At 41.5% G+C, this 144179-nt stretch overlaps 1 protein-coding gene across 1 annotated transcript; it reads right to left on the bottom strand.

The window, feature by feature from the left end:
• Nucleotides 1-38332: 38332 nt before the first annotated feature.
• Nucleotides 38333-143045, bottom strand: LOC128657068 (oocyte zinc finger protein XlCOF6.1-like). Its single transcript, XM_053711296.1, has 4 exons — nt 142950-143045; nt 131219-131326; nt 80366-80470; nt 38333-39543 (listed from the first exon to the last, which is right to left on the bottom strand). The coding sequence occupies exons 1-4, from the start codon at nt 142978-142980 to the stop codon at nt 38678-38680; spliced, it is 1110 nt and encodes a 369-aa protein (XP_053567271.1). The 5' UTR covers nt 142981-143045; the 3' UTR covers nt 38333-38677.
• Nucleotides 143046-144179: the final 1134 nt, after the last annotated feature.

The following is a 144179-nucleotide window of genomic DNA, read 5'->3' as shown; positions in this document are numbered from 1 at the left end:
ACCCTTTTTACATGTAAGACGATTTGTCATATGCATTTAGTTATAGCAAGCAGACTAACAACCCCTCTCAAAAGATGGTAGCCGAAAAATGTGCTACAAGACGACATTATACATAATCAGATTACAGATGAAAAATATTTGTTTTTTTAAGCAATTGGTGCTTGATCTGTTGAAAGTCCTCAGTGTTTTATTATAAACAGCTATATTGAGCTTGTTCAGGCTGGTATATTCTGTGTGTAAGCACAATAGAAGTTACACATGGGACTGGGATTGTCCATATAACAATATTCTTATTATCTTGTCTTCTGTAGATGCTGAATGATGTTCTGTCTTTTGATGACAAGATGTTCCTCATTGACTTTAAGGTAATTAGATTTGTTAGCATTATCCTAATCTATCCCAACCCACACTGTACCATGCTATTACATTTCACTGTAATATTAACCCCTTAGTGACCAGACCATTTTTCAATTTTCTGACCGTTTGGGACCAGGGCTATTTTTACATTTCTACTGTGTTTGTGTTTAGCTGTAATTTTCCTCTTACTCATTTACTGTACCCACACATATTATATACCGTTTATCTCGCCATTAAATGGACTTTCTAAAGATACCATTATCATATCTTATAATTTATTATAACAAAAATTATAAAATATGCTGAAAAAAAAAAACTTTTTCAAAATTAGCGATATTTACATTGTAACACTGATATCTGTCAGGAATCCCTGAATAACCCTTCACATGTATACATTTTTTTTAGTAGATAACCCAAAGAATTGATCTAGGCCCATTATGGTATATTTCATGCCACCATTTCACCACCTAATGCGATCAAATAAACAAACTTTTTCACTAACTTTAGGTTTCTCACTGAATTTATTTACAAACAGCTTGTGCAATTATGGCACAAATGGTTGTAAATGCTTCTCTGGGATCCCCTTTGATCAGAAATAGCAGACATATATGGCTTTGGCATTACACTTGTATTATGCCCAGCAGTGAAGGGGTTAATTAGGTAGCTTGTAGGGTTAATTTTAGCTTTAGTGTAGAGATCTTCCACCTGACACATCCCACCCCCTGATCCCTCCCTGATGCCTCTCAAACAGCTCTCTTCCCTCCCCCATCTTACAATAGTCACCGCCATCTTAAGTACTGACAGGAAGTCTGCCAGTACTAAAATAAAAGGCTATATATATATATATATATATATATATATATATATATATATATATATATATATATATGTATATACACAGTGGTATGCAAAAGTTTAGGCACCCCTGACAATTTGCATGATTTTCATTTAGTTTGGATCAGCAATTTCATTTTGATCTATCAAATAACTGAAGGACACAGTAATATTTCAGTAGTGAAATGAGGTTTATTGGATTAACAGAAAATGTGAAATATGCATCAAAACGAAATTAGACAGGTGCATAAATTTGGGCACCCTTTTCAGTTTGTTGATTTGAATACCTGTAACTACCTAGGAATGATTAATTGGAACACACAATTGGTTTGGTGAGCCCATTAAGCCTTCATAGGCAGGTGTATTCAATCATGAGAAAAAGGTATTTAAGGTGGCCAATTGGTTATGGTATAATATGGTATATTATGGTAGAGGGGAAGGCTACAAAAAGCTATCACAGAGATTTAAGCTGTCAGTGTCCACTGTGAGGAACATAGTGAGTAAATGGAAGACCACAGGCACAGTTCTTATTAAGGCAAGAAGTAAAATATCGGAGAGGCAAAGGATGGTGAGAACGGTCAAAAGCAGCCCACAGAGCACCTCCAAAGACCTACAACATCATCTTGCTGCAGATGGTGTCACTGTGCATCGTTCAACAATTCAGCGTATGGGAGAGTGATGCGGGAGAAACCTTTTCTGCACACATGCCACAAACAGAGTCGCTTGAGGTATGCAAACGCACATTTAGACAAGCCAGCTTCATTTTGGAAGAAGGTGCTGTGGACTGATGAAACAAAGATTGAGTTATTTGGTCATAGTAAGGGGCGTTATGCATGGCGGCAAAAGAACACAGCATTCCAAGACAAACACATGCTAGCCACAGTAAAATTTGGTGGATGTTCCATCATGCTGTGGGGCTGTGGGGCCAGTTTCAGTACTGGGAATCTTGTTAAAGTTGAGGGTTGCATGGATTCCACTCTATATCAGCAGATACTTGAGAATAATGTTGAGGAATCAGTCACAACGTTGAAGTTACGCCAGAGCTGGATATTTTAACAAGACAACGACCCAAAACACTGCTCAAAATCTACTCTGGCATTTATGCAGTGGAACAAGTACAATGTTCTGAAATGGCAATCTCAGTCCCCAGACCTGAATATCATTGAAAATCTGTGGGGAGATTTGAAGCGGGCTGTCCATGCTCGGCAACCATCAAACCTAAGTGAACTGGAGATGTTTTGCAAGGAGGAATGGTCCAAAATACCTTCATCCAGAATCCAGACACTCATTACAGGCTATAGGAAGCATCTAGAGGCTGTTATTTCTGCTAAAGGAGGCTCTGCTAAATATTATTGTGATATTTCTGTTGGGGTGCCCAAATTTATGCACCTGTCTAATTTAGTTTTGATGCATATTGCACATTTTCTGTTAATCCAATAAACCTAATTTCACTACTGAAATATTACTGTGTCCTTCAGTTATTTGATAGATCAAAATGAAATTGCTGATCCAAACTCCCAATTATTGATAAATGAAAATCATGGAAATTGTCAGGGGTGCCTAAACTTTTGCATATGACTGTATGTATTTACAGACATGTATACACACATATAAAACACATAAATACACATGTATACGTATATACACATATATATTAGTGTATTAGAGCCCTTTGCAATTAAGTAGATGAAAACATGAAAAAAAAAAAACTAATTTATGTAAGAACTTATCTGATAAATTAATTTCTTTCATGGTGGTTAAAGTCCACAAGCTAGTTACGGATGGGATATACATTCCTACCAGGAGGGGGCAAAGTTTCCCAAACCTCAAATGCCTATAAATACACCTCCAACCTCACTCATACCTCAGTTTAACGTATAGCCAAGTTAGTGAGGTGTATAAGGAGTAAACGCATAAAAAACAGAATAAAAAACGTGTACAAAAAAAATCATAACCCCCAAAAAATGTGTGGGTCTCGTGGACTCTCACCACCATGAAAGAAATTAATTTATCAGTTAAGTTGGTACATAAATTATGTTTTCTTTCATAGAGGTGGCGAGAGTCCACAAGCTAGTTACTGATGGGATATAATACCTAAGATGTGGAAAGTCCACGAGTAACTATAGAGGGAGGGATAAAATAAAAATAGCTATTTCTGCTGAGAAATTAAATTTAAAAAAATAATTATGTTTTCTTAAAAATTAAAAAAAATTAAATCATAGGCACTAGAATCAAACTGAGACAGCTCCCTGAAGAACCTTTCTACCAAAAGCTGCTTCCGAAGAAGCAAAAACATCAAAATGATAAAATTTGTAAATGTATGCAAAGAAGACCAAGTGGCTGCTTTGCAGATTTCATCAACTGAAGCTTCATTATGTGGCAACTGATCTTGTAGAATGAGCTGTTAATCTCTGAGGCGGAGACTGCTCCGCCTCCAAATAAGCTTTGTGAATCAGAAATTTCAACAAAGATGCCAAAGAAATGGCAGAGGCTTTCTGAACTTTACTGGAACCACAAAAAATAACAAATAGAGTAGAAGTCTTTCTGAAATCTTTAGTACCCTCAACATAATATTTCAAAGCTCTTACCACATCTAAAGAATGTAAAGACTTTTCAAGAGTATTCTTAGAATTAGGACACAAGGAAGGAACAATAATTTCCCTATTGACAGGGCCGAACTGGGACCAAAAATAGGCCCAGGCATTTTAGGGCAAACAGGCCCACTCCCCCACCCTCCCAGCTCACCATTTCTTATTTAACCATATACCAAACATGGCAAGTATATTACTTGTTTAAGTCACAAAAACATTTAAAATTCCCAACACAATAATTCATAAAGCAGCCAGCATATCTGTGTATTCTAATTAATCTGCATTATACAACTTAACTCACACTGTTATCTGACAGTGAAACATGGCAGACTCAGAATCTATAAAACTGGTTGTAGAGACCTAGCCTAATTCAACAAAATAAACATTACTTAGAGAAGAGATCAACAATGATCATCCAAGGCAGCAATAAGCAATTCAATCGGTATACATACCGATTACTGATGGCAGACTCTGAATCTATAAAACTGGTTGTAGCTAGCCTTATTCAACAACAACAAACAATAGATAAGAGAAGATCAACAATGATCATCCAAGGCAGAAATAAGCAACTGAATCATTATACATACTGATTACTGATAGCAGACTCAGACTCTATAAAACTGGTTGTAGCTAGCCTTATTCAACAAATAAAGTTAATCAGTATAGTATGTATACTGACAGTGACTAAATTGCTTATGGCTGCATTGGATGATCATTGATCTAACTTATAGGTCACAAAGTGTAAGTCACATAACACACATTTAGGGATAGCTATAGTGCACAAAGTAAATGTATAGGGAACAAAGTTTACGTCACATAAGATAACGCACATTTAGTTGTAGCTATAGGGCACAATTCCACAAAGTATATGTTACATAACACACAGCTATATGGCACAATTCCACACAGCTATATGGCACAATCCCACAAAGTATATGTCACATAACACACAGCTATAGGGCACAATCCACAAAAGTATATATCACATAACACACAGCTATAGGGCACAATTCCACAAAGTATATGTCACATTATAACACACAGATATATGGCACAATTCCACAAAGTATATGTCATATCATAACACATAGATATATGGCACAACGTATTATGCCACTTAATAACACATATAGCTATAGCATGATAATTCTGATTTTTTTCAATTGTTTTTGCTGCCTTGGATGATTATCATTAATCTCTTCAAGATTTCAAGAGATTAATGATGATCATCCAAGGCAGCAAAAACAATTGCATTATTATGAGTCACTCACATACCGATATATGCTGAAATGAAAGAATCAGAATCAGTAAGTGTCATGTAAGTGACTTATGATGACAATCAGTATGTGACAAGTCCACTTACATACTCACCCATACATACAGAAATACACACAAACATAAAAACACAAACACATAAGACGGTTTTAAAAAACAAAACAAAGCAACACACAAAAGAAAAGGAACTGGTTATGGAGCGCTTAAGTACAGAAACATATTAACACACGCACACACACACACACACACACATATATATATATATATATATATATATATATATACAGCTATATATCCACATCAGCAAGAATAATGCTGTTACATGTGCCTGCTCTATGCCAAATTCAGACCCCAGACCAGACGCATACTCTCTGCATTCACATTATGTGGATATACAAATGTTACAGCAACTATAACACATTTTGACCTCCTTTGCTTTCCATTGTCTATTTGCAGACCATAATTAGGGTTACATTAAAACGTGTAACATATTTGGCTCATGTGTACTAGTTGATTCAAATGCTGTTTAGCTGCTAGGGGTTTTAATTTAGCTTTACCCATTTTAATAAATAAATAAAGATTTGAGTTTTAAATTTAAGAACCATGTTACACCTTCATTAAAAGAAGGTCCAGTGTGCTGGCAATGGTATCCTGTCCAGCCCTCATGCTGAAAACAGAATTTATGTTTACCTGATAAATTTCTTTCTCCTATGGTGTATCCGGTCCACGGCTTCATCCTTACTTGTGGGATATTCTCATTCCCTACAGGAAGTGGCAAAGAGAGCACACAGCAGAGCTGTCCATATAGCTCCCCCTCTGGCTCCGCCCCCCAATCATTCGACCGACGGTTAGGAGAAAAAGGAGAACCATAGGGTGCAGTGGTGACTGTAGTGTACAAAAATAAAAATTTAAACCTGACTAAATGCCAGGGCGGGCCGTGGACCGGATACACCGTAGGAGAAAGAAATTTATCAGGTAAACATAAATTCTGTTTTCTCCTACATTGGTGTATCCGGTCCACGGCTTCATCCTTACTTGTGGGAACCAATACCAAAGCTTTAGGACACGGATGAAGGGAGGGAACAAGTCAGGTAACCTAAACGGAAGGCAACACTGCTTGTAAAACCTTTCTCCCAAAAATAGCCTCCGAAGAAGCATAAGTATCGAATTTGTAAAATTTAGCAAATGTATGCAGAGAAGACCACGTTGTTGCCTTACAGATCTGTTCAACAGAAACCTCGTTACTGAAAGCCCATGTGGAAGCCACAGCTCTAGTAGAGTGAGCTGTAATTCGTTCAGGAGGCTGCCCTCCAGCAGTCTCATAAGCCAACCGGATGATGCTTTTCAGCCAGAAAGACAGAGAGGTCGCAGTCGCCTTTTAACCTCTCCTTTTGCCAGAATAGACGACAAACAAGGATGATGTTTGTCTGAAGTTTTTAGTTGCTTTTAGATAATACTTTAAAGCACGAAACACATCAAGATTGTGCAACAGACGTTCCTTGTTAGAAACTGGATTAGGACACAGAGAACGAACAATTATTTCCTGGTTAATATATTTATTGGAAACCACTTTTGGAAGAAAACCAGGTTTGGTACGTAAAACGACCTTATCTGTATGGAACACCAGGTAAGGTGAATTACACTGCAAATTCAGAAACTCTTCTAGCAGAAGAAATAGCTATCAAAAACAAAACTTTCCAAGATAGTAACTTGATATCTATGGAATGTAGGGGTTCAAACGGAACCCCTTGAAGAACCTGAAAGAACTAAATTTAGACTCCATGGAGGAGCCACAGGTCTATAGACAGGCTTGATTCTAACTAAAGCCTGTACAAACGCCTGAACATCTGGCATTGCTGCCAGACGCTTGTGTAACAAAAAGACAGAGCAGATATCTGTCCTTTTAAGGAATTAGCTAACAAACCTTTCTCCAATCCTTCTTGGAGAAAAGATAGAATCCTGGGAATCCTAATCTTACTCCATAAGTAACCCTTGGATTCGCACCAACAAAGATATTTCCACCATATCTTATGGTAAATTTTCCTGGTGACAGGCTTTCTAGCCTGGATCAGGGTATCTATAACTGATTCCGACAACCCTGTTCGAATGGACCTTGAATTAGAAGGTCCTGCCTCAAAGGTAGGTTCCATGGTGGAACCGATGACATATTCACCATGTCTGCATACCAAGTCCTGCTTGTCACGCAGGAGCTATCAGAATTACCGAAGCCTTCTCCTGTTCGATTACTAGCCGGGGGAGAAGGGGAACGGTGGAAAGACATAAGCTAGATTGAACGACCAAGGCGCTACTAAGGCATCTACCAATGTCGCTGTTAGGATTTGTTAAGTTATTTTAGAAAACACTACTACAACAGCTTACTGCTAATGTAGGACCACTCAGTCTCACACCTTACCTCGGATTCCCACAGATTGAACTTAAGGGAACCCTGATATGCTCATTGATCTGAGGGTCACTACAGCAGGCTTTAGCAAACACACCAAAAATCACACAGTACTTTGTTATCTGAATGAATAAATCAAGCTGAGGGCATTATGTAAACCATAATTTGATAATGAATATTAGTTATTTCCAAACTTGTTCAATGAAAGCATAAGAAGCTGTGTTAATCTCATGAAACAGGTAAAGTTGAAGTTATACAAACAGTTATTTGCAAGCAGATATGAAGGTGTATATGATATGAAGGTGTATATGATATGCAAGCAGATATGAAGGTGTATATGATATGAGGAGTGTAATGAAGTTGCAGCAGTACACACAGTTCATACAATGCAATATATACAGACCAGTATTACAGGAGATGGCAAATGAGCAGAGTAATACTGTTACCAGACAGCAAACAGTCCCAGCGGTATCACAGCGAGCCTGACAGAGAACCGCGGCGGGAGAATGTCGGGCGTGACGTCACACGCTGCAGGGAGTAACTTCAATACAGGAGAGAGACTGAGAAATCTCTGACTGGAATAAACTGTGAAAATCTTCAGGCACAAAAGAGCATCTGCAGGTTGATTCAAGCAGGCAGAAACTCAGGGTGAGTTTGGAGAGCAATGAAGTGAAATACAGAGTTGTATAAACGGCTAGGTCTCTTCAGAAGCAGCTTGTCACTGAGCAACAAAATACCAAGCAATGAGTTCTGTTGGGAGGAGCCTTAAATAGGGCTAGTGAGTTCACTTTCTTAAAGGTACAGCATGAAAAGAGATAAATCCCTGACAGGACACCCCCCCCAAGGAGCCGCTCCGCGGATCAAGGACCAGGACGATCAGGATTCCTACGATGAAACAAGGAGACAAGACGGGGAGCAGAGACATTAGTGGAAGGTTCCCAAGAGTCCTCCTCCGGACCAAACCCTTTCCAACTGACAAGATATTGAAGTTGATTATGATGGTAACGAGAGTCTAGGATAGACTCAATCTCATACTCCATAACTCCAATAACTGAAGGATCCACCGTGTCATTCTGAGTCGTGTACTGTACGGTTTCAAGAGAGAAACGTGGAATGTGGGATGTATCTTTAGAGAATCTGGTAGCTGAAGTGTTACAGCGTTAACATTGACAACCTTTTGTATTGGATAAGGCCCTAAATATAGAGAAGCGAGTTTTTTAGAAGGAACTTGTAACCTTAAATGTTTAGTGCTTAACCAGACTTTGTCGCCAATCTTGTAATCTGGGGGCTTGGATCTACGTAGATCATAATGGTGTTTCTGAACAGCCTGAGCTTCTTGTAAGACTTGTTTCAATGTTGTGAAATTGGTGGCAATGGTGTTAACAAGATCATTGACTATAGGCATGTCGGAATTGTTGGTCCGATTTGGGTAATATGAAGGATGAAATCCATAGTTGATGTAAAATGGTGTCATTTTAGTTGACGAATTTACAACATTATTATGGGCAAATTCGGCAGTAGCAAGTAGAGAATGCCAGTTATCTTGTTGGTGAGTGCAGTAGCAACGAAGGTACTGCTCTAATGTTTGATTTGTCCTTTCTGTTTGACCATTCGTTTGTGGATGATAAGCGGTACTCAAACGTTTGGTAATGTTGAGAGAGGAGCACAGTTGATTCCAAAACCTTGAAGTGAATTGCGTACCTCTATCTGTGGTAATTGACTCAGGTAGACCATGTAATTTCACAATGTGATTCAGAAAAAGTGAGGCAGTTTCTGAAGCTGTAGGCAATCCTCTATGTGGTAGGAAATGTGCCATTTTACAAAATAAGTCCACTACTACTAATATGGTGTTATAATTAGCTGATGAAGGTAGATCAACGATGAAATCCATAGCAATCGCTGCCCAAGGTCTATCTGGTACTGGTAAAGAGAGAAGGTAACCATAGGGACTCTTATGCTGATGTTTCTTAGTTGTACATACCATACAGGATTCAATGTACTGTTGAATAGTATCATGCATCTTAGGCCACCAATAATTCCTTTTAATCAAATGAGCAGTTCTATGAACTCCAGGATGACCAGCCAACAAGGAGTCGTGGGCGAAGGTAAGTACCTCATTCCTGAGAGAAGGAGGTATATATAATAGAGTGCCATGGTAGTATAAGTTGTCCGAATGTTTTAGTACATCCAATTGATCCAAAGATGAATCATACCTTAAATGTTCTTGTAGAGTGGTTTTAAAATCAGTTGTTAGACAAATAATTCTATCCGAAGGTATGATAGATGAAGGAGAAACCACATCAGTAGGACGAGGGTCTTTTCTAGAAAGAGCATCAGCTTTCATATTTTTGGATCCTGGTCTATAAGTTATAACGTAATCAAAACGAGAAAAGAACAAACTCCATCGAACCTGGCGAGCAGTAAGGGTCTTGTTTGATTTTAAATATTCTAAATTACGGTGATCAGTATAGATGGTGATTGGATATGTTGCACCCTCCAGGAGGTGTCGCCAAAACTCCAAAGCTGATTTGATTGCAAGAATTTCCTTATCACCAATTCCATAATTAATCTCCGCTGAACTCATGGTTCTAGAATAGTAGGAGACAGGATGCAAAGGTTCTTTATCAGAATGTCTTTGAGATAAAACAGCCCCCACAGCAAACTCAGAAGCATCAACTTCCAGCGTAAATTGACATGTGGGATCTGGAAATTGTAAAATAGGGGCTGAGACAAATTTACTTTTTAGAATATTAAAGGAATGATCAGCATCTTGATTCCAAACAAACTTAACTTGCTTACGTGTTAGCGTAGTGAGAGGTCTGACAATAAGAGAGAAATCTTTAATGAACTTTCTATAAAAGTTTGCAAAGCCAAGGAATCTTTGAACATCTTTTTTATTACGTGGAATAGGCCAGTTAGTGATAGCGTCCACTTTGCTTGACTCCATTGAAATTCCAGCTGGTGAGATGCAATATCCAAGGAATGATATGGTGTTTGTGTTAAAAATACACTTTTCAAGCTTTGCATAGAGATGGTGTGCCCTTAAACGTGTTAATACTTGTTTGACATGTACAATGTGAGCCTGTAGAGAATTTGAATAAACCAAGATGTCATCCAAGTATACGACAATACAGACATCTAACAAATCATGAAAGACATCATTTATAAAACATTGAAATGTCGCTGGGGCATTGCACAACCCGAAGGGCATTACAGTGTATTCATACAAACCGTATCTAGTACGGAATGCAGTTAACCATTCATCCCCTGCCCTCATCCTGATCAAATTATAGGCACCTCTGAGGTCTAGTTTAGTAAAAACTGTGGCACCTTGTAAACATTCAATAAGTTCAGGTATGAGGGGCAGGGGGTATCTGTTCTTTTTTGTGCATTTGTTCAACTGTCTATAATCGATGATAGGCCTAAGACTGCCATCTTTATTTTTTACAAAGAACATTGCTGCAGCTGCAGAGGTGGTGGAAGGTCTAATAAACCCTTTTTTCAAGTTGTCATCTAAATATTCTTTTAAATGATTTAACTCTGGCTGTGACAACGGATATATATGACCGTATGGTATGGAGCTTCCAGGTATAAGATCAATAGGACAGTCATAGTCTCTGTGTGGAGGTAAGGACTCAGCCTCTTTTTTATCAAAAACATCAGCAAACTCACTATAGCATTCTGGTAACTTATGTTCAGTGATTTGACAAAGTGTGTGTACCCCAAAACAGGATTGCTTACAATAATTTGAATCGAAAACCACTGATGCTGTAGACCATGAAATAGTGGGGTTATGTTTTATTAACCAATTCAATCCAAGAATTAGTGGATAAACAGAAGATGGAAGGGCATCAAACGAAATAAGCTCTGTGTGACCTGAAGGGGTAACCACTTTGAGTGGGATAGTGTGGTGAGTTATGGGACCAGAGCTAAAGAATGAACCGTCAACCAGACGAATAGCTAGTGCAACACTCTTTTTTATTAGTGGTATGTGATTATTAACAACAAAAGTGTTATCAGCAAAATTCCCAGAAGCCCCAGAGTCAATTATGGCCTGAACGTTTATCTTCTGATGGGACCACTGTAAGGAGACATAAATAGATAGATGAGATTTTATGCTGTTAACCAAATTAACTGTATGGTCATTAGATGAAGTCTTACCCTTCTTTTGTCGAATCAGAGAGGGACAGTCCCTAACTCCATGGTTCTTTTCAGCACAGTATAAACATAAGTTTAGAAGCTTACGCCTTGCTTTCTCTTCAGGTCTTAAGGGTCCCCTAATAACTGCAACATCCATGGGTTCTTCTATGGATCTAGTGGATACTGTGGAAGGAGTTGAATGATAATAATTGGGAGTCCATCTGGTGGTATTCTCTGAATAAGATCTTTCTGACTTCCTTTCCCTAAGTCGACAATCTATGCCAATAGAGAGAGTCATCAAGGCATCCAAGTCCTCTGGAATCACACCCCTTGCCAACTCATCCTTAACTGCATCATTGAGCCCCAAACGGAACTGATTGCGAAGAGCAGGAATATTCCAAAGGGTGTCAGGAGCCCATCTTTTGAATTCAGTAATGTAATCTTCTACCATTCTTTTGCCCTGCCTTAAAGATCTAATGGCAGTTTCAGCAGTATTTTTTTATTGTGATCTTCATATAAGAGAGACATAGCAGAAAAAAAATCTTCTAGGGAATTTAGGATAGGATCATCTTTTTCATAAAAAGCATTGGCCCAAGACCTGGCCTCACCTCTGAGAAATGAAATTACAGTTAAAACTCTAATCCTGTCAGTTGGGTATGACTTAGGTTTCAAAGTAAAAAGCAGAGTGCAGGAATTCCTGAAATCCCTGAACATAGATCTGTCCCCAGAGAACTTTTCAGGCGGACTAACAATGGGTTCTGTGGTTGACTCAACATTAGGAGTTTTGTTAGCAAGGTGATCATTAATAAAAAAAATTATATTCTGATTCTCTAATTGAATATCCCTTAAGCCTTGAATCATGTGATCAATACTCTGAGCTAGAGAACCAACTCTCCTGGACAGTTCACTTACATCCATGATTTTAGCTGTTAGTAGTATTCCTTTTTTAAGGCTTGGTAATATGTTAGGATTTGTTAAGTTATTTTAGAAAACACTACTACAACAGCTTACTGCTAATGTAGGACCACTCAGTCTCACACCTTACCTCGGATTCACACAGATTGAACTTAAGGGAACCCTGATATGCTCATTGATCTGAGGGTCACTACAGCAGGCTTTAGCAAACACACCAAAAATCACACAGTACTTTGTTATCTGAATGAATAAATCAAGCTGAGGGCATTATGTAAACCATAATTTGATAATGAATATTAGTTATTTCCAAACTTGTTCAATGAAAGCATAAGAAGCTGTGTTAATCTCATGAAACAGGTAAACTTGAAGTTATACAAACAGTTATTTGCAAGCAGATATGAAGGTTAATTGTGATAAAGACTGAAGTATGCTTAGGAAGTCCGTTTATGAGAAATGGTAGCAATATGAATCTTTGTCACAGTTATTTGTATGCAAGTTAGAAAGTAGAAGAAATAGTTTAGTGCATATTTGTCATCTGAAGCGTATATGAATCTCCAGCAGGTGAGAGTTACACAGTTAATATGGCAAGCTTGAGTGTAATGAAGTTGCAGCAGTACACACAGTTCATACAATGCAATATATACAGACCAGTATTACAGGAGATGGCAAATGAGCAGAGTAATACTGTTACCAGACAGCAAACAGTCCCAGCGGTATCACAGCGAGCCTGACAGAGAACCGCGGCGGGAGAATGTCGGGCGTGACGTCACACACTGCAGGGAGTAACTTCAATACAGGAGAGAGACTGAGAAATCTCTGACTGGAATAAACGGTGAAAATCTTCAGGCACAAAAGAGCATCTGCAGGTTGATTCAAGCAGGCAGAAACTCAGGGTGAGTTTGGAGAGCAATGAAGTGAAATACAGAGTTGTATAAACGGCTAGGTCTCTTCAGAAGCAGCTTGTCACTGAGCAACAAAATACCAAGCAATGAGTTCTGTTGGGAGGAGCCTTAAATAGGGCTAGTGAGTTCACTTTCTTAAAGGTACAGCATGAAAAGAGATAAATCCCTGACAGTCGCCTTGGGATCCCTGGATCTGGACCCGTAACATGGAACTTTGGAGTTCTGACGTGACGCCATCAGATCCAGATCTGGAATGCCCCATAGTTGAGCTAACTGGGCAAAAACCTCCGGGTGGAGTTCCCACTCCCCCGGATGGAAAGTCTGACGACTCAGATAATCCGCTTCCCAGTTGTCCACTCCTGGGATGTGAATTGCTGATAGATGGCAGGAATGATCCTCTGCCCATTTGATGAATTTGGATACCTCCCTCATCGCCAGGGAACTCTTTGTTCCCCCCTGATGATTGATGTAAGCTACAGTCGTCATGTTGTCCGACTGAAATCTTGAATTTGGTCTCCGCTAGTTGAGGCCATGCCTGGAGCGCATTGAATATCGCTCTCAATTCCAAAATGTTTATCGGGAGAAGAGAATCTTCCCGAGACCATAGACCCTGAGCCTTCAGGGACTCCCAGACCGCGCCCCAGCCTAGGAGGCTGGCGTCGGTCGTGACAATGATCCACTCCAGTCTGCGGAAACTCATTCCCTGAGACAGGTGATCCAGAGACAACCACCAGAGGAGTGAGTCTCTGCTTTTCTGGTCCATTTGAATCTGGAGAGACAAATCTGCATAATCCCCATTCCACTGTTTGCGAATGCACATTTGCAATGGTCTTAAAAGAATTCGAGCAAATGGAACCACGTCCATTGCTGCGACCATGAGTCCTATTACCTCCATGCATTGAGCTATGGAGGGTTGAGGAATGGACTGAAGAACTCGACAAGTGTTCAGAAGTTTTAACTTCCTGACCTCTGTCAGAAAGATCTTCATTTCTACTGAGTTTATTATTGTTCCCAGGAAGGGGATCCTTGTGAACGGGGACAGAGAACTTTTTTCTATGTTCACCTTCCACCCGTGAAACCTTAGAAAGGCTAGGACAATGTCTTAGCACCGCTAGAAGGGACCCTAGCACCCTTGTGAAAATTCTGGGAGCAGTGGCCAATCCGAAAGGAAGAGCCACGAACTGATAATGCTTGTCCAGAAAGGCGAACCTCAGGAACTGAAGGTGATCTTTGTGAATAGGAACATGCAGATACGCATCCTTTAAGTCCACGGTAGTCATATATTGACCCTCCTGGAACATTCGTAAAATTGTCCGAATGGATTCCATTTTGAATTTGTCTAGAATTTTTAAGTAAAGAATTGGCCTGAAAGTTCCTTCTTTTTTGGGAACTACAAACAGGTTTGAGTAAAAACACAGTCCTTGCTCTGCTGTCGGAACTGGGTGTATCACTCCCATTTTTAAAAGGTCTTCTATGCAAAGTAAGAATGCCTGTCTCCTTATCTGTCTAAAGATAAGTGAGACATGTGGAACCTTCCCCTTGGGGAAAGGTCTTTGAACTCTAGAAGGTACCCCTGAGAGACGATTTCTAGTGCCAAGGGGTCCGGAACATCTCTTGCCCAAGCCTGAGCAAAGAGAGAAAGTCTGCCCCCTACTAGATCTGGTCCCGGATCGAGGGCTACCCTTTCATGCTGTCTTGGTAGCAGCAGCAGGCTTCTTGGCCTGTTTACCCTTGTTCCAGCCCTGCAAAGGTTTCCATGTTGGCTTGGGCTGGAAGCGTTACCCTCTTGCTTAGTAGCTGTAGAGGTTGAAGCAGGTCCGTTTCTGAAGTTGCAAAAGGAACGAAAATTGGCCTTGTTTTTAGCCTTGAAGGCTCTACCATGTGGAAGGGCATGGCCCTTTCCCAGTGATATCTGAAATAATCTCTTTCAACTCTGGCCCGAATAGGGTCTTACCCTTGAAAGGAATATTAAGCAATTTTGTTTTGGACGACACATCAGCCGACCATGATTTTAGCCAAAGCGCTCTGCGCGCCACGATGGCAGAACCAGAATTTTTCGCCGCTAGTTTAGCTACTTGCAAAGCGGCATCTGTGATGAAAGAATTAGCCAGCTTTAGGGCGTGAAATCTATCCATGACTTCGACATAAGAAGTCTCCTTCTGGAGCGAGTTTTCCAGTTCCTCAAACTAAAAAGCCGCTGCAGTAGTTACAGGAATAATGCAGGAAATTGGTCGAAGAAGAAAACCTTGTAGAACAAATATTCTCTTAAGTAAACCTAATTTTTTATTCTTCGAAAGCGCAACTGTCTTCTATTGGTATAGTTGTGCGCTTAGCTAGCGTTGAAACTGCCCCCTCTACCTTGGGGACCGTCTGCCACGCGTCCCTTCTAGGGTCAACAATTGGGAACATTTTCTAAAATATAGGAGGGGGAACAAAAGGTACACCTGGCTTCTCCCACTCCTTAGACACGATATCCGCCATCTTAGGTATCGGAAACGCATCAGTGTGTACTGGGACCTCTAGGAATTTGTCCATTTTACACAATTTTTCTGGGATCACCAAAGGATCACAATCATCAAGTGCAGCTAGGGCCTCCTTAAGTAGGGCGCGGAGGTGTTCAAGCTTAAATTTAAATGTTATGGTATCAGGCTCTGCCTGCTGAGAAACTTTTCCTGTCAGAAATTTCTCCCTCAGACAGGCCCTCCCTCACCGCCAAGTCAGATTGATGTGAGGGCACTAAAGATAAATTATCCTCTGCGTCTGCTTGCTCATTGTCTGTGTTTAAAACTGAGCAATCACGCTTTCTTAGGAAAAGCTGGCAGTTTGGATGAAAAATGCTAATTGTTGCATAGTAATCGCAATTGGTGCGCTAGATGTACTGGGCATCGCCTGTGCGGGCATAGCTGGTGTTGACACAGAAGGAGAGGAAAGCAAGCTATCTTCACTACCTTCAGCTAATGAATCATCTTGGGCTATATTTTTAAGTGTGATTGTACTGTCCTTAAGCTGTTTGGACGCTATGGCACACTTCACACATAAATTTAATGGGGGAACCACCTTGGCCTTTGGACATACAGAACATAGGCTATCTGAAGATTCAGACATGTTTGACAGACTTAAACAGAACTACAATGCAATAAAAATTATTTTTGACAAAAACGTTACTGTCTATTTAAATAATAAAAGAGCACACTTTATTACTGAAACATCAAAAAACCATGAAATAAACATCCGATTTTAATGAAATTTTCACCAGAGTCTTAATGCTTTGAAAAGATTGCACACAAATTTTCAGTTAACACACTACAGTACTAGCCACAGCTTCCACTGTAGCCTTTACCTTCATTAGGGATTATTTTAGTAGGAAATAAGCCTCTCTGGAGTCTTTTATGGTGCCTCTTGACTCCCCACATGAAGCTGCATGGACTGCCTAGGCAAAAACAACTGCGCAATTGAGGCCTGAAAATGAGGCCTCCTCCCTCTTCATTCCAGAGTGGAGGGGCCTTTCTGACTAGATTTAGGTGTCCAAATAAGTGCCAGGCCGAAATTAAACCCCAAAGGTGTTTTAAAGTCTGAAAAAACACCTTATTTATAGTGAAAAACATGCTAAAAAGCAATCGATTTTAAAGCCCACAATAGTGTCAACCAGCATAGAGCCCTAAATATAAGCCATCATTTTATACAGAGTCTAAGAAAAAAATGGCTTACCTATCCCAGAGGGAAATTCTGACAGTCTTCTAGCATTACATGGTCTTGTTAGAAAAATGACTGATCATACCTGAAGCAGTTAAGCCTGCAAACTGTTCCTGCGTGGGAACAGCAATGGATTTTAGTTACTGGTGCTAAAATCATACTCCTCTCAACAGAAATCTTCATCACTTTCTGCTGTAGAGTAAATAGTACAAACCGGCACTATTTTAAAATAACAAACTCTTGATAGAAGAAATAAAAAACTACAACTAACACCACATACTCTTTACCACCCCCGTGGAGATGCTACTTGTTCAGAGTGGCAAAGAGAATGACTGGGGGGCGGAGCCAGAGGGGGAGCTATATGGACAGCTCTGCTGTGTGCTCTCTTTGCCACTTCCTGTAGGGAATGAGAATATCCCACAAGTAAGGATGAAGCCGTGGACCGGATACACCAATGTAGGAGAAATATGTAAATACAATATAACAACATCAACCTCCTAACTATCAGAAAATGGGGTCCGAGGGTTGGGAATTAGAACAGCCTACTATCGTGGCACACGTGTAATCCCCATATACAGCCGCAGCAGAGGAGACTGTACATAGGCGGCCAGCCCGGGCCTACTACTAGGCTAGTAATGTAACACCTCTCTCTCAGACTAGACCTCACATACCTGGCCACCTGCTGAGTCGCAGCCTTGTCATCGCACTCGCAACCTCACTGGCACTGCTCACTAGCCGCCCTCATTGAATGCCATTGATGGACCTGGCCCGGCGGCAGCATCTTTCTGGCCTCCACTACTGCACTGACACACACAGCACTAGTCTAACAGCCGCTGCCTCTCTGTGTCACGTGGACCCGGCACGCCGGCATCAGTGTAGTGAAGCCGCGTGCCGGGCGTGTCATCACTCACAGTGCGCTCAGTCTCAGACCTGTCAATAGCATAATTAACCGCTGGAAACAGTGCGCCTGTGCGGTCGATCCGAATGGGGAAGGTATATGATGATTGGCTGAAGTAGTACGTACGGCCGCGGTGTAACCAAACAAACTAAGTTCTCAGGAGGATGGAATGTGATGCTGCTGCATTAAATTAGTAATATACAGATACTTAATAAACCTTAACATTTCTTAAATATTTTACAAAAAATAAATACAAATTCAGTTCACAAAATTATTTTTTTTGTATGCGGTAAGGTCGCAGTAGGCGGGGCTAAACTACCTCGTGGCCTACAGGGCATTTGCCCAGTATGCCCGACGTCCAGTCCGGGCCTGCCTATGGATGTTGTTAGAGTTCACAACTTTAGGCAAAAATTTAAACAAAGTCCGCAAAACAGCTTTATCTTGATGGTTTCAAAACCTTGTGATATATTTTCCTTGCAACAGGCTTACGAGCCTGTATCATAGTGTTAATCACAGAGTCAGAGAAACCTCTATGACTAAGGACTAAGCGTTCAATTTCCATACTTTCAAATTTAGAGATTTAAGATCCGGATTGAAAAAAGGGCATTGAACAGAAGGTCTGGTCTTAGAGGAAGTGACCAAGGTTCACAACTGGACATTCGGATCTATCTTGAAACCTAAAAAAGGTGACCTTTGTCTGAGGAATCAAGAAACTCTGGTAAATTGATCCTCCAAACATGAAGAAACTGCAGAAATTGTTTTATGTGTGATTCTGCTAAATGAAAAACATAATTTATGCTTACCTGATAAATGTATTTCTCTTGTGATGTATCGAGTCCACGGATTCATCCTTACTTGTGGGATATTCTCCTTCCCTACAGGAAGTGGCAGAGAGAGCACCCACAGCAGAGCTCTCTTTATAGCGCCCCCCTTAGCTCCACCCCCCAGTCATTCGACCGAAGGCTAGGAAGAAAAAGGAGAAACCATAGGGTGCAGTGGTGACTGAAAGTTTAAAAATAAAAATATATATGCCTGTCTTAAATAAACAGGGCGGGCCGTGGACTCGATACATCACAAGATAAATAAATTTAACAGGTAAGCATAAATTATGTTTTCTCTTGTAAGATGTATCGAGTCCACGGATTCATCCTTACTTGTGGGATACCAATACCAAAGCTTTAGGACACGGATGAAGGGAGGGACAAGACAGGGACCTTAAACGGAAGGCACCACTGCTTGTAGAACCTTTCTCCCAAAAATAGCCTCCGAAGAAGCAAAAGTATCAAATTTGTAAAATTTGGAAAAAGTATGAAGCAAAGACCAAGTCGTCACATTACAAATCTGTTCAACAGAAGCCTCATTTTTAAAAGCCCATGTGGAAGCCACAGCTCTAGTAAAATGAGCAGTAATTCTTTCAGGAGGCTGCTGTCCAGCAGTCTCATAGATCAAACGGATGATGCTTTTCAGCCAAAAGGAAAGAGGTAGCCGTAGCCTTTTGGCCTCTCCGCTTACCAGAATAAACAACAAACAATGAAGATGTTTGACGGAAATCTTTGGTTGCTTGTAAGTAGAACTTTAAAGCACGAACCACATCAAGATTGTGCAACAGACGTTCCTTCTTTGATGAAGGATTAGGACACAGAGAATGAACAACAATCTCTTGATTGATATTCATATTAGAAACAACCTTAGGAAGAAAACCAGGTTTGGTACGCAAAACTACCTTATCTGCATGGAAAATAAGATAAGGGGAATCACACTGTAAAGCAGATAGCTCAGAAATTCTTCGAGCCGAAGAGATAGCAACTAAGAACAAAACTTTCCAAGATAGAAGCTTAATATCTATGGAATGCATAGGTTCAAACGGAACCCCTTGAAGAACTCTAAGGACTAAGTTTAGGCTCCAAAGCAGCAGGCTTAAATACAGGCGTAATTCTGACCAAAGCCTGACTAAAAGTTTGAACGTCTGGGACATCTGCCAGACGTTTGTGTAGTACAATAGACAAAGCAGATATTTGTCCTTTTAGAGAACTAGCTGATAATCCCTTCTCCAAACCCTCTTGGAGAAAAGACAATATTCTAGGAATCCTAATCTTACTCCACGAGTAACCTTTGGATTCACACCAATAAAGATATTTGCGCCAAATCTGGTAACAGGCTTTCTAGCCTGAATCAGGGTATCAATGACCGACTCAGAGAACCCATGCTTTGATAGAACTAAGCGTTCAATCTCCACGCAGTCAGACGCAGAGAAACTAGATTTGGATGTGAGAACGGACCTTGGATTAGAAGGTCCCGCCTCATTGGCAGGGTCCACGGTGGAACCGAGGACATGCCCACTAGGTCTGCATACCAAGTCCTGCGTGGCCACGCAGGTGCTATCAGAATCATTGAAGCTCTCTCCTGCTTGATTCTGGCAACCAGACGTGGAAGGAGAGGAAGCGGTGGAAATACGTAGGCCAGATTGAAGGACCAAGGTACTGCTAGAGCATCTATCAGTACCGCCTTGGGATCCCGGGACCTGGACCCTTAACAAGGAAGTTTGACGCGATGCCATCAGATCTAATTCTGGTGTGCCCCATAGCTGAATCAGCTGAGCAAATACCTCCGGATGGAGTTCCCACTCCCCCGGATGAAAAGTCTGACGACTTAGAAAATCCGCCTCCCAGTTCTCTACTCCTGGAATGTGGATTGCTGAGAGATGGCAAGAGTGATCCTCTGCCCATCGGATTATTTTGGTTACTTCCATCATCGCTTGAGAACTCCTTGTTCCTCCCTGATGATTGATATAAGCTACAGTCGTGATGTTGTCCGACTGAAACCTGATGAATTTGGCTGCAGGAAGCTGAGGCCATGCCTGAAGCGCCTTGAATATCGCTCTCAGTTCTAGGATGTTTATCGGAAGAAGAGATTCCTCCCGAGACCATAAGCCCTGTGCTTTCAGGGATTTCCAGACTGCACCCCAGCCTAGCAGGCTGGCATCTGTCGTTACAATGAGCCACTCTGGCCTGTGGAAGTACATTCCCTGAGACAGGTGGTCCTGAGACAACCACCAGAGAAGAGAATCTCTGGTCTCCTGGTCCAGATGCAGTTGAGGAGATAAATCTGCATAATCCCCATTCCACTGTTTGAGCATGCATAGTTGCAGTGGTCTGAGGTGTAGGCGGGCAAAAGGAACTATGTCCATTGCTGCTACCATGAGTCCGATTACCTCCATACACTGAGCCACAGATGGCCGAGGAATGGAATGAAGAGTTCGGCAAGAGGTTAAGAGTTTTGATTTTCTGACTTCCGTCAGAAATATTTTCATTTCTACCGAATCTATCAGAGTCCCCAGAAAGGAAACTCTTGTGAGAGGGAAGAGAGAACTCTTTTTTATGTCCACCTTCCACCCGTGAGATCTCAGAAAGAGCAAAAACAATGTCCGTATGAGACTTGGCTAGCTGAAAAGTCGACGCCTGAATTAAGATGTCGTCTAGATAAGGCGCCACTGCTATGCCCCAAGGTTGTAGAACCGCCAGAAGGGACCCTAGCACCTTTGTGAAAATTCTTGGAGCCGTGGCTAACCCGAAGGGAAGAGCCACAAACTGGTAATGCCTGTTTAGAAAGGCAAATCTGAGAAATTGATGATGATCTCTGTGAATAGGGTTGTGTAGATACACATCCTTTAAGTCCACGGTAGTCATATATTGACCTTCCTGGATCAGAGGCAGAATAGTCCGAATGGTCTCCATCTTGAATGAAGGAACCTTGAGGAACTTGTTTAGAATTTTGAGATCCAAGATTGGTCTGAAAGTTCCCTCTTTTTTGGGAACCACAAACAGGTTTGAGTAGAACCCTAGTCCCTGTTCCTCTTTTGGGACTGGGCGGATCACCCTCATGGTAAGCAAATCTTCTACACAGCGTAAGAACGCCTCTCTCTTTGTCTGGTTTACAGACAATCGAGAAATATGAAATCTCCCCCGTGGAAGGGAGTCTTTGAATTCCAAAAGATATCCCTGGCACACAATTTCTAAAGCCCAGGGATCGTGAACATCTTTTGCCCAAGCCTGAGCGAAGAGAGAGAGTCTGCCCCCTACTAGATCCGGTCCCGGATCGGGGGCTACCCCTTCATGCTTTCTTAGAGGCAGCTGCAGGCTTCTTGGCCTGTTTACATACATTTGCATACAAAGAGAGAAGCGCTCTACCAGGAATGAACAACAGCTCAGTGGCTTGTTCTATGGCGATTTACCACCCGGAAGCAGCCTCTTTTAGACCAGTGTGCTTTTCACAGAAGAAAACTTTCCTGAAGTATATCAGTCTGATCCTGCAAGTAAGGTCAGTCCAGCCCCGAAATACCAGGCAATTCTCCTCTGAACAAGGAACATGACAACCCCAGACGATCGTTTCGGCCTCCTATGGGCCTCGTCAGTGAGGTGCAGCCACATTCCTCTAAGCACACTGGGCAAGGAGTCCACGTCTGGTTTCCCCCATCACCCATAGGGAGACTTCCCCAGGGTCATAATAATTTGCATACAAAGAGAGAAGCGCTCTACCAGGAACGAAGAACAGCTCAGTGGCTTGTTCTATGGCGATTTACCACCCGGAAGCAGCCTCTTTTAGACCAGTGTGCTTTTCACAGAAGAAAACTTTCCTGAAGTATATCAGTCTGATCCTGCCAAGTAAGGTCAGTCCAGCCCCGAAATATGCAAATTCTTGGCCTGTTTACCCTTGTTCCAAGCCTGGTTATGTCTCCAGTCTGACTTGGATTGGGCAAAATTCCCCTCTTGCTTTGCAGCAGAGGAAGCCGAAACGGAGCCACTCTTGAAGTTCCGAAAGGAACGAAAATTACTTTGTTTGATCTTCATCTTATTTGATCCATCCTGTGGAAGGACATGACCTTTCCCTCCAGTGATGTCTAAAATAATCTCTTTCAGTTCAGGCCCAAATAGGGTCTTTCCTTTGAAAGGGATGTTCAAAAGTTTAGATTTGGATGACAAATCAGCAGACCAGGACATAAGCCATAAAGCCCTGCGTGCTAAAATGGCAAAACCTGAATTCTTTGCCGCTAATTTAGCCAGTTGAAAAGCGGCATCTGTAATAAAATTATTAGCCAATTTAAGGGCCTTGATTCTGTCCATAATCTCCTCTAATGGAGTCTCCATCTGAAGAGCCTCTTCTAGAGCCTCAAACCAGAAAGCAGCTGCAGTAGTTACAGGAACAATGCACGCAATAGGTTGAAGAGAAAAACCCTGATGAACAAAAATTTTCTTCAGGAGACCCTCTAATTTTTTATCCATAGGATCTTTGAAAGCACAACTGTCTTCGATAGGTATAGTTGTACGCTTAGACAGAGAAGAAATAGCTCCCTCCACCTTAGGGACTGTCTGTCACAAGTCCCGCATGGTGTCAGATATGGGAAACATTTTATTAAAAACAGGAGGGGGAGAGAACGGAATACCTGGTCTATCCCACTCCTTAGTAATATTCACAATCCTCTTAGGAACTGGAAAAACATCAGTGTTAATAGGAACCTCTAAGTATTTATCCATTTTACACAATTTCTCTGGAACCACTATAGGGTCACAATCATCTAGAGTCGCTAATACCTCCATGAGCAATAAGCGGAGGTGTTCAAGCTTAAACTTAAAGGCCGTCATATCAGAATCTGTCTGAGGAAGCGTCTTTCCTGAATCAGAAATTTCTCCCTCAGATAACAAATCCCTCACCCCTACTTCAAAGCATTGTGAGGGCATATCAGATACGGCTACTAAAGCGTCAGATGGCTCAGCATTTTTCCTAAACCCAGAGCTGTCCTGTTTTCCTTGTAAACCAGGCAGTTTAGATAAAACCTCTGTAAGGGTTGTATTCATAACTGTGGCCATGTCTTGTAAAGTAAAAGAATTTGACGCACTAGAGGTACTTGGCGTCACTTGTGCGGGCGTTACTGGTTGTGACACTTGGGGATAGCTAGATGGCGAGCCCTCATTTACTTCTGACTGAGAATCATCTATTGCTCTATTTTTAAGAGCTAATATATGTTCTTTATAGTTTATAGACATATCAGTACAATTGGGGCACATTCTAAGAGGGGGTTCCACAATGGCTTCCAAACATATTAAACAAGGATTTTCCTTGGTGTCAGACATGTTAAACAGGCTAGTAATGTAACAAGCATGCTTGGAAAACACTGTAATCAAAGTAAAAAACACTTAGAAATAAAACGGTACTGTGCCTTTAAGAGAAAAAAAAGCTGCACCAGTTATGCAAAACTGTAAAAAGGCAGTAAACTTAACGAAATTTTTACAGTAGCATTATAAAGGTGTAGTAACTTTGCACAGCTATGCAAATAAACAATTAACCCTTAAATGGCAAAAACGGATTGAAAAAACATTAACCCCAGTAAAAAAGACTTTCAGCACCATGCCTCTGCTGTGGCTCCTACCTGCCCTTCAGAACGATTTGTGGGGGAAAAAACTTATTTTTAATAACCCTCAAACACAGCAGAAACGACAGGAGAAGCAGTGATATGTCTCAGGGGAAAGGAAACTGTGCAACTGAGGCGCGAAAATAGGCCCCTCCCACCTCACTCGATGTTTTGAGGCCTACCAGAGAAACACCAGAGTGTCTCTTAATTAACCATGTGAGTTACAAAACTCAAAACCAAGCCACAGTGACCCCTTTAGTCCCTTCAAAAAACGTTATAAATGCATCAAAAAATCCTAACAGTGTCACCAGTAACTAATGAGCCCTTCAAGCAAGCTGAAATTCCTGTTAAAGTATCTGAATACAGCTTACCCTTCCCTCATGGGAATATTGTCAGCCTTTTTCTAGATTTAACACAGTCTGTCTAGAAAAATATAGACTGAACATACCTCATATGCAGCTTAGTCTGCAAACCGTTCTCCCAACTGAAGTTTTCCAATACTCTTCAGGCCTTGTGAGAACAGCAGTGGATCTTAGTTACAAAGTGCTAAGATCATCATCCCTCTTGCAGAAATCTTCATCCATTTTCTGCCAGAGAGTAAATAGTACACACCGATACCATTTAAAATAATAAACTCTTGCTTGAGAAGTAAAAAACTACATTTTAGTCACCACATAGCTCTTTGCCCTTCCGAGCAGTTAAGCAGGCAGAGAGAATGACTGGGGGTGGAGCTAAGGGGGGAGCTATATAGACAGCTCTGCTGTGGGTGCTCTCTCTGCCACTTCCTGTGGGGAAGGAGAATATCCCACAAGGATGAATCCGTGGACTCGATACATCTTACAAGAGAAAGATTGAGCTAGTACCAAGATATTGTCCAAATAAGGAAATACACGCAATACCCTGCTCTCTGATTACAGATAGAAAGGCACCTAGAACTATTAAGAATATTCTTGGTGCTATTGCAAGGCCAAACGGAAGAGCAACAAATTGGTAATGCTTGCTTAGAAAAGAGAATCTAAAAAAAAACCGATAGTGATCTGGATAAATCGGATTGTGAAGGTAAGTGTCCTGTAAGTCTATTGAGGACATGAAGTGACCTTGCTGAACAAAAGGCAGAATAGTCCTTATAGTCACCATCTTGAAAGTTGAGACTCTTACAAAACGATTTAAAATTTTCAGATCCAAAATTGGTCTGAAAGAATTCTACTTCTTTGGTACAATGAATAGATTTGAATAAAACCCCCAATCCTTGTTCCTGCTGTGGAACTGGGATAATTACCCCTAAGAGTTCTAGATCTGAAACACATTTCAGAAAGGCTTGAGCTTTTACTGGGTTTGGTACATGAGTAAGAAAGAATCTTCCCAAAGGAGGTCTTTTTCTGAATCCTATTCGATACCCCTGGAAGTTATATTCTGAATCCACTGATTTTGGATAGAGTCTGTCCAAACTCTTTGAAATAGTTTTAGTCTGCCCCCTTCCAGAAGAACTGACTTGAGGGCCGCACCTTCATGTAGGTTTAGGGGCAGGATTTGGTTTCTTATAGGGCTTGAATTTATTCTAATTCGGAGATGGTCTCGAATTAGAGCCAGAAGCCTTAGGGGAAGAAAAGTTTTTTTGTTCTCTATTCTGACGAAAGGAAGGAAAATTATTGGGAGCTTTACATTTACCCTTAGATTTCTTGTCTTGGGGCAGAAAAACTTGCTTACTCCCAGTAACAGTGGAGATAATAGAATCCAATTGTGAATAAAAATATTTTTACCTTGAAAAGAGAGAGATAATAATCTAGTTTTACCATGTCAGCATTCCAAGATTTAAGCCATAAAGCTCTTCTAGTTAGAATGTCTAAAGACATGGATTTGACATTGATCTTCATAACATCAAATATACCATCACAAATAAAATGATTTGTTTGTTGAAGTAAAACAAAGAGCACTGAATTACTGACTCAAGGCATGTATAGAAACAATATATAACAATTTTAGCTAAAAAGTGCCAAATCCATAGCTGAGAGTGTCTTATACAATATAAATATAAAGTATATACTTACTGTGTAAGACACCCATCCACATATAGCAGACAGCCAAACCAATACTGAAACATATCAACAGAGGTAATGGTACAAGAGTATATTGTCGATCTATAAAAGAAGGCAGCAGATGAATCCCTGCAACCAATTTACAGAAAGCCTTATGAAAAGCTTTCCTATAGGAAAAAACATGGTATCATCAGGCAAAACTCCCTTCACATCCCTCAGACAAACACTGCACTTAGAGAGGAGCTAGGCTTCAATATGCTTAGAAGCGCCTTTCACTGAAGAAATCAAGGAGGCAAAGTTTTTAAAACTGAGGTATGAGTGAGGTTGGAGGTGTATTTATAGGCATTTGAGGTTTGGGAAACTCTGCCCCCTTGTGGTAGCAATGTATAGCTCGTGGACTCTTGCCACCTATATGAAAGAAACAATATTTATGCAATATTCATTTGTAATAAAGTCTTATACTGTGTATTTATTGTAATTTTTTAAAAACATAATTTATGTAAGAACTTACCTGATAAATTCATTTCTTTCATATTAGCAAGAGTCCATGAGCTAGTGAAGTATGGGATATACATTCCTACCAGTAGGGGCAAAGTTTCCCAAACCTCAAAATGCCCATAAATACACCCCTCATCACACCCACAATTCAGTTTAACGAATAGCCAAGAAGTGGGGTGATAAAAAAGTGCGAAAGCATATAAAATAAGGAATTGGAATAATTGTGCTTTATACAAAATCATAACCACCACAAAAAAAGGGCGGGCCTCATGGACTCTTGCTAATATGAAAGAAATGAATTTATCAGGTAAGTTCTTACATAAATTATGTTTTCTTTCATGTAATTAGCAAGAGTCCATGAGCTAGTGACGTATGGGATAATGATTACCCAAGATGTGGACAGCCAATTCCTGCTGAAAATAATCCACACCCAAAATAAAGTTTAATGAAAAACATAAGCAGAAGATTCAAACTGAAACCGCTGCCTGAAGTACTTTTCTACCAAAAACTGCTTCAGAAGAAGAAAATACATCAAAATGGTAGAATTTGGTAAAAGTATGCAAAGAGGACCAAGTTGCCGCTTTGCAAATCTGATCAACCGAAGCTTCATTCCTAAACGCCCAGGAAGTAGAAACTGACCTAGTAGAATGAGCTGTAATCCTCTGAGGCGGAGTTTTACCCGACTCAACATAGGCAAGATGAATTAAAGATTTCAACCAAGATGCCAAAGAAACGGCAGAAGCTTTCTGGCCTTTTCTAGAACCGGAAAAGATAACAAATAGACTAGAAGTCTTTCGGAAAGACTTAGTAGCTTCAACATAATATTTCAAAGCTCTAACAACATCCAAAGAATGCAACGATTTCTCCTTAGAATTCTTAGGATTAGGACATAATGAAGGAACCACAATTTCTCTACTAATGTTGTTGGAATTCACAACTTTAGGTAAAAATTCAAAAGAAGTTCGCAACACCGCCTTATCCTGATGAAAAATCAGAAAAGGAGACTCACAAGAAAGAGCAGATAATTCAGAAACTCTTCTGGCAGAAGAGATGGCCAAAAGGAACAAAACTTTCCAAGAAAGCAATTTAATGTCCAATGAATGCATAGGCTCAAACGGAGGAGCTTGAAGAGCTCCCAGAACCAAATTCAAACTCCAAGGAGGAGAAATTGACTTAATGACAGGTTTTATACGAACCAAAGCTTGTACAAAACAACGAATATCAGGAAGAATAGCAATCTTTCTGTGAAAAAGAACAGAAAGAGCAGAGATTTGTCCTTTCAAGGAACTTGCGGACAAACCGTTATCTAAACCATCCTGAAGAAACTGTAAAATTCTCGGAATTCTAAAAGAATGCCAAGAAAAATGATGAGAAAGACACCAAGAAATATAAGTCTGGAAGACTCTATAATATATCTCTCTGGATACAGATTTACGAGCCTGTAACATAGTATTAATCACAGAGTCAGAGAAACCTCTTTGACCAAGAATCAAGCGTTCAATCTCCATACCTTTAAATTCAAGGATTTGAGATCCTGATGGAAAAAAGGACCTTGCGACAGAAGGTCTGGTCGTAGCGGAAGAGTCCACGGATGGCAAGAGGCCATCCGGACAAGATCCGCATACCAAAACCTGTGAGGCCATGCCGGAGCTACCAGCAGAACAAACGAGCATTCCTTCAGAATCTTGGAGATTACTCTTGGAAGAAGAACTAGAGGCGGAAAGATATAAGCAGGATGATACTTCCAAGGAAGTGATAATGCATCCACTGCTTCCGCCTGAGGATCCCGGGATCTGGACAGATACCTGGGAAGTTTCTTGTTTAAATGAGACGCCATGAGATCTATTTCTGGAAGCTCCCACATTTGAACAATCTGAAGAAATACCTCTGGGTGAAGAGACCATTCGCCCGGATGCAACGTTTGGCGACTGAGATAATCCGCTTCCCAATTGTCTATACCTGGGATATGAACCGCAGAGATTAGACAGGAGCTGGATTCCGCCCAAACCAGAATTCGAGATACTTCTTTCATAGCCAGAGGACTGTGAGTCCCTCCTTGATGATTGATGTATGCCACCGTTGTGACATTGTCTGTCTGAAAACAAATGAACGATTCTCTCTTCAGAAGAGGCCAAGACTGAAGAGCTCTGAAAATTGCACAGAGTTCCAAAATATTGATCGGTAATCTCACCTCCTGAGATTCCCAAACTCCTTGTGCCGTCAGAGATCCCCACACAGCTCCCCAACCTGTGAGACTTGCATCTGTTGAAATTACAGTCCAGGTCGGAAGCACAAAAGAAGCCCCCTGAATAAAACGATGGTGATCTGTCCACCACGTTAGAGAGTGTCGTACAATCGGTTTTAAAGATATTAATTGAGATATCTTTGTGTAATCCTTGCACCATTGATTCAGCATACAGAGCTGAAGAGGTCGCATGTGAAAACGAGCAAAGGGGATCGCGTCCGATGCAGCAGTCATAAGACCTAGAATTTCCATGCATAAGGCTACCGAAGGGAATGATTGTGACTGAAGGTTTCGACAAGCTGAAATCAATTTTAGACGTCTCTTGTCTGTTAAAGACAGAGTCATGGACACTGAATCTATCTGGAAACCCAGAAAGGTTACCCTTGTCTGAGGAATCAATGAACTTTTTGGTAAATTGATCCTCCAACCATGATCTTGAAGAAACAACACAAGTCGATTCGTATGAAATTCTGCTAAATGTAAAGACTGAGCAAGTACCAAGATATCGTCCAAATAAGGAAATACCACAATACCCTGTTCTCTGATTACAGACAGAAGGGCACCGAGAACCTTTGTAAAAATTCTTGGAGCTGTAGCTAGGCCAAACGGCAGAGCCACAAACTGGTAATGCTTGTCCAGAAAAGAGAATCTCAGGAACTGATAATGATCTGGATGAATCGGAATATGCAGATATGCATCCTGTAAATCTATTGTGGACATATAATGCCCTTGCTGAACAAAAGGCAAGATAGTCCTTACAGTTACCATCTTGAACGTTGGTATCCTTACATAACGATTCAATATTTTTAGATCCAGAACTGGTCTGAAGGAATTCTCCTTCTTTGGTACAATGAAGAGATTTGAATAAAACCCCATCCCCTGTTCCGGAACTGGAACTGGCATAATTACTCCAGCCAACTCTAGATCTGAAACACAATTCAGAAATGCTTGAGCTTTCACTGGATTTACTGGGACACAGGAAAGAAAAAATCTATTTGCAGGAGGTCTCATCTTGAAACCAATTCTGTACCCTTCTGAAACAATGTTCTGAATCCAAAGATTGTGAACAGAATTGATCCAAATTTCTTTGAAAAAACGTAACCTGCCCCCTACCAGCTGAGCTGGAATGAGGGCCGCACCTTCATGTGGACTTAGAAGCAGGCTTTGCCTTTCTAGCAGGCTTGGATTTATTCCAGACTGGAGAAGGTTTCCAAACTGAAACTGCTCCTGAGGATGAAGGATCAGGCTTTTGTTCTTTGTTGAAACGAAAGGAACGAAAACGATTATTAGCCCTGTTTTTACCCTTAGATTTTTTATCCTGTGGTAAAAAAGTTCCTTTCCCACCAGTAACAGTTGAAATAATAGAATCCAACTGAGAACCAAATAATTTGTTACCCTGGAAAGAAATGGAAAGTAGAGTTGATTTAGAAGCCATATCAGCATTCCAAGTCTTAAGCCATAAAGCTCTTCTAGCTAAAATAGCTAGAGACATAAACCTGACATCAACTCTGATAATATCAAAAATGGCATCACAGATAAAATTATTAGCATGCTGAAGAAGAATAATAATATCATGAGAATCATGATCTGTTACTTGTTGCGCTAAAGTTTCCAACCAAAAAGTTGAAGCTGCAGCAACATCAGCCAATGATATAGCAGGTCTAAGAAGATTACCTGAACACAGATAAGCGTTTCTTAGAAAGGATTCAATTTTCCTATCTAAAGGATCCTTAAACGAAGTACCATCTGACGTAGGAATAGTAGTACGTTTAGCAAGGGTAGAAATAGCCCCATCAACTTTAGGGATTTTGTCCCAAAATTCTAATCTGTCAGACGGCACAGGATATAATTGCTTAAAACGTTTAGAAGGAGTAAATGAATTACCCAATTTATCCCATTCTTTGGAAATTACTGCAGAAATAGCATTAGGAACAGGAAAAACTTCTGGAATAACCACAGGAGATTTAAATACCTTATCTAAACGTTTAGAATTAGTATCAAGAGGACCAGAATCCTCTATTTCTAAAGCAATTAGTACTTCTTTAAGTAAAGAACGAATAAATTCCATTTTAAATAAATATGAAGATTTATCAGCATCAATCTCTGAGACAGAATCCTCTGAACCAGAAGAGTCATCAGAATCAGAATGATGATGTTCATTTAAAAATTCATCTGTAGGGAGAGAAGTTTTAAAAGATTTTTTACGTTTACTAGAAGGAGAAATAACAGACATAGCCTTCTTGATGGATTCAGAAACAAAATCTCTTATGTTATCAGGAACATTCTGCACCTTAGATGTTGAAGGAACTGCAACAGGCAATGGTACTTTACTAAAGGAAATATTATCTGCATTAACAAGTTTGTCATGACAATTAATACAAACAACAGCCGGAGGAATAGCTACCAAAAGTTTACAGCAGATACACTTAGCTTTGGTAGATCCAGCACTAGACAGCGATTTTCCTGTAGTATCTTCTGACTCAGATGCAACGTGAGACATCTTGCAATATGTAAGAGAAAAAACAACATATAAAGCAAAATTGATCAAATTCCTTAAATGACAGTTTCAGGAATGGGAAAAAATGCCAAAGAACAAGCTTCTAGCAACCAGAAGCAATGAAAAATGAGACTTAAATAATGTGGAGACAAAAGCGACGCCCAAATTTTTTAGCGCCAAATAAGACGCCCACATTATTTGGCGCCTAAATGCTTTTGGCGCCAAAAATGACGCCACATCCGGAACGCCGACATTTTTGGCGCAAAATAACGTCAAAAAATGACGCAACTTCCGGCGACACGTATGACGCCGGAAACGGAAAAGATTTTTTTTTTTGCGCCAAGAATGACGCAATAAAATGAAGCATTTTCAGCCCCCGCGAGCCTAACAGCCCACAGGGAAAAAAGAGTCAAATTTTTTTTTTTTTTTTTTTAAATATATTTTTTTATTGAGGTAAAACGGTAAACAGACAAAATTCCAAAAAGAAACATCATGGCAACATGCCCATTTGTCATACATCAGGATTTACAGAATTAATAAAACAAGCATGTCTTCACAACTGTAAGATCAAAGCGTAACCTAATCCAAAGGTACATTTTCCAGCCATGTATATTACCTCATTTTATATAAGTACTTATACGGAAGGACATATGGCACAAAACTAACACCTATTTTGGCGTAGGCCTAAATGCAATAGCCAAATCTTAGCCTATGTAGGCCTGTACACGTCCTTGATATCTGCAGCAGAACATATATTACATACAATTTCAGTACTAAAACATTTCAACAAGAATATTAATACTATAGGCATTATATATTTTGTCATCCACTCCCCTTAAACTGTGTTAAAGTATGAATGAGACGAATCTCAGTTAAGAGTTAACGGCCACCTTCAGGTCACAAATCTTAAAAAAAAATAAGTACTGTAGGAAGCGTAGGGGATAAAGCTATAGGGGCCTTCTAGGGCCCAGCCTGGTAGTGAATTCTATATAGGCAGTACTGTCGGTGGTATAGGCCCCCATTTATCTCAACACATGCGAAGGGCACACAAGGGGTAGTTAAAACTGGAAAGATTATAGATTTCATTCATACCTTAATATAAAACTTTATGTGTGCCTAAGACCAACATCATAGGTGATATGAAGATAAAGCTTAATATACAGTACATGTTCAGAGTAGCTATATAGAGCCCATTAGACCTTAGATGATAGGGCCACTTTTGGGCCCTTAATTGCTATATATAAGTACCTCTACCTAAGTAATAACACTACATGGATGGAGGGGATAGCTCAGTTAAGCCAATAGCCCCTGTAAAGTGGGAGCAATTGTAGAAACCTACAGCCACCTTGTAATTTTACTTACTTACTATTGTGCTATCTCAGCAATATACATATAAATAGTTACACAAAAGGCGTTGACAGAAGCTGGATATATAAGTTAGCAGCGCATATCTGCTGAGAAAAAACAGGCTATAAGCAGTTATAAATGGTGAAGCAACAGCTCAGTATGCGATACAGTATTTATTTTACACATATGGCACTCCTGAACCCCCAGTCCAAGAGGGGAAAAGTTCTGAGGTAGAGTTAAATCGGCCCCAGCAGTCCAAAAGTGGCCTTTACTTTACCCTATCCCGGCTTTAATATTGTCACTCAGATCTTGAAGGCCTCCGGGTATCCTCTGCAGCACTTCAGAAACCAGGTCGGGCAGAAATCTCAGCTTGCGCCATAGCTCTAGGACACAGCCCACACTGAGAGCCAGAGCAGGGCAGTTATGATGAGCCACCAGCGTACAGCCTTTCGCAGGGGAGCCGGCCGGTCTCCCCCATATGTCCAGGTAAGCGGCAGTGAGCTGGACACTTCTAGTGGGATAGGCCTCTCGAGCTACTACCTTATCTCGTGCGATGCTGCCAGACGCTGCCGTTCCATCCCTTTCAGGCGGTTCCTTTAGTTTAGGCACTCCCAGAGTATTGACAGCTCCCCACTTCTTATCTCCAGAACTAGAATCTCGCTGTCCCTTCTCCATGACGGTGGATTTGGTGAGTGAGGGTTCTTTCTGCGGCTGTGTATCACCGCTCTCTATGCATGGAGCCACCTCTCCTTCCACAGCAGGCCTGCCAGATCGCGCCACAGGGGTTTCAAGCAGTTTCATAAGGCGGTCAAATTTGTACAGCATCAGCCGCTCAGATTCATCAAATAGGGCTTGTAACTTAGCACAAAAATCCTCCTCCATAGTGTAAGTGTTATGTAGAGAATCTCTGTATTCTCTGATTACCCGGTTTCCCGGGGGGGGGGAGGCTGAGATCCCTCTCCTTAAGAGCCGCCAGGGACCTTCAGCAGTCCAGATTGGGAAGTCCTGCGTTATTTGAAAAAATTCTAATATCAGTCTATTCAGCCAAATGTCCCCTACAACTTGAGATATAAATGTTAGCTGGATGGCTAAGTAGGTAGCAGCTTACAGGCGGAATGTAAAACTGTAGCCCAGAGCTCCCATTTTAGCGGCCATCTTGGCCCATAGCCTGGACATGCCCCAAAGAGTCAAATTTTTGAAGGTAAGAAAAAATGAATAATTCAAATGCATTATCCCAAATATGAAACTGACTGTCTGAAAAATAAGGAATGTTGAACATTCTGAGTCAAGGCAAATAAATGTTTGAATACATATATTTAGAACTTTATAAACAAAGTGCCCAACCATAGCTTAGAGTGTCACAGAAAATAAGATTTACTTACCCCAAGACACTCATCTACATGTTTGTAGAAAGCCAAACCAGTACTGAAACGAGAATCAGCAGAGGTAATGGTATATATAAGAGTATATCGTCAATCTGAAAAGGGAGGTAAGAGATGAATCTCTACGACCGATAACAGAGAACCTATGAAATAGACCCCGTAGAAGGAGATCACTGCATTCAAATAGGCAATACTCTCCTCACATCCCTCTGACATTCACTGCACGCTGAGAGGAAAACCGGGCTCCAACTTGCTGCGGAGCGCATATCAACGTAGAATCTAGCACAAACTTACTTCACCACCTCCATCGGAGGCAAAGTTTGTAAAACTGAATTGTGGGTGTGGTGAGGGGTGTATTTATGGGCATTTTGAGGTTTGGGAAACTTTGCCCCTCCTGGTAGGAATGTATATCCCATACGTCACTAGCTCATGGACTCTTGCTAATTACATGAAAGAAATAGATATTCCTATATACCGTATTTGCGCGATTATTAGATGACCCTGATTAAAAGACAACCCCCCCAAACTTTCATGTATCAGGGAAAAACGTTTTATATACATATTTTTTTCAGCAATGACATTTTAGCACTTTAGTATAAGCAATTACACTTTCTATTTCAAATCAGTATAGACACATGTCCCAATGCTGATTGTTAAGTTACCACACATACCGGTATATTATCTGATAGCCTACAGTCTGTGTGGACTTCTCTTTACATTATATGTTGCCTGTAGGACCCTACCCAGTCATTGGTGAGTCTATAATTCCTTTTTGCCCTGCACCCTCCATCAGGTAGGCTTTCCCAGGAAACAACAGACTTAGAAGGTCAGTGCATAGCAGGGTGAGTGGTAATGCACTAAACAGTTTATACATTTGTGAAAACAGGTAAACAGGTAATAGAAGCGCTTTCTCACCCGGTTCCTGGAAATGTTTGCATGTCACCGCAGCTCCTGTGCTGTATGCTCTTCCTGTTCCTCCTCCAATATGGCACCTCTATTAAGCACTTCTCAAATTTGAAAGTAAAACGACCTTGATTATAAGACAAGGTCGTTTTTTCAGAGTATTTTTTTTTCTGAAAAAAAACTTGTCTTATAATCGAGCAAATACGTTCTATATATATATATATATATATATATATATATATATATATATATATATATATATATAATATATATACACACACCTCATGTATATACAGTTAGGTCCGTAAATAATTGGACATTGACACAATTGTGATAATTCTGGCTCTGTACGACACCACAATGGATTTGAAATTAAACAACCAAGATGCAAGTGAAGTGCAAACTTTCATCTTTAATTCAAGAGGTTAAACAAAAATATTGTATGAAACGTTTAGAAATTGCAACCATTTTCATACACAGTCCCCAAATTTCAGGGGCTCAAATGTAATTGGACAAATTAACAAATCATAAATAAAATGATCATTTTTAATAATTCATCGAGAATCCTTTGCAGGCAATGAAGTCTGGAACACATGGACATCACCAAACGACCAAACGTTGGGTTTCTTCCTTTGTGATGCTTTGCCAGGCCTTTACTGCAGCGGTCTTTAGTTGTTGTTTGTCCGTAGGTTTTTCTGCATTAAGTTTTGTCTTCAGCAAGTAAAATGCATGCTCTATTGACTGGTCCATTGCATAATATTGCACTTCTTTGCCTTAAAAAACTTCTGGGCTGCTTTCACAGTATGTTTTGGGTCATTGTCGATCTGTAAAATGAAGCACCATCCAATCACCTTTGCTGAATTTATCTGACTCTGAGCAGACAATATATCCCTATACACTTTAGAATTCATGTGGCTGCTTCTGTCACATCATAAATAAACACTAGTGACCCATTGCCATTGGAAGCCATGCATGCCCATGCCATCACATTGCATCCACCATGTTTTACAGATAATGTGGTATTCTTCAGATCATGAGATGTTCCAAGTCTTCCCCATACTTTTTTCTACCCATCATTCTGGTACAGGATGATCTTAGTATCATCTGTCCAAAGAATGCTGTTCCAGAACTCGGCTGGCTTTTTTTTTTTTTTAGATATTTTTTGGCATAGTCTAATGTGGCCATTCTATTCTTGAAGTATATGAATGGTTTGCACCTTGTGCGAAACACTCTATATTTGCTCTCGAGAAGTCTTCTCTTTATGGTACATTAGGATAACAATATGCCTACCTCCTGGAGAGTGTTCTTCACTTGGCTGGATGTTGTGAAGGGGTTTTTCTTTACCATGGAAAGGATCCTACGATCATCCACTACTGTTGTGGACTTCCAGGCCTTTTTGTGTTGCAGAGCTCACCAGTGTTTTTTTTCTCAGAATGTACCAAATTGTTGATTTGGCATCTAATGTTCCTGCTATCTCTCTGATGGATTTCTTTTTATTACAATTTAAATAAACAAGGTTGTAAACAAAACAGTGAGATATTTTTTTCTCAAATCTATAGTCAAAACTTTTGTGGATCTATAGATATATTAGGCAACATTTCTAAAATAAGCAGAAATTAAAAATAACATGGAGGCTCCAGGTGCTCTCTTGACTATTCAAACCTACATAGGGACCCTGGACCCCCCAGATGCCAAATACACTGGGTCACACAGGGTGGATAAAAAATTAAATAGGGTTTATTTTTATTTTTTTAAATGCTTTTTGAGGAAAAAAAATCTATAGTTGCTATTCAAGATACATTATAATCCAAAGGTTATTCATCCTGAAATATAGATTAGTTTGAATTATCTAGCAAGATGCTGTTTATTCATTACTGTAATGTTTTTTTTATTAATTAATTCCATTAATCTATTCACAATATCATGCTCTCCAAAAGGTTTCTGTCAGATTATTTTGGACAAGTTTTCAATCTTAATGATATTATCACAATTCATTTTGTAGTTCTCGTCCTGGGAACTTGTGTTCGCAGAAATAACATGCACAGCAAAATGTTCTAAAAAATGAACATACAGAGTTGATAAATAGACTTTAAAGGGACATAATCATGAAAGATAACTTTTGGGTTTTAGATAGAACATAACATTTTTAGATTTACTTATATTATGATATTTGATTATGATATACTTCATTCTCTTTGAATCCTTTGTTGAAGGAGAGCAATGCTCTACTGGGGACTGTCTGAATACAATGGGTGAGACCGTGACAAGCAGCTAGCTCACAGTAGTGCATTGCATCTGAGTGAGCCTAACTATGCAGGCTTTTTAACAATGGATACCTAAAGAAAAAAGCAAATTAGCAAAAGAAGAGAAGTTAATTGGAAAATTGTTAAAAATTCATGTTCTTTCTGAATCATGAAACTTTAATTTTGACTTCACTTTCCTTTAATGTCATTGCTCCCCTGCAAATCTATGTACACAGAATCAACCCATACTAGGTTTAAAGAAGCTCACTGAAAAGAAGATTGTTTGGAGTGGAATAGATTTGCACAAGGACCTTAGTGTGAGGAGGGAGGGGCAATGATTAAAAATGAAAAATAATATTATTGTTTTAGTAAAATTAAACTATTTCTATTGTTATTATTAATGTAATAATTTTCCTCCTTCCAATAAAGTACAGGTGAAAAGTTGATCAAATGTGAAGGAATCTGGAGATAATTCACCTCCAAATAATTTCATTCATTTCAATGATCTATCTATGCATATCTAATGATATATAACTGATTTAGTAATAGCCTGGTATAACTATAAACAAATAATCTGAAAACTTATTCTAAAAATAAAAATCATTATTTAAATTGGTCTTACGAACTAGTGATTTAAATCATAATTTTTAAATCAAATCCACCCTTTGGTCACCTCATAAATGCTTGAGGTGCAGAAGGGACCTCAAACAGCTCCAAAACTGCATGCGCCAGGGGGTCATCATCAGGATTTGGTATTGTGTGGGTGACAACTACCATATTATTCCTTTGCACTTAGGAGGTTAAACTCTGATTTCTTTTAATATGAGTTTTCTGATGCCTAATAAGATGTGATTTCTGAGTAAAACATTTCGCACAGTCAGAACACGAAAATGCTTTTTCTACTGTATGCGTTTTCTGATGGCTAAGCAGATGTGATTTCAGAGTAAAACATTTCCCACAGTCAGAATATAAAAATGCTTTCTCCCCTGTATGAATTTTCTGATGCCTAATAAGATATGATTTCAGGATAAAACATTTTCCACAGTCAGAACATGGAAATCCTTTTCCCCCCTGTATGAATTTTTTGATGCATAAGAGTTGATTTCTGAGTAAATTATTTCCCACAGTCAGAACATGAAAATGCTTTCTCCCCCGTATGAATTTTTTGATGTTTAAGAAGAGTTGATTTCTGAGTGAAGCATTTTCCACAGTCAGAACACGAAAATGCTTTCTCCCCTGTATGAATTTTCTGATGTTTAATGAGATTTGATTTCAAAGTAAAACATTTCCCACAGTCAGAACATGAAAATGCTTTCTCCCCCGTATGAATTTTTTGATGCATAAGAAGAGTTGATTTCTGAGTGAAACATTTTCCACAGTCAGAACACGAAAATGCTTTCTCCCCCGTATGAATTTTTTGATGCATAAGAAGAGTTGATTTCTGAGTGAAACATTTTCCACAGTCAGAACACGAAAATGCTTTTTCTCCTGTATGCATTTTCTGATGTGTAATGAGATTTGATTTCCGAGTAAAACATTTCCCACAGTCAGAACATGAAAATGCTTTCTCCCCTGTATGAATTTTTTGATGCAAAAGAAGAGTTGATTTCCGAGTAAAACATTTTCCACAGTCAGAACACGAAAATGCTTTTTCTCCTGCATGCATTTTCTGATGGTTAAGAAGATATGATTTCCAATTAAAAAATTTCCCACAGTCAGGACACGAAAATCCTTTCTCCCCTTTATGAATTTTCTGATGCCGAATAATATTTGATTTCTGATTAAAGCATTTCCCACAATCAGAACATGAAAATTCTTTTTCTCCTGTATGCATTTTCTGATGAGCAAGAAGAATTGTTTTACAGTTAAAACATTTCCCACATATAGGACAGGAAAATGGCTTTTCTCCTGTATGAAGAAGATGTAAAGAAGCATCTGCACTCTGATCATGACTAGGATTAATGCAGTTTGTGAATTCACCTGTCAATAAGAAACACAATGGGAGTAATGTTATTAATTGCATAATTATTTTAGCATCAAACTGTTCTGATATAGTTAGTCCCCTACACTTGTAGTAGACACTGTGACAACTAGACCTTTTCCATGCTAAGGCTTAAGGACAGTTTACTGGACATTAGGGGCTATTTCTAAGAATTCACACTTAGTCAAAGACTGAACTAACCTTAATATAATGTTGTTCTTTTTCTACCTAATATATCTATTCCTTTTAAAATTGTGTCCACAGAAACTTTCAGTAATATAAAGATTAGTTTATGGACTAAACTAATTATAACTACTGCTTTTGTGCTTGTAGTTAAAACAAGGATAACTCTAGAACAACAAAACAAAGAAAATGGCCCCAGGTGGTGTAGTATATCTAAGCAATATATATATAAAATCTTCATCATAGAGAAGAATCTCACTCACGTGTCAACTACACCTTCTGGGATAATCATCAGCTCCCCAGCCAGCTGTATTACTTGGACAATTATTTTTATCAGGTATTTGTAGAGCTCCAGCAGGTTCCGCAGCGCTATGAACATAGGTGGTATAAAAAAAAACAAGCTGGTGCTGCGCTTTCTATGTGCCTATGTTGGAGTTTCTGTTGTATTTTAATGGAATAATAAAGTATTGTTTTATTTTTCATCAAGAGGAATCCAGCAATTCTTTATTTCTTTAAACTGTATCCAGATGATTTGGATTTCTCCAGAGACGCCGTTTCCTCAGCTGAATACACCGAAACAGGTGAGACACAGGCAAATCAGCTGTGATTTCTGGTGATCCGGTTTCTCCCTAACTGCTCAGGCTGAGTGTGCGAAAAAACAGAATTTATGCTTACCTGATAAATTACTTTCTCCAACGGTGTGTCCGGTCCACGGCGTCATCCATTGCTTGTGGGAATATTCTCTTCCCCAACAGGAAATGGCAAAGAGCACAGCAAAAGCTGTCCATATAGCCCCTCCTCAGGCTCCGCCCCCCAGTCATTCGACCGACGGTTAGGAGAAAAAAAGGAGAAACTATAGGGTGCCGTGGTGACTAGTGTATAGAGACCGGACACACCGTTGGAGAAAGTAATTTATCAGGTAAGCATAAATTCTGTTTTCTCCAACATTGGTGTGTCCGGTCCACGGCGTCATCCATTACTTGTGGGAACCAATACCAAAGCTTTAGGACACGGATGAAGGGAGGGCGCAAATCAGGTTGCCTAAACGGAAGGCACCACGGCTTGCAAAACCTTTCTCCCAAAAATAGCCTCCGAAGAAGCATAAGTATCAAATTTGTAAAATTTGGCAAAAGTGTGCAGAGAAGACCAAGTCGCTGCCTTACATATCTGATCAACAGAAGCCTCGTTCTTGAAGGCCCATGTGGAAGCCACAGCCCTAGTAGAGTGAGCTGTGATTCGTTCAGGAGGCTGCCGTCCGGCAGTCTCATAAGCCAATCGGATAATGCTTTTTAGCCAGAAAGAGAGGTAGCAGTAGCTTTTTGTCCTCTCCTCTTACCAGAGTAAACGACAAACAAAGATGAGGTTTGTCTAAAATCCTTTCTTGCGTCTAAATAGAACTTTAACGCACGAACTACATCTAAATTGTGTAACAAACGTTCCTTCTTTGAAACTGGATTCGGACACAGAGAAGGAACAACTATTTCCTGGTTAAAATTCTTGTTGGAAACAACTTTTGGAAGAAAACCAGGCTTAGCACGCAAAACGACCTTATCTGAATGGAACACCAGATAGGGTGGATCACACTGCAAAGCAGATAATTCAGAAACTCTTCTAGCAGAAGAAATAGCAACCAAAAACAGAACTTTCCAAGATAGTAACTTGATATCTATGGAATGTAAAGGTTCAAACGGAACCCCTTGAAGAACTGAAAGAACTAAATTTAGACTCCAAGGAGGAGTCATTGGTCTGTAAACAGGCTTGATTCTGACCAAAGCCTGTACAAAAGCTTGTACATCTGGCACAGCTGCCAGACGTTTGTGTAACAAAACAGATAAGGCAGAAATCTGTCCTTTTAGAGAACTCGCTGACAACCCTTTATCCAAACCCTCTTGGAGAAAGGAAAGAATCTTAGGAATCTTAATTTTACTCCAAGAGAATCCCTTGGATTCACACCAACAGATATATTTTTTCCATATTTTATGGTAAATCTTTCTAGTCACAGGTTTTCTGGCTTGGACCAGAGTATCTATCACTGAATTTGAAAATCCACGCTTGGATAAAATCAAGCGTTCAATTTCCAAGCAGTCAGCTGTAGAGAAACTAGATTTGGATGTTCGAATGGACCTTGTACTAGAAGATCCTGTCTCAAAGGTAGCTTCCATGGTGGAGCCGATGACATATTCACCAGGTCTGCATACCAAGTCCTGCGTGGCCACGCAGGAGCTATCAGAATCACAGAGGCCTTCTCCTGTTTGATCCTGGCTACGAGCCTGGGAAGGAGAGGAAACGGTGGAAACACATAAGCTAGGTTGAACGACCAAGGCGCCACTAATGCATCCACTAGAGTCGCCTTGGGATCCCTGGATCTAGACCCGTAGCAAGGAACCTTGAAGTTCTGACGGGACGCCATCAGATCCATGTCTGGAATGCCCCATAATTGAGTTAACTGGGCAAAGACCTCCGGGTGGAGTTCCCACTCCCCCGGATGGAAAGTCTGACGACTCAAGTAATCCGCCACCCAGTTGTCTACTCCTGGGATGTGAATTGCAGATAGGTGGCAGGAGTGATCCTCTGCCCATTTGATGATTTTGGATACTTCTCTCATCGCCAAGGAACTCCTTGTCCCTCCCTGATGGTTGATGTAAGCTACAGTCGTCATGTTGTCCGACTGGAATCTTATGAATCCGGCCTTCGCTAGTTGAGGCCAAGCCCGGAGCGCATTGAATATCGCTCTCAGTTCCAGAATCTTTATCGGGAGAAGGGACTCTTCCCGAGACCATAGACCCTGAGCTTTCAGGGAGTCCCAGACCGCGCCCCAGCCTAATAGACTGGCGTCGGTCGTGACAATGACCCACTCTGGTCTGCGGAAGCTCATTCCCTGAGACAGGTGATCCTGAGTCAACCACCAACGGAGTGAGTCTCTGGTTACCTGGTCTACTTGAATCTGGGGAGACAAGTCTACATAGTCCCCATTCCACTGACTGAGCATGCACAGTTGTAATGGTCTTAGATGAATTTGAGCAAAAGGAACTATGTCCATTGCTGCAACCATCAATCCTACTACGTCCATGCACTGAGCTATGGAAGCCTGCAGAATAGAGTGAAGAACTTGACAAGCGTTTAGAAGCTTTGACTTTCTGACCTCTGTCAGGAAGATCTTCATTTCTAAAGAATCTATTATTGTTCCCAAAAAGGGAACTCTTGTTGACGGAGACAGGGAACTCTTTTCTACGTTCACCTTCCACCCGTGAGATCTGAGAAAGGCTAGAACAATGTCTGTATGAGCCTTTGCCTTGGAAAGAGACGACGCTTGAATTAGAATGTCGTCTAGATAAGGTGCCACTGCAATGCCCCTAGGTCTTAGAACCGCTAGAAGGGACCCTAGCACCTTTGTGAAAATTCTGGGAGCAGTGGCTAAACCGAACGGAAGAGCCACGAACTGGTAATGTTTGTTCAGAAAGGCGAACCTTAGGAACTGATGATGATCTTTGTGGATAGGAATGTGTAGATACGCATCCTTTAAATCCACGGTAGTCATATATTGACCCTACTGGATTGTAGGTTAAATTGTTCGAATGGTTTCCATTTTGAATGATGGAACTCTGAGGAATTTGTTTAGAATTTTTAAATCCAGAATTGGTCTGAAAGTTCCCTCTTTTTTTGGAACTACAAACAGGTTTGAGTAAAACCCCTGACCTTGTTCCTCTGTTGGAACTGGGTGTATCACTCCCATCTTTAGCAGGTCTCCTATGCAATGTAAGAATGCCTGTCTCTTTATCTTGTCTGAAGATAAGCGAGACATGTGGAACCTTCCCCTTGGAGGAAGTTCCTTGAATTCTAGAAGATAACCCTGAGAGACTATTTCTAGTGCCCAGGGATCCGGAACATCTCTTGCCCAAGCCTGAGCAAAGAGAGAGAGTCTGCCCCCTACTAGATCCGGTCCCGGATCGGGGGCTACCCCTTCATGCTGTCTTGGTAGCAGCAGCAGGCTTCTTGGCCTGTTTACCCTTGTTCCAGCCTTGCATTGGTTTCCAAGCTGGCTTAGCCTGGGAAGCGTTACCCTCTTGTCTAGAGGCTGCAGAGTTAGGAGACGGTCCGTTCCTGAAGTTACGAAAGGAACGAAAATTGGACTTATTCTTAGCCTTAAAAGGCCTATCCTGTGGGAGGGCATGGCCCTTTCCCCCAGTGATGTCTGAAATAATTTCCTTCAATTCTGGCCCAAAAAGGGTCTTACCTTTGAAAGGAATATTAAGCAATTTTGTCTTGGAAGATACGTCCGCCGACCAAGACTTTAGCCAGAGCGCTCTGCGCGCCACAATTGCAAACCCTGAATTTTTCGCCGCTAATCTCGCTAATTGCAAAGCAGCATCTAAAATAAAGGAATTAGCTAACTTAAGTGCATGAATTCTGTCCATGACTTCCTCATATGGAGTCTCCGTATTGAGCGACTTTTCTAGTTCCTCGAACCAGAAACACGCCGCCGTAGTGACAGGAATAATGCACGAAATTGGTTGGAGGAGGTAACCTTGCTGAACAAAAATCTTTTTAAGCAAACCCTCCAATTTTTTATCCATAGGATCTTTGAAAGCACAATTGTCCTCAATGGGAATAGTCGTGCGTTTGGCTAGCGTAGAAACTGCCCCCTCAACCTTAGGGACTGTTTGCCATATGTCCTTCCTTGGGTCGACCATGGGGAACAGTTTCTTAAATATAGGAGGTGGGACAAAAGGTATGCCTGGTTTCTCCCACTCCTTATTCACTATGTCCGCCACCCTTTTAGGTATCGGAAAGGCATCGGGGGCACCGGGACCTCTAGGAATTTGTCCATCTTGCACAATTTTTCTGGAATGACCAAAGAGTCACAATCATCCAGTGTAGTTAGCACCTCCTTAAGTAATGCGCAGAGATGCTCTAACTTAAATTTAAACGTCACAACATCAGGTTCTGCCTGTTGAGAAATTCTACCTGAATCAGAAAGTTCTCCCTCCGACAAACCCTCCCTCACTGCCACTTCTGACTGGTGTGAGGGTATGACAGATAAATTATCGTCTGCGCCTTCTTGCTCCACTGTATTTAAAACTAAGCAATCACGCTTTCTTTGAAATGCTGGCATTTTGGATAAAATATTAGCTATGGAATTATCCATTACTGCCGTTAATTGTTGCATAGTAACAAGCATTGGCGTGCTAGATGTACTAGGGGTCGCCTGCGCGGGCATAACTGGTATTGACACAGAAGGAGAGGATGAAGAACTATCCCCACTATCTTCATTTGATGAATCATCTTGGGCAACCTTATTAAATGTGACAGTACTGTCCTTACTTTGTCTGGACGCCATGGCACAATTATCACATACATTTGAAGGGGGGACCACATGTTCTATCTGAAGGTACAGACATGTTAGACAGGCTTAAACAGGCTAATAATGCAAAAAAAACGTTTTTAAACAAAACCGTTACTGTCTCTTTAAATGTTAAACAGAGCACACTTTATTTCTGAATATGTGAAAAACTATGAAGGAAATATCCAATCTTTACCAAATTTTCCCCACAGTGTCTTAATGCTTTTAAAGTATTGCACCCCAATTTTCAAGCTTTTAACCCCTTAAATGAGGAAACCGGAGCCGTTTAATCAATTAACAACTTTAACCCCACTACAGTCCCAGCCACAGCGTTTGCTGCGACTCCACCTGTCCTTGGGGGTTATACGATACCAAATTAAGCCTTCCAGGAACGTTTTCAATGATCACCAGACCCTCTCACATGCAGCTGCATGCACTGCATCCAAAAGAAACTGCGCAATTATGGCGCGAAAATGAGACTCTGCCTACTATAGTGAAAGGCCCTTCATGACTGGGAAGGTGTCTAAATGAGTGCCTGGCGTCTAAAAACGTTCCCCACACTAAAAGTTTAGAAATATCACTTCAAACTTCATAAAAAACCTAAATAAAGCAATCGATTTAGCCCACAAGAGTGTCACCAGTGTATAGCCCATAATAAGCCTGCATTCTGTTAAGAGTCTAAGAAAATGGCTTACCGATCCCCAAGAGGGAAAATGACAGTCTTCTAGCATTACACAGTCTTGTTAGAAAATGGACTAGTCATACCTTGAGCAGAAAAGTCTGCAAACTGTTCCCCCCAACTGAAGTTCTCTGGGCTCAACAGTCCTGCGTGGGAACAGCAATTGATTTTAGTTACTGCTGCTAAAATCATACACCTCTTTTAAACAGAACTCTTCATTCCTTTCTGTTTTAGAGTAAATAGTACAACCAGCACTATTTTAAAATAACAAACTCTTGATAGAAGAAATAAAAAACTACAACTAAACACCACATACTCTTCACCATCTCCGTGGAGATGCTACTTGTTCAGAGCGGCAAAGAGAATGACTGGGGGGGCGGAGCCTGAGGAGGGGCTATATGGACAGCTTTTGCTGTGCTCTTTGCCATTTCCTGTTGGGGAAGAGAATATTCCCACAAGTAATGGATGACGCCGTGGACCGGACACACCAATGTTGGAGAAAGCAAGTGTGCCGCACAAGGAGGAAGAACTCAGAGACTGAGAATTGTTGTTTTTACATTGTTTTTGTATATTACAATGTGACAATGACATATCAGACCCAGCCTGTGGAAGTTAACTCATTGCCCTGTGCGTGTAACAGGGTGTGTCTCACTAAACTGAATGAAGGGAGAGACAGGAGCGCGCAGGGACGAAAAGGAAAGGATCCTGTACTAGTGAGAGCTTTTGGGAGACATCAGAGAAGGAGGGGTCAGGCGGCCATTTCAAAACGGCCAGATGAGATCTAGTAAGTGTATTTTCTGCCAAAGTTTATTTAGATGAAAATTGGGCTACAGTTTACTGTAAAGATCATTAATTGACTAATCTAAATAAGTTAATTTTTGGGTTGACCATCCCTTTAAGGGGATAGCATTGGAGATAAGGAAGGTTGGTGTAGGTTGTATGCGTCCCTGAATAGTAGACTCTTCAGGGAGCACTTGAAGCTTTTAAAACTAGTAGAGAGTCTTGTGGAGCGAGGCAGAGAGTTCCATAAAATGGGAGCCAGTCTGGAGAAATCTTGTAAACGGGAATGTGAGAAGGTAACAAGAGAGGAGGAGAGGAGATCATGAGCGGAGCAAAGGGGACGGGGGGCAGAGTATCAGGAGACAAGATCTGAGATGTAGGGGGGAGCAATGCAGTTAAGGGCTTTGTGTGTCAGAGTGAGAATTTTGTGTTTAATCCTGGAGGCAAGAGGAAGACAGTAAAGGGGTTGGCAGAGAGTTGCAGCAGATGAAGAGCGACATGTAAGGAAAATGGGCCTGGCAGAGGCATTCATTATGGATTGTAAAGGAGCTAGGCAGCAACTAGGGAGACCAGAGAGGATGGAGTTGCAGTAGTCGAGGCCGGAAAGGATGAGTGGATTCAAATCTTAGTTGTGTCTTGTGTAAGGAAATGTCTAATTTAAGCGATGTTTTTAAGGTGGAAGTGGCAGCGTTTAGCCAAGGACTAAATGTGAGGAGTGGAAGAAAGATCTGAGTCAAGTGTGACCCCAAGGCATCGGGCATGTGAGGTTAGGGTAATGGAGTTATCAACAGTTATAGAGACATGGTGGGTGGAGATTTTGGAAGAAGGGTGGAAGATAAGGAACTCAGTTTTGGAGAGATTTAGCTTGAGGTAGTGAGGGGACATCCAAGATGAGATATGAGAGAGACAGTTAGTGACAGGGGTTAGCAAGGAAGGAGATAGTGCCTCTTGCAGAGAGGTAGATTTGGGTATTGTCGGCATACAAATGATAATGAAACCTGTGAGACTTTATTAAGGACAGGAGAAGTGGACCGAGCGCTACACCCAGGGCCTTAAGCTTACTAACTATATAGCCTCCTAGTAGGCTAACAATACAAAAGTTAAAATGGGGAGAGAGTAAGCGCTAAAAAGCTTAAAAGGCTAGTAAAAGGTACATTTTAATACATATAAAAATTTACAAATGGCAATCAGACGCATGGATCCATGTCTGACTTAACAAAAAAATATATATATATATAATAAACAAATCTAAAAATATCTAAAAATATCCAATGGAGTATAGCATGTGACGCTGACTTAGTGAGCCAGTGATGAGGAGTTAGGACATGTACATTCAATAATATAAACAACCTAAGTGAGTGATTGAGTGCACACAATAGCTTTCAACAAAGAAAAATAGCATTCACAAAAAATAGTGTTCACAAAAATTGGCGTACATAAAAAATGTTCAAATGTTCAACCGGTTATATGTAAGTGAATCCAGTAGTGTTTCCTCCAAAGTGACGTGTAGAAATATAACGTGAAGTCAATAATAGTAGAATGTAAACGTTGAGTGGGTCAAATTATTGTGGTTCAGCTGCTAAATTAAAAAATTGTAAATCCGTGAGGTGTATAAAAATAAAAATAACTTGTGAAAAAATCCACGTGGAAAACTTGAATTCAAATGATAAACAAAGGTCAAAAATCAAAAGACAAAAATATCAAAAGACAAAAATAGAAAATCAGTGATAATATTAAAAAGCACTAAAGATCTAGTGAAAACAAATCCTTAATTCAGATGTTAAAAATCCTTGGTAAGATCCATAACAAACAAATACATCGATAAAATACCTAAAAGGGAACAAAAGAGAAACAAATAGTGCAACACTGTATATGATATATAATATAGGTAATTAAAACCAAGCTCACCAGTATGCCAACACGTTTCGGCCTAGACTAGGCCTTTCTCAAGACTATAAGATAGTCTTGAGAAAGGCCTAGTCTAGGCCGAAACGTGTTGGCATACTGGTGAGCTTGGTTTTAATTACCTATATTATATATCATATACAGTGTTGCACTATTTGTTTCTCTTTTGTTCCCTTTTAGGTATTTTATCGATGTATTTGTTTGTTATGGATCTTACCAAGGATTTTTAACATCTGAATTAAGGATTTGTTTTCACTAGATCTTTAGTGCCTTTTAATATTATCACTGATTTTCTATTTTTGTCTTTTGATATTTTTGTCTTTTGATTTTTGTCTTTTGATTTTTGACCTTTGTTTATCATTTGAATTCAAGTTTTCCACGTGGATTTTTTCACAAGTTATTTTTATTTTTATACACCTCACGGATTTACAATTTTTTAATTTAGCAGCTGAACCACAATAATTTGACCCACTCAACGTTTACATTCTACTATTATTGACTTCACGTTATATTTCTACACGTCACTTTGGAGGAAACACTACTGGATTCACTTACATATAACCGGTTGAACATTTGAACATTTTTTATGTACGCCAATTTTTGTGAATGCTATTTTTCTTTGTTGAAAGCTATTGTGTGCACTCAATCACTCACTTAGGTTGTTTATATTATTGAATGTACATGTCCTAACTCCTCATCACTGGCTCACTAAGTCAGCGTCACATGCTATACTCCATTGGATATTTTTAGATATTTTTAGATTTGTTTATTATATATATATATTTTTTTTTTGTTAAGTCAGACATGGATCCATGCGTCTGATTGCCATTTGTAAATTTTTATATGTATTAAAATGTACCTTTTACTAGCCTTTTAAGCTTTTTAGCGTTTACTCTCTCCCCATTTAGACTTTATTAAGGAACCTAATGAGGACGTGTAGATTGAGAAGAGAAGGGGACAGAGAACAGAGCCTTGCGGTGCCCTAACAGAAAGGTAACGGGGCAGAGGATGCCCCAGAGAAGGCTACACTAAAGGTACGGGTAGACAGATAGGAAGAGAACCAAGAGAGAGCTGTGTCACAGATGCCAAAGGGTTGGAGGGTATGGAGCAAAAGAGGATGGTCGACAGTATCAAAGGCTGCAGACAGATCAAGGAGGATAAGTAGAGAGAAGTGGCCTTTGGATTTTGCTGTAAGTAGGTCGTTGGTAACCTTAACAATTGCTGTCTCTGTTGAGTCAAGGGGGCGAAATCCAGATTGCAGTGGGTCAAGGAGGGAGTTTAATGTAAGGAAATGGGATAGACGTGCATATACTAGCTTTTCAAGAAGCTTTAAGGCAAGAGGGAGTAGGGAAATAGGGCAGTAGTTGGATGGGTAGGTTAGATCGAGAGGTTTTTTGAGGATAGGTGTGACTAATGCATGTTTAAGAGATGTGGGAACTATACCAGTGCTGAGGGAGAGGTTGAAGATGTGTGTGAGTATAGAGGTAAGGGTAGAAGGGGATGGAGTCCATGGGACAGGTAGTGAAGTGAGAGGATAGTAAAAGGGCAGAAACTACATTTATGGCTATGTGGGTTTTGGATGATTGTGAGCTTTTAAGGGGGTGGTGGACCGGTAGTATGTTGAGAGCTGATTTCATTTCTGAAGGAGTCTATTTTGTTGTTGAAGTAACTGGCAAAATCTTTTTTTTTTTTTTTTTTTGTTTTAAAGATTTTTATTGAGGAATAAAATGTACAAGAACATGCATCATGCAATAGAAAGCATATATGAATCTAAACGTAAACAGGCATGACATAATAATTGTACTAAGACTCACAGTATTTGAATTTATATAATAAAGGATAGTCGTACAATGCAATTCCTCTTTTTCTTTTCTTTTTTGGTATTAATACCAGTGTGAAAGAACAATTCCCCCTAAATGAGACATATCGGCCACTCTTGGACCACTTATAACTAGGTAAAAAAACTAGATTGGGGCGGGGAGTGTGAAGGAAAAGAGTTGCAGGGCCACTCTTGGACCCAATTTATAGGATTGACATACAAAATAATATAGGAACCATCTCACTAACATTTCCAAGTACAGTATAAAATGGAAAAATATTACTACAGGATGAGAACGGGTAGTAGGCAGTTGTATATTGTCATCAAAAGCCCGTAGGGGCATCAATAGTTATGTATTAGGATGCCTATCATCCCCCTGCCAGAATGAGTATAGATCAAATGAGTACAATCCAAAGATATGAGACTGACAGGTGCTACATTTTTTAGACTCCAGGCAGAAAATAAAAACTAGTGAGATGTATCGCCACCTACCTATGTATTGTAATGGATGTAGTGGGAGTAAATAATAAGCTTACTATGGCCACACTTGACTAACTTTAAAGTAATATACACCCTGCCTATTATAGAGCAACCAATCATTGTCCATCTATTTATAATCTCGCTCATGTGTAAGTGTTAAGTAATCTGTTAGGGGACAAGAATGAGTTAAAATTGTGTTAACCACCTCAAATGCTTGACCACAGGTATAGTGAGAGTCAGTAGTCAGGGCCATACATAATACCTTAACATCAATATCTAAATCTAGGGGGGATAAATAGAACATAAAACCTGAGAGGATAACTTTCAAGTAGATAGGTATGGAGGATCAGAAGCCAATATTTATATCTCAGATAAAAAGGCAATCAGAAAGATAGAGGCTTTTTCTTTCTTCACTACTTCTCTCGCTGTCTCTCTTCCTCCCCCCTACCTCCTCCTTAAAGGTTGTTACCAAACTTGGGGCCTGATTAAACTTGGTTCTCTGTATATTGTTTTTATCACCCAAACATATAAAATTCAGTCACAACCAGGGGACAATAAACGTTAATGCAATAAGTCCTTGTGGTATGGAGTAATTATAGTTTGAGAGACACATCAAACCAGCGCTGATCCGGTAAGATAACATAGGGCCCCTTAACCAAACTTAAACTTAGACCAAAAGACTTGCATGGGGTAAATTGTAACGCAGGGAAGGCAAAGGGCAGACTTCACGGTGGTAAGTTAAGCAATCTCTTAGCCGTTCAGATATTGACAGGGATACTACTGATCTGCGGCGGCTTATAACTATAATGCTTGCCGCTCTTAGCCCTGCATGACAAGTCAAAGTATCCCTTGTTTTATCCCACACCATGCCGGAACCCTAGAAAAGGTGAGTGCACGGCTACACGGTACATGGCTTGCATACAAGCCATCAAAGGCCATTTGTTCCAGGTAATAGTTCCTCCAGTCTGACGTGTGGCCATGAGGGAACGGGTATATTCTATCACCCCTTGCCGTGGCGCCGGATCAGAGAGTGCGGTGTTGGTGAATGAGTCCGCCTGTGTCATCTGGCAGTCCCGGTGAGTCGGCACTACACAGCCGAGGTAAGTCATCTCTTCTAAGAAAACAAAGGGGGTTTGCAGCACCCATTCGGATGTGGTCTTCAGTTGTGGAAAAGGCGCCTGCTCAACACCGGTTAGGGCCCTCATTACTGCAGAGACCTCCTGAACGGGCTCCGGTACGAACAGCTGGTCTTTCTCAGGGACTCCGCCGTAGGCTGTTTGATTAGAGGGGCGGGTGGTGGTAGCAATAATCGGGCCACTCAAAAGCTCTTCTTCGTGGCCCCTTGTTGGCGAATCCGGGGTTTTGAGTTGATCGCCCTCCATGTCTTCTCCTATTAGCAATAGTTTGCATAGCTCTATCTCCAGACTCTGGAAGTGGTCTCTTATCGCCTGAGTTATGGAGCTCTCCCATCTGTCAAGTGCTTCCATAGCCATAGTGCATATATATTGTGCCGCTGTAGGGACAGATTTTCCTATGTGTAGTTACTTTGGAATAGTAGATGGTTCCTGCGGTAGGATGAGAAAAGACAGCTGTATAAGCTGTTAAACCCGGGATCAACCGGGGGGTTAGATGAAGGTCTGGCTCTTTCTAGGCCGCTACTGCGTACCTCCTCGTTCCGGTACCTTAGGACTAAGGTTGGCGTATCAAAATAGGTCTAAGTGTTCAGCAGAGTTTGTATTTGTAGATTATATCACTCACGATCATATATGATGCCATAGTTGAGTTATATGCAGCAGAAATATAAGCCCAACTCCTCAGCCTCTAAATTAAGCGACCATCATGGCCGCCACCCGGAAGCATCCCCCATCTTTTTTTTTTTATTGAGGTTTACGGCAGGTACAAAAACAAGCATATGCACAACAAATATTAGGAGTAACATTATGCGAATTGCTACATTATGAAGTTCAAATATGTTATTGTACAAAATAAAGTTAAAACCTCTTTTTTTGATAATTATTTTCCTATACATGAGTAATATGGTAATATACTGTATGTAGTTGTGTAAACTTCCTACGAAGGAGAAACAATATCAAGATCATGTTATACTGCAGGATGTACTCATGAAGGAAATAGTTAGGGTGCGGCATAAGCAAGAGAAGCCGCATGGTTAACCCTCCTAAATTAGGAGGTATATTATGATGTATTGGGGGGGGGGGGGTGTTGGAGCGCAATAGCAGCCTTATGGACTAATTATATATCAGGATAATATTGTATCTAGTACAAGAGATCCCTAAGTTTCATATGCATATAATTGGTGAAGCTTGGTCGAGATGTGGTGCATAGTAAGATCAAAAATAGTAATAGCAATGCAGGTCCAGCCTGCACTAAAAACACTATTAGTGACTTTGAAATAGAACTATGTGTCCCAGTATGTCTATGTCTTCATCGGCATGTTAAGAACTTGCTCACTTCGCCCCATCTTAACACTTAGTGGGATATTTGTAAACTAAATAGCTAAACCAATTGGTAAATGGGTGTAACTTCTCCCATTAGTAAGTTTATCAGTTTGGAGCGAGCTTAGTAAATATAATGAGCACTATGTTTTGTCACTAGCAGCGCGATGCAAGCTACACACGTAGTCTGATGGGTCTAAGATGTGATAAATCAACATAAATAAGCGGGCTGTAAGCATAAGTAGAAAATGGGCTATGTTAATTGGGGAGGGACCTTTGTAATGTACAGCACACTTAACCATGAGAGCCTACTTCTAGGATGCTAGAGGGCCTTAAGACTAGGTTTGGTGTGGGAACAGATGACGCACTCTAACTAAAGTAAGTGAACTATGATAAGATTTAAAAGATATTATAGGGGTTGCGGTATAGGCGGGACAGACCGCTTAGGTAATCTTCTTATTCTAGGAGACATAGTATGTGGGGAAGAGGCGCCCATGTAATTGTGGTGGGAAGCGTAGTCTATGTGTTGCTGGGGAGGAAAGTGGAGACAAGCATATTAATAAACTAAGCACTATGAGTGTAGGGCTCAACAAAGAGCTGTCATGACCCAAATGAGTTAATATATAGGTAGCCAGTATAGTGTGTGGGGTTATTTTGGACTTGGGCTTTTAACTGACCAAGGTATGTGTATGCGAAGTAGTGGCTCCCAAAGTGTGCACATCCCTGTATGTGGCATTGTACCAGGAAGGCTAGTCAGTATTGGATAGGCTCACCCTATGTAATCTTAGCATTATAAGAAACATACACAACTACTAGTATAAAATCAAGATATTGACTATGTAACAATAATAAACAGTACTCTGGTTCAATGCCTGGACTATCAGTAACCCATTTGTATAAGGCCTACTGACTCAGAAATGTTCTTGCATCAGGAAGGTAAAACAATATTTTAAGAAAGCAAAATAGGAATGGTAGCGGGGCATGTCCATCTAGGTTCGGGATAACCAATGGTAATCAAAAAGTATACTTCAGGGGGTGGGCAAAGTATATATTATGTGGGAGCAAGGGTTTATCTCCCAGGAGAATACTGGACATCTTAGCTAATAAAATACCAAGACTTTCAGATTTGCATAACGCATATACACCCCTGTATGTTGGTTATCTGAGCAATAAACATTTAAACATAGCAATCCCTCAAAGATAAATAGGGAATCGAAATATCTAGTATAGAAGTTCATGAGTGTTGGAGTAAAGAGTAAGAATGCCACAGGGCATGGGCCCTATGCCCAGCGGCATTGAACAGAGTGTGCCAGTATTCAGATGAGCACCGTTAAAAGTCTCCATTACAAGATCTCTATTAACTACCCCAGTCCCACTCCCACCTCTCTTCCTCTGTTAATAGGTATGCAGTTTATGTGAGAAATCAGGAGCTATCTATAAGAGTAAGGCATAAAGGTTACCTAGCAAGATAAATCTAGATGTTATTCAGATTTAGTAGTACAAATTATTAGGGTAGACATTGTGTGGTTAGTGTGCCTGGATAGTTGGTGTTAATATTAGTATGTACATTGGATCTATAACCAGGTTGAGTGTTATAAATAGGGTTTACATTTCAATTATTGAACCACTATCAAGCTTGCCAATATCTCTATATTTGTGATCTTTTACCATTGGGGTGCCAAACTCCCTCTGGATAGTGGCACTGAAGTGTGGCACTTCTATTAAGGTCTCAATATGCTAAAGTACAAATGATATATAAAATACAATAATTGAATGTCTGAAAAATAAATACACCCATGGGGGCATCATCAGGTCAAGGAAAGTAGGGTCATGAGTAATGGGATCATCATGGAATAGGACTGCAAGTGGTAAATAACAGATTCTAAACATATGTAGATATTCTAGCAATAACATCAAAGAGTCTGTAAATATAAAACCTAGAACAAATAACAATAAGTAACTTCCACACCAATAATAATGCCTAAAGAACCTGCTAGTGAACACAGGCGTAATCAAACTTGAAATAAACTATAGAGCATCTGAGTTCATGTCTAAGTATGGACATTTTCCTGCAATATAAAACATGTGGAGCACGTTAGTGATATATCAGCCTGTGTCTTTAGTTGCAATAAGATGGAAGGCAGAATTAGAGTAGGCACTCTAGCACATAACTGCCCCTCAAGTCTATCCAATGCCTGAGCGTTTGTGCCGAGAGGTGAGAGAGAACAGGCAGTTCAGCAGTTGCAGGGCCCTCGCCCACTGAAAATCTTGCAAAAGCAGTATAAGCCACTCCATGTTGTCCTGCAGTTGGTGCCACATTTTCAAAGATATAGGGTCTTCCATTCTTGACCACAGAGTGACACTGTGAGGAGGTACTTGAGTGCGTTCACTATGTTGAACTTTCCCAGGTGAAGGCCCTTGCCTGATGCGGGATGGTAGTAGCCGCGGTCCCTGCTGAAGTGACTGACACTGGCCGAGAATACCCCTTAGTCATAGTTATTTGAACACTGCGGTGTTCCAATTTAGTGGCACCCCCAGTCTCCGGAGCCAAAGTGAGTGAGTAAGCAGCGTGATTTATGGGCGTCATTGCTGTCTGCTGGAGCTCGAATAACAATTAGTGTTTGAACACAGCTCTACACCCATCTAGAAAATAACGCATTTGTTCCATGATGCATTCCGCATCTTCCATGCTTAGATAGGGTAGTGGGTCCCTAGATTGAGGGTGAAAAGGAATAGGCTTTGGTCAAATTTTGCTCTCAGCAGGATGTGCCGATTAGGTCCCAAGATGGCTGCTTCAAACCACGTATTCAGTGTTAAGCGCACCAAGGTTGTGGGGATCTGTTTCTGCTGTATGGCTCCCCTTAAAAATAGCTGTTGAGAATGTCTGTGGCTTCAGGTCTTCATTAGTAGCCAAATAGATTAATAAAGGAGCACAGACGATCGCTGATTTTGTTCTTTATATACGGTAGAGATAGAGCTGTTGAAAAGTGCGACCTTCTGGTTTCAAAGTTGGCTCCGCCCCCACCAACTGGCAAAATCTTGAGCTGAGAGAAAAGTTGTGGTGGGAGGTGGGGTTGGGCAGAGACGAGTATTGAATGTGGAGAACAGACATTTTGGGTTTGAAGAAAAAATAGAGATAAGAGTAGAGAAGTAATGTTGCTTATATAGATTAAGGGCAGAATAGTAAGAGTTCAAAATGAACTTATAGTGAAGAAAGTCAGCAGAACTCTGAGATTTCCGCCAGTGTCGCTCAGCAGTATGAGCATCTGCGTAGGTACTGTTTCAGAGGAGTATGCCAGGGCTGAGGATGAGTGTATGTTTTCTGAGCAATGGTAGGTGGGGCCAGATTATCAAGGACCAATGTAAGGGTGGAGTTGTAGTGGCAGATAGATTCATCAGGACAGGAAAAAGGAGAGGATGGAAGAGAGAAGAGGTTCGAGAGAGCTAGCAAGCTGTTGCTGATCTAATGACTTGATACTTATGTGAAGTTTAGTGCGAGGGGTAGAAGGAGGGAGAGTTGTAGGGAGGGAGGTGATGTTACAAGTGAGGAGGTGGTGGTCAGAAAGAGGAAAAGGTGAGTTTGTGAAGTTTGTGATAGTGCATCCATAGCTGAAAAACAGATCAAGGGAGTGACTATCTTTGTGAATGGGAGAGTCAATCCATTGTGACAGGCCAAAAGAAGAAGTGAGTTGCAGAAGTTGTTGTGCATAGGAGGCAGTGAAATTATCAACAGGGAGGTTGAAGTCACCGAGAATGAGGGCAGGGGTATCTGAGGAAAGGAAGTAAGGTAGCCAATTCTGTTATATAATATAGATGAGGAGCATTTAGCTGAAAAAGCTTAAAAAACCCTAATACAGCTAAACCAAAAGGATATCAACTTGTGACAAATTTCCAAAATAACATCAAACCACCACAGTTATTGAGTTAACTTAAAAAAGGCTAAGAGCATTTACATCACAGGAAAGAGGGTTAATATGCAACATAAAGGACCATTAAATACAATTGCATAATTAACAAATGCATAGAAAAAACAAAATTTATGCTTACCTGATAAATGTCTTTCTCTTGTGGTATATCCAGTTCATCCATTACTTGTGGGATATTCTCCTTCCCAACACGAAGCTGCAAAAGGACACCCACAGCAGAGCTGTCTATATAGCTCCTCCCCTAACCCCCACCTCCAGTCATTCGATCGAAGGCAAGTAAGAAAAAGGAGAAACTATAGGGTGCAGTGGTGACTGTAGTTTAAAAAATAAAAACACCTGCCTTAAAGTGACAGGGCGGGCCGTGGACTGAATACACCACAAGAGAAAGAAATTTATCAGGTAAGCATAAATTTTGTTTTCTCTTGTAAGGTGTATCCAGTCCACGGGTTCATCCATTACTTGTGGGATACCAATACCAAAGCTTTAGGACACGGATGAAGGGAGGGACAAGGCAGGAACTTAAACGGAAGGCACCACTGCCTGTAAGACCTTTCTCCCAAAAATAGCCTCCGAGGAAGCAAAAGTATCAAATTTGTAGAATTTAGAAAAAATATGAAGCGAAGACCAAGTTGCCGCCTTACAAATCTGTTCAACAGAGGCCTCATGCTTAAAAGCCCATGTGGAAGCTACCGCTCTAGTAGAATGAGCTGTAATTCTTTCAGGAGGCTGCTGGCCAGCAGTCTCATAAGCAAAACGGATTATGCTTCTCAGCCAAAAAGAAAGAGAAGTTGCCGAAGCCTTTTGGCCTCTCCTCTTTCCAGAATAGACAACAAACAATGCAGATGTTTGACGAAAATCCTTAGTAGCTTGCAAATAAAACTTTAAAGCACGAACCACGTCAAGATTGTGTAACAGACGTTCCTTCTTTGAAGAAGGATTAGGACACAGAGACGGAACAACAATTTCCTGATTGATATTCTTATTAGATACCACCTTAGGAAGAAACCCAGGTTTGGTACGCAAAACTACCTTATCTGCATGGAAGATCAGATAAGGGGAATCACACTGCAAGGCAGATAACTCTGAAACTCTTCGAGCCGAAGAGATAGCTACTAGGAACAGAACTTTCCAAGATAAAAGCTTGATATCTATGGAATGCAAGGGTTCAAACGGAACCCCTTGAAGAACTTTAAGAACTAAATTTAAACTCCATGGCGGAGCAACAGGTTTAAACACAGGCCTGATTCTAACCAAAGCCTGACAAAATGCCTGAACGTCTGGAACATCAGCCAGACGCTTGTGCAAAAGAATAGACAGAGCAGAAATCTGTCCCTTTAAGGAACTAGCTGATAATCCCTTTTCCAATCCTTCTTGGAGAAAAGATAATATCCTAGGAATCCTGGCCTTACTCCATGAGTAACCCTTGGATTCACACCAGTGAAGATATTTACACCATATCTTATGATAGATTTTCCTGGTGACAGGCTTTCGAGCCTGAATCAAGGTATCAATGACCGACTCGGAGGAACCACGTTTTGATAAAATCAAGCGTTCAATCTCCAAGCAGTCAGACGCAGAGAAATTAGATTTGGATGTTTGAATGGACCTTGGAGGAGAAGGTCCTGCCTCAGCGGCAGAGTCCATGGTGGAAAGGATGACATGTCCACCAGATCTGCATACCAAGTTCTGCGTGGCCATGCAGGTGCTATCAAAATCACCAAAGCTCTCTCCTGCTTGATCTTGGAAATCAGACGAGGGAGGAGAGGAAATGGTGGAAACACATAAGCCAGGCTGAAGGATCAGGGCACTGCTAAAGCATCTATCAGCGTTGCCTGGGGATCCCTTGACCTGGACCCATAACGAGGAAGCTTGGCGTTCTGACGAGATGCCATCAGATCCATTTCTGGTTTGCCCCATAGTTGAATCAGCTGGGCAAATACCTCCGGATGGAGCTCCCACTCCCCCGGATGAAAAGTCTGCCGAATTAGAAAGTCCGCCTCCCAGTTCTCTACTCCTGGGATATGGATAGCTGAGAGATGGCAAGAGTGAACCTCTGCCCATAGAATTATCTTGGAAACTTCCATCATTGCCAGGGGACTCCTTGTTCCCCCCTGATGGTTGATAAAGGCTACAGTCGTGATATTGTCCGACTGAAATCTGATGAATCTGACCGCAGCTAGCTGAGGCCAAGCCTGAAGAGCATTGAATATCGCTCTTAGCTCCAGAATATTTATCGGAAGGAGGGCCTCCTCCTGAGTCCACGAACCCTGAGCCTTCAGGGAATTCCAGACTGCGCCCCAGCCCGGAAGGCTGGCATCTGTCATCACTATAGTCCACTCTGGTCTGCGGAAACTCATTCCCCTGGATAGATGGACCCAAGATAACCACCAGAGAAGAGAATCCCTGGTTTCTTGATCAAGAATTAACAGAGGAGACAAAAATGTGTAGTCCCCGTCCCACTGATTGATCATGCAAAGTTGCAGTGGTCTGAGATGTAGGCGGGCAAACAGAACTATGTCCATTGCCGCTACCATCAGGCTGATCATTTCCATACACTGAGCCACTGACGGCCGAGAAGTGGAATGAAGAACACGGCAAGAAGTTAGAAGCTTTGATATCCTGACCTCTGTCAGAAAATTTTTCATTGCTACCGAATCTATCAGAGTTCCAAGGAAGGAAACTCTTGTGAGGGGGGAGAGTGAACTCTTTTCTCTGTTCACCTTCCACCCGTGAGACCTCAGAAAGGCCAGAACAATGTCCGTATGGGACTTGGCGATTTGAGAAGTCGACGCCTGGATCAGGATGTCGTCTAGGTAAGGAGCCACTGCTATGCCCCGTGGCCTTAGAACCGCCAGTAGAGACCCTAGAACCTTCGTAAAGATTCTTGGCGCCGTGGCTAATCCGAAGGGAAGAGCCACAAACTGGTAATGCCTGTCTAGGATGGCGAACCTGAGGAACTGATGATGATCTCTGTGAATCGGAATGTGGAGATAAGCATCCTTTAAGTCCACGGTAGTCATATATTGACCCTCCTGGATCATAGGGAGGATGGTTCGGATTGTCTCCATCTTGAAAGATGGGACCCTGAGAAATTTGTTTAGGATCTTGAGATCCAAGATTGGTCTGAACGTTCCCTCTTTTTTGGGAACTATAAACAGGTTTGAATAGAAACCCTGCCCCTGTTCCTCCTTTGGAACTGGGTGGATTACTCCCATAACCAGTAGGTCTTGAACGCAACATAAGAATGCCTCTCTCTTTATCTGGTTTGCAGATAGTTGTGAGAGGTGAAATCTCCCCTTTGGAGATGAACCTTTGAATTCCAGAAGATATCCCTTGCAAACAATCTCTAGTGCCCAGGGATCCTGGACGTCTCTTGCCCAAGCCTGAGCGAAGAGAGAAAGTCTGCCCCCTACAAGATCCGGTCCCGGATCGGGGGCTACTCCTTCATGCTGTCTTAGAGGCAGCAGCAGGTTTTTTGGCCTGCTTCCCTTTCTTCCAAGCCTGGTTAGGTCTCCAGACTGGTTTGGACTGGGCAAAATTTCCCTCTTGTTTTGCATTAGAGGAAGCTGAAGCTGCGCCACTCTTGAAGTTTCGAAAGGAACGAAAATGATTCTGTTTGGTCCTTAACTTATTGGACCTATCCTGAGGAAGGGCGTGACCTTTTCCTCCAGTAATATCAGAAATGATCTCCATCAGACCAGGCCCGAATAGGGTCTGTCCTTTGAATGGGGATGTTAAGAAGCTTACACCTTGAAGTAACGTCTGCTGACCAGGACTTAAGCCAATGCGCCCTACGCGCCAGAATGGCAAAACCTGAATTCTTAGCCGTTAGTTTTGTTAAATGAAAAATGGCGTCAGAGATAAAGGAATTAGCTAACTTAAGAGCTTTAATCCTGTCTAAAATCTCATCTAACGGGGTCTCCACCTGTAGAGCCTCCTCAAGAGACTCGAACCAAAAAGCCGCTGCAGCAGTGACTGGGGCAATGCATGCAAGAGGCTGGAGAATAAAACCTTGATGAATAAAAATGTTCTTAAGTAGACCCTCCAATTTTTTATCCATAGGATCTAAGAAAGCACAACTGTCCTCGACAGGGATAGTTGTACGCTTAGCTAGGGTAGAGACTGCTCCCTCCACCTTAGGGACTGTCTGCCATGAGTCCCGTGTGGCGGCATCTATGGGAAACATCTTTTTGAAAGCAGGAGGGGGAGAAAACGGCACACATGGTCTATCCCATTCCTTAGTAATAATTTCCGAAAGCCTCTTAGGGACTGGAAAAACATCAGTGTAAACAGGCACTGCAAAGTATTTGTCCATCTTACACAATTTCTCTGGAACTACAAACCTCCTTAAGCAATAAGCAGAGGTGGTTGAGCTTAAATTTAAACGCTGTCATTTCAGACTCAGACTGAAGCAACGCCTTCCCTGAATCTGAAATGTCACCCACAGATAGAAGCTCTACTTCTTCGGGTTCTGAGTATTGTGAGGGTATATTGGACACAGGTATTAAAGCGTCAGAAAGCTCTGTATTTGTTCTAGCCCCAGAGCTGTCTCGCTTTCCTTGTAACCCTGGCAGTTTGGACAATACCTCTGAGAGGGTAGCATTCATAACTGCCGCCATGTCCTGTAAGGTAAAAGAATTAGACGCGCTAGATGTACTTGGCGTCACTTGAGCGGGAGTTATAGGTTCTGACACGTGGGGAGAGCTAGATGGCATAATCTCCCTTTTTTCAGTCAGAGAATCCCCTGGAGATAAATCTTTAGATTTAAGCGCCATAATATGATCTTTATAGTTTATAGAAATTTCAGTACATTTGGTACACATTCTAAGAGGGGGTTCCACAATGGCTTCCAAACATATTGAACAAGGAGTTTCCTCTATGTCAGACATGTTTAACAGACTAGTAATGAGACAAGCAAGCTTGGAAAACACTTTAATAAATGTGAAACAGCAATTAAATAAAAACGTTACTGTGCCTTTAAGAGAAAAAAACTAGCACTTAAACTGCAAAACAGTGTAAAAATATAGTGAAGACTTTGAAATGTTTACAGTGTGTGTAAGGGACTAAAGTAACATTGCACCCACTTGCAAATGGGTGATTAACCCCTTAGGCTCCAAACCAGATTTAAAAAACGTCAAGCACCTTTAAAATACAGTTAAGCACCTTGCCACAGCTCTGCTGAGGCTCCTACCTGCCCTCAAATACGATTTAGGGAGGAAATAAACCCTCTATAGTGGTCCTCATATGCCAGAGGACTCCTCTAGGGAAGCTGGATGTCTCAGTCTGCAGGAAACTGCGCATCTAGAGCGCGAAAAACATAATTTATGTAAGAACTTAGCTGATAAATTAATTTCTTTCATATTAGCAAGAGTCAATGAGCTAATGACGTATGGGATATACATTCCTACCAGGAGGGGCAAAGTTTCCCAAACCTTAAAATGCCTATAAATACACCCCTCACCACACCCACAATTCAGTTTAACGAAAAGCCAAGAAGTGGGGTGATAAGAAAGGAGCGAAAGCATCAAAAATAAGGAATTGGAATAATTGTGCTTTATACAAAAAAATCATAACCACCACAAAAAGGGTGGGCCTCATGGACTCTTGCTAATATGAAAGAAATTAATTTATTAGGTAAGTTCTTACATAAATTATGTTTTCTTTCATGCAATTAGTAAGAGTCCATGAGCTAGTGACGTATGGGATAGCAGATACCCAAGATGTGGAACTTCCATGCAAGAGTCACTAGAGAGGGAGGGATAAAATAAAGACAGCGAATTCCGCTGAAAAATTAATCAACAACAAAAGTTTCAATTTTTATAATGAAAAAAAACTGAAATTATAAGCAGAAGAATCAAACTGAAACAGCTGCCTGAAGTACTATTCTACCAAAAACTGCTTCTGAAGAAGAGAAAACATCAAAATGGTAGAATTTAGTAAAAGTATGCAAAGAAGACCAAGTCCTTGCTTTGAAAATCTGATCAACAGAAGCTTCATTCTTAAAAGCCCAGGAAGTAGAAACTGACCTAGTAGAATGAGCCGTAATCCTCTGAGGCGGGGATTAACCCGACTCCAAATAAGCATGATGAATCAAAAGCTTTAACCAAGATGCCAAAGAAATGGCAGAAGCCTTCTGACCTTTCCTAAAACCAGAAAAGATAACAAATAGACTAGAAGTCTTTCTGAAATCTGAGTAGCTTCAACATAATATTTCAAAACTCTTACCACATCCAAAGAATGTAAGAATCTTTCCAAAGAATTCTTAGGATTAGGACACAAGAAAGGGACAATAATTCCTCTACTAATGTTGTTAGAATTCACAACTTTAGGTAAAAATTGAAATGAAGACAGCAAAACCACCTTATCCTGATGAAAAATCAGAAAAAGGAGACTCACAAGAAAGAGCAGATAATTCAAAAACTGTTCTAGCTGAAGAGATGTCTAAAAGGAACAAAACTTTCCATGAAAGTAATTTTAATGTCCAAAGAAAGCATATGCTCAAACTGAAGAGCCTGTAAAGCCCTCAGAACTAAATTAAGACTCCAAGGAGGAGAAATTGGCTTAATGACAGGCTTGATACGAACCAAAGCCTGAACAAAACAATGAATAACAGAAAGATTAGCAAATTTTTTGGTGAAAACAGCGCAGAAAAAGCAGAGATTTGTTCTTTCAAAGAACTTGCAGACAAAAACCCTTATCCAAACCATCCTGAAGAAACTATAAAATCCTAGGAATTCTAAAAGAATGCCAAGAGAATTTATGAGAAGAGCATCATGAGATGTAAATCTTCCAAACTCGATAATAAATCTTACTAGACACAGATTTATGAGCCTGCAATATAGTATTAATCACCGAGTCAGACAAACTTCAATGACTAAGTACTAAGCGTTAAATTTCCATAACATCAAATTAATAATTTGAGTTCCTGATGGAAAAAACGAATGTTAAGATATAAGGTCTGGCCTTAAAGGGACAGTCAACACCAGAATTTTTGTTGTTTTAAAAGATAGATAATCCCTTTATTACCCATTTCCCAGTTTTGCATAACCAACACAGTTATAATAATACACTTTTTACCTCTCTAAACATCTTCTGACAGCCCCCTGATCACATGACATTTTATTTATTATCTATTGACTTTTATTTTAGCCAATTAGTGCAGTGTCTGCCACAATTCACGGGCATGCTCACAATGTTATCTATAGGGTTTACCTGAACTAGCTATCCCCTGCTGTGAAAAACAAATACAAAAGCATGTGATTGGAGGCAGCCTTCAAGGGCTTAGCAATTATCATATGAGCCTTCCTAGGTCTAGCTTTCAACTAGGAATACCAAAAGAACAAAGCAAAATTGGTGATAAAAGTAAATTCGAAAGTTGTATAAAATGACATGCCCTATTTGAAACATGAAAGTTTTTTTTGGACTTGACTGTCCTTTTAATGGAAGTGACCAAGATTGGCAACTGGACATCCGAACAAGAACCATATACCAAAACCTGTGTGGCCATGCTGGAGCCACCAGCAACACAAAAGATTGTTCCCTGATGATTTTGAAAATCACTCTAAAAATAAGAATCAGAGGCGAAAAAATATAGGCAGATTGATAACTCCAAGGAAGTGTCAATGCATACACTGCTTCCACCTGAGGATCCCTGGACCTGAATAGGCCCCTGGGAAGTTCCTTGTTTAGATGAGATGCCATCAGATCTATTTCTGGAATCCCTCACATCTGAACAATTTGAAAAAACACATCTGGGTAAAGAGACCATTCTCCCGGATGTAAAGCTTGATTGACAGAGATAATCCGCTTCCCAATTGTCTATACCTGGGAAATGGACCGAAGAAATTAGACAAGAGCTGGATTTAGCCCAATCAAGTATCCAAGATACTTCTTTCACAGCCTAAGGACTGAGAGTTCCACCCTAATGATTGACATACGCCACAGTTGTGACATTGTCTGTCTGAAAAACAATAAACGTCTCTTTCTTCAAAAAGAAGCCAAAACTGAAGAACTCTGAGAAATCCACGGAGTTCCAAAATATCGAATGGTAATCTCGCCTCCTGAGATTTCCAAACCCCTTTTATTATTATTATCGGTTATTTGTAGAGCGCCAACAGATTCCGCAGCGCTGACAGAGATCCCCAGACAGCCTCCCAACCTAAAAGACTTGCGTCTGTAGTGATCATGGTCCAGGTTGAATGAACCGAAGAGACCCGTAGAACTATATGATGGTGATCTAACCACCAAATCAAAGATAGTTGAACATTGGGATTCAAAGATATAAAAAGTGATATCCTAGAATCCCTGCACCATTAATTCAGCATAAAAAAACTGGAAAGGTTTCCTATGAAAATGAGCAAAGGGAATCGAATGCAATGTTGCAGCCATGAGACCTAAAACTTCCATGCATATAGCAACTGAAGGAAATAATAGAGACTGAAGGTTCCGACAAACGGAACCCAATAAAATTGTCACTTGTCTGTTAGAGACAAAGACATTGACACAATCTATCTGGAAACCTAAAAAAGGTGACCCTTGTCCTCTAAACATGTCTTGAAGAAACAACAAAAGTTGAATCGTATGAGATTCCGCAGAACGAAAAGACTGAGCCAGTACCACGAGACCGTCCAAATAAGGAAACACTGAGAACCTTGAAAAGATTCTTAGAGCTGTCGCTAGACCAGAAGGAAAAGCGACAAATTGGTAATGCTTGTCAAAAAAAGAGAATCTCAGAAAATGTAAATAATCTGAATGAAAACAGAAAATGAAGATATGCATCTATTGTATCTAATGCAAACAAATAATGCCCTCACTGACCAAAAGGCAGAATAGACCATATAAACACCATTCTAAAAGATGGTACACTTATGACAATTAAAAAAGATTTTCTATCTTTGGGACAATGAATAGTTTTGAATAAAACCCCCAAACCCTGTTCCTAAAATGGAACTGATATAAATACCCCAGAAAACTCCAGGTCTGAGCAGCGCCTTGAGCCCCAACGGGTGACCAGCCGCGCTTCACAAGTAACCAATACATACAGGTCTGAAACACACTTCAGGAAAGTGTGAGCATTACTGGAATAGCTGGAATATGTTAGAGAAAAAAGACTTCTCACAGGCGGTTTTATTCTGAATCCTATTCTGTACCCAAATCTAAGCAGTTTGGACCGAATTGAACCAAACAATTTTTTTAAAAAGTCTTAACCTGCCCCTTACCAGCTAAGCTGGAATAAGAACCGCACCTATATGCAAATGTGGGGAGCTGACTTTGATATTTTAAATGGCTTAAATTGAATGAAGAAAACTTCCAATTATAAACATGTTACTTGGGGAAGAATTTGGATTCCGTTCCTTAGTAAGAACAAAAACTAAAATAAGCTTAAGATTTAGTCTTAGAACTCAATCTTGAAGCCCAGAGTAACAGTAGAAGAATTGAATCCAATTGTGAACCAAATAATTGATTACCTTGGAAAAAAAGAAATATGGAATTTAGAAATCAAATTAGCATTCCAAGATTGAAGTCACAAAGTTCTTCTAGCTAAAATAGCTAAAGACATAGATTAAACCTCATTTGCGAAAATATCAAATAAATGACGACACAAATGAAATTATTAGCATGTTGATCAACTTAACAATGCTAAACAAATCATAATCCGATACTTGTTGCACTAAAGTATCCAACCAGAAAGTTGAAGCAGATGCAACATCAGCCAAATAAATTACGGGTCTAAAAAAAAGTACCTGAAAATAAATAATTTTCCTTAAATAAGATACAAGTTTCCCATCTGAAGGAAAAAAATAAATACTATTTGCTATAGGAATAGTAGTATGTTAAGCAAGAGTAGAGATAGCCCCATTAACTTGGGGAATCTTTCCTCAAAACTTAAAACTAACTGCCGGCAAAGGATACAATTTAAAAACCTTAACGAAGGAATAAAAGAAATTCCCGGGCTATTCCATTCCCTAGTATCAGGAACTGGAGAAAACCTCTGAAGAAACCACAGAAGGTTAATAAGCAGAATTTAAATGTTAGCTAGTCTTAATCAAAAGAACTAGTTACTTCAATATCCAAAATAATCAACACCTTTTCAACAAAGAACGAATGTACTCTATTTAAAAATAAAAAAGTAGATTTGTTAGTGTCAATATCTGATGAAGAATATTCTGAATGAGAAAAAACACCATCAGAGAAGGATAATTCAGTATGTTGTTGGTCATTTGAAACTTCATCAACTAAATGAGAAGTTTAAAAAAGACCTAAAATTTTTATTAGAAGGCGGGATGGCAGACAAAGCCTTTAGAATAGAATCAGAAAAAACATAATTTATGTAAGAACTTACCTGATAAATTCATTTCTTTCATATTAGCAAGAGTCCATGAGCTAGTGACGTATGGGATATACATTCCTACCAGGAGGGGCAAAGTTTCCCAAACCTCAAAATGCCTATAAATACACCCCTCACCACACCCACAATTCAGTTTAAGGAATAGCCAAGAAGTGGGGTGATAAAAAAGTGCGAAAGCATATAAAATAAGGAATTGGAATAATTGTGCTTTATACAAAAATCATAACCACCACAAAAAAAGGGCGGGCCTCATGGACTCTTGCTAATATGAAAGAAATGAATTTATCAGGTAAGTTCTTACATAAATTATGTTTTCTTTCATGTAATTAGCAAGAGTCCATGAGCTAGTGACGTATGGGATAATGATTACCCAAGATGTGGATCTTTCCACGTAAGAGTCACTAGAGAGGGAGGGATAAAATAAAGACAGCCAATTCCTGCTGAAAATAATCCACACCCAAAATAAAGTTTAATGAAAAACATAAGCAGAAGATTCAAACTGAAACCGCTGCCTGAAGTACTTTTCTACCAAAAACTGCTTCAGAAGAAGAAAATACATCAAAATGGTAGAATTTAGTAAAAGTATGCAAAGAGGACCAAGTTGCTGCTTTGCAAATCTGATCAATCGAAGCTTCATTCCTAAACGCCCAGGAAGTAGAAACTGACCTAGTAGAATGAGCTGTAATCCTTTGAGGCGGAGTTTTACCCGACTCAACATAGGCAAGATGAATTAAAGATTTCAACCAAGATGCCAAAGAAATGGCAGAAGCTTTCTGGCCTTTTCTAGAACCGGAAAAGATAACAAATAAACTAGAAGTCTTTCGGAAAGACTTAGTAGCTTCAACATAATATTTCAAAGCTCTAACAACATCCAAAGAATGCAACGATTTCTCCTTAGAATTCTTAGGATTAGGACATAATGAAGGAACCACAATTTCTCTACTAATGTTGTTGGAATTCACAACTTTAGGTAAAAATTCAAAAGAAGTTCGCAACACTGCCTTATCCTGATGAAAAATCAGAAAAGGAGACTCACAAGAAAGAGCAGATAATTCAGAAACTCTTCTGGCAGAAGAGATTGCCAAAAGGAACAAAACTTTCCAAGAAAGTAATTTAATATCCAATGAATGCATAGGTTCAAACGGAGGAGCTTGAAGAGCCCCCAGAACCAAATTCAAACTCCAAGGAGGAGAAATTGACTTAATGACAGGTTTTATACGAACCAAAGCTTGTACAAAACAATGAATATCAGGAAGATTAGCAATCTTTCTGTGAAAAAGAACAGAAAGAGCAGAGATTTGTCCTTTCAAAGAACTTGCGGATAAACCTTTATCTAAACCATCCTGAAGAAACTGTAAAATTCTCGGAATTCTAAAAGAATGCCAAGAAAAATGATGAGAAAGACACCAAGAAATATAAGTCTTCCAGACTCTATAATATATCTCTCTGGATACAGATTTACGAGCCTGTAACATAGTATTAATCACAGAGTCAGAGAAACCTCTTTGACCAAGAATCAAGCGTTCAATCTCCATACCTTTAAATTTAAGGATTTGAGATCCTGATGGAAAAAAGGACCTTGCGACAGAAGGTCTGGTCGTAGCGGAAGAGTCCACGGATGGCAAGAGGCCATCTGGACAAGATCCGCATACCAAAACCTGTGAGGCCATGCCGGAGCTACCAGCAGAACAAACGAGCATTCCTTCAGAATCTTGGAGATTACTCTTGGAAGAAGAACTAGAGGCGGAAAGATATAAGCAGGATGATACTTCCAAGGAAGTGATAATGCATCCACTGCTTCCGCCTGAGGATCCCGGGATCTGGACAGATACCTGGGAAGTTTCTTGTTTAAATGAGACGCCATCAGATCTATTTCTGGAAGCTCCCACATTTGAACAATCTGAAGAAATACCTCTGGGTGAAGAGACCATTCGCCCGGATGCAACGTTTGGCGACTGAGATAATCCGCTTCCCAATTGTCTATACCTGGGATATGAACCGCAGAGATTAGACAGGAGCTGGATTCCGCCCAAACCAGAATTCGAGATACTTCTTTCATAGCCAGAGGACTGTGAGTCCCTCCTTGATGATTGATGTATGCCACCGTTGTGACATTGTCTGTCTGAAAACAAATGAACGATTCTCTCTTCAGAAGAGGCCAAGACTGAAGAGCTCTGAAAATTGCACGGAGTTCCAAAATATTGATCGGTAATCTCACCTCCTGAGATTCCCAAACTCCTTGTGCCGTCAGAGATCCCCACACAGCTCCCCAACCTGTGAGACTTGCATCTGTTGAAATTACAGTCCAGGTCGGAAGCACAAAAGAAGCCCCCTGAATAAAACGATGGTGATCTGTCCACCACGTTAGAGAGTGTCGTACAATCGGTTTTAAAGATATTAATTGAGATATCTTTGTGTAATCCTTGCACCATTGATTCAGCATACAGAGCTGAAGAGGTCGCATGTGAAAACGAGCAAAGGGGATCGCGTCCGATGCAGCAGTCATAAGACCTAGAATTTCCATGCATAAGGCTACCGAAGGGAATGATTGTGACTGAAGGTTTCGACAAGCTGAAATCAATTTTAGACGTCTCTTGTCTGTTAAAGACAGAGTCATGGACACTGAATCTATCTGGAAACCCAGAAAGGTTACCCTTGTCTGAGGAATCAATGAACTTTTTGGTGAATTGATCCTCCAACCATGATCTTGAAGAAACAACACAAGTCGATTCGTATGAGATTCTGCTAAATGTAAAGACTGAGCAAGTACCAAGATATCGTCCAAATAAGGAAATACCACAATACCCTGTTCTCTGATTACAGACAGAAGGGCACCGAGAACCTTTGTAAAAATTCTTGGAGCTGTAGCTAGGCCAAACGGCAGAGCCACAAACTGGTAATGCTTGTCCAGAAAAGAGAATCTCAGGAACTGATAATGATCTGGATGAATCGGAATATGCAGATATGCATCCTGTAAATCTATTGTGGACATATAATGCCCTTGCTGAACAAAAGGCAAGATAGTCCTTACAGTTACCATTTTGAACGTTGGTATCCTTACATAACGATTCAATATTTTTAGATCCAGAACTGGTCTGAAGGAATTCTCCTTCTTTGGTACAATGAAGAGATTTGAATAAAACCCCATCCCCTGTTCCAAACTGGAACTGGCATAATTACTCCAGCCAACTCTAGATCTGAAACACAATTCAGAAATGCTTGAGCTTTCACTGGATTTACTGGGACACGGGAAAGAAAAAATCTCTTTGCAGGAGGTCTCATCTTGAAACCAATTCTGTACCCTTCTGAAACAATGTTCTGAATCCAAAGATTGTGAACAGAATTGATCCAAATTTCTTTGAAAAAACGTAACCTGCCCCCTACCAGATGAGCTGGAATGAGGGCCGCACCTTCATGTGGACTTAGAAGCAGGCTTTGCCTTTCTAGAAGGCTTGGATTTATTCCAGACTGGAGATGGTTTCCAAACTGAAACTGCTCCTGAGGATGAAGGATCAGGCTTTTGTTCTTTGTTGAAACGAAAGGAACGAAAACGATTGTTAGCCCTGTTTTTAACCTTAGATTTTTTATCCTGTGGTAAAAAAAGTTCATTTCCCACCAGTAACAGTTGAGATAATAGAATCCAACTGAGAACCAAATTATTTGTTACCCTGGAAAGAAATGGAAAGTAGAGTTGATTTAGAAGCCATATCAGCATTCCAAGTTTTAAGCCATAAAGCTCTTCTAGCTAAAATAGCTAGAGACATAAACCTGACATCAACTCTGATAATATCAAAAATGGCATCACAGATAAAATTATTAGCATGCTGAAGAAGAATAATAATATTATGAGAATCATGATCTGTTACTTGTTGCGCTAAAGTTTCCAACCAAAAAGTTGAAGCTGCAGCAACATCAGCCAATGATATAGCAGGTCTAAGAAGATTACCTGAACACAGATAAGCTTTTCTTAGAAAGGATTCAATTTTCCTATCTAAAGGATCCTTAAACAAAGTACCATCTGACGTAGGAATAGTAGTACGTTTAGCAAGGGTAGAAATAGCCCCATCAACTTTAGGGATTTTGTCCCAAAATTCTAATCTGTCAGACGGCACAGGATATAATTGCTTAAAACGTTTAGAAGGAGTAAATGAATTACCCAATTTATCCCATTCTCTGGAAATTACTTCAGAAATAGCATTAGGAACAGGAAAAACTTCTGGAATAACCACAGGAGATTTAAATACCTTATCTAAACGTTTAGAATTAGTATCAAGAGGACCAGAATCCTCTATTTCTAAAGCAATTAGTACTTCTTTAAGTAAAGAACGAATAAATTCCATTTTAAATAAATATGAAGATTTATCAGCATCAATCTCTGAGACAGAATCCTCTGAACCAGAAGAGTCATCAGAATCAGAATGATGATGTTCATTTAAAAATTCATCTGTAGAGAGAGAAGTTTTAAAAGATTTTTTATGTTTACTAGAAGGAGAAATAACAGACATAGCCTTCTTGATGGATTCAGAAACAAAATCTCTTATGTTATCAGGAACATTCTGCACCTTAGATGTTGAAGGAACTGCAACAGGCAATGGTACATTACTAAAGGAAATATTATCTGCTTTAACAAGTTTGTCATGACAATTAATACAAACAACAGCCGGAGGAATAGCCACCAAAAGTTTACAGCAGATACACTTAGCTTTGGTAGTTCCAGCACTAGACAGCGATTTTCCTGAAGTATCTTCTGACTCAGATGCAACGTGAGACATCTTGCAATATGTAAGAGAAAAAACAACATATAAAGCAAAATTGATCAAATTCCTTAAATGACAGTTTCAGGAATGGGAAAAAATGCCAATAAACAAGCTTCTAGTAACCAGAAGCAAAGAAAAAATGAGACTGAAATAATGTGGAGACAAAAGCGACGCCCATATTTTTTAGCGCCAAATAAGACGCCCACATTATTTGGCGCCTAAATGCTTTTTCGCGCCAAAAATGACGCCACATCCGGAACGCCGACATTTTTTGGCGCAAAAGGACGTCAAAAATGACGCAACTTCCGGCAACACGTATGACGCCGGAAACAGAAAAGATTTTTTGCGCCAAAAAAGTCTGCGCCAAGAATGACGCAATAAAATGAAGCATTTTCAGCCCCCGCGAGCCTAACAGCCCACAGGGAAAAAAGAGTCAAATTTTTTAAGGTAAGAAAAAATGATTGATTCAAATGCATAATCCCAAATATGAAACTGACTGTCTGAAAATAAGGAATGTTGAACATCCTGAGTCAAGGCAAATAAATGTTTGAATACATATATTTAGAACTTTATAAATAAAGTGCCCAACCATAGCTTAGAGTGTCACAGAAAATAAGATTTACTTACCCCAGGACACTCATCTACATGTTTGTAGAAAGCCAAACCAGTACTGAAACGAAAATCAGCAGAGGTAATGGTATATAAATAAGAGTATATCGTCGATCTGAAAAGGGAGGTAAGAGATGAATCTCTACGACCGATAACAGAGAACCTATGAAATAGACCCCGTAGAAGGAGATCACTGCATTCAAATAGGCAATACTCTCCTCACATCCCTCTGACATTCACTGCACGCTGAGAGGAAAACCGGGCTCCAACTTGCTGCGGAGCGCATATCAACGTAGAATCTAGCACAAACTTACTTCACCACCTCCATAGGAGGCAAAGTTTGTAAAACTGAATTGTGGGTGTGGTGAGGGGTGTATTTATAGGCATTTTGAGGTTTGGGAAACTTTGCCCCTCCTGGTAGGAATGTATATCCCATACGTCACTAGCTCATGGACTCTTGCTAATTACATGAAAGAAATATTCTTATAAATTCCTAAATATATCTTGTACATAAGATGTAAAAAGAATAGCAATAGATAATGCATAAATACTAATGGACTCTGCGTGTAAAAGTTTATCATAATAACTTATTACAAACCATAGCTAAAGATAAACATTCATAACATTAAAATAAATGAACTTAGCTTTGGTAGGACTGATATCAGTCATCAGGAATCCCTCAGCATTTTCTGATACAGGAACAGTTTTTGGAATATCTTGCAATATGTAATATAAAAAACAACATATAAAGCAAAATTATCAAATTCCTTAAATGACAGTTTCAGGAATGGGAAAAAAATGCAAACAGAACAGGCCTCTAGAAACTAGAAGCAACGAAAAAATGAGACTTAAATAATGTTAAAAATCTGGCGCCAAGAATGACGCCCACATATTTTTTGGCGCCAAAAACGCCTGCAACAAACACGAGAGCTAAAAATGACGCAACTACGTGAAAACTTCCGGCGTCAACTACGACCCGGAAAGACGTCAAACGTCAATCTCGCGCCAAAAATGACGCAATAAATTCTAGCATTTTTTGCACCCACGAGCCTAACAGCCCGCAATTTAAAGGAAAAAAGCCAATTGAAAATTTAGGTAAGCAAAATATTTTAATTCATATGCATTTTCCCAAAAAAATGAAACTGACAGTCTGAAAGAAGGAAAATAAACTGATTGACCTGAATCATGGCAAATATAAGTTTAAAACATATATTTAGAACTTTACATATAAAGTGCCAAACCATAGCTGAGAGTGTCATAAATAAAAGATAAGACTTACTTACCCAAAGACACTCATCTACATAAAGTAGATAGCCAAACCAGTACTGAAACGAGAATAAGTAGAGGTAATGGTATATAAGAGTATATTGTCGATCTGAAAAGGGAGGTAGGAGAAGAAATCTCTACGACTGATAACAGAGAACCTATGAAATAGATCCCCTAGAGGAAGACCATGGTATTCAAATAGGCAATACTCTCTTCACATCCCTCTGACATTCACTGCACTCTGAGAGGAAAACCGGGCTTCAGCCTGCTGCGAAGCGCATATCAACGTAGAATCTTAGCACAAACTTACTTCACCACCTCCATGGGAGGCAAAGTTTGTAAAAACTGAATTGTGGGTGTGGTGAGGGGTGTATTTATAGGCATTTTAAGGTTTGGGAAACTTTGCCCCTCCTGGTAGGAATGTATATCCCATACGTCACTAGCTCATGGACTCTTGCTAATTACATGAAAGAAATAGGCCCCTCCCACCATGTACTGGATGTCAGAGGGGCCTTAAGAAAGTACTCCTAGGAGTATCTGACTAGCCATGTGGAAACTAGGCCCCAAATAAAAACTTATCTCCTTCAGAGGAAAAATGTTCTATTTATGAAAACATGTAAACGTTTTGTCACTAAGTAATATGAGTATTAACATGAGTATTACCCTGTTTTGTAAGCATGATCCCAGTCGTTAAATCACTGCATCTAGCTTACCTCAAATACACAAGGCTCTGTCAGCATTTTCTAGAACTTATTCATCTCTCTAGAAATAAAATACTGAATATACCTCAAAGCAGGTAATCTGCAGACCGTTCCCCCAACTGAAGTTTTCCCATACTCTTCAGTTATGTGTGAGAACAGCAATGGACCTTAGTTACAAACTGCTAAGATCATCAACCTCCAGGCAGAATTCTTCTTCTAATTTCTGCCTGAGAGTAAAACAGTACAACGCTGGTACCGTTTAAAAATAACAAACTCTTGATTGAAGGTAAAACTACACTAAGTCACCACATATCTCTTGATACTTCCTATCTTGTCGAGAGCTGCAAGAGAATGACTGGAGGTGGGGGTTAGGGGAGGAGCTATATAGACAGCTCTGCTGTGGGTGTCCTCTTGCAGCTTCCTGTTGGGAAGGAGAATATCCCACAAGTAATGGATGAACCCGTGGACTGGATACACCTTACAAGAGAAAAAGACAAGACAATAACACCTACTCTGAATTTCAAATAAGCAGTAAACAAAATTCTGTCAAATTTATTTTTTCTTCCCTTTTTCCGCCCCCCTTTATCATGTGACAGACATCTGTCAATCACAGACTATTATACATATGCACATGCTCAGTAGGCGCTTGTTCCCCAGAAAGTGTGTATATAAAAAGACTGCAAAATTTGAAAATGGAAGTAAATTTGAAAGTATCATAAAACTGAATGCTCTTTCTGAATCATAAAACATAATTTATGTAAGAACTTACCTGATTAATTCATTTCTTTCATATTAGCAAGAGTCCATGAGCTAGTGACGTATGGGATATACATTCCTACCAGGAGGGGCAAAGTTTCCCAAACCTCAAAATGCCTATAAATACACCCCTCACCACACCCACAATTCAGTTTAATGAATAGCCAAGAAGTGGGGTGATAAAAAAGTGCGAAAGCATATAAAATAAGGAATTGGAATAATTGTGCTTTATACAAAAATCATAACCACCCCAAAAAAAGGGCGGGCCTCATGGACTCTTGCTAATATGAAAGAAATGAATTTATCAGGTAAGTTCTTACATAAATTATGTTTTCTTTCATGTAATTAGCAAGAGTCCATGAGCTAGTGACGTATGGGATAATGATTACCCAAGATGTGGATCTTTCCACGCAAGAGTCACTAGAGAGGGAGGGATAAAATAAAGACAGCCAATTCCTGCTGAAAATAATCCACACCCAAAATAAAGTTTAATGAAAAACATAAGCAGAAGATTCAAACTGAAACCGCTGCCTGAAGTACTTTTCTACCAAAAACTGCTTCAGAAGAAGAAAATACATCAAAATGGTAGAATTTAGTAAAAGTATGCAAAGAGGACCAAGTTGCTGCTTTGCAAATCTGATCAATCGAAGCTTCATTCCTAAACGCCCAGGAAGTAGAAACTGACCTAGTAGAATGAGCTGTAATCCTTTGAGGCAGAGTTTTACCCGACTTGACATAAACATGATGAATTAAAGATTTCAACCAAGATGCCAAAGAAATGGCAGAAGCTTTCTGGCCTTTTCTAGAACCAGAAAAGATAACAAATAAACTAGAAGTCTTTCGGAAAGACTTAGTAGCTTCAACATAATATTTCAAAGCTCTAACAACATCCAAAGAATGCAATGATTTCTCCTTAGAATTCTTAGGATTAGGACATAATGAAGGAACCACAATTTCCCTACTAATGTTGTTAGAATTCACAACTTTAGGTAAAAATTCAAAAAAGAAGTTCGCAACACTGCCTTATCCTGATGAAAAATCAGAAAAGGAGATTCACAAGAAAGAGCAGATAATTCATAAACTCTTCTGGCAGAAGAGATTGCCAAAAGGAACAAAACTTTCCAAGAAAGTAATTTAATGTCCAATGAATGCATAGGTTCAAACGGAGGAGCTTGAAGAGCCCCCAGAACCAAATTCAAACTCCAAGGAGGAGAAATTGACTTAATGACAGGTTTTATACGAACCAAAGCTTGTACAAAACAATGAATATCAGGAAGATTAGCAATCTTTCTGTGAAAAAGAACAGAAAGAGCAGAGATTTGTCCTTTCAAAGAACTTGCGGATAAACCTTTATCTAAACCATCCTGAAGAAACTGTAAAATTCTCGGAATTCTAAAAGAATGCCAAGAAAAGTGATGAGAAAGACACCAAGAAATATAAGTCTTCCAGACTCTATAATATATCTCTCTGGATACAGATTTACGAGCCTGTAACATAGTATTAATCACAGAGTCAGAGAAACCTCTTTGACCAAGAATCAAGCGTTCAATCTCCATACCTTTAAATTTAAGGATTTGAGATCCTGATGGAAAAAAGGACCTTGCGACAGAAGGTCTGGTCGTAGCGGAAGAGTCCACGGATGACAAGAGGCCATCCGGACAAGATCCGCATACCAAAACCTGTGAGGCCATGCCGGAGCTACCAGCAGAACAAACGAGCATTCCTTCAGAATCTTGGAGATTACTCTTGGAAGAAGAACTAGAGGCGGAAAGATATAAGCAGGATGATACTTCCAAGGAAGTGATAATGCATCCATTGCTTCCGCCTGAGGATCCCGGGATCTGGACAGATACCTGGGAAGTTTCTTGTTTAGATGAGAAATAAAACCGTTACTGTCACTTTAAATTTTAAACTGAACACACTTTATTACTGCAATTGCGAAAAAACATGAAGGAATTGTTCAAAATTCACCAAATTTTCACCACAGTGTCTTAAAGCCTTAAAAGTATTGCACACCAAATTTGGAAGCTTTAACCCTTAAAATAACGGAACCGGAGCCGTTTTTAACTTTAACCCCTTTACAGTCCCTGGTATCTGCTTTGCTGAGACCCAACCAAGCCCAAAGGGGAATACGATACCAAATGACGCCTTCAGAAAGTCTTTTCTAAGTATCAGAGCTCCTCTCACATGCGACTGCATGCCATGCCTCTCAAAAACAAGTGCGCAACACCGGCGCGAAAATGAGACTCTGCCTATGCTTTGGGAAAGCCCCTAAAGAATAAGGTGTCTAAAACAGTGCCTGCCGATATTATTATATCAAAAAACCCAAATAAAATGATTCCTCAAGGCTAAATATGTGTTAATAATGAATCGATTTAGCCCAGAAAAAGTCTACAGTCTTAATAAGCCCATGTGAAGCCCTTATTTACAATCGTAATAAACATGGCTTACCGGATCCCATAGGGAAAATGACAGCTTCCAGCATTACATCGTCTTGTTAGAATGTGTCATACCTCAAGCAGCAAGAGACTGCACACTGTTCCCCCAACTGAAGTTAATTGCTCTCAACAGTCCTGTGTGGAACAGCCATGGATTTTAGTTACGGTTGCTAAAATCATTTTCCTCATACAAACAGAAATCTTCATCTCTTTTCTGTTTCTGAGTAAATAGTACATACCAGCACTATTTCAAAATAACAAACTCTTGATTGAATAATAAAAAACTACAGTTAAACACTAAAAAACTCTAAGCCATCTCCGTGGAGATGTTGCCTGTACAACGGCAAAGAGAATGACTGGGGTAGGCGGAGCCTAGGAGGGATCATGTGACCAGCTTTGCTGGGCTCTTTGCCATTTCCTGTTGGGGAAGAGAATATCCCACAAGTAAGGATGACGCCGTGGACCGGACACACCTATGTTGGAGAAATGAAGCATTTTCAGCCCCCGCGAGCCTAACAGCCCACAGGGAAAAAAAGTCAAATTTTTAAGGTAAGAAAAAATGATTGATTCAAATGCATTATCCCAAATATGAAACTGACTGTCTGAAAATAAGGAATGTTGAACATTCTGAGTCAAGGCAAATAAATGTTTGAATACATATATTTAGAACTTTATAAATAAAGTGCCCAACCATAGCTTAGAGTGTCACAGAAAATAAGACTTACTTACCCCAGGACACTCATCTACATGTTTGTAGAAAGCCAAACCAGTACTGAAACGAAAATCAGCAGAGGTAATGGTATATAAATAAGAGTATATCGTCGATCTGAAAAGGGAGGTAAGAGATGAATCTCTACGACCGATAACAGAGAACCTATGAAATAGACCCCGTAGAAGGAGATCACTGCATTCAAATAGGCAATACTCTCCTCACATCCCTCTGACATTCACTGCACGCTGAGAGGAAAACCGGGCTCCAACTTGCTGCGGAGCGCATATCAACGTAGAATCTAGCACAAACTTACTTCACCACCTTCATAGGAGGCAAAGTTTGTAAAACTGAATTGTGGGTGTGGTGAGGGGTGTATTTATAGGCATTTTGAGGTTTGGGAAACTTTGCCCCTCCTGGTAGGAATGTATATCCCATACGTCACTAGCTCATGGACTCTTGCTAATTACATGAAAGAAAAGTTTATTTGAGTGTCCCTTTAAATAATTATTGCTTATGAGCACAAAACATTTAGTTTTATTTTTTTTAGAAATGTTTGCATTTATGCCATATATTCTTTACTTGCAATGAAGACCAGATTATCACTTTATATAAAAAGGTAATATATAATAAGTAGAATAAACTTTATTAGGGAACATACACATAGACATGTACACTCACCTGTGCTCTGTTTCCCGCAGACACATCTCACACATACACTCACCTGTGCCTGCAACCCTCAAATGTCGCTCACGTACACTATCTGTGCCCTGTTTCTCACAGACTTGCCACACAAACACTCACTTTGCCCTACATCCCTCTCAAGTGTCACACATGTAAACTGCTTTCCTTAGATATGTCACATGTACACACACCTATCCCCTCCATCCCAAACATGTCACACACTTACACTCACCTGTGCCCTGCGTCCCTCTGAAGTGTCACCCATATACACTCACCTATGCCCTGCATCCTTTAGACATATCACACACGTACAATCACATGTGCCCTGCTTCCCACATACATGTCACACACACACACGTGCCCTACTTCCCACGGACATGTCACACACACTCACGTGCCCTACTTAACAGACATGTCACACACATACACTCACATGTGCCCTACTTTCCTCAGACATATGACACACATACACTCATGCATGCCCTGCTTCCCTCAGACATGTCACACACGTACAATCACACATGCCCTACTTCCCTCAGACATGTCACACACGTACACTCACACGTGCCCGACTTCCCACAGACATCTCACACACGTGCACCCACTTGCACCCTGCGTCTCTCAGATATCTCACACACGTACACTCACTTACACCCTGCGTCCCTCAGGCATGTCACACACGTACACTCACTTGCACCCTGCATCCCTCAGACATCTCACACACGTACACTCACTTGCACCCTGCGTCCCTCAGACATCTCACACACGTACACTCACTTGCACCCTGCGTCCCTCAGACATGTCACACACGTACACTCACTTGCACCCTGCGTCCCTCAGACATCTCACACACGTACACTCACTTGCACCCTGCGTCCCTCAGACATCTCACACATGTACACTCACTTGCACCCTGCGTCCCTCAGACATCTCACACATGTACACTCACACTGAACCCTGCGTCCCTCAGACATCTCGTACACTCACCTGTACTTATATTGGCACAAATTTCCTGCTCTGATGGTTGGACATTTCTTAGCCACTGATCTTCTGTTTGTCCCATGTTACATGAAATCTTAGCATCGTTTTCACCTTGGGGGAAAAAAAGAATAAATAAATAAATCGCTGAAATTTCCAAAATAAAATCAAACTCCTACAGTTAACTTAAAGGGACAGTTCACACAAAAAGTAATACATTTGTAAACATAATAGCAGGAAGTTAAGTACGGTATTGCTGAACATTCTGTGTGAATCGTCTGCATTTATAAATATTTTTTTAATGTCTGTTACAAAGTACATTGCCTAAGCCCCTAAGAATATTTTCTGGACGTGCGGCCAGTCTGTTATTACTCCCTTTAGCGCATTGCGCGTGCGCCGCCCCTCAAGCTTGTTATTCCCTCTTATCAAATATATAGGTTTTAAAATAACACTTTATTAACATATATGCAAATGGACAAAAAACAGTGTATAAGACACTAAAATGGATTGCCAGAGATGGGTATGTGCACTTCCAAACTCCTTTGAATCACTAATGATCTAACACAGAGCTCAGCACTCATAGTAGCGGTTTGATATATACCGCAGGGGATACACAGTATCTGCACTGGGGGTTGATTGCTATAGAAGGGATTGAATACTAATATAGTGCTATGCACTTTTGTGATTGGTAAAATCTGGCTAAGGCAGTTTGAAAAACTGCATAGTTAAAACACCACATAGTACGCTTAGAAATATGCTAGCTATTCCCTCATCATAGTGAGATACATCTATGTTGAATATGATTACAACATAAAAAGGTTATTATAAATAGGCATGTAAGAGATTTATTTACTTATGACCTGTGTGCACATTACATTTATTAATCTGCAACGCTCGGAGAAGGGGGGGGGGCAATAGTGGGGGAAAGGATGTACTGCTGTCAAACCTGCTGAAAAATGCTTTCCTGATAAATTTCTTTCTCCAACGGTGTGTCCGGTCCACTGCGTCATCCTTACTTGTGGGAATATTCTCTTCCCCAACAGTAAATGGCAAAGAGCACAGCAAAAGCTGTCCATATAGCCCCTCCTCAGGCTCCACCCCCCAGTCATTCGACCGATGGTTAGGAGAAAAAAAGGAGAAACTATAGGGTGCCGTCGTGACTGTAGTGTATAGAGAAAGAAATTTTTCAAACCTGATTAAAAAACCAGGGCAGGCCGTGGACCGGACACACCGTTGGAGAAAGAAATTTATCAGGTTAGCATAAATTCTGTTTTCTCCAACATTGGTGTGTCCGGTCCACGGCGTCATCCTTACTTGTGGGAACCAATACCAAAGCTTTAGGACACGGATGAAGGGAGGGAGCAAATCAGGTTACCTAAACAGAAGGCACCACGGCTTGCAAAACCTTTCTCCCAAAAATAGCCTCCGAAGAAGCATTTGTAAAATTTGGCAAAAGTGTGCAGAGAAGACCAAGTCGCTGCCTTACATATCTGATCAACAGAAGCCTCGTTCTTGAAGGCCCATGTGGAAGCCACAGCCCTAGTGGAGTGAGCTGTGATTCGTTCAGGAGGCTGCCGTCCGGCAGTCTCATAAGCCAATCGGATAATGCTTTTCAGCCAGAAAGAAAGAGAGGTAGCAGTAGCTTTTTGTCCTCTCCTCTTACCAGAGTAAACGACAAACAAGGATGAGGTTTGTCTAAAATCCTTTGTTGCTTCTAAATAGAACTTTAAAGCACGGACTACATCTAAATTGTGTAACAAACGTTCCTTCCTTGAAACTGGATTCGGACACAGAGAAGGAACAACTATTTCCTGGTTAATATTCTTGTTGGAAACAACTTTCGGAAGAAAACCAGGCTTGGTACGCAAAACGACCTTATCTGAATGGAACACCAGATAGGGTGGATCACACTGCAAAGCAGATAATTCAGAAACTCTTCTAGCAGAAGAAATAGCAACCAAAAACAGAACTTTCCAAGATAGTAACTTGATATCTATGGAATGTAAAGGTTCAAACGGAACCCCTTGAAGAACTGAAAGAACTAAATTTAGACTCCAAGGAGGAGTCATGGGTCTGTAAACAGGCTTGATTCTGACCAAAGCCTGTACAAAAGCTTGTACATCTAGCACAGCTGCCAGGCGTTTGTGTAACAAAACAGATAAGGCAGAAATCTGTCCTTTTAGAGAACTCGCTGACAACCCTTTATCCAAACCCTCTTGGAGAAAGGAAAGAATCGTAGGAATTTAAATTTTACTCCAGGAGAATCCCTTGGATTCACACCAACAGATATATTTTTTCCATATTTTGTGGTAAATCTTTCTAGTCACAGGTTTTCTGGCTTGGACCAGAATATCTATCACTGTATTTGAAAATCCACGCTTGGATAAAATCAAGCGTTCAATTTCCAAGCAGTCAGCTGCAGAGAAACTAGATTTGGATGTTCGAATGGACCTTGTACTAGAAGATCCTGTCTCAAAGGTAGCTTCCATGGTGGAACCGATGACATATTTACCAGGTCTGCATACCAAGTCCTACGTGGCCACGCAGGAGCTATCAGAATATCCGAGGCCTTCTCCTGTTTGATCCTGGCTACGAGCCTGGGAAGGAGAGGAAACGGTGGAAACACATAAGCTAGGTTGAACGACCAAGGCGCCACTAATGCATCCACTAGAGTCGCCTTGGGATCCGTGGATCTGGACCCGTAGCGAGGAACCTTGAAGTTCTGACGAGACCGATCAGGTCCATGTCTGGAATGCCCCATAATTGAGTTAACTGGGCAAAGACCTCCGGGTGGAGTTCCCACTCCCCCGGATGGAAAGTCTGACGACTCAAATAATCCGCCTCCCAGTTGTCTACTCCTGGGATGTGAATCGCAGATAGGTGGCAGGAGTGATCCTCCGCCCATTTGATGATCTTGGATACCTCTCTCATTGCCAAGGAACTCTTTGTTCCTCCCTGATGGTTGATGTAAGCTACAGTCGTCATGTTGTCCGACTGGAATCTTAGGAATCCGGCCTTCGCTAGTTGAGGCCAAGCCCGGAGCGCATTGAATATCGCTCTCAGTTCCAGGATGTTTATCGGGAGAAGGGACTCTTCCCGAGACCATAGACCCTGAGCTTTCAGGGAGTCCCAGACCGCGCCCCAGCCTAATAGACTGGCGTCGGTCGTGACAATGACCCACTCTGGTCTGCGGAAACTCATTCCCTGAGATAGGTGATCCTGAGTCAACCACCAACGGAGTGAGTCTCTGGTTACCTGGTCTACTTGAATCTGGGGAGACAAGTCTGCATAGTCCCCATTCCACTGATTGAGCATGCACAGTTGTAATGGTCTTAGATGAATTCGAGCAAAAGGAACTATGTCCATTGCTGCAACCATCAATCCTATTACTTCCATGCACTGAGCTATGGAAGGCTGCAGAATAGAGTGAAGAACTTGACAAGCGTTTAGAAGCTTTGACTTTCTGACCTCTGTCAGGAAGATCTTCATTTCTAAAGAATCTATTATTGTTCCCAAAAAGGGAACTCTTGTTGACGGGGACAGGGAACTCTTTTCTACGTTCACCTTCCACCCGTGAGATCTGAGAAAGGCTAGAACAATGTCTGTATGAGCCTTTGCCTTGGAAAGAGACGACGCTTGAATTAGAATGTCGTCTAGATAAGGTGCCACTGCAATGCCCCTCGGTCTTAGAACCGCTAGAAGGGACCCTAGCACCTTTGTGAAAATTCTGGGAGCAGTGGCTAAACCGAACGGAAGAGCCACGAACTGGTAATGTTTGTTCAGAAAGGCGAACCTTAGGAACTGATGATGATCTTTGTGGATAGGAATGTGTAGATACGCATCCTTTAAATCCACGGTAGTCATATATTGACCCTCCTGGATTGTAGGTTAAATTGTTCGAATGGTTTCCATTTTGAATGATGGAACTCTGAGGAATTTGTTTAGAATTTTTAAATCCAGAATTGGTCTGAAAGTTCCCTCTTTTTTTGGAACTACAAACAGGTTTGAGTAAAACCCCTGACCTTGTTCCTCTGTTGGAACTGGGTGTATCACTCCCATCTTTAGCAGGTCTCCTACGCAATGTAAGAATGCCTGTCTCTTTATCTGGTCTGAAGATAAGCGAGACATGTGGAACCTTCCCCTTGGAGGAAGTTCCTTGAATTCTAGAAGATAACCCTGAGAGACTATTTCTAGTGCCCAGGGATCCGGAACATCTCTTGCCCAAGCCTGAGCAAAGAGAGAGAGTCTGCCCCCTACTAGATCCGGTCCCGGATCGGGGTCTACCCCTTCATGCTGTCTTGGTAGCAGCAGCAGGCTTCTTGGCCTGTTTACCCTTGTTCCAGCCTTGCATTGATTTCCAAGCTGGCTTAGCCTGGGAAGCGTTACCCTCTTGTCTAGAGGCTGCAGAGTTAGGAGACGGTCCGTTCCTGAAGTTACGAAAGGAACGAAAATTGGACTTATTCTTAGCCTTAAAAGGCCTATCCTGTGGGAGGGCATGGCCCTTTCCCCCAGTGATGTCTGAAATAATTTCCTTCAATTCTGGCCCAAAAAGGGTCTTACCTTTGAAAGGAATATTTTTGTCTTGGCAATTTTGTCTTGGAAGATACATCCGCCGACCAAGACTTTAGCCAGAGCGCTCTGCGCGCCACAATTGCAAACCCTGAATTTTTCACCGCTAACCTTGCCAATTGCAAAGCGGCATCTAAAATAAAGGCATTAGCTAACTTAAGTGCGTGAATTCTGTCCATGACTTCCTCATATGGAGTCTCCATATTAAGCGACTTTTCTAGTTCATCGAACCAAAAACACGCCGCCGTAGTGACAGGAATAATGCACGAAATTGGTTGGAGGAGGAAACCTTGCTGAACAAAAATCTTTTTAAGCAAACCCTCCCAATTTTTTATCCATAGGATCTTTGAAAGCACAATTGTCCTCAATGGGAATAGTCGTGCGTTTGGCTAGCGTAGAAACTGCCCCCTCAACCTTAGGGACTGGTTTTTTGTTTTTTTTAAATATCTTTATTTTTGTGTGCAACAAACAGATGAAGTTGGATACATTCAACCAGAAATAAACAGTACATGCTTTTGCGTCAAATGGTACCTTCACAACAGGTTTCCTCACATTTCCTGGAACTGTATAATAATCAGTCAATTTAATCCATCGTGCACTGTTTTCAAAACAAAAACAAATAAAACAGCTAAATCAAATAACTCTTAACTCCCGGCTGGCGTGATTACCCCTCGAGAACCTCCACTCTCCCCCCCCCCCAGGATACTCCAAGAATCTAATCTACCATTCTCCTCTTAGTGCTGCCTCCAACATGTATTCTGTGTTCCTGAATGGTGTTGTAATTATATTGCGGGAACTTTCTGGGAGTGTATGGATAAAGGGTCCCCATTTATTAAAGAAAGACCTGACCCTGGTGGCCATGTCTCCCATTCCATCAAACTGCTCGATAAAGAGCTGTTTTAGTAGCATCTGTTTTAGTTGTCGGACAGTAGGTGGATTTCTCTTGAGCCAATCTCTGAACACCAGGTGTCTTGCCATCAATACTATGTTGTAAGTGAGTAATTTATTTATTTTTGGTAGATCTGCAAAGTCAAGAAGCACTACATTCTGAAATGACCATTCCTCCCTAGGGGCCCCTATCTTAGTTTTCACCCAGTATTCCGTCATCTTCCAAAATCTAATTAGTCTGGGACAACTCCACAGCATGTGTACAATGTCTGCATCTATTAGATCACATCTAGGGCATTTGTTATCCCTATCTGTCTTGCATCTTTGAAATTTCCTAGGGGTTATGTAGCTATCATGAAGCAATTTAAAATGAGACTCCCTCACCTCTGAGGAGAGAGTTGATGATTTGACTTTATGTATGCTTTTCTCAATTTCTTCTACTGTAACTATATTCGCCAGTTTTTCGCTCCATATGTTAGCCAGTCTAACTGCACATGCAGTCCCTGTCAGTCTATTCATTTTTGTGTACAGTGGTGAGATAGATGTGATGCCCTGTCTTGCTAGCTCTACGCTCTGCAGTATAGGTGCTTGGTCTTTAGCGTGTCCCTCCTTCCGCAATGTGTTAAAATAATGTCTGGCTTGCAGATATGTATATAGGTGGTTCCTGGGCAGATTAAATGTGTCCCTCAAACTTTCAAAGGTCTGCATCAGACCTCCCTGTGTCATCTCTGTTTGACCCACTGTACGAAGCCCTTGTTCCCTCCAGTGTAGGAAAGCTCTGGTCGTTATACCCGGTAAGAACTCGGGGTTACCACACCACGGTAGGTATGGGGTCAGTCTATGGTCTCCTCCTAGTCTCTTACAGAACAGTCTCCAAGCTCTCGTTGGTTGGCTTAGGAGGTCTATGCCCTTTAAGTACTTAGTCGCCTGAGTCTGTGTCATGTGCGGGATCATCTCTAGAGCCCACGGTCTCACTAACTCGCCCTCCAATTGGAGATCTGTAAACCTCCCCTGGCCCGTTATCCAGTCTATCACAAATTTACATTGGGCCGCCCAATTATAAAATTCAAAGTTGGGTAATGCTAGTCCTCCTTTTTCCCTCGGGGCAGTAAGTTTAAGATAACTAATTCTATGCTTCTTATCATTCCAAATAAACCCGAGCACTTTACTTCTGATGTGGTTCAAGTCTGATTTCCTTAATATTGCAGGTAGAGTTTGGAATACATAAAGCAACTTCGGGAAATATATCATTTTTATAAGTCCTACTCTCCCTGACAGAGATAGAGGCAGCAGCGCCCATCCCTTGATCAAGTTATCTAGATTTTTAATTAGAGGACTGTAGTTAATGGAATACCATCTGCGCGGGTCTGCGTGCATTGTAATACCCAAGTATTTGAAGTTTCCGTCTACCATTTTAAAGTCAAAACCCGAGATTTGTTTTCTACCTTTTGACAGTAACCAGAGCAATTCAGTTTTGTCAGTGTTGATCTTATACCCCGAAACTAGGCTAAACTCATCTATCACCGCCATCAGCTTTGGGACATTGCTATGGGGGTCCTGCACAAACAGTACCATGTCATCTGCAAACAACGAGACATGCAGCGTCGACTCACCTATGCGCATTCCCTGCATTGTTTGTCTGATCTTAAGTGCCAATGGCTCTATGGCCAGATCAAAGAGGAGTGGGGAAAGGGGGCAGCCCTGTCTAGTACCTCTGTTGAGTGTGAAGGGTCGTGTAGGTGTACCATTAACCAGAATTGATGCCTGCGGCCTGTCATATAGATTCTTGACAGCGTTAACAAAGGCTCCCTCAATGCCCATTTTACCCAAGGTAGTGTACAAGTGCTCCCATAAGACCTTATCAAAAGCCTTTTCCGCGTCTAAAAATAATAAGGCTGCTTCTGTGTGTTTTTCTAAGTTTGAGTTACATTGAGTAATGTTCCAATAGTATTGAATAATAGTTTGAACCCTTCTTATGTTGAGCACTAAAGACCTCCCTTTCACAAAGCCTGTCTGGTCTTCATGGACCAGCGACGGAAGAATGTTAGCCAGTCTTTTTGCTAGGATTTTCGTCAGTATCTTATAATCCTGATTAAGCAGGGATATGGGGCGATACGATTGCGTCAGCAGGGGGTCTCTACCCTCTTTCAGGATAATACTTATGTTTGCTTCTGAAAATCTAGGAGAAGATGTAACCCAACCTCCCAGCAAACCATTAAACATTCTTTCCAGGGTGGCGCCTATCTCCACTCCCATTATCTTATAGAATTCAGATGGCAGGCCGTCAGGACCCGGGGTCTTGTCCAATGGTAGGTCTTTAATTGTGGCCATGATCTCATTTTGGGTAATGGGGCTATTGAGTTTATCTAGTTGGGTGGGGTCTATTGTTGGTAAAATCAATTGTTCCCAAAATCTATCCTTATCTCTAGGCTGTACTTGTCCTGACGAGTAGAGGTCTGTATAGAAGTCAATGAAAGCTTTTTGAATGTCCCCCTCTCTATTTAAGACAACATTACCCTGTTTGATTGCCAAGATGGGGTTTCTTTTACCCGTCAGTTTCGTCATTCTAGCTAGCAATTTCCCAGTCTTACTTCCAAACCTATAATATTTAGCCTGTGTTTTGGCATAGGCTCTATTAGTTTGGTGGAGTATGTAGTCATCCCTTGTACGTTTGACTGCCATGTATTTGCGTCTATTAGAAAGGGTAGGATTCCTCAAATATTTGTTCCTGGCATTTAAGATCTGTGTTAATAGTAATTCTGATTGTATCTTGTTCTTTTTTTTAAGATTAGCAGCATAGGCAGAAATGACCCCCCTCAAAACAGCCTTAGCCGCTTCTCAAAACAGGAGTGGGTTGTCTGTGTGTGTGTCGTTGAGTTCCACATATGTCAACCATTCCCCCAGTATGTGTCTGTAAAAATTGGGGTCCTTATACAAGTAGGTTGGGAATACCCATCTATTGGTTTGCCTTCTAGTGGGGCCAATTTGTATCTTGACTGTCACAGGAGCATGGTCTGAAATTGTTATGGGGTCTATCTCTGTGCTTACCACTTTAGGGCACAGGTCCGGAGACAAGAGAAAATAATCGAGTCTAGCCATAGTGTCCTTTGCTACCGACACACATGTATAGTCTCTCCGCTCAGGATATCTAGCTCTCCAGACATCCTGCAACCCCAGGGTTCTTTTGAATGTGTGGAGGATCAAAGATTCTTTTTTGGAGTTTCTAAAACTCTGGGGAGTGATGTTTCTTCCACTTGGATTGCGAAATCTATCTGCGGGGACCTGGTGGGCAATATTAAAATGATGGTTTCTGTGTTTGTGGACCATACACCCCTATCAAAGCAAACGGCATTCCCTGAATTTCCAACTGTAACATTACAAACCTTCCTTCTCGGTCTATCAGGGTTTTGGTGATATTATAAGTTAGATTCTTCCTGAATAAAATAGCTACTCCCCTAGCCCTCCTTGACTCATATATGTAGTATAGATAACCTCTCCCACCCAGCTCTGCTTTAGTTTCTGATGTTCAAGTTGTGACAGATGAGTCTCCTCAAGCACAGCTATGTCTACTCTTCTCGAGTTTAGGTACCTCAAGATTGCTCTGCGCTTTTGTGGAGATGTTATGCCTCCTACATTCCAGCTCATAATATGTAGATCATGCATGACGATAGTCTAAATTGGTGGGTGTATTATAGGGTAGACATGTGTCTTTAGGCAAGTTTAATTGTCTACTGTTTACGTGTTCTATTAAGTGTTTCAAAAGTGTCTTACCACCAGGTAGCAACCTAGGAACATTTCTCCTAAATCTGGAGTCCCGGGGAGGGAGGAGAGCATCACGCCAGTTAACTAAAGAAAAAATTAACACAATCATTAACAATACAGTGAAAATAAACACACATGGTGACAAGTAAATTTCCGTAAGCCAAAATGGTTGGCTTCCGCACATTTTAGTGCTTTCACAGCACCTAGTTCAGCTACTAAATAAGGGTCAATACCATATCACACCACACCCCCCCTCCTAAATTGGCTAACTCTGCTTGACAATATAATCCTATCTCCCCTCTCACCTCACGTCAGATTCTAGTCTTGTATTATCTAGTGAGATTGCCACGTAAATTTCTAAGGCCCTTCTCATGCCGAAAGCATGACCGCTTTACAGTTTATTAGATAAACTCTCATCCCATTACATCTATTTCACTCAGGTGGCAGTCTGTAACCCATTATCTATGTTTCCTATCTTTCATTTCTAAATATGGGGTGTTGTGTTACACAGATCTAGCGCTATGTGGCTGAGTAACCTCTTTGTAGATCAGGGCCAGTAAACCTCACCCACCACAGTTATCACCAAGCATCAAGTGGTCTTAATACCTGAACCTGTTAGTTTGCTATCTGAGTAGTCTCTTAAGTCACATTTCTAGTTACAAAAAGGAAACCCTAAAAAAAAAAAAAAGGAAAAGAAAAACATAACCCGGCATTGTTAACTCTTTAAAGACAACATCAACTGCAAATAGGATAAACAAGAGGCTTGCCCCCCCCCCCACTTCCCTCTAAATGAGTAACCTGGAATAGTTGAAAGTCTCTCAGGTATATGTCACAAACCCCAACTCTATCAGTTCATCATAATGGTTTGGGCATGTTACCAGTCCTTTGGTCTTTGAGTACCTCTACCTCAGGTTTCTTTGTCAGACAGCTCTTGCTCGAGTCTCAGGAACTTCTGTAGTTGTCTGGGATCGTCAAAAAACTTAACACCCTGCTGGGTCTGGAGTTTGAGCTTTGCTGGGAACAATAAGGATACAGAGCGTCCTGCTTCTATTAGGGTTTTGCAGTAGGGAGAGAACTCCCTCCTCCTCCTAGAGATCTCTGCTGAGTAGTCCTGGAAGATGAGAATCTTCTTCCCCTCAGACATCAGGGGAGAACATTGTTGATAGGCTCTGAGGATTGAGATTTTATCCTTGAAGTTCAGGTAGCGTACCATCACCTGTCTAGGGCCTCTGGACACTCTTGGATCCTGATTAACAATGCCAACTCTGTGGGCTCTTTCAGCTACACAAGGTATAGCTGCTGGCGGTAGTTTCAGCAAGGTGGGCAATATCTTTTCTGTGAAATCCAGCAGATCAGTATTTCCAACAGACTCTGGAAGGCCCACAATGCGCAAGTTATTCCGCCGTGAGCGGTTCTCGAGATCGTCAATTTTTTCAAACAGCTGCTTATTCTGGGCCTCTAATGCTGCTACTTTACTAGAGTTTTCACGTTGTCTAATTTCTCCATCCCCCACTCTCTGCTCGATGTGTTGGAGCCTAGAGGAAAAAGATTTGAACTCCGATGACAGAGAGTCCATCCCCGTTTGCAACTGTTCTATCTTGGGGAGAAATAGCGCTGATATTTGGGATACTATAGGGTGGGTTTCTGTCTGTTCCTCATCTCCAGCCTCCGCCGCAACATCAGCAGCATGGACTTCGACCATGGTCTTGGCCTTTTTATCATGGTGTTTCTGCCTACCCGACATGGTGCCAGTGGCTTTCACAAAACTAGTAACATACACTATATGTCTGCCCAGATTGGGGGCAACAGCCGCAAGTGGGTCAGTATTGGCGTGCCGCTAAAATCAGAGAGAGGGGACAGTGACCAAACCCCACTTGAATGTCTTTGTTAGTGTCTCTTAGTGCTTTAGCTGGGTGGGGGATTCAGAGGGTGGAGGATCCAGTGTGGTGTTAGGCATCTATCTCATTGCTAAGGTCTTTCCTCTCCTCTCACAGCCCTCCAAAAACACGCCAAACAGGACCACATCCTACGATTCTTCCTCTCTGAAAGAGGTCTCAGCGATTGTTTAACTATGACCGTGCAGGCCTTAATGACGCAGCAGAGCCTGTCTGTCTTGCTCCCTCTGGTATTAATCACTTCCTGAGAGAAGTGTTTGTCTATGCTTCAGCCCTTGTTTGATGTATTATATCTCCTCTTATGATATTCGTGGCCTGGGGAGTATGAAGTCTATATTGGTACTGTTCCACTTTTAAGATGCAGGCCCGGCTGCCACGTGGTCGACTGATTTCTGCAAAAGTCTTAGGGCCAAGATAGATAGATTTGTCTAGGGCTGGAGCGTGTGGTTGTGTTAGGGGTTTGTTTCTATATCTGCCAAGTCTAAGTCAGGGCTACATCCAGACCAGGGCTGTGAGATGCTGTTAACTTACGGACACCTCGGGAATCCAAGATGGCGATTCTCCTTCGGTCAGCTCCGACCCCTCTGAATCTCCGTTCTCCTCCGACCTCCCCTCAATCTCCTTATATGTCAAGGATGACCGAGTGTCTGTTGTGTTCTTGACCGGTTTAGGGAGTTTACCCTCGTAGTGCCGCAATCGCGGCCTTTTCGACAGTTGTTATGCCGTTCCGGTGGGGGAGCCGTTGATCTTAGCTCCTTGCTACAAATTATGCGGACAGATTCAGGTTACTATCTGTCAAGGCTGGTAAGCTTTATGGGCTGAAGCAGAGCAAATATAAGGAGTTTATCTGTCTGTATCCACGGAGCTCCTTCTTCTTGCGACTCCTTTCTGTGCCCGCCCACCGGAAGTCCTAGGGACTGTTTGCCATGCGTCCTTCCTTGGGTCGACCATGGGGAACATTTTCTTAAATATAGGAGGTGGGACAAAAGGTATTGGAAAAGCATCAGGGTGCACCGGGACCTCTAGAAATTTGTCCATTTTGCACAATTTTTCTGGAATGACCAAAGAGTCACAATCATCCAGCGTAGTTAGTACCTCCTTAAGTAAGGCGCGGAGATGCTCTAACTTAAATTTAAACGTCACAACATCAGGTTCTGCCTGTTGAGAAATTCTTCCTGAATCAGAAATTTCTCCCTCCGACAAAACCTCCCTCACTGCCAATTCTGACTGGTGTGAGGGTATGACAGATAAATTATCATCAGCGCACTCTTGCTCTACTGTATTTAAAACTGAGCAATCACGCTTTCTTTGAAATGCTGGCATTTTGGATAAAATATTAGCTATAGAATTATCCATAACTGCCGTTAACTGTTGCATAGTAACAAGCATTGGCGCGCTAGATGTACTAGGTGTCGCCTGCGCGGGCATAACTGGTGTTGACACAGAAGGAGAGGATGATGCACTATCCCCACTACCTTCACTTGAGGAATCATCTTGGGCAACCTTATTAAATGTGACAGTACTGTCCTTACTCTGTTTGGACGCCATGGCACAATTATCACATACATTTAAAGGGGGGACCACCTTGGCCTCCATACATACAGAACATGTTCTATCTGAAGGTGCAGACATGTTAGACAGGCTTATACAGGCTATTAATGCAATAAAACCGTTTTTAAACAAAACCGTTACTGTCTCTTTAAATGTTAAACAGAGCACACTTTATTTCTGGATATGTGAAAAACTATGAAGGAAATATCCGATCTTTACCAAATTTGCACCCTAGTGTCTTAATGCCTTAAAAGTATTGCACCCCAATTGTAACCCTTTAAATGAGGAAACCGGAGCTGTTTTATCAATTAGCAACTTTAAACCACTACAGTCCCAGCCACAGCGTTTGCTGCGACTTCACCTGTCCTTAGGGGTTATACGATACCAAAATAAGCCTTCCAGGAACGTTTATACTGGCCACCAGACCCTCTCACATGAAGCTGGATGCACTGCATCCAAAAGAAACTGCGCAATTATGGCGCGAAAATGAGGCTCTGCCTACTAGAGAGAAAGGCCCTTCCTGACTGGGAAGGTGTCTAAACTACTGCCTGGCGCCTAAAAACGTTCCCCAATACCTAGGTTATGCAAAATCACTTCAAACCTCATATAAATATTGAATAAAGCAATCGATTTAGCCCACAAGAGTGTCAACCAGTAAATAGCCAATTAATAAGCCTTCATTCTGTTATGAGTCTAAGAAAATGGCTTACCGATCCCCAAAAGGGAAAATGACAGTCTTCTAGCATTACACAGTCTTGTTAGAAAATGGACTAGTCATACCTTGAGCAGAAAAGTCTGCAACCTGTTCCCCCCAACTGAAGTTCTCTGGGCTCAACAGTCCTGTGTGGGAACAGCAATTGATTTTAGTTACTGCTGCTAAAATCATACTCCTCTTTTAAACAGAACTCTTCGTCTTTTCTGTTTTAGAGTAAATAGTACAAACCGGCACTATTTTAAAATAAACTCTTGATAGAAGAATAAAAAACTACAACTAAACACCACATACTCTTCACCATCTCCGTGGAGATGCTACTTGTTCAGAGCGGCAAAGAGAATGACTGGGGGGTGGAGCCTGAGGAGGGGCTATATGGACAGCTTTTGCCATTTCCTGTTGGGGAAGAGAATATTCCCACAAGTAAGGATGACGCCGTGCACCGGGCACACCAATGTTGGAGACACCTGTGGCTGCATTGTATATCCTGCAAAGACTGCTGTCTAACAGTGAACATAAATCACCTTTACAACCTTGAAAAATTCCTATGCGCAATAAACATTAGAATGTTGACTGCACAAAACATCTCTATAGAATTGATGAGACTGGGACAGGCTGTGTAATACAACCGCTAGACTGGGAGAGAAATCACTGCAGCTAAAATTCTCACAGCCTGCTTGACACCAGAAACAGGATACACAAGACTAGGTAGTTAGCATATGATGGCTAAGGTACTTGCTACAAAACAGATTCTCACAGCCTGCTTGACACCAGAAACATGATACACAAGACTAGGTAGTGAGCATATGATGGCTAAGGTACTTGCTACAAAACAGATTCTCACAGCCTGCTTGACAGCAGAAACATGATACACAAGACTAGGTAGTGAGCATATGATGGCTAAGGTACTTGCTACAAAACAGATTCCCACAGCTTGCTTGACACCAGAAACATGATACACAAGACTAGGTAGTGAGCATATGATGGCTAAGGTACTTGCTACAAAACAAATTCTCTCCGCCTGCTTGACAGCAGAATCATGATACACAAGACTAGGTAGTGAGCATATGATGGCTAAGGTACTTGCTACAAAACAGAAATTCTCACAACCTGGTTGACACCAGAAACATGATACACAAGACTAGGTAGTGAGAATATGATGGCTAAGGTACTTGCTACAAAACAAATTCTCACAGCCTGCTTGACACCAGAAACATGATACACAAGACTATGTAGTGAGCATATGATGGCTAAGGTACTTGCTACAAAACAGATCTCACTGCCTGCTTGACAGCAGAAACATGATACACAAGACTAGGTAGTGAGCATATGATGGCTAAGGTACTTTCTACAAAACAGAGATTCTCACAGCCTGCTTGACACCAGAAACATGATACACAAGACTAGGTAGTGAGCATATGATGGCTAAGGTACTTGCTACAAAACAGATCTCACTGCCTGCTTGACAGCAGAAACATGATACACAAGACTAGGTAGTGAGCATATGATGGCTAAGGTACTTGCTACAAAACAGATCTCACTGCCTGCTTGACAGCAGAAACATGATACACAAGACTAGGTAGTGAGCATATGATGGCTAAGGTACTTGCTACAAAACAGATCTCACTGCCTGCTTGACAGCAGAAACATGATACACAAGACTAGGTAGTGAGAATATGATGGCTAAGGTACTTGCTACAAAACAGAGATTCTCACAGCCTGCTTGACAGCAGAAACATGATACACAAGACTAGGTAGTGAGCATATGATGGCTAAGGTACTTGCTACAAAACAGAGATTCTCACAGCCTGCTTGACACCAGAAACATGATACACAAGACTAGGTAGTGAGCATATGATGGCTAAGGTACTTGCTACAAAACAAATTCTCACAGCCTGCTTGACACCAGAAACATGATACACAATACTAGGTAGTGAGAATATGATGGCTAAGGTACTTGCTACAAAACAGAGATTCTCACAGCTTGCTTGACACCAGAAACATGATACACAAGACTAGGTAGTGAGCATATGATGGCTAAGGTACTTGCTACAAAACACATTCTCACAGCCTGCTTGACAGCAGAAACATGATACACAAGACTAGGTAGTGAGCATATGATGGCTAAGGTACTTGCTACAAAACAGATTCTCACAGCTTGCTTGACACCAGAAACATGATACACAAGACTAGGTAGTGAGCATATGATGGCTAAGGTACTTGCTACAAAACAGAGATTCTCACAGCTTGCTTGACACCAGAAACATGATACACAAGACTAGGTAGTGAGCATATGATGGCTAAGGTACTTGCTACAAAACAAATTATCTCAGCCTGCTTGTCAGCAGAAACATGATACACAAGACTAGGTAGTGAGCATATGATGGCTAAGGTACTTGCTACAAAACAGAGATTCTCACAACTTGCTTGACAACATAAACATGATACAAAAGACTAGGTAGTGAGTATATGATGGTTAAGGTACTTGCTACAAAACAGAGATTCGCACAGCTTGCTTGACAACATAAACATGATACACAAAACTAGGTAGTGAGTATATGATGGTTAAGGTACTTGTTACAAAACAAATTCTCATAGCCTGCTTGACAGCAGAAACATGATACACAAGACTAGGTAGTGAGCATGTGATGGCTAAGGTACTTGCTACAAAACAGATTCTCACAGCCTGCTTGACACCAAAAACATGATACACAAGACTAGGTAGTGAGCATATGATGGCTAAGGTACTTGCTACAAAACAAATTCTCACAGCCTGCTTGACACCAGAAACATGATACACAAGACTAGGTAGTGAGCATATGATGGCTAAGGTACTTGCTACAAAACAAATTCTCACAGCCTGCTTGACAGCAGAAACATGATACACAAGACTAGGTCGTGAGCATATGATGGCTAAGGTACTTGCTACAAAACAGATCTCACCGCCTGCTTGACAGCAGAAACATGATACACAAGACTAGGTAGTGAGCATATGATGGCTAAGGTACTTGCTACAGAACAGAGATTCTCACAGCCTGCTTGACACCAGAAACATAATACACAAGACTAGGTAGTGAGCATATGATGGCTAAGGTACTTGCTACAAAACAGAAATTCTCACAGCCTGCTTGACACCAGAAACATGATACACAAGACTAGGTAGTGAGCATATGATGGCTAAGGTACTTGCTACAAAACAGAAATTCTCACAGCCTGCTTGACACCAGAAACATGATACACAAGACTAGGTCGTGAGCATATGATGGCTAAGGTACTTGCTACAAAACAGAAATTCTCACAACCTGGTTGACACCAGAAACATGATACACAAGACTATGTAGTGAGCATATGATGGCTAAGGTACTTGCTACAAAACAGATCTCACTGCCTGCTTGATAGCAGAAACATGATACACGAGACTAGGTCGTAAGCATATGATGGCTAAGGTACTTGCTACAAAACAGAGATTCTCACAGCCTGCTTGACACCAGAAACATAATACACAAAAGACTAGGTAGTGAGCATATGATGGCTAAGGTACTTGCTATAAAGCAAATTCTCACAGCCTGCTTGACACCATAAACATGATACACAAGACTAGGTAGTGAGCATATGATGGCTAAGGTACTTGCTACAAAACAGATTCTCACAGCCTGCTTGACAGCAGAAATACAGACGTTGAATGCACAAATACAGAGGTGAGAAGTTCAGATACAATGATTTCTGTTAACTAAACCAGGGGCTAATACTGAAAGTTGATTGAGACTATTCTGTTACGGAGCATATGTTGAGAAGAAAGAGCCTTTCCTAAATACTTTGAAAATCTGTGAAGAGTTAAGGTGCTGACATTTACAGTGAGAAATTGCCTATTTTATAAAAGAGCACCTTTTTACGGCCTAATTCAGCAGGCCATTGTTGGGAATTCTGTAAATTAAAAATTTATTAACAGAGGACACTTTTCATTGGAAAATCAAGCATGGGACATTTTATAATGTTGTAACATATGTGTCATTTATTGGGAGATTTTTATGAAATTTGCTATTTTTTTATATACTGTAATTGTATTATTAAATGCACTGTTATTGAACTACATAGTTCAGTGTGTATGCTAGTGTGAATGTGGTTGGAACGATTGATTTTAAAGTGAGGTATTATTTTACAATCCAAAAATAAAATTTGTCTGTTTATGCTTAAATTGATTTCTGAATTTCACTTTTAAGTAGCAAATAGGTTTTGTGTATAGGAGCAACACGTATATCAAATTTAAGAATTATCGATATTACCTACAGCTTTAATGGCCAGACTTATACATTTTCTGGAGGATCATCAAGCTTGATGGCTCGCAAAGAATGAAACAAGTTAAAAAAAAAAAAAAAAAACTTTTCATATTACAATTATGATTATTCATCCATTTTGATTGTTAATAAGGTGCTATTACTGCTAAGTAACGCTCTCTCCTGAGTGAACTGGTCCTTTAAAAAGGCTAAGAGCATTTACACCACAGTAGAGGGTCAAGTTTGTTTAATATACAACATGAGGCTTATTGCTGGTGTGCACAAAGCATTTAGTTTTATTTATTAGATTGTTGTATTTATAACAGATATTCTTTACTTGTAATGAAGACCAGAATATCACTTTATATAAAAAACATATATATAATATGCAAAATAAACTATATTAGTGAAAATATGCAAATAAATATTTCTGGAATGTCTAGAAATGAACTATGTTATCAAAAGTATTATAATGTAATAAAATTACTTCAGTCAGAAAACTACATTTTATAACTATTGCTTGTGTGCACAAAATGAAGCAGTTATTACTTTTAACCTTTTTCAAGAATCTAATTTTAAAATAAAATGTATGTCCCATTGACGCATTAAAATGTCTGTAAATGCTAAATATCTGTCTATCTATGAGTGTCTTTATCTATATGGGGTATTGTAAGGCTAACAAATTTGTACATGATGACTTAACCCTTGATTTCCCAAAGGACTCTACACCAGTCTCAGGAAATCCTGTATTATTTAGAAGGTAAATTAAAATGAGAACATGGCCTATAAATATAAAAAAACAAAATTTATGCTTACCTGATAAATTCATTTCTCCTGTAGTGTGGTCAGTCCACGGGTCATCATTACTTCTGGGATATTATCTCCTCCCCTACAGGAAGTGCAAGAGGATTCACCCAGCAGAGCTGCTATATAGCTCCTCCCCCCTACGTCACCTCCAGTCATTCGACCAAAGGACCAACGAGAAAGGAGAAGCCGAAGGGTGTAGTGGTGACTGGAGTATAATCCCAAAATTTTTTTTTTTTTTTAGCCTGCCATAAAAAACAGGGCGGGCCGTGGACTGACCACACTACAGGAGAAATGAATTTATCAGGTAAGCATAAATTTTGTTTTCTCCTGTTAAGTGTGGTCAGTCCACGGGTCATCATTACTTCTGGGATACCAATACCAAAGCAAAAGTACACGGATGACGGGCGGGACAGGCAGGCTCTTTATACGGAGGGAACCACTGCCTGAAGAACCTTTCTCCCAAAAACAGCCTCCGAAGAAGCAAAAGTGTCAAATCTGTAAAATTTGGAAAAAGTATGAAGAGAAGACCAAGTTGCAGCGTTGCAAATCTGTTCAACAGAAGCCTCATTTTAAAGGCCCAAGTGGAAGCCACAGCTCTAGTAGAATGAGCTGTAATTCTTTCAGGAGGCTGCTGTCCAGCAGTCTCATAGGCTAATCGTATTATGTTACGAAGCCAAAAAGAGAGAGAGGTAGCCGAAGCTTTTTGACCTCTCCTCTGACCAGAATAAACGACAAACAGGGAAGACGTTTGACGAAAATCCTTAGTTGCCTGTAGATAAAATTTCAGGGCACGGACTACATCTAGATTGTGTAGCAGACGTTCCTTCTTCGAGGAAGGATTAGGACACAAAGATGGAACAACAATCTCTTGATTGATATTCCTGTTAGTGACCACCTTAGGTAGAAACCCAGGTTTAGTACGCAGAACTACCTTGTCTGAATGAAAAATCAGATAAGGAGAATCACAATGTAAAGCAGATAACTCAGAAACTCTTCGAGCCGAGGAAATAGCCATTAAAAACAGAACTTTCCAAGATAACAACTTGATATCAATGGAATGAAGGGGTTCAAACGGAAGACCCTGTAAAACATTAAGAACTAAGTTCAAACTCCATGGCGGAGCAACAGTTTTAAACACAGGCTTGATCCTAGCTAAAGCCTGACAAAAAGCTTGAACGTCCGGAACTTCTGACAGACGTTTGTGTAAGAGAATGGACAGAGCTGAAATCTGTCCCTTTAAAGAACTAGCAGATAACCCCTTTTCTAAACCTTCTTGTAGAAAAGACAATATCCTTGGAATCCTAACCTTACTCCATGAGTAACTCTTGGATTTGCACCAATATAAGTATTTACGCCATATTTTATGGTAAATCCTTCTGGTAACAGGCTTCCTAGCCTGTATTAAGGTATCAATAACTGGCTCAGAAAAACCACGTTTTGATAAAATCAAGCGTTCAATTTCCAAGCAGTCAGCTTCAGAGAAGTTAGATTTTGATGTTTGAATGGACCCTGGATCAGAAGGTCCTGTTTCAGAGGTAGAGACCAAGGCGGACAGGATGACATGTCCACTAGATCTGCATACCAAGTCCTGCGTGGCCATGCAGGTGCTATTAGAATCACTGATGCTCTCTCCTGTTTGATTCTGGCAATCAATCGAGGAAGCATCGGGAAGGGTGGAAACACATAAGCCATCCCGAAGGTCCAAGGTGCTGTCAAAGCATCTATCAGAACCGCTCCCGGATCCCTGGATCTGGACCCGTAGCGAGGAAGCTTGGCGTTCTGACGAGACGCCATGAGATCTATCTCTGGTTTGCCCCAACGTCGAAGTATCTGGGCAAAGACCTCCGGACGAAGTTCCCACTCCCCCGGATGAAAAGTCTGACGACTTAAGAAATCCGCCTCCCAGTTCTCCACTCCCGGGATGTGGATTGCAGACAGGTGGCAAGAGTGAGACTCTGCCCAGCGAATTATCTTTGATACTTCCATCATTGCTAGGGAGCTTCTTGTCCCTCCCTGATGGTTGATGTAAGCTACAGTCGTGATGTTGTCCGACTGAAACCTGATGAACCCCCGAGTTGTTAACTGGGGCCAAGCCAGAAGGGCATTGAGAACTGCTCTCAATTCCAGAATGTTTATTGGAAGGAGACTCTCCTCCTGATTCCATAGTCCCTGAGCCTTCAGAGAATTCCAGACAGCACCCCAACCTAGAAGGCTGGCGTCTGTTGTTACAATTGTCCAGTCTGGCCTGCTGAATGGCATTCCCCTGGACAGGTGTGGCCGATAAAGCCACCATAGAAGAGAATTTCTGGTCTCTTGATTCAGATTCAGAGTGGGGGACAAATCTGAGTAATCCCCATTCCACTGACTTAGCATGCACAATTGCAGCGGTCTGAGATGTAGGCGTGCAAAAGGTACTATGTCCATTGCCGCTACCATTAAGCCGATCACCTCCATGCATTGAGCTACTGACGGGTGTTGAATGGAATGAAGGACCCGGCAAGCATTTTGAAGCTTTGTTAACCTGTCTTCTGTCAGGTAAATCTTCATTTCTACAGAATCTATCAGAGTCCCCAAGAAGGGAACTCTTGTGAGTGGAAAGAGAGAACTCTTCTTTTCGTTCACCTTCCATCCATGCGACCTTAGAAATGCCAGTACTAACTCTGTATGAGACTTGGCAGTTTGAAAGCTTGAAGCTTGTATCAGAATGTCGTCTAGGTACGGAGCTACCGAAATTCCTCGCGGTCTTAGTACCGCCAGAAGAGTACCCAGAACCTTTGTGAAGATTCTTGGAGCTGTAGCCAGTCCGAATGGAAGAGCTACAAACTGGTAATGCCTGTCTAGAAAAGCAAACCTTAGATACCGGTAATGATTTCTGTGAATCGGTATGTGAAGGTAAGCATCCTTTAAATCCACTGTGGTCATGTACTGACCCTCTTGGATCATGGGCAAAATTGTCCGAATCGTTTCCATCTTGAACGATGGAACTCTTAGGAATTTGTTTAGGATCTTTAAATCCAAGATTGGCCTGAAAGTTCCCTCTTTTTTGGGAACTACAAACAGATTTGAGTAAAACCCTTGTCCTTGTTCCGACCGCGGAACTGGATGGATCACTCCCATTAATAAAAGATCTTGTACGCAGCGTAGGAACGCTTCTTTCTTTATTTGGTTTGTTGACAACCTTGACAGATGAAATCTCCCTCTTGGGGGAGAAGTCTTGAAGTCCAGAAGGTATCCCTGAGATATGATCTCTAACGCCCAGGGATCCTGAACATCTCTTGCCCAAGCCTGGGCGAAGAGAGAAAGTCTGCCCCCTACTAGATCCGGTCCCGGATCGGGGGCCCTCGATTCATGCTGTCTTAGGGGCAGCAGCAGGTTTCCTGGCCTGCTTGCCCTTGTTCCAGGACTGGTTAGGTTTCCAGCCTTGTCTGTAGCGAGCAACAGCTCCTTCCTGTTTTGGTGCAGAGGAAGTTGATGCAGTTCCTGCTTTGAAATTACGAAAGGAACGAAAATTAGACTGTCTAGCCCTAGGTTTGGCTTTGTCCTGAGGCAGGGCATGGCCTTTACCTCCTGTAATGTCAGCGATAATCTCTTTCAACCCGGGCCCAAATAAGGTCTGCCCTTTGAAAGGTATATTAAGCAATTTAGATTTAGAAGTAACATCAGCTGACCAGGATTTTAGCCACAGTGCTCTGCGTGCCTGAATGGCAAATCCGGAATTCTTAGCCGTAAGTTTAGTTAAATGTACTACGGCATCTGAAATAAATGAGTTAGCTAACTTAAGGGCTTTAAGTTTGTCTGTAATCTCATCTAGTGTAGATGATTGAAGTGTCTCTTCCAGAGACTCAAACCAAAGTGCTGCTGCAGCCGTGACAGGCGCAATACATGCAAGAGGTTGCAATATAAAACCTTGTTGAACAAACATTTTCTTAAGGTAACCCTCTAATTTTTTATCCATTGGATCTGAAAAGGCACAGCTATCCTCCACCGGGATAGTGGTACGCTTAGCTAAAGTAGAAACTGCTCCCTCCACCTTAGGGACCGTTTGCCATAAGTCCCGTGTGGTGGCGTCTATTGGAAACATTTTTCTAAATATCGGAGGAGGTGAGAACGGCACACCGGGCCTATCCCACTCCTTAGTAACAATTTCAGTAAGTCTCTTAGGTATAGGAAAAACATCAGTACTCGCCGGTACCGCAAAATATTTATCCAACCTACACATCTTCTCTGGTATTGCAACTGTGTTACAATCATTCAGAGCCGCTAACACCTCCCCTAGTAATACACGGAGGTTTTCCAGCTTAAATTTAAAATTTGAAATATCTGAATCCAATCTGTTTGGATCAGAACCATCACCCACAGAATGAAGTTCTCCGTCCTCATGTTCTGCCGCCTGTGACGCAGTGTCTGACATGGCCCTAATATTATCAGCGCACTCTGTTCTCACCCCAGAGTGATCACGCTTCCCTCTAAGTTCTGGTAATTTAGCCAAAACTTCAGTCATAACAGTAGCCATATCCTGTAATGTGATTTGAAATGGCCGCCCAGATGTACTCGGCGCTACAATATCACGCACCTCCCGAGCGGGAGATGCAGGTACTGACATGTGAGGCGAGTTAGTCGGCATAACTCTCCCCTCGTTGTCTGGTGAAATATGTTCAATTTGTACAGATTGACTTTTATTTAAAGTAGCATCAATACAGTTAGTACATAAACTTCTATTGGGCTCCACTTTGGCATTAGCACATATAGCACATGTATCTTCCTCTGAATCAGACATGTTTAACACACTAGCAATTAACTAGCAACTTGGAAATGCTTTTTCAAGTAATTTACAATAATATGAAAACGAACTGTGCCTATAAGAAGCACAGAAAAAATTATGACAGTTGAAAATAATTAAGTTATAGCATCAATCTTTGTCAGAAATATACAATTTTAGCAAAGGATTGTTCCCATTAGCAAAGGATAACTAACCCAGACAGCAGAAAAAATACACAAATAAACGTTTTTTATCACAGTCAACTACAATCTTCACAGCTCTGCTGTGATGATTACCTCCCTCAAAAAAAGGCTTTGGAGATCCCTGAGTTCTGTAGAGATGAACCGGATCATGCAGGAAGAAAATGAACCTCTGACTGAGTTTTTTGATGCGTAGTAAAAGCGCCAAAAATGGCCCCTCCCCCTCACACATAACAGTGAGAGAGATCAGTGAACTGCTTTAATTTAATCAAAACTATTGCCAAGTGGAAAAAATAGTGCCCAAAACATTTTTTCACCCAGTACCTCAGAGAAATAAACGTTTTTACATGCCAGCAAAAAAACGTTTAACCTCAATAAATTAATTGTTATTTAAAACCTATTGCAAGTCCCTGCAAATTAGGTTAAGTCTATGCATACAGTATAAATCCAGTGAAGTACCATTCTCCAGAATACTGAAGTGTAAAATATACATACATGACAGCCTGATACCAGCTACATCTACTGCATTTAAGGCTGAGTTTACATTATAACGGTATGGCAGGATTTTCTCATCAATTCCATGTCAGAAAATAACAAACTGCTACATACCTCTTTGCAGATTAATCTGCCCGCTGTCCCCTGATCTGAAGTTTACCTCTCCTCAGATGGCCGAGAAACAGCAATATGATCTTAACTACTCCGGCTAAAATCATAGAAAAAACTCGGGTAGATTCTTCTTCAAATTCTACCAGAGAATGAATAACACACTCCGGTGCTATTATAAAATAACAAACTTTTGATTGAAGGTAATAAACTAATTAAATCACCACAGTCCTCTCACACATCCTATCTATTCGTTGGGTGCAAGAGAATGACTGGAGGTGACGTAGGGGGGAGGAGCTATATAGCAGCTCTGCTGGGTGAATCCTCTTGCACTTCCTGTAGGGGAGGAGATAATATCCCAGAAGTAATGATGACCCGTGGACTGACCACACTTAACAGGAGAAAGATAAAACAATACTATATTAGAAATCTAACATTTTGAAATGTACTGCTAAGGCACGTGTACCCTCTGCAGTGCGGTGTCATATGATAACTTAGGTCTTGCTAACGATCTATAGCACACGGCAAACAAATGTCACAGAATCACTGCTGGTGCACGGTGTAAACTCGTCCATAGAGGCGCCTAGCAACCAGTAAAAAGGAGACTTATTTACATGTTTAGGACTAAGCTAGCACAGCAGTCAAATAACAAGTTAGTTCTTTGAAAAAACGTGTTTATAATGCTATTTATGTTTGCACAATTTTATGAGAAACTTGTAGGTTACTTTACTGGGAGTCCCATGGTCAGGCACGTGCACTAACCTTTGCTCTGGGTCCAATGTCACCAAGAGAGGATGGAGTTAAAAAAGCTATTCATTCCCCAAAATAAATGTATATATTTTAACAAATATCTATGTCAATATCTGCGTCCTTCAGACATGTCACACATATACACTCAAAACAACAGGGTAGGTATAAGATACAACGCTCAAATCTCAAATGCTGTTCCCAAAAGGTAAGTGTACCTCCTAACATCAAACCAAAATAGAAAAAGAACAAGGGGATATGGGAACGCACTGTACAAAACAGCATATGAGAGGTAAAGAACTATATAAGGAACGTGGATTACACAAGAGTATAATAAAAAAGTTTATATTTGTTTATAATTGTATTACAATAAGCGATGCCGGCATCTGTTACAAAGTAAAATAGTACAATTAAAATAGGATAAGAATCAACATAAAATATAAAACATCAGTGTGTAGTGCTGTAAGTAACTATAAAAATAATAATATGTTGCAAAGTAACACAATGTTAAAATTTAAACAGAGTCAATGTTACCGTCCTTTCACAATCAGGCCAGTGATTAGAGTGTCTAATCCAGCTGTTTATATGAATGCAGGTATGACTTGGAAAATTCCCTCTGCGTTGTTTTTAAAACAGCGAAAAACTTGCAAGAATCTTCTGGCTTGTATCCAATGACTGTGAGTTAAATTTCAATGACACATTCACAGCCGTATTTGCGGGATGTCCCGTGCTGTGGACCGGTTCCGGTCAGGAGGTCAAAGTGCAGGAGTAATGATAAGCAACGACAGACTTCGTTTCTTTGAAGTAAAAATGAATCAGACTGCTTTTAACAAATGTGGGTCATGGGTGGGAATTACGCATATAGAGTCAATTCATATATTAAAGAGGCTCAATGCACCGCACCTACCGCATATGTACGTCAAGCAGTTGTATTGCAAGTGAAGTTTGTAACAGTGTCCATATTATTCAGATTCCAGTGCTGGACAGAAGAAAGTAGATCATGGGTATGATGGTATTTCCAGGAAAAAACAACTCTGTGAATTAGAGTTGGTCTCAACCACCTTACCTACTACTTAATTTCACAAGTTATGAGCAAATTTCTACGCGTTTCAGCCTAGTCAGGCCTTTATCAAGATGCTCATTATGGTCTTTCATGAATTTAAATACACTGTGGTTCTCTGTGATTGGATCAGAGAGGGTCATGTGATTAGATGAGAGAAAGTCATTTGATTAGATGAGAGAAAGGCATGTGATTAGATGAGAGAAAGGCATGTGATTAGATGAGAGAAAGTCATATGACTGGGTTTTACCATGATTTTTCACAGTTTAATCAACATTCGTTATATGTTTATAAATACCTCAACATTTTGTTCTATTTTGATGAATGTTAGAACTAATGAGGATTGGAGTGAAAGCATTTAGATTGTGCAGTAGATCTATATACCAGAGATAATACAAAAAATTGTACATGAAATATTTCCATGAAAGATTATGGAAAAATATGAAAAAATATTATATATATATATATATATATATATATATATATATATATATATATATAAAACCACTAGCAGTACGTATTTGCAACAAAAAACTTTTTTAGTGGTGATTAAGTCGTGAGTATGGTTAACTCTAAAAATATTGAAGTGAAATACTATAGAAATATGATAATATCAAAAACACATCCTTATTTGAAAGACGTATCTTTTTTTGAGAAACATATCCTTTTTTGAAAGACATATCGTTTTTTGAAAGACATATCGTTTTTTGAAAGACATATCTTTTTTTGAAAGACATATCTTTTTTTGAAAAACTTATCTTTTTTTGAAAAACTTATCTTTTTTTGAAAAACTTATCTTTTTTTGAAAGACATCTTTTTTTGAAAAACGTAGTTTTTTGAAAAACATATCGTTTTTTGAAAGACATCGTTTTTTGAAAGACATCTTTTTTTGAAAAACGTAGTTTTTTGAAAAACATAACGTTTTTTGAAAGACATATCGTTTTTTGAAAAACATATCTTTTTTGAAAAGCATATCGTTTTTTGAAAGACATATCGTTTTTTGAAAGACATCGTTTTTTGAAAAACATATCTTTTTTGAAAAGCATATCGTTTTTTGAAAGAAATCGTTTTTTTGAAAGACATATTTCTTTTTTTGAAAGTCAGATCTTTTTTAGGAGTTACATCTTTTTTTGATTGTTAAATCTTTTTTTGAAAGGCATGTCATTTATTAAGGTACTTTGAAGTCTAGATTATAAAATTGAGGTCTAATTCAGAATTAAGGCCATACGGGTGAAGACTTTTATAGTTGTATATAAATTCCGCTTCTTTCTTGGTGAGGAGTGTGTTCATATTTCCTCCTCTATTGCCTAAATTCATCTTTTTAATTCCCCAGAATTTAAAATGTTTCAGGTTACTAGAATGTTTCTCTTTAAAATGTGCATAAAGATTAGTGTCAACAGATTCGTGTTCAATTTTTAATATGTGTTCACGTATTCTGTCTTTTAACATTCTGCTCGTTTGTCCGAAGTAAAATAATTTACAAGAGCATTGAATGCAATAGATAATGTTTTTGTCTGTACATCTAATCAGTTCTCTAATTTTAGTGAACTGACCCGTCGTAGTGGACTTAATTTCTTTTATTTTTGAGCTATATTTGCAGGACTTGCATGAATTGCACGGGTAGAAACCAACAAGTGCTTCACCTTCGAGATCTCTATCATTTTTTGTTTTATTCTTTTTGAATTCGCTAGGTGAAAGCCAATTCTTTAGATTTTTTGTTTTTTTAAAGATAACATCCGGACGGTTTTTTAATCTGTGACCTAGAACTTGGTCTTGTTTTAGGAGATACCAGTGTTTTTTAAGTATCTTTTTTTATCTCTGAATGTTGTACACTATAGTTAGTGATAAAAGGTATGAATAGATTGTCTAGGTTATTCTCCTCTAAGTTGTGCTTTTTAAGAGGATTTCTTTTTTCTTTGTTTTTTGTGATCAAAAGTGATTCTCTGTCTATATTGGCAACTTCTTTCTGTGTCCTCTCTATTAGTCTAGGGTCATATCCTTTGTCAATGAATCTGGTACTGAGGATTTCTGATTGTGATTTATAGGTATCTAAGGAGGAACAGTTCTTTTTTACCCTCATGAACTGACTTTTAGGGATGTTTAGTTTCCACTGAGCCAGGTGACAACTTTCAAAGTGGACATAATTGTTGGCATCAATGTCTTTGAAGTAGGTTTGGGTATGTACCTGGTTATTTATTATTTCTACTTCAATGTCTAAGTAGTGGATTTTATGACTACTGTAATCGTGTGTGAATGAGATGCCCATGTTATTAGTATTGATATCTATCATAAAGGATTCGAGAAGCTCTATGTCTCCTCTCCATATTATAAAAATGTCATCTATGTATCTGCAATAGTGCACAAGGTTCGCCCCCCATGGGCCATTATAGATATTTTGTTCTTCAAACTGACCCATGAAAAGATTAGCATAACTGGGGGCGAACCTTGTGCCCATTGCAGTACCCTTTATTTGCAAGTAAATTTCTTAATTGAACATGAAACTGTTGTTGTTTAAAATGAAGTGGATACAATCCAATATAAATTTATTTTGACTTGTGGGTAAATTTTTATCTTTATATAGATATGCTTTAATAGCTGATAGACCAATGTTGTGTGCAATGTTGGTGTACAGTGAGTTGACGTCACAAGGATGTAATTCTCGTGCCAAGATAAATTTTTGATATAATTTAAAAAATGGGTAGAGTCCTTTAGGTATGATGGTAAATCTACGACGTATTTTTGTAAAAAGAAGTCAACATATTGTGAGACATTGGATGAAATGGATTCAATCCCTGAAATAATGGGGCGGCCTGGAGGGTTTGTGAGATTTTTATGGATTTTTGGGAGAAAATAGAAGGTAAGAAATTTAGGATGGGTTACAGATAGAAAATCAAATTCGGAATTGCTTATAATTCCTAGAGTTTTGGCCTCTTTTAAAATACTACTCAATTCTTGTTCTTGTTTACTCAGGGGATTCATTTTGAGTCTTTTGTATGTTGATGTATCGTGTAGAAGTCTGTTTGATTCCTCTATATAATAACTGGTGTCCATTATTACAATGCCCCCCCCCCCCCTTTGTCAGCTGGTTTTACTGTTATATCGTTATTATTTTTCAGATTATTTATAACTGTAATTTCTCCTTTACGGAGATTATTTTTGAAATATTTGTTTTCGTTTATTGAATCTAGATCTTTTTTGATGTTTTGTTCGAAAAGTTTTATATGTTCACTCTTTTCATTTGTTGGAAAAAAATCTGATTTTTTCTTAAAATTTGTGTGAACAAAACTATCGTTTGTTGAAAAAGTTTTATTTTGTAAAGGGTTCTTGATGAAATATCTTTTTAGTGTCAATTTACGGATGTATTGATTGATGTTTATCAGAGTCTCGAATTTGTTCAATTTGCAAGAGGGAGCAAAGGATAACCCTTTACTTAGGACCTTTTCTTGTTTTTCATCTAGGGTAATTTTACTTATGTTAAAGATACCAGTATTTTTGGGTTCTATTTTCTGAATGTTTTGTTTAGAGGTTCTTCTCCCTCTTCTACCTCTAGCCTTCTTTTGTTTTGAAAATTTCTTTGTGGTTTTATTGGTTCTATATGTTCTTTTGAGGTCCCCGCTCTTGCGGGGGATTCCCCTAAAAAAGGTGCATTATGAATCATTTCTGTTTGTTTACCGGTGTTAGGATTCCTACTGTTGAAATGAGTCTTATTTTTGTTCTGGTATGGTGTGTGTTGTAATGCCGAGAATCTATTTTTCAGTGGTATTCTCCAATTTTGGTTCTCATTGTGAAAATGTTCACGGCTTTCAATATGATGATCATAGAAGTTTCTGTTTTGCCTATTGTCATAATTGTTCCTGTATTGGAATCTATTTCTATTGTCATAATATTGTTGGTCATATTGGTGTTGTGGATGGAAATTTCTATTGTAATTCCTGAAATTTCTGGAATCATTATAATGGGATACGTAAGGTGATCTGTTATGGTGAAAATTAATTTCTTCAAAATTTTGGGCGCCTCTTCTTTGGTATGGTTCTCTTATAACGGGTAATATGTATTGTTGATCAGAATGATCTTTAAAAGAATGTCTCTCTCTGTTATCATCTCTCTGTATATTCTCCTTATTTGTGTAAGATTGGTAGTAGTGGGACTGTCCCCTATTTAAGTGAGATTTATTGTCTTTCTTATTAGTAGAGTTATGTATTTTGGTGTTGGGATTATTGCCGCTTTTGCTAAATATTTGTGCTGGTTCTTTTCTAAAGTTTTGCACAACGTCACTTATATCATTAGTGGGATTTGTGTTATCTGTGTTTTCTTCCTCATCTTTTCTATAGTCTTCTAAATCCCTATTAAATTTTGAATTTTTTTGTATGATAATGGTTTCCTTATGTTCGGAGAGTCTTTTAACAATTTCTAATTGGATGTTTTTATCTTCCTCGTTAGTTTCTAAGCTCGTCAGTTTATTTTTAGAAATATCCATCTCTTTTTTAAAGTCCGTTAGTTGCATTTGTCTAGCCTTGATGATTATTTTCATCAAGTTTGTAGAGGCTACTTCCAACACCTCATACCATTCCTTAGACAATATTTCAGGTAAAGTGAATGTACAGTTCTTTTTTAATCTAAGGCCTCTTGGTACCATTTTTTGATCTATATAATTGTGCGTGTATTTCATCTCAAGAACATATTTAATTTCTTTAAGGAGATTTTTCTCAAGATCATAGTATAAATCTTCGGTATTATCAATTTCTAAAAGATCGTTTGTAGTGAGTTTTGTGTTTGAAGCAATATTTTTAAGAATAATCTCTCTTTGAGCAAAGATATCCATAGTGAATGTCTATATCTGAAAAAACAGAATTTATGTTTACCTGATAAATTACTTTCTCCAACGGTGTGTCCGGTCCACGGCGTCATCCTTACTTGTGGGATATTCTCTTCCCCAACAGGAAATGGCAAAGAGCCCAGCAAAGCTGGTCACATGATCCCTCCTAGGCTCCGCCTACCCCAGTCATTCGACCGACGTTAAGGAGGAATATTTGCATAGGAGAAACCATATGGTACCGTGGTGACTGTAGTTAAAGAAAATAAATTATCAGACCTGATTAAAAAAACCAGGGCGGGCCGTGGACCGGACACACCGTTGGAGAAAGTAATTTATCAGGTAAACATAAATTCTGTTTTCTCCAACATAGGTGTGTCCGGTCCACGGCGTCATCCTTACTTGTGGGAACCAATACCAAAGCTTTAGGACACGGATGAAGGGAGGGAGCAAATCAGGTCACCTAAATGGAAGGCACCACGGTTTGCAAAACCTTTCTCCCAAAAATAGCCTCAGAAGAAGCAAAAGTATCAAACTTGTAAAATTTGGTAAAAGTGTGCAGTGAAGACCAAGTCGCTGCCCTACATATCTGATCAACAGAAGCCTCGTTCTTGAAGGCCCATGTGGAAGCCACAGCCCTAGTGGAATGAGCTGTGATTCTTTCGGGAGGCTGCCGTCCGGCAGTCTTGTAAGCCAATCTGATGATGCTTTTAATCCAAAAAGAGAGAGAGGTAGAAGTTGCTTTTTGACCTCTCCTTTTACCGGAATAAACAACAAACAAGGAAGATGTTTGTCTAAAATCCTTTGTAGCTTCTAAATAGAATTTTAGAGCGCGAACAACATCCAAATTGTGCAACAAACGTTCCTTCTTTGAAACTGGTTTCGGACACAGAGAAGGTACGATAATCTCCTGGTTAATGTTTTTGTTAGAAAACAACTTTTGGAAGAAAACCAGGTTTAGTACGTAAAACCACCTTATCTGCATGGAACACCAGACAAGGAGGAGAACACTGCAGAGCAGATAATTCTGAAACTCTTCTAGCAGAAGAAATTGCAACTAAAAACAAAACTTTCCAAGATAATAACTTAATATCAACGGAATGTAAGGGTTCAAACGGAACCCCCTGAAGAACTGAAAGAACTAAATTGAGACTCCAAGGAGGAGTCAAAGGTTTGTAAACAGGCTTAATTCTAACGAGAGCCTGAACAAAGGCTTGAACATCTGGCACAGCTGCCAGCTTTTTGTGAAGTAACACAGACAAGGCAGAAATCTGTCCCTTCAGGGAACTTGCAGATAATCCTTTTTCCAATCCTTCTTGAAGGAAGGATAGAATCTTAGGAATCTTAACCTTGTCCCAAGGGAATCCTTTAGATTCACACCAACAGATATATTTTTTCCAAATTTTGTGGTAAATCTTTCTAGTTACAGGCTTTCTGGCCTGAACAAGAGTATCGATAACAGAATCTGAGAACCCTCGCTTCGATAAGATCAAGCGTTCAATCTCCAAGCAGTCAGCTGGAGTGAAACCAGGTTCGGATGTTCGAACGGACCCTGAACAAGAAGGTCTCGTCTCAAAGGTAGCTTCCAAGGTGGAGCCGATGACATATTCACCAGATCTGCATACCAAGTCCTGCGTGGCCACGCAGGAGCTATCAAGATCACCGACGCCCTCTCCTGATTGATCCTGGCTACCAGCCTGGGGATGAGAGGAAACGGCGGGAACACATAAGCTAGTTTGAAGGTCCAAGGTGCTACTAGTGCATCCACTAGAGCCGCCTTGGGATCCCTGGATCTGGACCCGTAGCAAGGAACTTTGAAGTTCTGACGAGAGGCCATCAGATCCATGTCTGGAATGCCCCACAGCTGAGTGACTTGGGCAAAGATTTCCGGATGGAGTTCCCACTCCCCCGGATGCAATGTCTGACGACTCAGAAAATCCGCTTCCCAATTTTCCACTCCTGGGATGTGGATAGCGGACAGGTGGCAGGAGTGAGACTCCGCCCATAGAATGATTTTGGTCACTTCTTCCATCGCTAGGGAACTCCTTGTTCCCCCCTGATGGTTGATGTACGCAACAGTTGTCATGTTGTCTGATTGAAACCGTATGAACTTGGCCCTCGCTAGCTGAGGCCAAGCCTTGAGAGCATTGAATATCGCTCTCAGTTCCAGAATATTTATCGGTAGAAGAGATTCTTCCCGAGACCAAAGACCCTGAGCTTTCAGGGATCCCCAGACCGCGCCCCAGCCCATCAGACTGGCGTCGGTCGTGACAATGACCCACTCTGGTCTGCGGAATGTCATCCCTTGTGACAGGTTGTCCAGGGACAGCCACCAACGGAGTGAGTCTCTGGTCCTCTGATTTACTTGTATCTTCGGAGACAAGTCTGTATAATCCCCATTCCACTGACTGAGCATGCACAGTTGTAATGGTCTTAGATGAATGCGCGCAAAAGGAACTATGTCCATTGCCGCTACCATCAACCCGATCACTTCCATGCACTGAGCTATGGAAGGAAGAGGAACGGAATGAAGTATCCGACAAGAGTCTAGAAGCTTTGTTTTTCTGGCCTCTGTCAGAAATATCCTCATTTCTAAGGAGTCTATTATTGTTCCCAAGAAGGGAACCCTTGTTGACGGAGATAGAGAACTCTTTTCCACGTTCACTTTCCATCCGTGAGATCTGAGAAAGGCCAGGACTATGTCCGTGTGAGCCTTTGCTTGAGGAAGGGACGACGCTTGAATCAGAATGTCGTCCAAATAAGGTACTACAGCAATGCCCCTTGGTCTTAGCACAGCTAGAAGGGACCCTAGTACCTTTGTGAAAATCCTTGGAGCAGTGGCTAATCCGAAAGGAAGCGCCACGAACTGGTAATGCTTGTCCAGGAATGCGAACCTTAGGAACCGATGATGTTCCTTGTGGATAGGAATATGTAGATACGCATCCTTTAAATCCACCGTGGTCATGAATTGACCTTCCTGGATGGAAGGAAGAATAGTTCGAATGGTTTCCATCTTGAACGATGGAACCTTGAGAAACTTGTTTAAGATCTTGAGATCTAAGATTGGTCTGAACGTTCCCTCTTTTTTGGGAACTATGAACAGATTGGAGTAGAACCCCATCCCTTGTTCTCTTAATGGAACAGGATGAATCACTCCCATTTTTAACAGGTCTTCTACACAATGTAAGAATGCCTGTCTTTTTATGTGGTCTGAAGACAACTGAGACCTGTGGAACCTCCCCCTTGGGGGAAGCCCCTTGAATTCCAGAAGATAACCTTGGGAGACTATTTCTAGCGCCCAAGGATCCAGAACATCTCTTGCCCAAGCCTGAGCGAAGAGAGAGAGTCTGCCCCCCACCAGATCCGGTCCCGGATCGGGGGCCAACATTTCATGCTGTCTTGGTAGCAGTGGCAGGTTTCTTGGCCTGCTTTCCCTTGTTCCAGCCTTGCATTGGTCTCCAAGCTGGCTTGGCTTGAGAAGTATTACCCTCTTGCTTAGAGGACGTAGCACTTTGGGCTGGTCCGTTTCTACGAAAGGGATGAAAATTAGGTTTATTTTTTGCCTTGAAAGGCCGATCCTGAGGAAGGGCGTGGCCCTTACCCCCAGTGATATCAGAGATAATCTCTTTCAAGTCAGGGCCAAACAGCGTTTTCCCCTTGAAAGGAATGTTAAGTAGCTTGTTCTTGGAAGACGCATCAGCCGACCAAGATTTCAACCAAAGCGCTCTGCGCGCCACAATAGCAAACCCAGAATTCTTAGCCGCTAACCTAGCCAATTGCAAAGTGGCGTCTAGGGTAAAAGAATTAGCCAATTTGAGAGCATTGATTCTGTCCATAATCTCCTCATAAGGAGGAGAATCACTATCGACCGCCTTTATCAGCTCATCGAACCAGAAACATGCGGCTGTAGCGACAGGGACAACGCATGAAATTGGTTGTAGAAGGTAACCCTGCTGAACAAACATCTTTTTAAGCAAACCTTCTAATTTTTTATCCATAGGATCTTTGAAAGCACAACTATCCTCTATGGGTATAGTGGTGCGTTTGTTTAAAGTGGAAACCGCTCCCTCGACCTTGGGGACTGTCTGCCATAAGTCCTTTCTGGGGTCGACCATAGGAAACAATTTTTTAAATATGGGGGGAGGGACGAAAGGAATACCGGGCCTTTCCCATTCTTTATTAACAATGTCCGCCACCCGCTTGGGTATAGGAAAAGCTTCTGGGAGCCCCGGCACCTCTAGGAACTTGTCCATTTTACATAGTTTCTCTGGGATGACCAACTTGTCACAATCATCCAGAGTGGATAATACCTCCTTAAGCAGAATGCGGAGATGTTCCAACTTAAATTTAAATGTAATCACATCAGGTTCAGCATGTTGAGAAATGTTCCCTGAATCAGTAATTTCTCCCTCAGACAAAACCTCCCTGGCCCCATCAGACTGGGTTAGGGGCCCTTCAGAAACATTATTATCAGCGTCGTCATGCTCTTCAGTATCTAAAACAGAGCAGTCGCGCTTACGCTGATAAGTGTTCATTTTGGCTAAAATGTTTTTGACAGAATTATCCATTACAGCCGTTAATTGTTGCATAGTAAGGAGTATTGGCGCGCTAGATGTACTAGGGGCCTCCTGAGTGGGCAAGACTCGTGTAGACGAAGGAGGGAATGATGCAGTACCATGCTTACTCCCCTCACTTGAGGAATCATCTTGGGCATCATTGTCATTGTCACATAAATCACATTTATTTAAATGAATAGGAATTCTGGCTTCCCCACATTCAGAACACAGTCTATCTGGTAGTTCAGACATGTTAAACAGGCATAAACTTGATAACAAAGTACAAAAAACGTTTTAAAATAAAACCGTTACTGTCACTTTAAATTTTAAACTGAACACACTTTATTACTGCAATTGCGAAAAAACATGAAGGAATTGTTCAAAATTCACCAAATTTTCACCACAGTGTCTTAAAGCCTTAAAAGTATTGCACACCAAATTTGGAAGCTTTAACCCTTAAAATAACGGAACCGGAGCCGTTTTGAACTTTAACCCCTTTACAGTCCCTGGTATCTGCTTTGCTGAGACCCAACCAAGCCCAAAGGGGAATACGATACCAAATGACGCCTTCAGAAAGTCTTTTCTAAGTATCAGAGCTCCTCTCACATGCGACTGCATGCCATGCCTCTCAAAAACAAGTGCGCAACACCGGCGCGAAAATGAGGCTCTGCCTATGCTTTGGGAAAGCCCCTAAAGAATAAGGTGTCTAAAACAGTGCCTGCCGATATTATTATATCAAAATACCCAAATAAAATGATTCCTCAAGGCTAAATATGTGTTAATAATGAATCGATTTAGCCCAGAAAAAGTCTACAGTCTTAATAAGCCCTTGTGAAGCCCTTATTTACGATCGTAATAAACATGGCTTACCGGATCCCATAGGGAAAATGACAGCTTCCAGCATTACATCGTCTTGTTAGAATGTGTCATACCTCAAGCAGCAAGAGACTGCTCACTGTTCCCCCAACTGAAGTTAATTGCTCTCAACAGTCCTGTGTGGAACAGCCATGGATTTTAGTGACGGTTGCTAAAATCATTTTCCTCATACAAACAGAAATCTTCATCTCTTTTCTGTTTCTGAGTAAATAGTACATACCAGCACTATTTCAAAATAACAAACTCTTGATTGAATAATAAAAACTACAGTTAAACACTAAAAAACTCTAAGCCATCTCCGTGGAGATGTTGCCTGTACAACGGCAAAGAGAATGACTGGGGTAGGCGGAGCCTAGGAGGGATCATGTGACCAGCTTTGCTGGGCTCTTTGCCATTTCCTGTTGGGGAAGAGAATATCCCACAAGTAAGGATGACGCCGTGGACCGGACACACCTATGTTGGAGAAATCAATGTAGTGTATACAGGGTGTATTAACGATATATAAAGATAGGTGTAAAGGATTACCACCTGAGAAAGTGAAAAAATGTTCAAATGTGAAGTCAAACCTTGCGGTGCAAAATTGCGTGTATAAGGGTAGTTAATCTAAGTGAGTGGATCTTACAACTGGAGGTAAAAGTTAATCAAAACAACAGGGTAGGTATAAGATACAACGCTCAAATCTCAAATGCTGTTCCCAAAAGGTAAGTGTACCTCCTAACATCAAACCAAAATAGAAAAAGAACAAGGGGATATGGGAACGCGCTGTACAAAACAGCATATGAGAGGTAAAGAACTATATAAGGAATGTGGATTACACAAGAGTATAATAAAAAAGTTTATATTTGTTTATAATTGTATTACAATAAGCGATGCCGGCATCTGTTACAAAGTAAAATAGTACAATTAAAATAGGATAAGAATCAACATAAAATATAAAACATCAGTGTGTAGTGCTGTAAGTAACTATAAAAATAATAATATGTTGCAAAGTAACACAATGTTAAAATTTAAACAGAGTCAATGTTACCGTCCTTTCACAATCAGGCCAGTGATTAGAGTGTCTAATCCAGCTGTTTATATGAATGCAGGTATGACTTGGAAAATTCCCTCTGCGTTGTTTTTAAAACAGTGAAAAACTTGCAAGAATCTTCTGGCTTGTATCCAATGACTGTGAGTTAAATTTCAAAGACACATTCACAGCCGTATTTGCGGGATGTCCCGTGCTGTGGACCGGTTCCGGTCAGGAGGTCAAAGTGCAGGAGTAATGATAAGCAACGACAGACTTCGTTTCTTTGAAGTAAAAATGAATCAGACTGCTTTTAACAAATGTGGGTCATGGGTGGGAATTACGCATATAGAGTCAATTCATATATTAAAGAGGCTCAATGCACCGCACCTACCGCATATGTAAGTCAAGCAGTTGTATTGCAAGTGAAGTTTGTAACAGTGTCCATATTATTCAGATTCCAGTGCTGGACAGAAGAAAGTAGATCATGGGTATGATGGTATTTCCAGGAAAAAACAACTCTGTGAATTAGAGTTGGTCTCAACCACCTTACCTACTACTTAATTTCACAAGTTATGAGCAAATTTCTACGCGTTTCAGCCTAGTCAGGCCTTTATCAAGATGCTCATTATGGTCTTTCATGAATTTAAATACACTGTGGTTCTCTGTGATTGGATCAGAGAGGGTCATGTGATTAGATGAGAGAAAGTCATTTGATTAGATGAGAGAAAGTCATGTGATTAGATGAGAGAAAGTCATGTGATTAGATGAGAGAAAGTCATGTGATTAGATGAGAGAAAGTCATATGACTGGGTTTTACCATGATTTTTCACAGTTTAATCAACATTCGTTATATGTTTATAAATACCTCAACATTTTGTTCTATTTTGAGGAATGTTAGAACTAATGAGGATTGGAGTGAAAGCATTTAGATTGTGCAGTAGATCTATATACCAGAGATCTGCCCTGTATCTCTCAGGAACATCACACACGTACACTCACCTGTGCCCTGTATCTCTCAGGCACATCACACACGTACACTCACCTGTGCCCTGTATCCCTCAGACACATCACACACGTACACTCACCTGTGCCCTTTATCCCTCAGACACATCACACACGTACACTCACCTGTGCCCTGTATCCCTCAGGCACATCACACACGTACACTCACCTGTGCCCTGTATCCTTCAGACACATCACACATGTACACTCACCTGTGCCCTGTATCCTTCAGACACATCACACATGTACACTCACCTGTGCCCTGTATCCCTCAGCCACATCACACACGTACACTCACCTGTGCCCTGTATCCCTCAGACACATCACACATATACACTCACCTGTGCCCTGTATCCCTCAGACACATCACACACATACACTCACCTGTTCCCTGTATCCCTCAGACACATCACACATGTACACTCTCCTGTACCTCAGACACATCACACACGTACACTCACCTGTGCCCTGTATCCCTCAGACACATCACACACGTACACTCGTATCTCGTGGTGATGTGGCTTTAAATTTAGAACCTCTAGTGCCAAAAGGGGGGACGGTCTGTGCCGTAAAAATAAAATATAACCTTTATTAGGATTGTTAAAAAAGATTCCACATAACAAACATAAACATATGTGAATTAAAAACACTTAATGTTGAGGAGGATAATATCAAGAGGATATAGATGCTAAACGTAGCTGTGATTAGGAATACCCCTAATCATAAGCCTGGAGATAACTCTCCTTACAGACAGCTACGTTTAGCATCTATATCCTCTTGATATTATCCTCCTCAACATTAAGTGTTTTTAATTCACATATGTTTATGTTTGTTTTGTGGAATCTTTTTTAACAATCCTAATAAAGGTTATATTTTATTTTTACGGCACAGTCCGTCCCCCCTTTTGGCACTAGAGGTTCTAAATTTAAAGCCACATCACCACGAGATGTGAGTGCTAATAAGTGTACACGCTTCAATCCTTGTATTGAATCAACCTCTCTTTTGTAGTACAAAAAGTACACAGCACCTAACTCTAATATTATAGCAAGGTTAATTACCTGCCTCAATTATTATAGAGCATCTCAAGGACACCGGATAGTAGTGCTATTTAGTCTCTCTCTTTACACACGTACACTCACCTGTGCCCTGTATCCCTCAGACACATCACACACGTACACTCACCTGTGTCCTGTATCCCTCAGACACGTCACACACGTACACTCACCTTTGCTCTGCGTCCCTCAGACACGTCACACACGTACACTCACCTTTGCTCTGCGTCCCTCAGACACGTCACACACATACACTCACCTTTGCTCTGCGTCCCTCAGACACGTCACACACGTACACTCACCTTTGCTCTGCGTCCCTCAGACACGTCACACACGTACACTCACCTTTGCTCTGCGTCCCTCAGACACATCACACACGTGCACTTACCTGCATTTATATTATCACATATTTCCTGCTTTGCAGCTTCAGGAATATTACTTAGCCACTGATCTTCTGTTTGTTCTGTGTTACATGAAATCTTAGCATCTCTAAATGAATCACTATTTACATGGTCTCTATTTAAAAATTAGTTTAGTGTGATATATTGTGCAATTTAAGTTAAAAACACCTGAGCCTACATCAGTAGCAGTCACATCTGGGCAAAAAAAACAAACATGAAATGACATCAGCACAACAGTAAATACAACCTGTGTCATACAGTAATGGGAGTTAGCTGACTCAGATCTTTCTTTCACTCCTCACATTCAGTCCTTGGCTAAAGCTTGCCGCTTTCACCTTAAAAACATCTCAAAATTAGACACTTCCTTACACAAGACACAACTAAGATTTGAATCCACTCTCTCATTCTTTACAGTCTCGATTACCGACACTGTCCTCTCTGTCTCCCCAGCTGCTGCCTAGCTCCTTACAATCCATAATGAATGCCTCTGCCAGACTCATCTTCCTTAAACGTCGCTCTTCATCTGCTGCACCTCTGTCAATCCCTTCACTGGCTTCCTCTTGCCTCTAGGTTTAAACACAAAATTCTCACTCTTGACATACAAAGCCCTCAACTGCACTGCTCCCCCCTATATCTCAGACCTTGTCTCCAGATACTCTCCCGCCCCCTTCGTTCTGCTCATGACCTCCTACTCTCCTCTGATTACCTCAACGCACTCCCATTTACAGGACTTCTCCAGACTGGCTCCCATCTTGTGGAACTCTCTGCCTCGCTCCACAAGACTCTCCCCTAGTTTTCAAAGCTTCAAGCGCTCCCTAAGGACTCGACTGTTCAGGGATGCATACAACCTATGCTAACTGTTACGGTACCAACAAGATACCAAGGGTTAATACCATATGAACAATGTCCTGCATAGGGAATCAGCAATTCACAACCCCAATCAGTTTCCCCCTGAACATGAGACCAGGCTCCACATTTCAGGTTTAAAAGAGAATGTCATTTATTAAAGGCTAGATGCCTAGTATTTATACAGGTTTGACCCCAGATGGGGGGGTTGAAAGACTGTTGTACATTAGATAAAAGGGGAAAACGCCCTTTGACATGATACAATAGAATTACATTACTTAACACTTTAAACACAAGACACTCTTGGCTTTCCTTATCACTGAGGCGTCTGCTCTCTAGATGTGATTAAACAATGGAATGTTTATCACTAACTTTAATGACAGTACACAATAGCTGAGGCTAGTAACCTTGTCATTAGAATTTAGTTTCTTAAAGCTGAACACAGTTAACTCCTTCAGTCCTGACAGAAGGGTCCGTCACATAGCTCCCCCCTTGTGGAACACTCCGGCAGACCCGGCTTGACCCTTTTGCGGGTCAACCTGGGGATGACCGGACTAGGAGGCGGTAGGCATGCCAGTTTGCCAGGACAATCCATCTGTATTCCCGTTATGAGAGAGAATTCCTGTCCATACAAACAAGGGTTTAACTTCCTCAGTGCCCAGACTAGGGCTAAACAGTCCTTCAAAATCCCATCAGCTTCTTTACGAGTTTTCTGTACCTGCTCTTTATAGGTATCCACAATCCCTTCATACTGACATAGGGTGCCCTTGAGTTGCTGCACCTCACTATGAGCCAGCGTCAGCTTCTCCTCCAGTGTCGCTAAGTTTGTCTTTAATGTTTCATTTTCCACTCTCAAGCTGGTGTTTTCTGCAGTCTGTCGGTGCAGCTTGTCTAGCAGAGATTCACGTTCTAAACGTGCTTTTTCCTCTGCGCTCCTCTTCTCTCCCGCTAGCACTGTTACATGATTATTTAACGTGACCATTTCATCCTCTACGTGACTCTTCTCCTTCATCAGCGCATTGTAACGGGACTTCCACGTATCAATAGCGGATAGAGATTTACTGAGCTCAGCGTCCTGGGGCTTAGCAGCAGGTGGGTCAGTCTCTGCTGCACGGATCTGGGCACGGGTAGTCACAGGGTTAACGTCAGCGGGACCCATGGGAGCATAGGCAGAAACAAGGGTGGCCAAGTTATTTCCAAGGAGAACATCAGCAGGTAAGTCCTTCTTGACCCCCACATTCACAGGTCTAGCGCCCACTCCCCAATTCAAATGTACCCTGGCAACAGGTAGGCCGAACACAGTATCCCCTACTACCCTCACAGCCACAGTGTCTCCAGTGTGCTGTTTCTCAGACACCAAGTTCTTTCGAAGCAAGGTCATGGTAGAACCAGTATCCCATAGACCACTGACCTCCTTCCCATTCACTTTAACCAGTTGCTGGTTATTCCGGTGGGCAGCTTGCACGGGGTCTGCTTCATGTAGGCTGCCCCACCATTCTTGCGCCTCTACGTAGCGGGCCGCAGGCTGAGGATTACATGGGATTCTGCCGGCGGGTCTTCTCCAGGACTGTGCTTGGTTCGCTGCGTTTAGAGGACACTCTGGTCTTTTGTGCCCTAGTTGCTTACATCCAAAGCACCGAATAGGTTGTGAGTAGCCCGGCGAATTGAACCGGGCTCTCTGAGGGTAGTTCGTGGCCAGAGGCCGTGTGGTATAGCGGTGCGCCGGGGGTTGGTAACTGGCAGCTGCTGGGGTGACTGGGGGCCTGTACTCCACTCTAGCAGGGGGCTTAGTGGTAGCAGTGTCCAGTTTGCGGGCATCCGTATACTCATCTGCCAAGCGAGCCGCTTCATGCAGGGTGGAGGGTTTACGGTCCCGAACCCACTCTCGAACTCCTGCGGGTAACTTGTCGAAGCAATGTTCCAACAGGAATAGCTGCAGCACCTCTTCCCCAGATACGGCTTGGCACCCCGCTATCCAGTGAGCTGCTGTGCGGTGCACCTTACATGCCCACTCAAGGTAGGAATCTCCAGCTAATTTAACAGTGTCTCTGAACTGCCTCCGGTATGCCTCCGGTGTAAGCGCATAACTGGAGAGCAGAGCCTCTTTTACAGTATTATAATCCCCGACTTCCTCATCTGGAATGGCCCGAAAAGCCTCACTGGCCCGGCCGGATAATTTTCCGGATAATATCATGACCCAGTCCTCGGCGGGTACCTTGTGTAGTGCACATTGCCTCTCAAAATACGCAAGGTACCCATCAATCTCTCCTTCTGTTTCCAGGAAGTTTTTAAAAGCTGCAAAATTTACTTTTCCCTTTTCCACTGGGGTTGCTGTGACTTGGGCTGCTGCAGCGCCGCTTTGGCGAAGTATGTTGGCCTCCACAGCTGCTATGACCCGGTCGATAATTTCCGCAGATGGGTTGGGGCCATAATGTGCCAGTCTTATTTTAACCGCCCGATCAAAGCTTGCTTCTTCAGGGGTTCTGTCTGCTATGCTGGGCTCATTGGTTCTTTCTGTCCCTGGTACTCTTTCCATCTTAGTCAGTATTGTAATAATCCCCCTCTTCCTGATGTTACTGGCTTGTGTAGTTGCTCTTCTGGGCGATAAGGTTCATTCCGTCGCTTGCCACCAATTGTTACGGTACCAACAGGATACCAAGGGATAACACCAGATGAACAATGTCCTGCATAGGGAATCAGCAATTCACAACCCCAATCAGTTTCCCCCTCAACATGAGACCAGGCTCCACATTTCAGGTTTAAAACAGAATGTCATTTATTAAAGGCTAGATGCCTAGTATTTATACAGGTTTGACCCCAGATGGGGGGGGGGGTTGAAAGACTGTTGTACATTAGATAAAAAGGGAAAACGCCCTTTGACATGATACAATAGAATTACATTACTTAACACTTTAAACACAAGACACTCTTGGCTTTCCTTATCACTGAGGCGTCTGCTCTCTAGATGTGATTAAACAATGGAATGTTTATCACTAACTTTAATGACAGTACACAATAGCTGAGGCTAGTAACCTTGTCGTTAGAATTTAGTTTCTTAAACCTGAACACAGTTAACTCCTTCAGTCCTGACAGAAGGGTCCGTCACACTAACCTTCCTTTATACCACTTCCACTCCTCCATTGCTATCCCCTGAATCTCCTTAGCATGTAAGCCTAAGAGTCCAGCTGTTTGTAGATCACCTTCGTAAGAGCTGACTACAAGAGTGCAACTCTTGGTAGGGCCCTCTACCTATTTGATCCCTATAATTGTTTTGTTGTACTCCACATTTGTTTATAGCGCTGCAGAATCTGTTTGCGCTCTACAAAGAACCAATAATAATAATCCCTCAGCCACATCTTACATGTACATTCACCTGTGCCCTGTATCCCTCAGACAAATCACACATGTACACTCACCTGTGCCCTGTATCCCTCAGGCACATCACACACATACACTCACCTGTGCCCTGTAACCCTCAGACACATCACACATGTACACTCACCTGTGCCCTGTATCCTTAATGCACATCACACACGTACACTCACCTGTGCCCTGTATCCTTAATGCACATCACACACGTACACTCACCTGTGCCCTATATCTCTCAGGCACATCACACATGTACACTCACCTGTGCCCTATATCCCTCAGACACATCACACATGTACACTCCCCTGTGCCCTGTATCCCTCAGACACATCATACACGTACACTCACCTGTACCCTGTATCCCTCAGACACATATCACACGTACACTCACCTGTGCCCTGTATCCCTCAGACACATCACACACGTACACTCACCTGTGCCCTGTATCCCTCAGACACATCACACAAGTACACTTACCTGTGCCCTGTATCCCTCAGACACATCACACACATACACTCCCCTGTGCCCTGTATCCCTCAGACACATAACCCACGTACACTGACCTGTGCCCTATATCTCTCAGACACATCACACACGTACACTCACCTGTGCCGTATATCTCTCAGGCACATCACACATGTACACTCACCTGTGCCCTGTATCCCTCAGACACATCACACATGTACACTCACCTGTGCCCTGTATCCCTCACACACATCACACATGTACACTCACCTGTGCCCTGTAGCCCTCAGGCACATCACACATGTACACTCACCTGTGCCCTGTATCCCTCACACACATCACACACGTACACTCACCTGTGCCCTATATCTCTCAGGCACATCACACTAGTACACACTCACCTGTGCCCTGTATCCCTCAGACACATCACACACGTACACTCACCTGTACCCTGTATCCCTCAGACATATCACACACGTACACTCACCTGTACCCTGTATCCCTCAGACACATCACACATGTACACTCACCTGTGCCCTGTATCCCTCAGGCACATCACGCATGTACACTCACCTGTGACCAGTATCCCTCAAACACATCACACGTACACTCACCTGTGCCCTGTATCCCTCAGACACATCACACGTACACTCACCTGTGCCCTGTATCCCTCAGACACATCACACACATACACTCACTTGTGCCCTGTATCCCTCAGGCACATCACACATGTACACTCACCTGTGCCCTGTATCCCTCAGGCACATCACACACGTACACTCACCTGTGCCCTGTATCCCTCAGACACATCACACACGTACACTCACCTGTACCCTGTATCCCTCAGACACATCACACACATACACTCACCTGTGCCCTGTATCCCTCAGGCACATCACACACGTACACTCACCTGTACCCAGTATCCCTCAGACACATCACACACGTACACTCACCTGTGCCCTGTATCCCTCAGACAAATAACACATGTACACTCACCTGTGCCCTGTATCTCTCAGATACATCACACACGTACACTCACCTGTGCCCTTTATCCCTCAGACACATCACACACGTACACTTACCTGTGCCCTGTATCCCTCAGACACATCAGACACGTACACTCGCCTGTACCCTGTATCCCACAGACACATCACACACGTACACTCACCTGTGCCCTGTATCCCTCAGATAAATAACACATGTACACTCACCTGTGCCCTGTATCCCCCAGACACATCACACACGTACACTCACCTGTGCCCTTTATCTCTCAGATAAATAACACATGTACACTCACCTGTGCCCTGTATCCCTCAGACACATCACACACGTACACTCACCTGTGCCCTGTATCCCTCAGACACATCACACATGTACACTCACCTGTACCCTGTATCCTTAGAAACATCACACACGTAAGTCACCTGTGCCCTGTATCCCTCAGACACATCACACACGTACACTTACCTGTGCCCTGTATCCCTCAGACACATCACACACGTACACTCACCTGTACCCTGTATCCCTCAGATAAATAACACATGTACACTCACCTGTGCCCTGTATCCCTCAGACACATCACACACATACACTCACCTGTGACCTGTATCCCTCAGGCACATCACACACGTACACTCACCTGTACCCAGAATCCCTCAGACACATCACACACGTACACTCACCTGTGCCCTGTATCCCTCAGACAAATAACACATGTACACTCACCTGTGCCCTGTATCTCTCAGACACATCACACACGTACACTCACCTGTGCCCTGTATCCCTCAGACACATCACACACGTACACTTACCTGTGCCCTGTATCCCTCAGACACATCAGACACGTACACTCGCCTGTACCATGTATCCCACAGACACATCACACACGTACACTCACCTGTGCCCTGTATCCCTCAGATAAATAACACATGTACACTCACCTGTGCCCTGTATCCCCCAGACACATCACACATGTACACTCACCTGTGCCCTGTATCCCTCAGGCACATCACACACATACACTCACCTGTGCCCTGTATCCCTCAGACATATCACACATGTACACTCACCTGTGCCCTGTATCCCTCAGACACATCACACATGTACACTCACCTGTGCCCTGTATCCTTAATGCACATCACACACGTACACTAACCTCTGCCCTATATCTCTCAGGCACATCACACATGTACACTCACCTGTGCCATGTATCCCTCAGGCACATCACACACGTACACTTACCTGTGCCCTGTATCCCTCAGACACATCACCCACGTACACTCACCTGTGCCCTATATCTCTCAGGCACATCACACATGTACACTCACCTGTGCCCTGTATCCCTCAGACACATCACACATGTACACTCACCTGTGCCCTGTATCCCTCAGACACATCACCCACGTACACTCACCTGTGCCCTATATCTCTCAGGCACATCACACATGTACACTTACCTGTGCCCTGTATCCCTCAGACACATCACCCACGTACACTTACCTGTGCCCTGTATCCCTCAGACACATCACCCACGTACACTTACCTGTGCCCTGTATCCCTCAGACACATCACCCACGTACACTCACCTGTGCCCTATATCTCTCAGGCACATCACACACGTACACTCACCTGTGCCCTGTATCCCTCAGACACATCACATATGTACACTCACCTGTGCCCTGCATCCCTCAGGCACATCACACATGTAGACTCACCTGTGCCCTGTATCCCTCACACACATCACACATGTAGACTCACCTGTGCCCTGTAGCCCTCAGGCACATCACACATGTACACTCACCTGTGCCCTGTATCCCTCACACACACACACATCACATATGTACACTCACCTGTACCCTCCCTCAGGCACATCACACATGTACACTCACCTGTGCCCTGTATCCCTCAAACACATTACACACATACACTTACCTGTACCCTGTATCCCTCAGACACATCACACACATACACTCACCTGTACCCTGTATCCCTCAGACACATTACACACGTACACTCACCTGTGCCCTGTATCCCTCAAACACATTACACACATACACTTACCTGTACCCTGTATCCCTCAGACACATCACACACATACACTCACCTGTACCCTGTATCCCTCAGACACATCACACACGTACACTCAACTGTGCCCTGTATCCCTCAGACACATCACACACATACACTCACTTGTGCCCTGTATCCCTCAGGCACATCACACATGTACACTCACCTGTGCCCTGTATCTCTCAGACACATCACACACATACACTCACCTGTGCCCTGTATCCCTCAGGCACATCCCACACGTACACTCACCTGTGCCCTGTATCCCTCAGGCACATCCCACACGTACACTCACCTGTGCCCTGTATCCCTCAGACAAATAACACATGTACACTCACCTGTGCCCTGTATCTCTCAGACACATCACACACGTACACTCACCTGTGCCCTTTATCCCTCAGACACATCACACACGTACACTTACCTGTGCCCTGTATCCCTCAGACATATCACATGTACACTCACATGTGCCCTGTATCCCTCAGACATATCACACACGTACACTCACCTGTGCCCTGTATCCCTCAGACATATCACACATGTACACTCACCTGTGCCCTGTATCCCTCAGGCACATCACACACGTACACTCACCTGTGCCCTTTATCCCTCAGACACATCACACACGTACACTCACCTGTGCCCTGTATCCCACAGACACATCACACATGTACACTCACCTGTACCCTGTATCCTTTAGAAACATCACACACGTAAGTCACCTGTGCCCTGTATCCCTCAGACACATCACACACGTACACTTACCTGTGCCCTGTATCCATCAGACACGTACACTCACCTGTACCATGTATCCCACAGACACATCACACACGTACACTCACCTGTGCCCTGTATCCCTCAGATAAATAACACATGTACACTCACCTGTGCCCTGTATCCCTCAGACACATCACACACGTACACTTACCTGTGCCCTTTATCTCTCAGACACATCACACACATACACTCACCTGTGACCTGTATCCCTCAGGCACATCACACACGTACACTCACCTGTACCCAGAATCCCTCAGACACATCACACACGTACACTCACCTGTGCCCTGTATCCCTCAGACAAATAACACACGTACACTCACCTGTGCCCTGTATCCCTCAGACACATCACACACGTACACTTACCTGTGCCCTGTATCCCTCAGACACATCACACACGTACACTCACCTGTGCCCTGTATCCCTCAGACACATCAGACACGTACACTCGCCTGTACCATGTATCCCACAGACACATCACACACGTACACTCACCTGTGCCCTGTATCCCTCAGATAAATAACACATGTACACTCACCTGTGCCCTGTATCCCCCAGACACATCACACATGTACACTCACCTGTGCCCTGTATCCCTCAGGCACATCACACACATACACTCACCTGTGCCCTGTATCCCTCAGACATATCACACATGTACACTCACCTGTGCCCTGTATCCCTCAGACACATCACACATGTACACTCACCTGTGCCCTGTATCCTTAATGCACATCACACACGTACACTAACCTCTGCCCTATATCTCTCAGGCACATCACACATGTACACTCACCTGTGCCATGTATCCCTCAGGCACATCACACATGTACACTCACCTGTGCCCTGTATCCCTCAGACACATCACACATGTACACTTACCTGTGCCCTGTATCCCTCAGACACATCACACACGTACACTTACCTGTGCCCTGTATCCCTCAGACACATCACCCACGTACACTCACCTGTGCCCTATATCTCTCAGGCACATCACACATGTACACTCACCTGTGCCCTGTATCCCTCAGACACATCAGACACATACACTCGCCTGTACCCTGTATCCCACAGACACATCACACACGTACACTCACCTGTGCCCTGTATCCCTCAGATAAATAACACATGTACACTCACCTGTGCCCTGTATCCCCCAGACACATCACACACGTACACTCACCTGTGCCATGTATCCCTCAGACACATCACACACGTACACTTACCTGTGCCCTGTATCCCACAGACACATCACACATGTACACTCACCTGTACCCTGTATCCTTTAGAAACATCACACACGTAAGTCACCTGTGCCCTGTATCCCCCAGACACATCACACACGTACACTTACCTGTGCCCTGTATCCATCAGACACGTACACTCACCTGTACCCTGTATCCCACAGACACATCACACACGTACACTCACCTGTGCCCTGTATCCCTCAGATAAATAACACATGTACACTCACCTGTGCCCTGTATCCCTCAGGCACATCACACACGTACACTTACCTGTGCCCTGTATCCATCAGACACGTACACTTACCTGTGCCCTGTATCCCTCAGACACATCACACACGTACACTTACCTGTGCCCTGTATCCCTCAGACACATCACCCACGTACACTCACCTGTGTCCTATATCTCTCAGGCACATCACACACGTACACTCACCTGTGCCCTGTATGCCTCAGGCACATCACACATGTACACTCACCTGTGCCCTATATCCCTCAGACACATCACACATGTACACTTACCTGTGCCCTGTATCCCTCAGACACATCACCCACGTACACTTACCTGTGTCCTATATCTCTCAGGCACATCACACACGTACACTCACCTGTGCCCTGTATGCCTCAGGCACATCACACATGTACACTCACCTGTGCCCTATATCCCTCAGACACATCACACATGTACACTTACCTGTGCCCTGTATCCCTCAGACACATCACCCACGTACACTCACCTGTGTCCTATATCTCTCAGGCACATCACACACGTACACTCACCTGTGCCCTGTATGCCTCAGGCACATCACACATGTACACTCACCTGTGCCCTATATCCCTCAGACACATCACACATGTACACTCACCTGTGCCCTGTATCCCTCAGACACATCACACACGTACACTCACCTGTGTCCTGCATCCCTCAGACACATCACACACGTACACTCACCTGTGCCCTGTATCCCTCAGACACATCACACATGTACACTCACCTGTGCCCTGTATCCCTCAGACACATCACACACGTACACTCACCTGTGCCCTGTATCCCTCAGACACATCACACATGTACACTCACCTGTGCCCTGTATCCCTCAGACACATCACACACGTACACTCACCTGTGCCCTGTATCCCTCAGACACATCACACACGTACACTTACCTGTGCCCTGTATCCCTCAGACACATCACACACGTACACTCACCTGTGCCCTGCATCCCTCAGACACATCACACACGTACACTCACCTGTGCCCTGTATCCCTCAGACACATCACACACGTACACTCACCTGTGTCCTGCATCCCTCAGACACATCACACACGTACACTCACCTGTGCCCTGTATCCCTCAGACACATCACACACGTACACTCACCTGTGCCCTGTATCCCTCAGACACATCACACATGTACACTCACCTGTGCCCTGCATCCCTCAGACACATCACACACGTACACTCACCTGTGCCCTGTATCCCTCAGACACATCACACACGTACACTCACCTGCGCCCTGTATCCCTCAGACATACGTCACACTATTACACCTACCTGTACTTATATTGTCACATATTTCCTGCTTTGCAGCTTCTGGCATATTTGCTAGCCCCTGATCTTCTGCTTGTTCTGTGTTACATAAAATGTTAGCATCTTTTTCACCTGAAAAAAATATCAGTAATAGAAATAAATAAATGATTCTTTACATGGTATCTTTGTAAAAGTTAGTTTAAAACAAAATGTGAAAAACAGTTTAATTTAAGTTAAACCTGAGCCTACATCAGTAGCAGTCACATCTGGAAGAAACATCCCATGAAATGACATCAGCACAACAGTAAATACAACCTGTGTCATACAGTAAAGGGAGTTAGCTGGGAATCAGTTACTTTACTTGCTACAAATACAGCCTCACTGTAACCAATCAGAATTCCCCTATGAGACGTATTACAGGGTTCTGTGAGATTTTGAAAATAAAATGCATTTTCTATTGGTTATTAAATCCAACTATAGCCCAGGTAATGATCTTAACTTGTATTGCCTGTGTGAGAGAGAGTACCACAGTGATATGATAGAGACATCAGATATATAAAGGGATTTGTATAGTTCAAGACAAAAGTATTTTCTATTTATTTAATAAAAGAGTAACAATAATAGAAATAATGCAAGTTATCAAGTTTAACCTTTTCACCACTGAGCCATTTCATACCCTTGTGCTGATGCTGTTTTCAGTCTTTTGCATTCATTGTATTTAGAATTCAGCCCTACATTAGTTATATCACAATCACCACAAATAACAGGTGAGTTTTCATCTATGTGTTTTATTGAGGGGGAATAGGGACTCTAAAAGTGAGACACATCACACATATACTGTACATACTCACCTGTGCTATTCTAGTATTCCAACAGCCCCTGGAAACAGACACAATCCCCCTCACACACACACAGTAAAATCCTGATTATTTTATACAAACATATACAATATTAGAGAGGGGATCGCAGTCTTTCTTACTAAGGGTCAGATTACAAGTGGAGCACAATTTAACGCTCCCGCTTGTTAACTGCGCTAGAAGTAAGTTTTTTGCGTGGGTTGTGCTCATATTAGGAGTTGAAACTAAACTGTTTTAGCTCTTAGCTCGCGCACTAACCCGAAGAGCATAGAAAGGTGAAATCAGGATATTGTGCATGCGATAACCTATTCCTCCATAGAAGTTAATGGAGTAAAAGCGGGGGGTGGGAACCCTACTGGCACACAAACCTGACCCCATATTCTCAAGTGCACTAACATGACACGAAAATATAAAATTTTCACATTCCTATGTTCTTCACATAGAAGAATATGTTCTATTTATTCATCAATACATAATACACGCAATTGTGCACTGGTATTTGAAGTGGAGCACAAAGCAAACTATTGCATGGAAGCTTTGCTCTCAATAGAGCGCACTTCCTTAGGCTCCAATGGGAACCTCGTTCTCATGCGATGAGACACGGCAGAGAATCTAGCGCAGCAAAGGGGGCAAGTCATGCAGTGATGGGCAGCAAAGTGTAAATAATGTGTGTGTGTGTGTGTGTATATATATATATATATATATATATATATATATATATATATATATATATATATATATATATACATACACACACACACACACACATTAACATGTACATATATGTATATAAGCTTACACTGTACATATATACACACACACATACACTGTACATATATATTTGCAGGGAACACACAGTTCCCCGTAGGCCGCAATGTAGAGGCACTTTTCAGTGCCTTTTTTTTCTAACACCCCACAAACCCCAATTTTAATCCATAAAACCTGCTTTGAGCAGTTATTATTTTACAAATTAAAGATGCTCATCAATTTATTTTAAACAACACTTAACCTTATTTGGGGGGCAATTGGGGAAAACTCATAAAATTAACCAGAGATCTGATCTCTGGTTAATTTTATGAGTGCCAATTGCTACCGCAAGCTTGTAATAGCTGGATATTTATCACGCCCATAAACGGGCAGATTTTACCAATTACAGGCACACAATATATTAGCCCTCCACTTGTAATATAGCCCTAAATATGAATATTGCATAAATATGTTTTTACATGTTTTCATCTACTTAACTGCAAAGGGCTCCAATGCACATATATAATATATATACATATACACATACACATCTTTAGACATGTATAAGTATGTATCTTTATGTTGCGCTTATGACTGTATTTTAGACTTAGTAGGTTGACTCGATTTACTTGCGTTCGTTTTGGACGTAGGTGGACCACAAATGAGAGAGCTCTGCGTAAGAGTCCATTTTATCATTTTTAAGGAAGTAATACTCCTCTAATTGTATAAGTTCCGAAACTTTTTTAACCCACATGGCAACTGATGGAGTTTCTCTACTTCTCCAATTTTTGGCTATCAAGACTTTGATTCCGTTAATCATGATTTTAAACAAGTGTATGTATGGTTTATGTTTGAGATTGGAGGGGGGTTTGTGCAGAAGCCATATCAGGGGGTCAAGAGGCAATTGGGTATCCAGTATAATTTCTATCTCGGAGATGATTTTCCTCCACAAGTTTTGAATACTATTGCACCACCACCACATATGGGCAGTGTCACTATTTACATGGCCGCATCGCCAGCATCTATTGCTTTGAGATCTGAAAAGGCGGTGTAGTTTCTTCGGAGTGAGATACCACCTGTGCAAAAGTTTAAAATTGACCTCCAAAATGGAGGATGAGATTGAGGATTTCTTTGTAGCTTGGAATATCAGTTTACTTGTTTGGGGTAGTATAATGACACCTAGATCTCTTTCCCAGCTTTCTATATAAGGGGGAATTTGCCCTGGGGGTGTGTGAGTTAAGATCTTATAGATGATGGACAGTGTATGTCTCAGGGGAGGAGAGCGAGTGCACAGGGATTCAAAGGAGGTTAAAGGTCTGACCATGTTCCCATATTCTGGGTGTGTGGTGATAAAGTGGGCAGTCTGTCTGTAAGTGAACCAGTCAGCGAAACAGTTTAGTCCCTTTTTAACTAATTCATTTTGTGATAGTAAGGATTCATTTTCAGTTAGTGTATATACTGCGAGGTCTCTGTTCGAAGTTGTTGTGGTGGATTGTGTGGTGAAGGGCCTTACCGTGAATTCCCCGTTCTCAATTAGGGATGTCATGGGTGAGGGTATGGAGGAGATGTAGTGCGTTGTGTTAATTGTATGTTCCCAAACCTTAAGGGTCTCCTGTATCATTGGGTTGTCTGTTCTAATTAATTTGAATAGATGTGGGCTGCTCCAACATAACCTTCCCAGGTGCGGCTTATTCATTATTAAGTGTTCTAGTGGTACCCATCTTTTATGGTTGAAATGGATGTTCCAATCCACTAGGCGTTGCAGAAAGATAGCTTGGCGATAAGCTGCTAGGTTTGGAACTCCCAGGCCTCCTTGTGTTTTTGAAGTTTGCATTGTTTGTTTACTAATTCTGGGCGGTCTACGGCGCCAAATGAAGTCGCTGAATGCTTTCTGGAGGGACGGGAGGTATGGTTTGGGAAGGGGTATTGGTAAGGTCTGGAGTAGGTATAAGATACGTGGGAATACATTCATTTTAATCGTGTCGATACGGCCTAACCATGATAGCTTTTTAGATCCCCACGATGAGAGATCGCGTATTATATTGTGTTTAGCAGGTATATAGTTAAGGTGGAAAATATCATCCTGTGAGGAGGACAAATGTACTCCCAAGTATTTCAGTGAGTGAGTGCACCAAGTGAATGGGGAAATCTCTTGTGTAGCTAGTAGTGAGGGGCCTGACATATTTATGTTTAATATTTCTGATTTGGACATGTTTATTGCGAAATTGGACAGGGATTTGAAGGAATTAAATTCGTTTAATAAGTGAGGAATTGAGCGTTCGGGGTCGGTGAGTGTGAATAACATGTCATCGGCAAACAGAGACAGAACATATTTCTGTTCCTTAATTGTGATTCCTGTTATCAGGGGGTTTTGTCTGATCCTGGTTGCCAATGTCTCAATCACACATGCGAATAGGAGTGGGGATAAGGGGCATCCCTGACGTGTTCCATTATTAATTTGGAATGGAGGGGAAAGAGTACCATTTACTAGTATTCTCGCGGTGGGCTGAGAGTATAGGGAGAAGATCCTGGTAAGGATCTTTGTGCCTAGGCCCATATGTGTCAGTGTGGCTCGCATGAAGTCCCAGGCAACACGGTCGAAGGCCTTTTCCGCGTCTGTGGACAAAAGGACAGAGGAGATGTTGTTGTGTTTAGCATGATGTATTAAATTTAAGGCCCTGACCGTGTTGTCCTTCGCCTCCCTTCCTGGCACAAAGCCGACCTGGTCCAAATGGATCAGGTCGGGTAAGATTCCGTTTAACCTATGAGCCAGTATCCGTGCAAAAATTTTTATGTCCGTGTTCAGTAACGATATGGGGCGATAATTATTAGGTAAATCTTGGGGTTTGTTAGGTTTAGGGATTAATGTTATATGGGCTACCAGTGCGGTGCCAGGGAATGATTTATTCTCGTCTATTGATTGGAAGTATTGTACCATATATGGGTTCAGGATCTCTTGAAAAGTGGTGTAATATTTGTGGCTAAAGCCGTCTGGTCCAGGTGCTTTCCCTGTGGGTAGGTGTTTCATAGCTACCTGGAGTTCAGCTAGTGAGATGGGGTTCTCTAATTGTTCTTTTTGTATTTCGTTAATATGTGGTAAGTTAAGTCTGCTAAGATATTCCTCTATTAGTTGTGATCTAGTTAAATTGTGGTTCAAGTTTCTGGGGTTGGCGGGTTGTATATTGTATAACTTTTGGAAAAAGTTTTTGAATGTGTTGGATATGGATTGGGTGGAGAAATGGGAGACATTCTTTTTGTCTTTAATCTGCATAATGTACCTCTGGTATGCCCTCTGTTTGAGGTACCTGGCTAGTAGTCTGCCTGATTTGTTCCAACCCTCATAGTGCTTTTGTTGGGAGTAGAGTGCCTGTCGCTTGTGTGTCTTGTCAAGATGTGAGGCCAGTTTTTGTTTGTGTTCAGTAATTTCTGCGAGTAGATTTTTGTCAGTCGGGTTTTTTTTATGTAAGTTTTCCATCTGCTCTATTTGTGAGACTAGGGAGATCGTGTGCTCTCTTCGTGCTTTATTATGTTGTGCCTTAATGGCCATTAGTTCTCCCCTAATGACACTCTTGTGTGCTTCCCAGAGGGTGTGCATGCTTGTCTCAGGTTGAGTATTATGTTCAAAGTATTCCGTAAGAGTGGTTGTCAGTTTGGTGAGCACATCAGTTTCTGTTAATAAATGTTCATCAAGTCGCCAGACAAAGTCTCTTATAGGTTTAGAGGGCCATGTCATTGTACATAACATAGAGGCATGGTCAGACCATGTGATCGGAGAGATTGTGGCCGAGTTAAATAATGATAGGCCTCCAACATCTGCAAACACATAATCTATTCTCGTATAGATCTCATGCGGGTAAGAATAATATGTGTAGTCTCTAGCCTGAGGGTGTAAGGTTCTCCATACGTCATGTGCTACAATTTTCTCAAGATGTGACTTAATTTTTGAGATTTGTGAAGGTGATGTGGAGGAGTATTGAGATGAGCAGTCTAGGCTGGGGTTAAGTGCTGTATTTAAGTCTCCACACATTATGAGTGTCCCTTTTTGATGGTCTAGAATTAGGTTTTTAATTTTCTTCATGAAGGAGTGTTGTGCTGTGTTAGGGGCATACATTGAAACTAATGTTACAGGTCTCCCGTAGAGAAGACCAGTTAGTAGGAGGTATCTGCCTTCTCTATCTCTAAGAGTTTGTAGTGGTGTAAAGGGTATATTTTTCTTGATAAGGATTCCCACCCCTTGTTTTTTATTGTGGCAGTGTGATGCCCAAAAGCATGTGCCAAATGTGCGTGTGAAGGTGGTAGGTTCTTTTCCTTTACGAAAATGGGTCTCCTGTAAGAAGACAAGGTCTGCTCCCTGCCTATGGAAATCTTTAGAGGCTAGCGTTCTCTTACAGGGTATATTTAGTCCTTTTGCGTTAATTGAGTATATTTTTAAGTTATTACCGGAATGGGGTTGTCTTCTATTATTAGCCATTATCAAGTTTATGGATGTCTGACGTAGGTCGTGAGGTTATTAAAATGTCTATCTGTGATGTTGAGCGTTTGTGAGTCTGGGTGCAGGACGGGCCGGGAGCGCCCCTACGCGGCCTAAACATCAGGTCACGTGATAATGTTTTAGCTTCAAAAAACAAATTTAAAACACAAATATAAAATAACATAAACAGTGGGGTCAAATATTCAGGAAGAACCAACATTAACAGTAGTTGGATAAAGGGGGGTATCATTTCTCATCAATCACTAGGTTCCTCTAAAAGAACAATAGGGTATTTATACACTTTTAGCATGATTCTAAATTCTCTTATCGTTATTCACTATAGGGATTATAGCTATGGATATACATGTCAGTTATAGAAAGAGAGCTAGAAATATGGATACATTCAGAGTACATCACTCAGTAAAAGGGGATAACTGAAATGTCAAACATGAGAGAGGTCAGGATCATATATAAAATAATTAAACATTTTAACCATGGTAATATCAACTTCAAATCAACATCGTTAAGCCATCTCATCTTCATCTCCAAACCTCTTGGGTATTGCTTCATGTTCAGTGTCTGATCACAGTCATCTTGGGTGTAATAGGTTAGTTTTAAGCCTGCTTCTCTAAACAACATCGGTCTTATATTTGTGTGATGCAGACACCGAGCAGGAGAGGGTAAGGGGGGAGGAGAATAGCTAGGTCTAACCAGAAAATAATAACTTTAACGGTTCTATTTCCACCCCAAATCCACTTTTGGCATGATTCTAAATTCTCTTATCGTTATTCACTATAGGGTTTATAGCTATGGATATACATGTCAGTTTTAGAAAGAGAGCTAGAAATATGGATACATTCAGAGTACATCACTCAGTAAAAGGGGATAACTGAAATGTCCAACATGAGAGAGGTCAGGATCATATATAAAATAATTAAACATTTTAACCATGGTAATATCAACTTCAAATCAACAACGTTAAGCCATCTCATCTTCGTCCCCAAACCTCTTGGGTATTGCTTCATGTTCAGTGTCTGATCACAGTCACCTTGGGTGTAATAGGTTAGTTTTAAGCCTGCCTTTCTAAACACCATCGGTCTTATATTTGTGTGATGCAGACACCGAGCAGGAGAGGGTAAGGGGGGAGGAGAATAGCTAGGTCTAACCAGAAAATAATAACTTTAACGGTTCTATTTCACCCCAAAACAGATCAGTTCCAAATAGGTCCCAGGGTACATTTCCCTTTAGGTCAGTTAGCTTTTTAGCAGAATACTTATCAGTTCCTGGGAAACAAGGTCCATTTCGGTCCGAGCTTGATATTCTTCAGGGTGTCAGGATACTTATTGCATCAAATGCTTGCATGAGACTAGGGTGCAGTGGTGTCTATCTTTTTCTTTTTGTTAGCTTGATACCATTGTGATCGTTGTGGCTTGGGGTTCGACTGGTCACTTGAAGAAGGTGCATCCAGATCTTTAATAAGTGGTTGTGGAAAGGAGATATTTAAGCCCTTTGAGAAAGCATCTAGGTCATCAGGTTCTTTGTAGATGTGAATCTTGCCTTCTTGTTGTACTATAAGGCTGAAGGGATATCCCCATCTGTACTTCATTCGCCTCTCTTGCAGGACTTGGGTAATGAATCTTATTCCCTTTCTTCTTTCAATTGTTGAGGGGCTAATGTCCTGAAAGATTTGTATACTGTAGGCCTGGAATTTAATTTCTCTTTGTAGCCTGACCTGCTTCCATATTGCCTCCTTGTCTAAGTAAGTGGTGAATTTAATGATTATGTCTCTTGGTGGATTGGGGGGTTTTGGTATGGGTCTCAACGCTCTATGTGCGCGTTCCATAGAGGCTTCAGAGAGCTTGAGGGAAGGGACAATGTACTCAAAAAGTTGTAGCAAGTATGAGACAAGGTTATCCTGTGTCACTTCCTCTGGGACCCCTCTTATCCTCAGATTGCTCCTACGGCTCCTGTTATCCAAGTCTTCAATTTTGAGTTGAAGTGCTTGCATTGTGATGTCTTGTCTCACCATTTGATGATTGGCGTCGGAAACCATAGTGTTTAAGGTGTCTTGACCCTCCTCTAGGGTCTCTATCCTTGCCCCCAGTTCGTTGATGTTCTTTTTTAGGGAGGACATTTCTGTTTTGATGAATGATTTTAGGTCTGCCAGGTCAGACTTAGAGGGCAGTTGTGAAATAGTTTTCTGTATCAGACTAAGTTGTTGCGACTGTGGTATGGATTCTTGCTCCTGTAATAAATGTGAGTCCGTTGGTGGTAAATCTTTAGTACTGTCAAGAGCGTCAATCTCTTGTTTGTGAAAGAAGGAGGACATGGTGGCAGTAGCTGTTGTGGATGATTTCTTGTCCGCTTTGGGTTTCTGTCTTGCTGCCATTGATATAACAGAGTTATCCCTTAGCCAGTAGCTAGCTTTCGGTTACTGGTGTTTGTAAAGAGAGGTTCCCCTAATGTTATGTAGCACCAGTTCATTAAATAGGTAGGGTGCTATCTCTGATGGCGGCTGCGATCTGTCTAAGGAGAGCGGTTTAATTCTGTAGGCCTCAGTCTCTGGTTTGGTATAGTTAGATAGCTACCTTAAGGCCGGTCTCAGACTTCCACTGCAGTCCTATGTTAATGTTTGGGTCGTTCTGCCTTGTGTATGTGTTCAGTGGATTGGGCTGTAGTCTGAGGTGTATCTGCGTGTTACCTTGTTTGTCCGGTGGGGTCGCGCCACGTGGGAGCTGTAATGGCGTGCGGCTGTGTGTGGCGTTTCGTTCGACCATCTGAGAACCGGGTCCGGCAATCACTGCTGCGGTCTATCAGCGTGGGTCACCAGCTCCCCGCTGCTGAACCGAAGTTGAACCCAGGGCACAAGCGTGTCCCTTGCAGTGCGGAGCTTCCAGCCGAGTGAGTATAGGTGCGGTAGTGCGTTGTTTAAATTCAGCGGGTCTTCTGCTGATAAGCGCCTGGTCCGATCACCGGACAGTTAGGTTTATGGGACAAGAGTCTCTAGATGTTTTTTTAGGTTGTTGCTGCCCTTCAAATCACCATAATGGAACCTGTGTGTGAGAATATGTTACGGAGCAAAGTTAAAGTGCGGCCATGTTCCTGCACGGCTACGCTCCGCCCCCGTATGTATCTTTATGTTAAAGCCCTTTGCCTGTGTTTTTTCTAACAACTGAGACCTTGTCGTCGATTTAACAAGGGGCGAATGGCCCCTGTTCCCCTTGTTTCAGCTCGCTGCTCCTTAACTGTATCGCCATCTCTGAGCAGGGGACAAAAATCAACCAGATCCTATACGATCGGGTAGATTGACACCCCCTGCTAGAGGCCGATTGGCTGCGAATCTGCAGGGGGCGGCATTGCACAAGCAGTTCACTAGAACTGCTTTTGCAATGATCAATGCAGACAGCATATGCTGTCCGCATTCAGCAATGTCTGGCAGAGTATCATGTCCGCCAGACATTGGTAAATCGGCTCCCTCATATCTTTTGAGCCCTTATAAGTTTTTTGTGCAATATTTTTTTAAATTGTTTTTATTAGATGATGTTATGAGCGTTGTCACTGATACCAGACCACCAAGGCTACCCCCTACCCCCCTACTATATGGCTCACTCAGTTTTACATAAATTTTTGCCCGTTCATGGCCTAAGGGGATCTCCCAGGCTCTTGCTATATGTTGGTTGTGCTATGTGTATCTGGTCAGGAAAGAGCTGATATCTGACCGGAAAAACCCTTCTAGGCTAGTCGGGCTACTGGAACTGCCGACTGGCCGCACCACACAGCGTCGGTTACCCCTCTAACCACTCGCCAGCTGGCCGGGCTCCTGGAACTCCTGGTCGGCCGCATTGAGCCGGACACCCGCTAACTTTACCCCCGGTCGCTCCAGCGGCCCTTTGTCCCAGAGCTCTGCTCTTTTGGGGATTGGTAGCCCCTAGGGAGGACAAGAGGTGGGGGAATTACCAGAGGAGAGCTACTTTGGAAACTGGGGTTTTGGACACCCCTGCCCCCTATATTTAACGGTCTGTAACTCCGGTCCCCAGAAACGAATCACACCTGTGGCATCTGGGGGACCGTGGGTTTTCAAATGACACCCTGGTAGTGCCGCCGCTCCCCCGGGAACACCCCGAAAACACCTCTTCTGTGTACTGGGACTCTGTGAGACTGTGGCTGCTATGGCTGACACCAGCCTGTCTAGAGGGGCGGGAATTGCGGGAGATTTGGGAGTGAGATAAGACCCTGTGTTTGTGTATAAAAGGAGTGTGTGTTTCCTAATAAAATCAGTTCTTGTTTTCACCTGAATGCTAGTCTGTCTAGTTAATTTGGGTGGGGATTGCTATAATCACTTTCCTCGCTACATAGCGGCTTGTTCCCGGTTCTAGGTGTCAGAAGGAACCGTTTGGCAGAGCTACCTAGTCGGGGTAGACAGAGTCCGCCACTTTCTCTGCTACATAGCGACCTGTTGTCAGGGAGAGGAAGGACCCTCTGGCAGAGCTACCCAGTTGGGGGAACCAGAGTCTGCCACAGGGTGGAAGCCTGAATACTGGTGTTGTCGGGTATCAGGCAGGGCTACTGGCTGTAATCACTTGGCGGCTACACAGCTGCAGTCGGCAGGGAGGAAGCAGGACCCTTTGGACGGAGCTACCCAGTCGGGGTATCCGTCACAAGCGAAAATGTATTTTGTAATTTATTTATTTGTTTTGTGACTTTTTTGTTTCCCAAAACAGTTAACCAGGGCTCTGATGACGCAGTAATCATTCTAGCGTACTTTCAACTTGTAATACGAGCAGATGCCAGCAAATAGCCGAGATAAAATTCCTTATCGCTCATGTATAAATGTTAACGTGCCCCTCGTAATCTGGCCCTAAATGTATCTAAAATAAATGTTTCACCCACGGGCTGCATCCCTGCATTTGCACGTGCGTCTTCACAGCTCATTAAAATATGCAATTCATCTGCGTACACTATTGCACATTTTCATAGTCATTGCTGCTGCCACTTCTCAACTGGGTATTTATCACTAATAATAATTAGTTGGTTCTGTCTTTAATGCTGTAATTTCCCTTTAAATTTTTCCATGTAAAAATAAATATTACAAACATGTTTTTCTGCTGCTCTTTCACATGTGTTATAGAAGGTTCAAGTACAATGCCCCTTTAACTCAAAATATACAGACAGGACATACAGATGAGCAGATCATATAGTGCTATGTGATTTATTTTATGCTCCTAAATACTCCTAATACTGATGTATCTGCAGCTGATCAGATGACAATAGTAATGATTACACTTTGGCAGATATAAATGACAGCAGCTGTATAGGGCTTGGGTGTCATGTGATCAGGATAACTAAACACAAGGCAGTATCAGGCTATATTGTGACACTCAGTGTGTGAGTGAGGTGACACCCTGACTGGTGATATAATGTACAGCACTTACAGACAATAAGCTATAAAATCAGGCAATACCCCATAAACAAAAGACACGTCACACACGTGCACTTACCTTCACTGTCACACACGTGCACTTACCTTCAGTGTCACACACGTGCACTTACCTTCAGTGTCACACACGTGCACTTACCTTCAGTGTCACACACGTGCACTTACCTGCAGTGTCACACACGTGCACTTACCTGCAGTGTCACACACGTGCACTTACCTGCAGTGTCACACACGTGCACTTACCTTCATTGTCACGGTCACACAATTCCTGCATTGGAGCTTCCAGCTGACACGTTACACTCAGATCTTCTGTTTTAACATCTACGTCAGTATTAATGTCACCTGTCAGAACATTTATTGCAGACAATATTTCATTTCACCCCAAAGGCAACTAATGTTTAACACAGTAATGGGTAATTGCCATACACTTAAAGGGATAGTCTACTTGAAAGTTGTTATTGTTTAAAACAATAGACAATGGGGCATATTTATCAAGCTCCGTATGGAGCTTGATGCCCCGTGTTTCTGGCGAGCCTGCAGGCTCGCCAGAAACAGCAGTTATGAAGCAGCGGTCACAAAGACCACTGCTCCATAACCTGTCCGCCTGCTCTGAGCAGGCGGACAGACATCGCCGGAAATCAACCCGATCGAGTACGATCGGGTTGATTAACACCCCCCTTTCGGCGACCCATTGGCCGCGAGTCTGCAGGGGGCAGTGTCGCACCAGCAGCTCTTGTGAGCTGCTCGTGCAATGCTGAATACGGCGAGCGTATTGCTCGCCTTATTCAGCGAGGTCTGGCGGACCTGATCCGCGCTGTCGGATCAGGTCCGCCAGACTTTCATAAATAGGGGCCAATGCCTTTATTACCCATAACAAACACAATTATATTAATACACTTTTTACCTCTGTGATCACCTTGTATCTAAGTCTATGTAGATGGCCCCCCTTATCTCAATTTATTTCACAATCTTGCATTTCAACCAATTAGTGCTGTTCCTGCAGAATTATTATCATTCTACACGGGAGTGAGCACAATGTTATCCATATGATACACATGAACTAGCACTGTATGGCTGTAAAAAGCTAATAAAAGGCACCAAGATAAGAGGGGCTTAGAAACAGGTAAACTGAGGTTATAAAGTATATTAATATAACAATGTTATCCATATGACTCACATGAACTAGCACTGTATGGCTGTAAAAGGCTAATAAAAGGCACTGAGATAAGAGGTGGCCAGCAGGGGCTTAGAAACAGGTAAACTGAGGTTATAAAGTATATTAATATAACAATGTTGGTTATGCAAAGCTGGGGAATGGGTAGTAAAGTCGTTATCTATCTTTTTGAACAAAAATAAAAAGAAAGTAGATTGTCCCTTTAATATTTGGTGCATATTGAGGTTGATCAATAACATCAAAAAACAGAATTTATGTTTACCTGATAAATTACTTTCTCCAACGGTGTGTCCGGTCCA

The sequence above is a fragment of the Bombina bombina genome, chromosome 4 (genome assembly GCF_027579735.1).
Source record: "Bombina bombina isolate aBomBom1 chromosome 4, aBomBom1.pri, whole genome shotgun sequence".
Lineage (NCBI taxonomy): Eukaryota > Metazoa > Chordata > Amphibia > Anura > Bombinatoridae > Bombina > Bombina bombina.
The sequence above is the reverse complement of the archived record's forward strand: the minus strand, read 5'-3'. Positions and strand labels throughout refer to the sequence as shown.

Excerpts from the sequence above, each read along its gene's own strand:
- LOC128657068 (XM_053711296.1), bottom strand. The coding sequence starts at position 142,980 with ATGCAGGAATTGTGTGACCGTGACAATGAAG. Across the intron at positions 131,327-142,949 it reads GTGTGACCGTGACAATGAAG|GTGAAAAAGATGCTAACATT; the intron begins GTAAGTGCACGT and ends TATTTTTTTCAG. Across the intron at positions 80,471-131,218 it reads ATGTGACAATATAAGTACAG|GTGAAAACGATGCTAAGATT; the intron begins GTAGGTGTAATA and ends TTTTCCCCCAAG.